The sequence below is a fragment of the Lissotriton helveticus genome, chromosome 4_1 (assembly GCF_964261635.1).
Source record: "Lissotriton helveticus chromosome 4_1, aLisHel1.1, whole genome shotgun sequence".
NCBI classification, from domain to species: domain Eukaryota; kingdom Metazoa; phylum Chordata; class Amphibia; order Caudata; family Salamandridae; genus Lissotriton; species Lissotriton helveticus.
The window spans coordinates 1,975,883,156-1,976,027,334 of NC_136063.1; positions in this window are offsets into that span (position 1 = coordinate 1,975,883,156).

Consider the following 144,179-nt stretch of genomic DNA (forward strand, 5'->3'; position numbering starts at 1 on the left):
AATATACGACAACTTCGCGCCACTTTTGTTTGAAAAGGACAATGATTTTAGCAACAGAGCCAGACATGTGCTGACGAGAAAAATGCTAAAAGAGAAGGAAAACCGAAATTGAAATGTCTGTCTGTGATACAAATAATTAACCTTATTTTTGTAAACCTTGCTTCCAAAATAACACTCTGAAATGCAAAGTTGCACGTTTAACTAAGGAAGAAATCCTGGCTAAATAAACATGGCCTGCGAAAACAACAGCTGTGTCCTTGACGGCAGGCCCTACCCAGTGTTAAATTTCCTGGAGGCAGCCTTACTAAAAACAGACATTCCAAGCTTTGAAATGCGTGTGCAAGAATACACATTTCGAGTTCAGAAAAATTCACTCCAGCTAAACTGTTTTGTCCGTTAACATCTAATGCGATGTATAGGAGTAAACATGTTATGAGAGTGTCGTCTACAAAAACACACCATTTCATTTTTCTGCTGTAGGCCTTTAATATTCCTTAGTGAATAAGAATTTTAAGTTTATCCCTTAAACATTTAACAATTGTACATGTGCGCTATTCCTTACCCTATAACTTTAAGGAGAAACATATAGTTATGTTTAGCACATCACATAGGTCATTCCTGAATTTCTATCGAATTTTTCCCTAATATTAATTAATCTAACATTATGTTTAACAGACTGAAAACATCAAAAATAACCACAAAAATACATATGAGCTCAGTTCAGACATAAACAGAAAGGGGTAAAACAGAAAAGACACACAATACAGCGCGCTTTAGCCATGTTTCGTAAATAGCGACGACGCAATGTACAAGCAAAAGTTACATGAATGGAAAAAAACCCACAAACCAGCTAGACATTTAAACACACCTTTTAAACCATGGGTCAACACTAAAGCCAGAAACAAAAGACAGCCCGCAGACTGCATCCAAACCACCTATGTAAATTCCAGTTGTAAGTCATATTTACAAGGAAAAACCCTATTCTCAACAGTATTCTAAAAACTGAAGTAGAAATACTCTCAATTCACTAATTCAGGCTGGCAGAACACCAAAAACCGCTCTGCATATCTTCATACATAAAATTGCAGAGAACAAAGGATCCTCATGTGTATTATGGGCATATTTATATTCCCTGGGGAAAAATTTCACCAAGGAAGAAATATGTTTTCATACCTAAAACCTATTTTAAGTTTTCCCTCTAGGGGAAGCCGGCTAATTCAATTCATATCTCACTATGGTACCTCTCATAAAACTACACATTTTACATGTGAGTTTGGAACAGGCATGCAAACAAACATAATGCAAAATATGCATTATCATAATCTAAAATGGCACTTAATCATTGCGCCGCTCATAACCATAAATGGAGAAACATCTCCACATTACCTGCCTACATGTGTTGCAACGCATATATCACATAATCCATATCATAAATATGATCGATCATCCATACATATCCATATCCATAAGCCACAGCAAGCGTATCCTAAAACTGCCTTGCGAGTCACTGGCTACCATAAGCTCACAGTAATTACCATACAATGGTTCTTACCAAGCACGAGCGTCCAGGTTCTATCTGCCAAGTTTTGAATGACCTAACAGTCTTTTCTTTTAAAATATTCACGCCAGAAATGTTCTCAGTCAGGGGTGCCATCATGTGGAGGATCAAAAATCAGTAAAATCAGAAGTAGACTGGGCTACAGAGGCTAAGAACCCCCAGAATTGGTACCTCCTTTAGTAGAATCCTGCCTTGTCTTCCTCAGTAAATGTCTGACTCCTGATAAGTTCACTCCTTCAGATAGTCACCGCTCTGATGAGCCCCAAGTTGGCGCGCCAAATGATGGAAATCAAAAATCCCATCTCAGGGGTTTGCACTAACACCTGATCCTTTAAAGCAGCATGAAAAAATTGGCACAGAATCTGTAATCAAGAGAAACATATTTATTAAATTACAACAAGTGAGGCCATGTCACACAGAAGCCGCAGCACTCTGTATGAGATGGTCTGAGGACTGAAGGCCACAGTATCTCTTATATACCCTCACAGGGGCTAAAAAAGGGCAGTACAAGTGCACATAAGAAGAGTTACACACATAGATGGTCATACAGAAAATGCACAGTCGACAAGTAGGAGGAGCTAACAGTTTTGCCAATGCTAGCAAGCACATCCTGACAGTTACAGAATATTAGCAGCTGCAAGCACAACTGAGCATGTGCAAAGTAGAAGGAAGAGGCTAAATATACCGAGTAGAGAACAGCAAGATAGGACTGAGTACATGGTGAGCACATGGCCATCTAAAATGGCTGCCAAATACAAAATGGATTCCATAAAAAGACAAGATAGTCTCTAAATACAGGATGTCTTCTGCTAATGCTTAATCTAATCGCTGCTAAATTACGACACAAGGACCGGTTTCTGGCTATCAGCCTTCATCAGCCTGAATAGCTTGACTCCAGTGGTGTGGAGAGCCTGGGACTCACGTCTGAGCATACCCAGCCCACTTGGGGTGAAAATTGCAAAAAACACAGTTGATGGACAGAATGTAGAACAATGTCATACATTCACCCCAGTACAAGGATCTGGGCCTAAATCCATCGTTTTTTTGCACTCCACACCACCCTGGGTTAGACACTGGCTATATGCAAATCAGCTCTGACCCTGTGCCTCATGGGAACAGTCCAGTCCGAACTACCAAGCCATGTCTTCCCAGACCGGAATCAAGCATCCAAGGACCGGTTTCTGGCTATCAGCCTTCATCAGCCTGGATAGCTTGACTCCAGTGGTGTGGAGAGCCTGGGACTCACGTCTGAGCATACCCAGCCCACTCGGGCTGAAAATTGCAAAAAAAAACAGTTGATGGACAGAATGTAGAACAATGTCATACATTCACCCCAGTACAAGGATCTGGGCCTAAATCCATCGTTTATTTGCACTCCACACCACCCTGGGTTAGACACTGGCTATATGCAAATCAGCTCTGACCCTGTGCCTCATGGGAACAGTCCAGTCCGAACTACCAAGCCATGTCTTTCCCAGACCGGAATCAAGCATCCAAGGACCGGTTTCTGGCTATCAGCCTCCATCAGCCTGGATAGCTTGACTCCAGTGGTGTGGAGAGCCTGGGACTCACGTCTGAGCATACCCAGCCCACTCGGGGTGAAAATTGCAAAAAACACAGTGATGGACAGAATGTAGAACAATGTCATACATTCACCCCAGTACAAGGATCTGGGCCTAAATCCATCGTTTTTTTGCACTCCACACCACCCTGGGTTAGACACTGGCTATATGCAAATCAGCTCTGACCCTGTGCCTCATGGGAACAGTCCAGTCCAAACTACCAAGCCGTGTCTTTCCCAGACCGGAATCAAGTATCCAAGGACCGGTTTCTGGCTATCAGCCTTCATCAGCCTGGATAGCTTGACTCCAGTGGTGTGGAGAGCCTGGGACTCACGTCTGAGCATACCCAGCCCACTCGGGGTGAAAATTGCAAAAAACACAGTGATGGACAGAATGTAGAACAATGTCATACATTCACCCCAGTATAAGGATCTGGGCCTAAATCCATCGTTTTTTTTCACTCCACACCACCCTGGGTTACACACTGGCTATATGCAAATCAGCTCTGACCCTGTGCCTCATGGGAACAGTCCAGTCCGAACTACCAAGCCATGTCTTTCCCAGACCGGAATCAAGCATCCAAGGACCGGTTTCTGGCTATCAGCCTTCATCAGCCTGGATAGCTTGACTTCAGTGGTGTGGAGAGCCTGGGACTCACGTCTGAGCATACCCAGCCCACTCGGGGTGAAAATTGCAAAAAACACAGTTGATGGACAGAATGTAGAACAATGTCATACATTCACCCCAGTACAAGGATCTGGGCCTAAATCCATCGTTTTTTTGCACTCCACACCACCCTGGGTTAGACACTGGCTATATGCAAATCAGCTCTGACCCTGTGCCTCATGGGAACAGTCCAGTCCGAACTACCAAGCCAGGTCTTTCCCAGACCGGAATCAAGCATCCAAGGATCGGTTTCTGGCTATCAGCCTTCATCAGCCTGTTTAGCTTGACTCCAGTGGTGTGGAGAGCCTGGGACTCACGTCTGAGCATACCCAGCCAACTCGGGGTGAAAATTGCAAAAAAACAGTTGATGGACAGAATGTAGAACAATGTCATACATTCACCCCAGTACAAGGATCTGGGCCTAAATCCATTGTTTATTTGCACTCCACACCACCCTGGGTTAGACACTGGCTATATGCAAATCAGCTCTGACCCTGTGCCTCATGGGAACAGTCCAGTCCGAACTACCAAGCTATGTCTTTCCCAGAACGGAATCAAGCATCCAAGGACCGGTTTCTGGCTATCAGCCTTCATCAGCCTGGATAGCTGGCCTCCAGTGGTGTGGAGAGCCTGGGACTCAAGTCTGAGCATACCCAGCCCACTCGGGGTGAAAATTGCAAAAAACACAGTTGATGGACAGAATGTAGAACAATGTCATACATTCACCCCAGTACAAGGATCTGGGCCTAAATCCATCGTTTTTTTGCACTCCACACCACCCTGGGTTAGACACTGGCTTTATGCAAATCAGCTCTGACCCTGTGCCTCATGGGAACAGTCCAGTCCGAACTACCAAGCCATGTCTTTCCCAGATCGGAATCAAGCATCCAAGGACCGGTTTCTGGCTATCAGCCTTCATCAGCCTGGATAGCTTGACTCCAGTGGTGTGGAGAGCCTGGGACTCACGTCTGAGCATACCCAGCCGACTCGGGGTGAAAATTGCAAAAAACACAGTTGATGGACAGAATGTAGAACAATGTCATACATTCACCCCAGTATAAGGATCTGGGCCTAAATCCATTGTTTTTTTGCACTCCACACCACCCTGGGTTACACACTGGCTATATGCAAATCAGCTCTGACCCTGTGCCTCATGGGAACAGTCCAGTCCGAACTACCAAGCCATGTCTTTCCCAGACCGGAATCAAGCATCCAAGGACCGGTTTCTGGCTATCAGCCTTCATCAGCCTGGATAGCTTGACTTCAGTGGTGTGGAGAGCCTGGGACTCACGTCTGAGCATACCCAGCCCACTCGGGGTGAAAATTGCAAAAAACACAGTTGATAGACAGAATGTAGAACAATGTCATACATTCACCCCAGTACAAGGATCTGGGCCTAAATCCATCGTTTTTTTGCACTCCACACCACCCTGGGTTAGACACTGGCTATATGCAAATCAGCTCTGACCCTGTGCCTCATGGGAACAGTCCAGTCCAAACTACCAAGCCATGTCTTTCCCAGACCGGAATCAAGCATCCAAGGACCGGTTTCTGGCTATCAGCCTTCATCAGCCTGAATAGCTTGACTCCAGTGGTGTGGAGAGCCTGGGACTCACGTCTGAGCATACCCAGCCCACTTGGGGTGAAAATTGCAAAAAACACAGTTGATGGACAGAATGTAGAACAATGTCATACATTCACCCCAGTACAAGGATCTGGGCCTAAATCCATCGTTTTTTTGCACTCCACACCACCCTGGGTTAGACACTGGCTATATGCAAATCAGCTCTGACCCTGTGCCTCATGGGAACAGTCCAGTCCGAACTACCAAGCCATGTCTTCCCAGACCGGAATCAAGCATCCAAGGACCGGTTTCTGGCTATCAGCCTTCATCAGCCTGGATAGCTTGACTCCAGTGGTGTGGAGAGCCTGGGACTCACGTCTGAGCATACCCAGCCCACTCGGGGTGAAAATTGCAAAAAACAAAGTTGATGGACAGAATGTAGAACAATGTCATACATTCACCCCAGTACAAGGATCTGGGCCTAAATCCATCGTTTTTTTGCACTCCACACCACCCTGGGTTAGACACTGGCTATATGCAAATCAGCTCTGACCCTGTGCCTCATGGGAACAGTCCAGTCCGAACTACCAAGCCATCTCTTTCCCAGACCGGAATCAAGCATCCAAGGATCGGTTTCTGGCTATCAGCCTTCATCAGCCTGTTTAGCTTGACTCCAGTGGTGTGGAGAGCCTGGGACTCACGTCTGAGCATACCCAGCCCACTCGGGCTGAAAATTGCAAAAAAAAACAGTTGATGGACAGAATGTAGAACAATGTCATACATTCACCCCAGTACAAGGATCTGGGCCTAAATCCATCGTTTATTTGCACTCCACACCACCCTGGGTTAGACACTGGCTATATGCAAATCAGCTCTGACCCTGTGCCTCATGGGAACAGTCCAGTCCGAACTACCAAGCCATGTCTTTCCCAGAACAGAATCAAGCATCCAAGGACCGGTTTCTGGCTATCAGCCTTCATCAGCCTGGATAGCTTGACTCCAGTGGTGTGGAGAGCCTGGGACTCAAGTCTGAGCATACCCAGCCCACTCGGGGTGAAAATTGCAAAAAACACAGTTGATGGACAGAATGTAGAACAATGTCATACATTCACCCCAGTACAAGGATCTGGGCCTAAATCCATCGTTTTTTGCACTCCACACCACCCTGGGTTAGACACTGGCTATATGCAAATCAGCTCTGACTCTGTGCCTCATGGGAACAGTCCAGTCCGAACTACCAAGCCATGTCTTTCCCAGACCGGAATCAAGCATCCAAGGACCGGTTTCTGGCTATCAGCCTCCATCAGCCTGGATAGCTTGACTCCAGTGGTGTGGAGAGCCTGGGACTCACGTCTGAGCATACCCAGCCCAATCGGGGTGAAAATTGCAAAAAACACAGTGATGGACAGAATGTAGAACAATGTCATACATTCACCCCAGTACAAGGATCTGGGCCTAAATCCATCGTTTTTTTGCACTCCACACCACCCTGGGTTAGACACTGGCTATATGCAAATCAGCTCTGACCCTGTGCCTCATGGGAACAGTCCAGTCCGAACTACCAAGCCGTGTCTTTCCCAGACCGGAATCAAGTATCCAAGGACCGGTTTCTGGCTATCAGCCTTCATCAGCCTAGATAGCTTGACTCCAGTGGTGTGGAGAGCCTGGGACTCACGTCTGAGCATACCCAGCCCACTCGGGGTGAAAATTGCAAAAAACACAGTTGATGGACAGAATGTAGAACAATGTCATACATTCACCCCAGTATAAGGATCTGGGCCTAAATCCATCGTTTTTTTTCACTCCACACCACCCTGGGTTACACACTGGCTATATGCAAATCAGCTCTGACCCTGTGCCTCATGGGAACAGTCCAGTCCGAACTACCAAGCCATGTCTTTCCCAGACCGGAATCAAGCATCCAAGGACCGGTTTCTGGCTATCAGCCTTCATCAGCCTGGATAGCTTGACTTCAGTGGTGTGGAGAGCCTGGGACTCACGTCTGAGCATACCCAGCCCACTCGGGGTGAAAATTGCAAAAAACACAGTTGATGGACAGAATGTAGAACAATGTCATACATTCACCCCAGTACAAGGATCTGGGCCTAAATCCATCGTTTTTTTGCACTCCACACCACCCTGGGTTAGACACTGGCTATATGCAAATCAGCTCTGACCCTGTGCCTCATGGGAACAGTCCAGTCCGAACTACCAAGCCATGTCTTTCCCAGACCGGAATCAAGCATCCAAGGATCGGTTTCTGGCTATCAGCCTTCATCAGCCTGTTTAGCTTGACTCCAGTGGTGTGGAGAGCCTGGGACTCACGTCTGAGCATACCCAGCCAACTCGGGGTGAAAATTGCAAAAAAACACAGTTGATGGACAGAATGTAGAACAATGTCATACATTCACCCCAGTACAAGGATCTGGGCCTAAATCCATTGTTTATTTGCACTCCACACCACCCTGGGTTAGACACTGGCTATATGCAAATCAGCTCTGACCCTGTGCCTCATGGGAACAGTCCAGTCCGAACTACCAAGCTATGTCTTTCCCAGAACGGAATCAAGCATCCAAGGACCGGTTTCTGGCTATCAGCCTTCATCAGCCTGGATAGCTGGCCTCCAGTGGTGTGGAGAGCCTGGGACTCAAGTCTGAGCATACCCAGCCCACTCGGGGTGAAAATTGCAAAAAACACAGTTGATGGACAGAATGTAGAACAATGTCATACATTCACCCCAGTACAAGGATCTGGGCCTAAATCCATCGTTTTTTTGCACTCCACACCACCCTGGGTTAGACACTGGCTATATGCAAATCAGCTCTGACCCTGTGCCTCATGGGAACAGTCCAGTCCGAACTACCAAGCCATGTCTTTCCCAGATCGGAATCAAGCATCCAAGGACCGGTTTCTGGCTATCAGCCTTCATCAGCCTGGATAGCTTGACTCCAGTGGTGTGGAGAGCCTGGGACTCACGTCTGAGCATACCCAGCCCACTCGGGGTGAAAATTGCAAAAAACACAGTGATGGACAGAATGTAGAACAATGTCATACATTCACCCCAGTACAAGGATCTGGGCCTAAATCCATTGTTTTTTTGCACTCCACACCACCCTGGGTTAGACACTGGCTATATGCAAATCAGCTCTGACCCTGTGCCTCATGGGAACAGTCCAGTTTCGAACTACCAAGCCGTGTCTTTCCCAGACCGGAATCAAGTATCCAAGGACCGGTTTCTGGCTATCAGCCTTCATCAGCCTGGATAGCTTGACTCCAGTGGTGTGGAGAGCCTGGGACTCACGTCTGAGCATACCCAGCCGACTCGGGGTAAAAATTGCAAAAAACACAGTTGATGGACAGAATGTAGAACAATGTCATACATTCACCCCAGTATAAGGATCTGGGCCTAAATCCATTGTTTTTTTGCACTCCACACCACCCTGGGTTACACACTGGCTATATGCAAATCAGCTCTGACCCTGTGCCTCATGGGAACAGTCCAGTCCGAACTACCAAGCCATGTCTTTCCCAGACCGGAATCAAGCATCCAAGGACCGGTTTCTGGCTATCAGCCTTCATCAGCCTGGATAGCTTGACTTCAGTGGTGTGGAGAGCCTGGGACTCACGTCTGAGCATACCCAGCCCACTCGGGGTGAAAATTGCAAAAAACACAGTTGATGGACAGAATGTAGAACAATGTCATACATTCACCCCAGTACAAGGATCTGGGCCTAAATCCATCGTTTTTTTGCACTCCACACCACCCTGGGTTAGACACTGGCTATATGCAAATCAGCTCTGACCCTGTGCCTCATGGGAACAGTCCAGTCCGAACTACCAAGCCATGTCTTTCCCAGAACGGAATCAAGCATCCAAGGACCGGTTTCTGGCTATCAGCCTTCATCAGCCTGTATAGCTTGACTCCAGTGGTGTGGAGAGCCTGGGACTCACGTCTGAGCATACCCAGCCCACTCGGGGTGAAAATTGCAAAAAACACAGTTGATGGACAGAATGTAGAACAATGTCATACATTCACCCCAGTACAAGGATCTGGGCCTAAATCCATTGTTTTTTTGCACTCCACACCACCCTGGGTTAGACACTGGCTATATGCAAATCAGCTCTGATCCTGTGCATCATGGGAACAGTCCAGTCCGAACTACCAAGCCATGTCTTTACCAGACCGGAATCAAGCATCCAAGGACCGGTTTCTGGCTATCAGCCTTCATCAGCCTGGATAGCCAGTGTCTAACCCAGGGTGGTGTGGAGTGCAAAAAAACGATGGATTTAGGCCCAACTCCTTGTACTGGGGTGAATGTATGACATTGTTCTACATTCTGTCCATCAACTGTGTTTTTTGCAGTTTTCTAAAAGCGGCATTTCTGAAATAGTAATGGTAAATCCAACATTGTCAGCAAAGAGGATTTATCATTACCTTTCCAATGATATAATACGTGAAAGAGCTATTCTTTATCAATCAGGAATTGCAGCTTAAAAATGTAATAAGGAATTCCCACAGTTAACCAATGAGAGGGGTGGGCCTCACAGTAGTGTAAAACAAATGTAGGTGTTTTTCACAACCAGGACATGCAAAAGGTAACAGTACATGCCGTACCGTTTAGTCACACTGCACCCTTCCCCGCCTTGCGGATTACCTAGGGCCCACCATAGTGTGTGACCTATATGTAATAAAATGAAAGTTTATGGTGCCTTGAAAAGGGGTTTTAAATGCCAGCTCGACATGGCAGGGTACACAGCACACACAGGTTCTGCAGTGGCAGCCCTGACACATGTTGTACAGGGCTACTTTTCTGGGTGGCACAATCTGTGCTGCTGGGCCACTAGAAGCATTTAATGTACAGGACCTGGGCACAAGTAGTGCACTTTATCTGGGACTTACAGATAAATTAAATATACCAATTGGGGCTAAGTAAATGAAACTACTTTTAAGGGAGAAGCACAAGCACCGGTAACATTTGCATATGTTGTTTAGCAACTTGCGTTACCTTTTCACTCTTGTTTCTTAATACTGGAGAGCTTTGGGCAGTAAAGTGTAAAACTTCTAAAGTGCACTTTGTAAACTAGTGACATTAGGTTCGACTTGAGCAACAGGTCAGTTTAATTCACTGATTTGTTTGATCACCTGCAGTACCAACTTTAGTAGTCCAATTTAGAAGTTAGCATGGCTAAGTTGTAAGAAAGTAACACTGTACCCGCCAACGGGGCTACAAGCTTTTCCTGGGTGAAAACAACAATCTACGTTGTTTTCATTGTGAGGACATCTAAACACATGTTCTTCTATTTACTATAGAGCATGCTGCCTTAGGTCTCATTAGGCCTGCCTTACGGGTGACCTTGGTACATAGATTACGAGGAAAGGTTTGGGCTTTACCGTAGGTTTAAATGCAAAGTTGAGTTAACAGTTTAAAATTGATCGATCAGTAGGCAGTGGTAAGGCTAAGTCATGAGTTTGGACTACCTCAGAATAGGAGACAAACATTTCCTCTGAGATTCTTCTTCCAGTTCTCCTCTGAGATAAGACATTGTTTCAATTGAAACAGTTGTTTCTAAGCCCAATGGAATGCCCGTCATTCATAAAATACGCAAGGTGGCTCCCAGAAACATTTACTTTATAGTGCCTCACTCACTCCTAATGTTTGAGGGAATTTGTGCACGTCAGTACCTGAATCTACCCGCCACTGTTTCTCAATATGGACTAGCAATGTGAGTCAGATCATAGTTGGATCATAGTTGGGAAAGAAGCGAATCATGAAACTGGGCATTCATTCTCCCCAGAATGATAAGTAACTTTATTCTAGTGCTTGATGCAGTGACTGTAAGGAGGCAAACTTTAACCCATGACATCCCTCAGTTATGGACCTCTGGTTTTACGACCACAACTATTGCATTGTAAAAAGGATGCTCTGGGTTGGGACCCATCTAACTTTACCACACCTGCAGCAAAATATTTCAGCAACGAGCAGGGGAACTTGGGTACAAAAGTCAGCTTTAAGTGGATGAGTTACTCCGTCACAATGGTGATGGATATCCCATCCACTGAAACATAGGATATGATTTGTGATAGAGCAACCCATCACGCAAGATCTAAATCAAGTCCTTACTGAGTCTGTTCAGCAACATCCCAGCAGCAACATTGCCACAACAACTGCAACTATCATAAGAAATAAGGAATCTCAAGCAACAGAGGAGCAACAATAAGCCAGAGAGCTGCATCACTCAATTACATTGATGGGAAAACACTGCCTGCAAACTAACCTTCACCTCTGCTTAACCTTTATGTGACTTGCTGCCCAATGAGATAATGCAGATGTGACTGGTTGGGAACCATGTTTCCACAGTGGGGCAGAACCAACTGAGACAGTGAAGGATTACGCCTCTTCCTCCACACCCAACTACCGCCAGTAAAATGGGTTGCATTTAGGCCACAAATATTAGCACAGTTATTGCAGGTGGGAAGTGAGCCATCATACTCAATTGCATTAACTCTGCAACATGCATATCTAAAGAAATATTGGAGTACAGGATTGAAGTAGTTGCCAATAATTTAAACGTAATGCGGGCATGCCATTGGGCAGACTCCTCCATAAACAAGAAGGAGAGTTGCAAGGATGCATACATTTCCTTGAAAATAAGTGGGAAGACTCTAAGGGAAGGTCTAGGTACAACAACATTATACAATTAGGCGCCCGAAGAGGTTGGAGTAGGCAATATGGACTTATTCCTGTGGAAAACATGGGCAGAAGGCAATATGACTCCATCTGGCTTCTGTAGTGTTGTCACAATGTGCCAGCTGAAACCCTGGAGTCAGAAGGCAGGATCCTCACGTCACCTAGTTCTGGCCCGATTGCTGAATCACAATGACCTGTACTTACTGCTCCAAGATGATAGAATAAAGGTCCCAGTTGTGGAATATGTAGGAAAGTGTCTCTTTTGACATTGTTGGCCCCTAATTTTTGCCTGATGTGTTTTCGAACTTTAGGGAGTGCCAGATCTCTTTCTCAAAACAATAATACGAAAGGCGCAACTTCAGCTACCCCCTGTACCTAGGGCACAGGTAATGAAGAGGGTCCACTGGAGCTGCAGCACAAATTGTGCCACCCATGAGCCCCCTTACGAAGACAATGCAAATTGCCATTGTAGGCTGGTTGTCTCAGTGCAGAGTAAACTGAAGAGTTAAAATGGCACACAGCCATGTGTGCCATGCCCTCATACACGGCATGGGGTATAGGAAAGTCACCTCTACTGCAGTCCTTATAGTCCCAAGGCAATGTGCACCATACCCCTATGTGTGGACATATCTGCCTGAAATATCTCAGCCATTCTTAGTGCACGGGGAAGCTATAGAGAGTACATGGGAAGTGTTGGGAAACGAGGCAGTATCTTTGAGGCCTGAACAAATAATATGTCACATTTGTCTATCACTGGGAACCAAACACTCTAGTGTAGCGCCTGAATCTCAGAGGGTAGCATTGCAGAGCAGTCTAAGGCTTACTCAAGGGAGGTGGTGTGGGCTAGTAACAGCCATTACATGTGCTTTATAAAAGTAAGAGTACATTTATTGGACAAGCACACTACTCAATACTATGCACCAATTTGCAAATATACATAAGCTGATTGAATTACTTTGTGAGATTGCATAACATCTCCAACGATCCCACGGGGGGTGGGGTCTAGTACCACCACCCCCAGGTATGCACATCATCTTGCCCCCTAATGCAGTGGGTTGACACAACGAGGAGCGTGGGCCTTGCCAACTGGCACTATCCCAGTGGCAACCCACCCCATCATCTCAACAAGCATTAAAAATAGGGACACCTGCCCTGCAGACACATAACCCTAACTGAGCATCTCATACTGAAAAATACAGCATGCACCTCTACATGTTAGTAGCTAACAGTCTGGGTTGTCCCTCCCCTAACGGAGTAGCAACAATACATGTTTGGGCATCACTTTAAATTAGGTACTTTTCATAGCTGATAACATTTGATAACAGTTGTAATGCATTACAATCACAGCCTCTAAAAGGCATTACAGGTAAAATCACAGGATTACGTAAATACAGCCAGACACCCTAGCAGGAATGTCCAGCAACCTAACCCCAGTTGGCTTATGACATCACCTTACACAGGTACTTCACATAACACATGTGACTTTCAGTCCCTCTAACAGAAATAACGTTAGTAAATTTAGCATTTCTGGTACAATTACACCTCTTCACCTCCAGGGGATGCCCTTCTCCAGACATCCCCAACTCAACCGTTCATACCTTGGTGCAGTCCTTAACGCATTCCCAGCTGTAGAACAAAAGTTCCAGCTCCAGGATGTTGATAACTGGTGGCAGAGCCCTTGAGGGGTTGTTTCTTTTAAGTCCCCATGAGACTTAGTGAGGGACTTCCTCTTTGTGCGGGGGGAGGCTGCGTTGCTCCTGCAGCTCCCCCTGTACCTTTGCATGCATTTGGCGGGTACCCCATCCTCCTGGGGTCAACACAAGCTGAAAAAGGCCATTTCCATGAAGGCCTGTTTAGGCTCTGCAATGCATTATGGGGCGCTGCTTTTCGGCTCCATGCATAACATAGCAGTAGCCCCCCGCTGCTTGGGGAGAGATGCGCTTCAATCTTCAGCAGTCTCACGCCGCTGGGAATCCCGTTGGGGGCCTGGTCCCACCCGGAACACTCATAGCAGATGAGGCTGCATGTCTCGGGGAGTCCAACCCCGGCCACTCCTGCCGATTTCCTTCACAGGGCCCGGTCCCACCCGGGCCCTCACGCATCTCCAGGCTCATTGGGAAGCTGATCGGGAACCCCACCCCTGGTTGCTCCCTCCCAGCCAGCACCCTCGCCTGCTGCCGGGTGAGCCGGCACCTCTGTTCTGATCTGCCCACTCCGGCGGGCAGACACAGAGACTCCTTCCAGTCCGGCAGGGCCTTGGGGGAGTGCAGCAGCACTCCTTCCACCTTTCCACAGCCGCGGCTCGCCGGCTCTCACTTTCTTCTTTATTTTCACAATAAGTTCACAACGGTTATGAAGTTTCAAATCAACATGCCTAAATCTGATGTATATTCTTTATTCTTTTTTTCCCTTTTTCTCCAACTATAAATGTAATTGTTTTTTGTACAGTACTGTGACTAAAGGCATAGTGTAACTAATGGTTTAGACAACAATTGTCATTTCCTGTCCTGATGATGATGCCCTAGATTTTAATACGACATCGAAACGTCGTCGACCTCTGAACCCCCAAATGCAATATATGACTGAAATAATAATAATTGCAGTGGAGTGATGTAATGCAATTTAAAATCTGTAGCAACTGACTAAAAGTATACAGATGCAACTTTTGCTTTGCCCTCTTGGCCACCAGTTTTTTGTTGTCTTGTCTTGTATTGTAAGGGTCACGGCTGTGCCCGCTTGACACTAAATGGTTCTCCCAATTTTAAAACTATTGTTCTAAATCTATTGAAAATAAATTACTTGTCCGGCTGGACAAAAGTCATTTCACCTATCAAGTGTATGATATTTGTTTTGTCTGATCTTACAGACCATTGTTTCCAATAATAGGGACCACTGTCTTATAGAATACATAGTCTTTGAGAGCCTCTTCTCCCTCGCTGCCTTCTCTCCAGAGCAGCCTGGTACCAGGTGTCAACTGCTGATGGATGAACCTGTGGCTCCACCCACCTTCTCTTCTTGGAGTGGAGGCCCTCACCCTTGGAATGCTTGTTGTGCAGGGCTGGGCCTCTGAGGCTACAGCTTGGAGAGGAAGGTCATTAATTCAGCCTGGCAGGGTCAGCTCCAGCCAGGTCCTGGTTATGAGCTGATTCAGAGAAATATGACATTTCTGGATGACCCAAAAGCAGTACAAATATGACTTTGGACTCCGCTGTTACAGTGGACTTTGGTGCGTGTCTGGAATGTGTAGGCCCTAGGAAAGTGAAACTAGCCCATGGGCTCCCCATCCTCATAGGGGAATATTGGAGTGAAAAACAGTAAAGCACACTGACTTTCCCTGGCATGTATCTTCCCACTGTATAAAGCCTATATCATGTCACCACCCAGCTCTGCATAACTCCTGCCACACCAGTCTATCTGCAGCTGCTCCTTTGCTGTGCATGCCAGGAATCTCCCCTGTGCGGCCCCTACACATGTGCACACGCATGTACACATGTATTTGCATGTAACCAGCCCAGTGCCCCTTACTTCAGCTGCAGTGCAGCGGCCTAGTCAAGCCAGGAGGACACCAGTAAAATCCACATGCAGTCTCTTTCATCATGCGTTCACGGTGGGTGAGTCCCAACTTATGAGGCTCTCCCACAGTAACAGATCAAAAATGAGGTGCTCAAAAAGCAAAAAATCCAGGCGGCTCAGATGGTCAGGACCACCTTCTAACAGGCAGGATTCTCATCATTACAAATTTCCTATCCCCACGATGGCTTCTCTGTACCCTATGATGTTTGGTAATAAATGCACACAGGAGACCTTGTACAGGGTTCCCTGGAAACCTGACAAGCACTGGTGTGGTCTCGGACTCATCATAGCCAGCCTACCACCACATGTTTTTGACCCCGTGTTCTCAGAGGCTGAAACAAAGCCTCCTCTGGGCAGAGGTTCCTCACATCTCCTCCAGGGCAGAACGGTCTTCCAGAGTGGGAAGCTTAAAAGGGAAAGCTGTCTTTAAAATGCAACCCAGGCATCTCCAGATAGTGGAGGATGTCAACCCGCTTTCCTGCTCCACGTTTGGTGGGAGGAAAGGTGAAAAAATGAGTTAGATATGGAGGTGTACTCACCTTCAACCAGCGCCATCCCTAAGGTGTGGCAGGGGAGGTGAACCCCAGCTCTGAAAATCACAATCTTGAGATGGTCGGAAAATAACCTATCAGGGCTAGGGTAGTTACTCTTCCCACAGAAAGTGGTCACTTAGTGGGTGTAGACACCGAAAATGTAGGTATCCCATTGGCTATTACCTGTCTCTCACTTTAATGCCTCTAAATTTAGTATTTAGGTGGCATCCCTCAAACTTGAGTTTTAGATTCAATGGACAAGAAGAAGATTCAGGGAAAGAAGAGCTGCGGCCAGAGAATTGAAGATCTGCTGCAGGGAAAATTGGTGTCAAACCCCTATTGCTCCCTTCAGGACTCAGGAATCATGGTGTGCTGTCTTATCCTACCACTATGAGGCCTCATAGAATCGCATAACCCCTCCAGCTTCAAGAAATTACTAAGAACCGCCTTTCGAGTGAAGGTATCACTCCCCTGCACACCGCAGGCATGGAGCCCACTAAGTCCTGTTTGTTAACTTACTGCTTCCCTACGAGTCTGATGCAGCACCCAAAGCAGGAAAGATACATCTGCTCAAGATTGTCAGGTCTGTCTCCCCACTAAATTTGTGGACACCAGGACCCACTGGAGCTGCACGGTACCCGTACCGGGGGCACCAAGCCCCCTTCAGCAAACAGCAAGACTATCCGAGAAGTAAGCACTCATTGAGGGATGTCAAGACATCTGAGACTCATCCCATGAGTGGCCCAGCTTTCCCAGAATCACCTCTCCAAGTTGCCTGCTCCTAACCATGAGTACATTTCAATGCACGGAGCCCAAATGACCTATCTGCTCTGAACCCTGCTTGAACAGCCCCGGTAACGATGGCTCAGCTGTGCTCTCATGGTCCTGAGACCCTTGTGACCTCCTCCCTTAGGTGGGACCCCCTGGACTTATCTTTAAGTACTCCTGTGCAGTGTCTTTTCAAGTGGCCACCTTCGTAGTAGTGCACCAGCTACCAACAACCTTATTACCTTGTTCCTGACCGAATCTGGGACACTCCCGATCTTTGCTGCTGGAACACTGGACCTGGTCCTGCTATCGACCTAAAGAAGGTGAAGTTTGTGAAATCCTTGCCTGATTTTAAATGCATTTTTATACTTTTCATTGATTACAATGGTTCATAATTTGCAAGTCATATATTTTGCAAAAGCTGAAAAGTCGAAACTTTAAAAATACTTACTGTATATCTAAAATTTTGGTCTTAAAAATTACATTAAAATTGTTTGTATTTTTATAGATTGTTCTCAGATTTATTCTTGAGTGTGTGTCTTATTTATTGCCTCTAAGAATACACCAAATGCTTAGCACTACCCAATGATACACCTAACTGCTCGACCACCCTTTATAAAGTCACTTTTCTACCTAGGTCATCAGAAATTTGATTTCACTATTAAAGTATTTGGAAAATTAAGTAAGAAACAGTTTTGAGGTATTTTTCTAGTACTTCCCCCTGCGGAGATAGGAAATAAAGATTTCAATCCCATTGAGGTCTGTTCAGTGAAACCTCTAGCAAGCCCTACATAGGCAAAGCTTCTTGGTTATATTTCTCTGTGGGAACACACTATCCCCATTTGAAAGTTTCCTTTAAGGCACACTTTATAGATGACTTATAAATATATCATAACAGGATTTTCCTAAATGCCAAGGGCTCTTTTCCCTGGAATGTGTCACTGCAGTGCATCTAAATAGTAGCATAGCCAGAGCACAGAGGTGCTCCTAGCAGACATATAGTTTGCCCTGTGTAGATGGTGTAAATACAAACTGCAGTCCTCATGGGATATTTAAAGTCCATGCAATAGATATATTTTCTACGCCATGTACAATTGTTATTGTTATTGTTAATTTTAATTTATAGAGCGCTTAATACCTGCAGGTCTCTAAGCGCTTCGAGCAGGTCTACGGAAGTTCCAGGAAGAGTTGTATTGCAAAAAGGGAGTATTATGCCCAGCCTTCTGTGAATAAAAGGGTCTTTAGTTTCTTCCTGAATGGCAGGAGGCAACTTTCAGAGTGAAGCTGACCTGGTAGCCTGTTCCAGAGTTGCAGCATGAGGGCTGAGAAGGCTCGACCGCCTTTAGAGGTGTTGTTGAATCGTGGGCATTTTACAAGGGCCTCCGTAGAGGACCTTAGCGAGCGGCAGGGGGTATATTTCTCCAGGCGTTCCTTGAAGTAATTGGGTGCCTGCCCAAACAAGGCCTTATGTGAAATGCAGAGGCCTTTAAATATGGCCCTCTGCTTGATGGGTAACCAATGCAGTTGTTGCTGTGGAGGTGATGCCTGAGTGCGCCTGGGTAGCTTGAAGATCAGCCTGGCCGCATCATTCATCACCACCTGGAGCTTGCGCCGCAGTGAGTCCGGTATTCCGATATAGAGCAAATTCCCGTAGTCAAGCCTGGCCAGGGTCAGGGCGGCCACCACTGTCCTCATGGCTGAGAAGGAGAGGATGGGGGAGAGTCTTCTCAGCTGCCTAAGTAGGCTCACACAAGTTCCGAACATAGCGGTTATTTGATTGGCAAGAGAGAGTTTGGCATCTATCTTGATTCCAAAACTTTTCACCACCAATGCTGGGGCTGGGGTATCACCCAGCTCTTCTGGCCAGTAATGGGAATTCCAGGTGTTACTGTCATTGGTGACAGCCAACACCTCCATGTTGTCCGGGTTAATCTTGAGTGAGTTGGCAGTCTTCCAACTGACCACAAATCGCAGAATGTCTTTTACCCGAGAGTGGGCTTGAGGGGTGTTATCTATTTGTACAATTATTTGCATATCATCTGCATAGTTGACTACCTGGCAATTCATCAGGGCAAGATCAGATGTCTGAGGTATATCTTGAACAGGAGGGGGGACAGTGCCAACCCCTGTGGAACTCCACAGGGTATAGAACCCCTCTCTGACACCCAGTACCCCATCTGAATTTTTGGGTGTGATCTGTCAGGAATGACTTGATCCATTGGAATATTAACCCTCCAATGCCGATGTCTTTTATTCTGTCCAAGAAATGTGAATGGTTGACCGTGTCGAATGCTGCCGACAGGTCTAGGAGGACTCTTGTTGTCTGCTTTGACCCTAATTTCATCAAGTACAGATAGCATCACCAACTCCATACTATGGTGAGCCCTGAAGCCAGTCTGCCTACCTCCAAGTAGTTTATGATCCTCCATGAACCTGAGGGTTTGCAAGACATGTTGCTCCATGATTTTGGCCATGAAAGGGAGCTGAGATATGGGTCTGTAGTTCTTCATATTAGAAGTGTCAGCTCCTATCTTTTTGAGAAGGGGTCTTACTCTAGCTTCTTTAAAAAGCCTGGGGACCTTCCCAGTTTCCAGTGAGAGGTTCAACAATGCAAGGATTTCTTTCTCAATTGCTGGGAGAGCGAGTTTAAAGATCCTTGGTGGACACGGATCAGCGAGTAATCCCAATTTGATTTTGGTTGCCATGCGTCGCAAGGTCTCAAGACTGAGAGTCTGAAAGGAAGAGATCATCTCTACCTTATTTTCCTGTGTCTCCACCTCCACATTGAGGGGTTGCTTAAAGGGAGAGTTTTCAATGTCAGCCAGGATATTTTAACTTTGTCGGAAAAGAAGGATAAGAATTGACTACATATTTCCTGGCTAGACGGCACATCCCGTGTTTTTGACTCAATTCCTTGAGGATTTTAAATGATTCTAGTTTGTTAGTTGCCATCAGAATCCTATTCTCATAAAATTCGGCCTTCCTGCTAAGCAGAATTTTTTTATAAGTGGCAAGTTTTTCCCTGTATTCTTTGAGGGCCTGTGGCTCATACGCTTTACGCCACCTTCTTTCATGGTGGCGAAGAGTGCGCTTCAGAGCTCGGAGCTCCTCCGTGAACAAGGGTGCGCCCTTACCCTTGAATCCTGTTTTTATTCTCTTGTCTGGGCCTAATTTATTCATGGCAGATGATAGCTGGCTGCACATGGATTCAGTCCACTCTTCCATATCCACTATCATTGGCCTCCTAACAGGGTTTTCTCGAAGGGTGCTCTCTAAGCTGGGACCCTTGATTTTGTTCCAACTCCGTACTAGTTTCCAGTTGGGTGGCGGGACAAATTCTTGCCTAGCTCGAGGGAGTAGAAGATTAATAAAGTATTGGTCTGACCACTCACAAGGGGTAGTATTCACTAGATTCACAGAAGAGAGACCAGACAAGGTCTAGGGTGTGTCCCTTCTCGTGGGTAGGGGATGTTACTAACTGTTTAAACTCAAGGAAGGTGAGCGTGTCCTTGAGCAGTTGGGCCTGTGCCCCTCTGGGTTTCTGGTCCCAGTGGTAGTTGAAATCTCCTACCACCAGAAGTTGTTGGAAGCGTGAGTGGAGGTTGGTGAACATTCAGTGATGGCTGGAAATTTTAGTTGTACCTGAGCTCCCTTCCCTCCAAGCTCACTCATCCTGGTACCTAGCTCAAAAACAATGGTTTTACAGGACAGTAAATAGACCAATTGGGTGAAACCAGTTTTACCTCTACCATTTTAGGAATAGTGCACTGTGGCACTAAATAGAGGTTCTGCAGGGCACATAGGCTTTATTTCAGAAAACAATAGCAACCAATAACAGGAAAGAAATCAGACATGAGCATGCAGAAAATTGGAATTAGCTACAGAAAACCTTTTAAAATTAATTATATCTATACTTCGGTATTCAATTTGTTGGTCGAGTAGGAAGCAGTTAATGTGTGCTTCAAAAGGTACATCTATTGGAATGATTTGGAGGGTAGGTTGGCACCTGAAAGAGAAGTCATCACGTAAAAGATGTCATCAGATAGATGAAGGAGCTGGCCCACCCTAGGGGAGCTCATATTGAAAAAGTGTGTGACGCCACTTTTTTTCTTGGCAGATGTGCTGCTCCGATAAAATATTAATATGTTTTTGACCACAGAGAGGGTCCCTCTAGGAACCTTCCCACCAGCAGGCCTTGGAGGAGGACTCCCTTCCTTACCCTGATATGTTTTTATTAACTAATTTAAGGACAGGGGTTTGAGCCGCTATGATGATGGTGGCAGCCAATCAGATCATATCTTTCGAACCTTAATTTTTCACAAAACTGCTGAATGGAATTAAACCAAATCCCAAAATTCACACTTTCTGGACCATGAGCTAGTTTTCTGCCAAATTTGGTCTCATTCCGTTCAGATGATTTGGCTGTAGTTGTGTCTAATCTTCCTATGGAAACTTTCATGGGGAAAACATGTTTAGGGACCCCTTTTTTCTTGGCTCCTGCTATATGGATCACCTCGAAAGATTAGTTAAACTGTGCCAAAGTTAAAAGCAAACCAAACAAGGCTTTTCATTTAGAAACTCAGGGGCATATTATCAAGGGGGTTTATCTACGCTTTTTTGGCTTTAAAAGACAAGAAAGCGGAGATAAAATTATCTCCCTATTACCTAGCTGTCGCTAACACCAGTTAGTGACAGCTAGTAGGAGATAGCGACCATCTTGGGCCCCACTTTGCATGTCAGTGATATTTATCACTAATGACATGCAAAGTGGGCGTGCCAAGATGTTAGCGACTGGAAACAGTCGCTAACATCGCTATCTCCTATTACCAACTTATGGAGATATTCGCTCTAAGCGCGAATATCTCCAAAAGCTAACACCTGCCCTGAGCATTTCTTAGCTATGTTATCCAATGGGAGGTGGATAACATGGCTAAGAGCATTAGCTCGGTAATGCATGAATATCGCTGACTTTTCAGCGATATTCATGCATTGCGGCCGATTTTTATCGCATTTGCGATAAACCTTGGTAATACCAAGGTTTATTTGCGATAAAAATCGCCGCAGCTCAGCGGTATATTTTTGTCTCTAACCAAGCAATAGCGATAATTATCGCTATTGCTTGCTAATATGCCCCATAGTCCTAACAATTACTATCCAGTGGCATTACACCAGGGAGGTTGTCACTGTGTAGTAGTAGCCCAGTCAGAGTTTCCATACGATGAGTCTTTTTGTTTAGCTGATAACTTTGGCACCGTTGAAGGAATCTTCATAAAAATTCTCCCAAAAAGGTTTATTTACTTCATCTTCCTCCTGGAAAGTTTTGAGATGATCATTTGAACAGGAACAAAAATTAAATGAGGGAATGGCGTTCCCAAAAGTGCACTAGTCTGCCATGATTATGGACTATCATAGCACCTATTGCTTTTTGGCACAATTTCTACTTACAATCTAAAAGTTCTTTATTCCGATTCCCTTTTTTGGGGTTTTGATGTTTTGGTGTTTTTCTGTTTATTACATTTTACTCTATTGCTCTAATTCACTTTGGGATTTGTATTGTTTAGTATTTGTGACTTTATTAGTGTTTGTAGTACTGCATAAATATTTATACGAACCCCTAAATTAAACCTGTTTGCTCTATGTCATAGCTACCAGCTGTTTGAACACAGGTTTATTTAGTGCTTTGGAGGGTTCACCCTAAAAGGGTTGTGATTATTCCTTGAAGTAGACAGTCACCGAACTCAACTAATAATCCAGGGGCATATTACCAACGTTAAGCGATATTTATCGCTAACGATGCTTAGCAACGAATTTTTTACCGCTAAGCATCGTCAGAAATTATCGCAGATTAACCTTGCTATTATCAAGGTTTATCGCAAATGCGATAAAAAACGGCCGCAATGCATGAATATCGCTGAAAAGTCAGCGATATTCATGCATTACCGAGCTAATGCTCTTAGCCATGTTATCCACCTCCCATTGGATAACATGGCTAAGAACTGCTCAGGGCAGGTGTTAGTTTTTGGAGATATTCGCGCTTAGCGTGAATATCTCCAAAAGTTGGTAATAGGAGATAGCGATGTTAGCGACTGTTTCCAGTTGCTAACATCTTGGCACGCCCACTTTGCATGTCATTAGTGATAAATATCACTGACATGCAAAGTGGGGCCCAAGATGGTCGCTATCTCCTACTAGCGGTCGCTAACTGGTGTTAGCGACAGCTAGGTAATAGGGAGATAATTTTATCTCCGCTTTCTTGGCTTTTAAAGCCAAAAAAGCGGAGATAAACCCCCTTGATAATATGCCCCCCAATTTCCTATAACTAAAAGACATTCAGAGCTATTGGCACTGCCAATCCAGTTTTGCTTTTCTGACTAATGTGGAAAGTTCGATCTAGTGCCGGATATGAACACTGATGCCTTTTCCTCTTTAGTAGGCAAACAGGGGTTTCTCAAAGTTAAAGGAACCTTGGGGCATATTATCAAGAACGTCGATGAAATTATCACCGCTTTAGTGGCAAGAAACTGCCCCTAAAGTGGCGATAATGGGCTTGATAATATGCCCTTGTGAATTCCCATAGCAGCCCAGGTTAACACCAGAACCTGGGCTGCTATGGGAATTCACAAGAGCATATTATCAACCCCATTATCGCCGTTTTAGCGACAGTTTCCTGCCGCTAATGCCGAGATAATTTTATCGACACTCTTGATAATATGCCCCTCGTTTGGTTTCTCGAATTTCTATTTTGTATTGTTTTTAGTTTGTATGATAGAGTTGTGAATGCAATTAATCAGGGCAGTTTATCCTTCTATCTCCTCTGATGTTATGGAGTCATTGTCTTTTTCTCTGTGAATCAAATATACAAAATATGTATTTAATGTTGTTCTTAGTTCTTTGGCTTGTTTGATAAAAGCCAGAACAAATGATGCCTATTAGTGATCCAGGACGGTGAAAATGAAAACGAAAACGTAGGGCATTTTTATGTGTGTGATTTGAAAGTACATTTGTGTGTCAATTTGGTTAGCTTCAGTAAGAATATCCAGGATACATAGACTCAGTCTTTCCTGGTGATGGTGAAGCATAGATGTTCACTTTTTTTTAAAGTAGTTGATGAATGCAACTAGTGTAATATTGTTCCTTGTCCAAATCATTAGTATGTTATTAATATACATTTTCCAAAATATGAACTTATCTTGGTAGAGATTGGTATCAGTAAATATGATGTTATTTTCAAAAACATGGGTGATTTGCCTAGGTCGGAGCCATGGAACAGTTTACAAAAGTCCTGAACTCTTGGTCATTGTTTCAAAAATCTTCTTGCTCCCTTTTGATTGTACCAGAGCTAGAATAAAGGAATATTTCCGGTTGATTTTGTATTTATTTTGCACAGGATACTACATTACAGCTGGTATTTTGTGTCACCGTAGCGTCTACACCGACACGTAATACATCTGGAGACATGAGCAAAAAAATAGTGAAATAAAAAAGTAATTAACCACTCCTTGCTTTATTTACTGGGAGAACAGAGAGTTGTTGATGTTGATGTAGAGAAGGGTCTGTGTGATCCTAAATCTTCGATTCATGAAACCAATAGGGTAACCTGCATTTACTGTTGAAACTTCAGAATTTGGAATTACAAAGGTTTGAAGGAAAACAACATAAATTTCATGTCGGAGAGCACTGAACTGTATATGCTTTGACTTTTTCATCCACCTTGTCAGTCCATTATTGTCAAACGTAATACAGGTAAGGGCTGTTTCACATTCATTAAGCACAAGTGGCCACAGGCTTGGGCAGGCTGTTGCCTAAAGAGGTTAAAGAGCTGAAACAGTGCTTTTTACTAGGGGCGGGTGGAATTTGCGTAGTCGCTGTACGCAAAGCTCCGGGAAATGGTAAAATATGTCCACGAGCATGCAAAAGTTCAGCGAACGCGCGGAATTGCTTGTTCCGCCCGTTCGAAATGTTTTCTTCCTCTTCGCCAACGCTGTTTGCGTGCTCGGGGAGAAAGATCTTGCGAACACGCATTTTGAAAGCGCAAACAATAAAAAAATCTGTGAAGCTGCGGATCGCAAATTTTTTAGCAATTCCGCGTTCTCCGCATAGCGCGATATTACCCAAATTCCGCGAGTGGAATGGAATTTACCGCTCAGGCCTACTATTTACCACCCTAGAAAAGATAAATGGTTGCTTGTAACAAGATGTTTCAAAGCATGCGCTTATTTTATGTGAAAAATTGAATTTTTGCTTCACAGATCTAAAGTAAACAACTAAAAATAACACAATCAAATACACAGAGCAACATTAACACTACAACTAAAACGTAACATGGCACAAAACAGTCAAAACGCAATGCAACACTAAACTACAGTAGAACAAAAGAAAATCACATTGCACTACTGCTGTGGAAAAAGACAGCAGCACAAAAAGCAACAGAAAAAATCACCAGCACAATAAAATGCAAGACAGCGAGGCTCAGATTTAGTATGCTTTGCCCTGGATTTGTGTTTTTTATAAAGCAAACCCGATGTAAAGTGCTACGCTGGGATTTACCATCTGGCACAAAACAGGATTTGAGTTGGATAGTTTCCCAGCATGAAGTTGCAACATCCGCTTTGCTTCACCTTTATGTGGAGCTGGCATTCCATGGCTGGTACATGGGCATTCCCATGCAACCACTAGTGGGTTTTGGTGCTAATACCTCTTGTGTCCCTCTGCTCTGTCCCTGGACACCATGGACTGCATAGGGATGCCGGTAGGTGGACATATTCTTTATCGTAGGTTTCTCTGTCGCAGTGCACGCAGGCACCTCTGCTTCTCTCCCCACACCTCTTGAACTGCCCCTCTCCAACTTCCCTCACCAGAAGTGGTGTCCAGTTACTTCTTCCCCCTTTGTCCTGCACAGGGTCCTAATGCCCCTCTGCACAGCACTCTGACATCTCCCCCATTTGTTGAAAAGAAAAGAAAATGACAGATGATAGAGAACAGCACAATATCACTCCTGACGCAGGCTTATCGTCCTGACAACATCTGGTGTTATTGTCTATTTGTCTCTGATGGTGGCAGCTTGCTGTTCCATCGCTATAAGTCCTCCAAGGAGCCGTTTTGGCTTTCTGCTCACTCTCTTAGGGCACGATGTTTCTGTTCCTTCTTTCGGTATCTCTCTTGTAACTCCAGCACTGTACAGTTCCTTGCTGCTGTTTGGCATCCTTTCTATGCCATACTCGTCTTCCTCCTTTATTGTTTTTCCATTTTTCCTTGGTGCTGCCTTTCCTTCCCCATCGTCTGATGTCCTGAATGCCTTGAAGTCAAGCTGTTTCTGGTTATAAGGTAGGGACCTGCAGCTGCTGTTATCATGGGCCCTTTCATGTTTGTTATTGTTAGCGGTTCACTTGAGAAAGGGCTATCTGTCTTCCTTGACTGCTGTTGACACAACAGCACTAGGACCCCTTGCTTCAGCTCTGATGCTGTGCAATGATGCAGTGCATCTGCGTACTGCTTAATTTTCCTTGTTGCCTGTTGATCTCTTTCAGCAATTCTGCTGTGTTGGTGGAGGGCATTTGCATCTAGCTGGGGCCATCCCGCTCTGTTTGTTCTTCACAGCACCAGTTCTGCTGGACATCTCCCTGTGGAACTGTGTGGGATGTTTCAGTAGTCTCGGAGTACTTGGCACAGTGCTTGACCTACTAAGATCTGCGACAGTATGGCACGTTGGACAGCCTTCTTGATGTTTCCCATGAATCTTTCCACCATGCCGTTTGCCTGTGGCCACAGAGGCAATATTTTCCTTTGATGTATTCCCAGGTATGCCATGAATTTGCAAAATTCTTCTCCCGAGAATGGTGGCCCATTTTCTGCCTTCATAGTTTGTGGGGTGCCCCATGCTGCAAATATGTCATCCAATATTTGCAAAGTGACTGTTACTGATGTTGATGATACTTGCCATACTATGGGGAACCTTTAGTATTCGTCAATGGCTACTAGCAGGTAGCCTCCAATTTCCAGTGGCCCATAGAAGTCTGATGCCTGTGTCGTCCATACAACCTGAGGGAGGATGGACATCTGTAGTTGTTCCTGATTTGCTGGCCTTCCCGTTATATAGGGGACAGTTCATTATTGTATCATCCACCAGGCAATCAAGATCCAGGAGCTATACTTTTTCCCTAAGCATCTGTATGGTTGCCACAATGCAGCAGTAGGACTCATGAGTCAGACTCACGGTCTATTATAGTAGGGTTTTTGGTATTTCTATCCTTGTTCCTCGAAGTAGAACCTCTCTTTCTGTTTCCCACAAATCCTCCTGTATTTGTTTGAATGCTAGCATTTCGTCCCTTCTTACTCCTCCGCTCATTGGACTACTGATATTTAAATGCCTCCACTTCTCTTGCCATGTTGTTGTTTTGACTGCTTGAAGCACCCATTGTCTCTAGCTCCAGTTCCTCAATTATTATTGGATCAGGGTTATTGTTTTGTAACACAAACTTGAGGTACTCCTCCACTATAGACATGATTTCTTATACCTGAGGTAGGGGATGCCTTGACATATAAACAGCAGGGTTATGTTCATTTCCTGGTGTGCGTACTATTTTGAAATTATAGTCCATGAGGTATATCCCCCACCTTTCGATGCACATTTTTATGTTGGGGTTTCCATATATCGTCATCAGTGTCTAGATGTCTGTCACAATAATAAATGGCTTCCCATATATGAACATTTGGTAGTTTACTACTGCGAGCACAGTAACTGGCCAGCCCAAGGAATGACTGCACTTTTGTTGCATTTGCTGGAGGCCTTGCTTTCTTCAGTGTTTCTACTTTGCTGGGATCAGATCTCACTACTTTCTTTGAGAAGATGTACCAGAAGAACACTAGTTCTCCCTTCCTCATCGCACACTTGTCCTCGTTCAGGGTCCGGCCGACGAGTTCTAGCTAGTTTCAGACTTCTCATAGGGCCTTGTCGTGCTCTTTAAATGAGCGGCCAAATACCAAGATATCATCACAGTAGTTTAAGCAGTTTTTATGGGCTTTATCACCTGCATCACAATCTCTTCAAAGAATTTTTCCGAAGCTGAGTCTCTTATAGCGAAAGTAGCCCATGTGAGTGGAGAATGTTGTGATGTAGCGTGATAGCGGATTAAGCCAGTTGATGGTAGCCTTTGCAAAGATCTAGCTTTGAAAATAGGCATGCTCCAGTGAGACAGCTGATCAATTCAATTCAATTGCACTCTATTAGGTTTTTGCATAAAACCATAAAAGTAATCTAAAACCAAACATTATAAAAGATAAAAATCGAAACATTATATAACAGAAAAGTAACTTCATTAACGGATCTTACTTAAAAAGTCTCATTTACAATACAAAAAGTGAATTATAAAGTGCATATGGAATAGATCTTTAAGAGAAGGAGGGGAATAGGCACGGGATCCCTAACTGTACTGTATGTATTACAACCATACATAATGGGACACAGTGCAATCACTAATGGGCCACTGTCCATTAATCACAGCAGGCACTGAATCTCACCACTGATTTTAAAATATTCAGAACATACAATACTATGATACCAGATAACATTTGTGAAAAAATAAAAGCTGGTCACCCCTGCCTAAACTCCATTTTTTCAGAAAGGGAATAATGACATTTTCCAGGGAATCTCATAGTACTTTTAAAACATTAAAAAGTGAAGGATGTCCTGTGGAGACTTACCGTCACAGCCATAGGACTCTAAGTTCTGATCCCTACTTGACCCACATGGATGTGCTAATAGGAAGTGGAACATATCAAAATGAAACCTTTTCAATAACAAATGTTCATAAATGCTAAGAGGCCCCAGGAGATATGGCTCAATGGATTGCACAGTTTTCAAAATGGCAAATTTACGGACACTATGTTTCCTCAATTCACACTCTTCCCTGTCTCTTGTCCTCTGACTATTTAAGTTCTCCCTAACCCAGGCCAGGTCTTTCTTTGACACAGAGTCTGGGTTGGAGATTAAATCAGCTCTTCCCAGCCTCCTAAGGCAACTCTTTATGTGATTAAGCCACAGAATGTTTTAGGCGTGGTCGAGGGCCATACATTCCTTAAGGATCAGTTTACTTTAGGTTGATCCTTGATTCAGCCAAAGCTTCAACCATAATGTTAGTGGGCCACGGGCCAACAGATCAGAAAGATAAGACACCTCCAACTCTCCAAGAACCTCCAAGTATGAGGTTACCTGGGGCACACATGAAAGATGTTTCAATAAATTGTTCTCAGTCACCTGTATTTCATCCATGGCAGCATAGCCCCATATTTTGCTGCCATAGGATACTTTAGTAAAACATTATGCCCGGTTTAGCTGAAGGAATGCCGCAATTGGTCTCCTGCCAATCTTGAGGTAAAATTGAAAATGGCTGTGTTAGCACGCACCAGATCTCCCCTCTTTCTCTATTTTAATGGCCCCCAATTCATCTTATCGTCTATCAGGACCAAAATATACGAAAAGGCATGTGTGTGGGGGACCATAGCAGATCCAACCATAATCTGATATTGCTTTCTAGAGCGAAGTCCCGACTGCATCTCGTAGGAGTAGGAATCATTTATTGACAAGTCCAAGGCCCCCATTAATGAGAAAAAGGAGCTAAGCAGTGATTGCAACCCTCTTGCGTTCCGGGACATGAAAATTGCATCATCCGTGTATAATAAAACCAGCAGGCCTCGCCAACTCCCCTGAGGATAATCTACGTTAGTCTCCAATCAATCAATCAATCAATCAATCAATGCACTTGTAAAGTGCGCTATATACCCGTGAGGGTCTCAATGTGCTGGAAGGGGGCCGCTACTGATCGAAAAGCCAGGTCTTGAGAAGTCTTCTGAAGGCCAACAGGTCCTGGGTCTGTCGTAGGTTGGTGGGGAGAGTGTTCCAGGTCTTGGCGGCGAGGTAGGAGAAGGATCTGCCGCCGGCGGTTGTTTTCCGGATGCCAGGGACTGTGACGAGGGTAAGGTTGGCAGAGCGGAGGCTGCGGGTGGGGGTGTAGAAGCTGAGTCGGTCGTTGAGGTATGTTGGTCAGGTGTTGTGTAGGGCTTTGTGTGCGTGGATGAGGAGTTTGAAGGTGATCCTCTTGTTGACGGGGAGCCAGTGGAGGTCTCTCAGGTGGGGTGTGATGTGGCTGCCTCGGGGGACGTCGAGGATCAGTCGTACCAAGGCGTTCTGGATACGTTGCAGCCGTCTCAGGAGCTTGGTTGTTGTTCCTGCGTAGAGGGCGTTCCCATAGTCCAGTCTGCTGGTGACGAGGGCGTGGTGACGGTTTTTCTCTTGTCGGGGGGAATCCATTTGAAGATCCTGCGGAGCATTCGGAGGGTGTTGAAGCAGGACACGGATATGGCGTTGACTTGCTTGGTCATGGAGTGGGCGGAGTCGAGGATGATCCCCAGGTTGCGTGCTTGGTCGGTGGGGTCTGGGGCTGTTCCTAGCAATGTTGGCCACCAGGAGTCGTCCCAGGCTGATGGGGTGGGGCTGAGGATAAAACTTTCTCCAGTTTGTTAATGTACACGTAAACAGAATAGGGGCTAGGATGCACCGTTAAAGTACTCCCCCTTTTTTTTAAATAGAGAACTGGCAGGAGACCTTAAGGTCCTATGAATATCGAACCTCAGCTTTGGCATCACTATGGAGGTCTTCCAAAAAATTAACAATATCACCATCCACCCTCATGGACAATATGCTTTGCCAAAGCTTAGCTCTGTTCACACTGTTAAACGCGGCTGACAGATCCATAAAGGCCAAATAAATGGTACCTGGGCGGGAATATATGTATTTGTTAAGAATCAAAAATAAGTTGAGGTTGATCGTCCTGGGCGAAAACCATACTGGATATCGGTAAGAATGTCATTATCCTCTGCCCAGCTAGTCAACCTCTCTGTAAGAACATCGCCCACCACCTTGACCACTGAATCCAACAGTGAAATTGGTCTATAACAACGGCTGCTATCTCGATTAACCTTTTTGAAAACTGGCACTATGTTAGAGGTGGCCCAAAAGCCGAGAGGACCAGTTTTTACCATGGCGTCAATAAGGAAGGGTACCCAAAGATTTAAATCGGATTTACAGAGATCTGGCGGGATACCATAAGGGCCCGGTGCTTTGTTGATTGACAGCCCCACAATACCTTTCCTAAACTCTTCTACTATTAAACCAGGGTAGATTTTCCAGGAAATGGTCCTGTAGGTCTGTCCTTGTCAGGGGGACACTGTAACATCAAGCCTGATTGCTTTCCAAACACATTTCCAATCAATGCCAATTTGGCACTAGGAAATATCGAGGATTGTGTGGCCAGCTACAATACCATTGTAGAAACAACTCTAGATCAGTTGGCCCCATTAAAATCTTACCCTAATGAGACAAACACATGCAGCATGGTTCTCTCTAGATCTATGGAAGGAAAAAAGCCTCTGCAAAAAGCTGGCGTCTCTCCCATGACACAAACGATAAAGAAACATACAAGAGCTTTCTTACCCACTATCATAAGAACCTTAAGAAAGCGTGCAAAATCCATATTGAATCACAACTTAATCAGGCAGGAAAATCCTCTAAAGAACTCTATTGCATACTCAACTCTTTCACAAATCCTAAGATCAGCCATAGTGAAGTAACTCCTTCACAAGAACTCTGTGATAATTTAGCCAACCACTTTATCCAGAAAATTTAGAGTATCTCCGATAAAATTACTAAAAATAGGGACCCTTTGAATGACATCTCAACCCTCTGTCCCTCACACCCTCTTACTGCACATTCCTTGGAATGCTTCCAACCACTCACAAATGATACTGTGGTCTCTAATGAAAATGGTCAATTCAGGTTCCCCTCAGGATATTCTACCTGCAAAAGTATCTTTATATTTGTATTTGTATTTATTAAGCGCGACATTCATCCCGAGGGACATCACGGTGCTAGGAGTGAGTAAATCTGAATGGTAATTGCAAACAGTGTGAAGGGAGTGGCTTGAGGCTACTAATATTTAGTTTTGATTAGGATCTAGGGAACAATTATATTTTTATTTTCTTTCTAAATGACAGATAATTGTCCGTTAAACAAAGATCCAAGGGGAGTTCATTTTTATTACTCCATAAACAGTTGTCACCTGCTATCTGCTCAATTCATAATACTTCCTTGAGCAAGGACCATTTACCACCCAAATGGAAGGCTGCCAAATAATTCCCATCCGGAAACCTAATACCCCTCAGGATGATCTGTCCAACTACCGCCCTATTTATCTGTTACCTTTTTCTGTGCAAACGTTTGGAAAAACATATTAACAACTATCTCTCAGAGTTCATTGAAGTAAAAGGCTGACACCTCTCAGCCTGTCAGGCCAGGACTGCCTCTCTGCCTCAACTTCATGGACTACATTGGTTACCAATACGCAAGCAGATCCGATTTAAGATCTGCTGCACAGTGCACAAAGCACTACATGGCAATGGCCCTAGCTACTTAGCAGATAGAAATCACTTATTTTGGTACCCTGTGTTAAAAAATCCCGCATTGATGGGAAAGCTTTCCACAAGCTAGTCCCTCCTATTTAAATCAACTCCCCAGCCACCTCCGAAAATGCCCTATCTACTCTTCCGTAAGCGCCTCAAAACTGATCTTTTCTGAAATCCTCTTCTTGTCCTTACTATAGCACTCCCACAGTGCGGAGATACCCCTCTGGGGATGATTTTGGCACTTAATAAGACACGGAAATACATAAATAAATAAACATAACCTCAAAATGATGCATCCATTCCTCTTCTGTCATGTGGGCCCCCACTGCATTTCCTGCATCCTCATTTTAAAAGGGGCTATTTGTTATGCTCAGGAACTTAGAGCTGCTCTTCAGGGTAATGGCCTCCTTTAACTCTGTCTCTGTTTCCTCCTTCAGTGCTGCCCTATGTCTAGCCTGTTCTGCTTTGTGCTCCCTTTGACATGTTTTGGGTAAAGCAGTATCCCTTGTCTAGCACTTCCTTTAATTTCCTGGCAGCACAGGAGCAATTGGATTCCAACCATTTGTGAGCCAAAACAGACGGACACCGCGCAGGGGCACTGAGAAGGTCTGTTATTGTGGAGGAGATGACCTTACAGGCTTTTATAACATCGCCCGGGTCCATTGACGGTGCTGTACACAATGCTAACTAATTATCACACAAGGTGGTTAATGATTCATAGAATAACTCAGGGGTTATCAGTGCCAATTTCAACTTTCTTCCTACAACCGTTATTTTCAATACCCCACTCTTCCCAAGTCCCCGCAGGGTGCAAATAGATGCCCTCTAATATGGAGACATAGAGGGTTGTCGTCACTGTGTATGCAGGCCATGATGGTAAAATCCGAGGTCAGTTCAAGAAGAGGTGTTGATACAAGAATAAAGTCAATACATGAACCTCCTCCCTACCCAAAAAGGACAGGTTGACGTCCTTACTACAGGATTCCATTGTACCAATAGATGAAGATAAATCAAATTTGTGTAAAATATCATTAAGGGAGTCAACTTGTACAGTGTGCTCAAAGTGAATCCCCTTCAACAAGTGGGCAGCCCAGATACATCAGCTTAGTGGTCCTAGGGTCCCCGCATAGGTGAATATTAAAATTCCAAGCAATCACGAGGTCTTTGGAATATGTATTAAACTGTTTCCTTAGAAAAGATCCCAACAGGGATGTGTTACAGACAGCCTGTGGACAAGACGTTGCATTATAAAAATTATAAAGCCCCAATTTACGAGACCCTTAATACTGCTGCATTTATTGTAAACACCTGTTTTCCGTGACCAACACTGATACTTTGCACTCTAGTGCTAGGGAGACATAGATCTTCCAAACTCAAAGGAGTAGCTGGGACAAAAAAGGACTTATAACCCTCCAAGGGGAAACTGTTCGTAATCACTCACGTATCCTGCAGACAGGTTAAACTAAACTTTTTTATAAATAGGTTCCATGGGGGATCAAGAAACTTATTAGCAGGGCCAGTGACCTTCAATGAGATTAATTTACATTCCCTTCCACCCATAATGCTTTGGCCTTGCTGAAAATTATCCTGCTGGGTATTTGATGACCCCATTTCCACAGGAACAAGCTTACTTAGTCAATCACAGGTGTCCAGGGTGCCCAAAGGTGCGAAGCTATTCCATAGCTCCAAGAGAGGTGGTGCAAACAACTGCTGGCCTTGTGGAGCCCAAAGGGTATGGTTTGAGCTATTCCAAGGCACTGAAGTGTTTATAAGCCTAGATGGAGATAGCTGATCATATCGTTCAGATGAGAGCCTGGATGTCTCTCTCTTCCAATTGCCATGTTTGGGATGCGTATGATGACGATGCAAATTATTGCAGGTTTTATGATGTCTTGTGCTAGTAGGCTCTTTAAATCTTCTTCTACTTGTTGATGTAGGTGTACAGGCACTCTCCTGTGGTGCTGAGCCAGTAGTTTGTCTGCTTCGTTGATGTGCAGTGTTATTTGCATGTCTTTTAGCTTCCCTAGTCCATGTAATATTGCAGAATGTTCTCTCAGAATGTTGTGGCACGGAGGATTCTCTGACATGTGATATATCATTGCTTAGCAAGGTGCCGGGGTGTCTTTGCGTAGGAAATACTCTTCTTTCACTGACATTTCTTTGTATGTTAGTGTCTCTACAAACTTTCCCATGTTTACTACTAGTTTCCTTGAGCCCCATGTGAACACATCAACTGTGGACGGTGACAGCGACAGCAGAGGCTTTTGTCTCATCTTCTCATATTCTGACATGCACATGATGTTGCATGTGGCATCACTATCGAGCACAAAACTTGTGATGTGGTTTCCCACTCCAATGTCGACTGTCGCTGTATTCTTTATCTTCAGGTGTTTAACCCTTTGTTGGGACGTCTGATATGAGGTATAGCCGTTCTGTGATTTTGTATGCATTCGCTCCCTCTGAGTCAGCTGATGGGACGCGGTTTTGAGTGTCTGTGTGCCGTGAGTTCATGCTTGCCATTGTTCATTTTCTTTTACGTTCGCCCTTGCTCTGTTTTTAACTATCCGCTCAAGCAGACACTCACAAAATGATTTTCCTGGTTGCATTTCCAAATTCGGGTCCACAACAATAGCAGTTTCTTTCTTTCCTATTTCTGCTTCCATGGTGGTAGTGTTTTGTTATTTCTTCTGACATTCCTAGCCATATGATGAGCTGACTTCATCGTCCGTGCTCTCCCATTCTCCATTTGTCTGGCATGTGCTGCTACCCTTGCTTTTGCACAAGCCATCATAAGTATATTCTCCAATGTATAGGGTTTGTTGAGAATTCTGGTGCGAAAGTCAACGGACTGACATCCTTCAATAATGCGGTCTTATCGCTGCCTTGTTGTCGAATTTATCAAATTTGCAGTATGTGACCAGTTTGTGCAACCTGGTTGCAAAGTCGTCAGGGGTCTCTTCTGCCAGTTGGCATTTTGTGTTTAACGTGTATCTTTCAAAGTCTACGTTCCTCTGGGGGTCAAATTTATCGGTGAGGCACTTGATTAGGCCTTTAATGTTATTGTTTCTTCTGGCAGGAATGTTACAAGCAGGTCCTCAACCACATCGTCCATGAGAGTTAAAAACCGATCCATGTTTTGTTCATCGTTGTTCTCTTTGCACGTGGCGCGCATGTATCGTTCAAATCGCCTGATCCATCTATCCTAGCGAACGCCTTTCATTTGAGAGCCAGAGAGGTCAAAAGGCAGTGGTCTGTGAAAGACTGCACTTGCAGCGGTACTTTCGTTTTGCTCCTCCGTTATTGTGGTGGTGGCACCACTGTCCGCTCCTCTGTATGTACTTGTGGATATTTCTTCCTTTGTTCGGTTTGTTGTAATTTCTCTTTCCCCTTTTCTTTTTCAATTTAATCCCTTCTTTGTGCCTTACACTGCACTGCCTGACATCAAAATGGCCACTGTTGTTTCCTTGTCCCTTATTGGTTCCTGTGTCTGAATCTAAGATTGCCAGCGAGCCCTTGCGAGAGTGAGATTTGCTTTTTTCTTTGTAGACAGACTTCTCCTTGGGAGGCTTGGCAGGTAGCAGGTGTCTCAACACTGTGCATTGTTTATTGGTGAGCGGTTGCAGGGCCTTTTTTTCTTACTGCCTTCATGTAATGTGACCGTGGTGGGTTCCCGACATCGCTCCAGGGAGGGCTTTTGGCTTCGTACTTCTTCATGCAACTGGGGTGGGTTCCCAATGTTGCTTCTTTTTGCAGGCAGACCAGAGTGGACTCTTACCTCCGTACTTCTTCATGCGACCGGGGTGGGCTCCAGCCTTTGTTTCTTTTTGCAGGCAAACCAGGGTGAGTTCCTGGCTCAGTTTTTTTTTTCTTGTAGGGACATGGGCACACACGTCTCGTGGACTTTGTAGAACACACCTCCGTGTTGCCAGTTGGCATGTCTCTCTGCCCAGGCCCTGGACCCCAAGGACTGCACACAGATACCGGTAGGTTGACGTATTCTTTAATGTTGGTTTCTCTGTTGCAGTGCATGCAGGCGGTAGTGAGACAAAATATCGAAGTTAAAATATCGATATACAATAATATCGATGTTTTAATTTCGATGGTATAGAATATCGATGTCCAAAATATCGACAGACAGAATATCGTTTGTATGTATGTTACTAATATCGAAATTTACTAATATCGAAATTTTGTTTAGTGTTATGTATTTTATTATGTGGTTTATATGTTTGTTAAATATGTTTTGTAATGTATGTTTAAAAATTAGTAAATTTGTTTACATTTTGCGTTTTAGTATCAGAGCGGGTTGTGGGTTTATAGGGGAATAGGGTGGGAAGTAATTTAATATTAATTAATTAATTAATATATTTTTGTAAATATTTTCAATTAATAATTAATTGGTAATTAATTAATATTAATTAGTTAATTACATTAATTAGAGTTAATGTTTTAATATGTATAAATTGTTTTTATCGTTAATTAATTAATTGGTAATTAAATAATATTAATTAGTAAATTAACTTAATTAGAGTTAATGTGTTAATATATTTAATTTTTTGTTATTGTTAATTAATAATTAATTGGTAATTAATAATTATTAAGTGATTAAATGATGTGATTTATTTATGTGTAGTGGGTTGTTTGTTTATATGGGGATAGGGTGTGATATAATTAAATGTAATTAATTAAAGAGATTGTATTTATTTGTTGGTATTTATTGTTAATTAATTAGTAATTAATATGTGTTAATTAGTTCATTTATAATTACATCAATTTAGTAATATTAATTGCTATAAATTGATTATTAGAAATGTATAATAATTTTTTTTTTGTATGTGTAGTGTGTTGTGTGTTAAAGGGGGAGTAGTGTGGGAAGTAATTTTTACCCCCATGCTATCCAACGCTTTCCCTACTGTTGCACCCCCTGGAGTGGGAATAGTAATTTAAACCCTACGCTATCCAACGCTTTCACTACTGTTGCACTCTCTGGAGTGGGAGTAGTAAATTTTACCCCTACGCTATCCAACGCTTTCCCTACTATTACACCCTTTGGAGTGGGAATAGTAATTTTTACCCCTACGCTATCCAACGCTTTCCCTAGTGTTGCACCCTCTAGAGTGGGAATAGTAATTTTTACCCCTACGCTATCCAACGCTTTCCCTACTGTTGCACCCTCTGGAGTGGGAATAGTAATTTTTACCGCTACGCTATCCTACGCTTTTCCTACTGTTGCACCCTCTGGAGTGGGAATAGTAATTTTTACCCCTACACTCTCCAACGCTTTCCCTACTGTTGCACCCTCTGGAGTGGGAATAGTAATTTTTACCCCTACGCTATCCAACGCTTTCCCTACTGTTGCACCCTCAGGAGTGGGAATAGTAATTGTTACCCCTACGCTATCCAGCGCTTTCCCTACTGTTGCACCCTCTGGAGTGGGAATAGTAATTTTTACCACTACGCTATCCAACGCTTTCCCTACTGTTGCACCCTCTGGAGTGGGAATAGTAATTTAAACCCCTACGCTATCCAACGCTTTCCCTACTGTTGCACCCTCTGGAGTGGGAATAGTAATTTGTACCCCTACGCTATCCAACGCTTTCCCTACTGTTGCACCCTCTGGAGTTGGAATAGTAATTTTTACCCCTACGCTATCCAACGCTTTCCCTACTGTTGCACCCTCTGGAGTGGGAATAGTAATTTAAACCCCTATGCTATCCAACGCTTTCCCTACTGTTGCACCCTCGGGAGTGGGAATAGTAATTTTTACCCCTACGCTATCCAACGATTTTCCTACTGTTGCAATATGCGGAGTACGTATATATATTAATTTATATGTAGAGTTTTTAATTTATTTTAAATGTATATGTATTAGTTATAATTTTTTAAATATGTTTGAATGTTTTTATTTAATATTTGTAAAATTATGTGTATTTTTAAATTATTTTTACATTATTATTAATACATTTAAAAAACGATATTTTTAATTTCGATATTTATGTACTACGATATTAAATTTTCGATATTTTTGTGCTTACCTTTATGAAGATATAGCTCCGATATTTTTGACTTCGATATTTTTGTGTCGATATTTTTGTATGTAGATATTCTGTCTGTCGATATTATGTCATAGATTCCATGCAGGCATCTCTGCTTCTCTCCCCATTTCTCTTATACTGCCCCTCTCCCACTTCCCTCACCGAAAGTAGTTTCCGGTTGCTCTTTTCCCCTTTGTCCTGTGCAGGGTCCTAGTGCTCCTCTGCACAGCACTCCGACAATCCCTATCTACAAACTGTCATAGACAGGATGTTGTCCCAAAACTGTATGCCTCCTAGAGGCAAGTCTAACGAGGACGAAATGTTTTAATTTCTCCTACTTTGCATGCATGCTGTTTTGTACAGTTCGCATGGCTAAAAGGAAATGTGTTCAAGGATACTGTTAAAAAATAAGGTGCAAGAGTGTTCATATTGGCACATGGCAGCCTAGAATGTGCTAGTGCTAGGAGAGGGGAAGACAGTGCCATTTCTTAGTAGAATAAGACACTGTTTTGCTCTCTCCTGTTAACACAACACATCTCAGAAACTTTAGTAGCTGTGCTGCATTAATTTTTTTTACAGATTTTGACCCCAATGTGTACAAACGTTCTTGTCACTTATTACCACCTCCAGACTCCTGTCTGCATTAGACGGTGCTTAAAGGTGTACAGAGCAAGAGCGCCCTTAGCAGAAACAGGCAGACATCCCAGAGTGTATTAATACACAGTGTATTTCTGACAACTTACTCAAAAGCATAATAACACAGGGCTCTCTTTTTCACTACCTCGTATCTAACAGTATTCTTGTCGCATTCTTTGAAGAAAATTAAAAATATGGGTTGGTATTTTACTTTGAAGAGCACTGATTCCGAATTGAGGTGGTGACGAAAAGTAAAATCAAGTCTATATGTCTGTGGTAATTACTGTGCCACAAGTTCCCTTCTTCCCATTCTTCTCATGTTACAGTTTAATGTGCTTCAACTGAAGTCAATTCAATTTAGCTAAGGCGGAAAGCATGAAGCTTTGCTGATTCGAACTGGATCTTCTGCAACATTCGAATATACTGGAAAACTCAATTTCCTAGTTCGGGTTTTCAATCAGATACACATGAGAAGAACAATAATTGAGTTTTAGGATCGCATTATTTACAGAGATGTAATCTCATATCTATGCCAAAGGAAAACTTTGAAGTGCCAATGTAATATTACACTTCAATAAAAGCCTACATAAATATTTTCCCAGAAAGCACACTAAGGTATAATTTCAGTGCAGGCAGTTGATTGTGGAATGCATGTTCTAAAACTCAAATGCCCGGGAATGAATGTGCATGTCATTGAAACAGTATCCTCCCTTTTTCCATTTATACATTTTTCCACATTACTACATTAGGTACAGAGAATTGAAAAGCTGGTGGACCTCAGCATGCAATATTTAATATGCTGGAAATCTTGAGATAGCGACATTGAAAATCATTGAAAACATATTAATGGTTAAGTTTTTACATTTAGGTGTATTTATTGATTTAATTGGTTTCCTTCATTCAATGCAGGACCATTGCTCAGAGTTGAGAGCCATACATATTCAGACTGGCTTTAACTTGCGCTCCCACCATGCATAGTTGTCTCATCTATCATTTCATTGCAAATGTTGTGGTGATATTATCAATGATGTTATAGAAGTAGTCATGAGAGATATATTATGTGGGGTAATTAGCAGCGTATGGCAATGACATGAGTTATAGTTACCATAGGGAATGAGTTACATTTACTTGAGGTACCTTTAACTAGTGAATTTCTGTGGTTTTTACTGTTTAAAACATTACGTTGTTACTGAACATTTCACCTAACTATAACATTACTTTCACCTTGGTTTTTTTCTTTGAAATGATAGGTTTTTTAAATGAAAAGTGATATCTTATTACTATACATAAAGTCAAACCCTTGCCGTGCACTGTGCCCAGGCATTGTTCTGACACAGAGGGAGCAGCTTTATATGCTTGCCCCCTTCAGAGTTTGTCAATGAGGGCAGGCAAACAGAACACAGGTTTTTCACAGCTTGCAGGAGAATTTTTTTAATCCCCACCTGGCTGAGAGCGAACTCCCATGTTTGCTCCTATTTGGAAGGAAATTAAAAAATGCTTCAGCTAGGATGGAACAGACATGTTTCACTGCACCTGGTTGTGTGGGCAGGTAAACTACTGTGTCTGGGGGGTGGGTTCTCCGGGCGACAGTTACTGAGCCGGCCCCTGGGTATGGGGTCCTGGGACCTTTAAAGGGTTTTGTAGTGGGGCTTGCAATAAGTATCATGGCCCCATGGGATGGGGTACTATGGGCCTTTTAAAGGCTCTGGAGGGTTGGGCTACACCACCACTCTACCCTTTTGAATACATTTTGGGCCCAGATGATGGGGTCCCCAGGGCCTAATTAGTCTCAGGGAGGGGGCTGCACACCCCTTCTGTTCATTAATTACTTAGCTCCAGAGGATGGGTCCCCAGGTATTATTTTGTCTCAGAGAGGGGGCTGCACATCCCCATTCCTTGTATTTTTACCTTAGACTCCCTCCCTTTTAAGAAGTGTCACTGCCCTGGAAGATGAGGTCCCTGGGGCCTTACGGATTGGGGTAGCGGAGTGCGCCACCACCCTTTCCTTTTTAATACATTTTGGCCCCACGGGATGGGGTCCCCGGGGCCTAATTGGGTTTGGGAGGGGGACAGCATGCCCCCTTCCTTGTTTTTTGATCTTGGACCCAGGGGATGCGATCTCCAGGACCTCTTAAAGGCTCAGGAGTGGGCGACTTACCACCCTCCCCAAAAAAATACCATGCTTTACCCAACGCATGGCCTGGCCCATCCAGGGTGTGTTTTAATGAAATAAGCATAGAGTATGTGCTTGTTTTTTTTGTCACAGATTTGCAGATCCTCCACACATTTGTGGCAACATTTAAATAAATGCTTTTGGCCCTAACAACAAGCATAGGGTGTTAGGGCATCCATACCCTGTCCCTATATTTTTGTTTGCATTTCCTTGGAACTCCTGACTGAGTGCCATGTCCTAAGATTATGATATGACTTACTAGTTTATGTGGTCGCAGCCAAAAAGATCTTAGCAGGAGCTCTGTAGGTTCCTCGGATACATGCAACTTTTTCACCTTAATTTCTCCAAAACTACTGAACAGATTTACAGAAAAAGCACTCTTTCTGGACCAAGATCTAGCTTTCTGCCAAATTATGTATAAATCAGTTTGGGCTGTAGCTGTGTCTAAAGTTCCTATAGATAAATGAATGGAGAAAATTTGTTTTTGGGACTACCTTTTTCCCAGTCCCTGCTTGACAGATCACCGCAAAACTTTTCATTTGCAAACTAGTCAAAAAGTAGACCTTTTTAATTAATGCTTTGTGGAGATATGTCAAACAGCAGTAAAGTTACGAGCAACACTATGAAGCCATTTTCTATGCATTCTGCAGAACACATAGATAGAAGAATATGCCTCTAAGGATTGCTTTTTTTTCAGGAAGATGCCCCTTCCTGCACAAAAACAATCCTGCATGCCACAGTGCAAGGGTGCCTGCGTTGGCGCTAGTCAGGCCACTGTGCCACTGTGCACCAGCAGTGGGCAAGCACAGAAAAGTGTTGCATGCCTTAATTGCCGTGCATTGCTGTCCTTTCCCAGTGACACAATGGACTGCAGCAAGGTGACTTGCTGTGCTGCAATGCGCCACTTTTCCACTATGTCCCTTAGTGTAAAGCATTTAACAGCACCAAAAAACTAAATAAGGAAGTCACACACACACAACAAGAAGACACAACAATCATTTATAGAAATAGAGCATATGTTTATGTTTATGAATTTTTAGTCATTGATCATCAAAAAACACTGAGTGTACCGGAGATGCAGATTTTTGAGGAAATAAATACTTTTAAATGCAGCAACAAAAAAGCATTTGTCAACAAAAAACTTTGCAAACTTTTGAAAAGTTTGAAGCATTTGTTTGGCGACTTACCATGTTCTATAATTTATGTATTGTTACACTTGTTTTTACCTCTGTTTACTATGGGTGTTGCTGCATCCATTTATCACAAAAGCCCTGCCCAGTCAATTGGAACCCACCCAGGAACAATGACAGCACTTACATATAGACCCCGCCCATATCACTTGCAATTACACTGAACAGAACTGTAGTACAACACATGCACTACACAGTGCTCTCTTACACAGCACATGGTATCAGTACTTGACCACCGTGGGCACCAAGAAGCAGCATCCAATAAAGCAAAATGCCTTCTCCACCTAGACCTATGTAGGATTAGGGCCAAAGTGCAACCCAACAAGGTAGAATCCCACCAAGTAGAAGAGATTTTTACCTGATAAGAAACCAATCCAACAATACTGTACCATTTTACCGAGCCTAGCGACACTCAAACTGAGCTAACTAGAATGCACAGGAGGGGCACCATAGGGAAGAATACTATTTGGCCCTAAGACTTCCCAGAGAACAGATTCATGGAGGTAGCAAAACCACCAAACCAGTGCAGGAACAAGCCCGCCCTTGCTTCCATCTGTGGACCCAAGGCGGTCATTGGCGTATCTGGGGCAATATATTTAATAACAAATGGACCCAAGACATGGAATTAGGGTGTAGGGCCATCCATCTCGATGATTTGAAGGGAACGTAGTCTTGTAGGGGAGAGTTTAACAACAGCTTAGATACTTAGGTGGGTCGATATACAGGGATAGAAGGGAAGGGCCAACCCCTATTTGTGTGGAGACTTGCGCAGTATTCTTTGTGTTTCAGAGGTAAAGGAACAATTCCATGGGACATGAATGGAAACTGTGGCACAATTAAATGTAAATTGATACTTGTATAGCGCACTACACACCGCAAGGGTCTCAAGGCGCTTGTACGAATACCGCTGTGGAACCCATCCTGGCTTTCCCTGTGAGGTGTCCACTCCTGGGCACCCCCAAGGTGGAGGCCAGGCATCCTTAGCGTTGTGGGGGCCGTTGTGGAGATTAAGCAAGCTATTGCCCAGAGTTGCAGAGTGGGACTCCATGATTGGAGTAGGCACAGAGGTGAGAATTATCAGGTCCGTGGAATTTTTGAGCCCAAGACCCGCCGAGGCGGGGAATTGAACCCTGGTCCCGGGCTAGACCTCTGCATCAGGGTCTGCCGCTCTAACCATTGATGGTACCAAAGGGTGTGGTGATGGACGGAGCATCTGAATCAATCAAACACTCACACCCAGTCAAAAGATCTGGGTTTAATCCATCACCATTCTTTAGCCCACTCTGCCACCCCAGTTCAGACATGGCTATATGCAAATCAGTCTCACCCTGTGCCTCATGGGAACAGTCCAGCCCGAACTGCCAAGCCATGCCTTCCATGGACCGGAAACAAGCCTCCGAGGACCGGTTTCTGGCATTCCAGCCGTCTTCAGCCCGGCTTGCTTGAATCCAGTGGCAAAGTGAGCAAGGGACTCACGTCTGAGCATTCCCTGCCACATTTATGGCGGCCCAAAAGTGGTACAAAAGGGGGTAGCGAAAGACGGAGCATCTGAATGAATCGAACACTCGCACCCAGTCAAAAGATCTGGATTTAATCCATCACCGTTCTTTAGCCCACTCTGCCACCCCAGTTCAGACATGGCTATATGTAAATCAGTCTGACCCTGTGCCTCATGGGAACAGTCCAGCCAGAACTGCCAAGCCATGCCTTCCCTGGACCGGAAACAAGCCTCCGAGGACCGGACTGGGTGTGAGTGTTTGATTGATTCAGATGCTCCGTCCATCACCACCCCCTTTTGTACCGCTTTTGGCCACCATAAGTGTGGCAAGGTATGCTCAGACGTGAGTCCCTTGCTCACTTTGCCACTGGATTCATGCAAGCCGGGCTGAAGACGGCTGGAATGCCAGAAACCGGTCCTCGTAAGCTTGTTTCCGGTCCAGGGAAGACATGGCTTGGCAGTTCGGGCTGGACTGTTCCCATGAGGCACGGGGTCAGACTGATTTGCATATAGCCATGTCAGAACTGGGGTGGCAGAGTGGGCTAAAGAACGGTGATGGATTAAACCCAGATCTTTTGACTGGGTGTGAGTGTTTGATTGATTCAGATGCTCCGTCCATCACCACCCCCTTTTGTACCGCTTTTGGCCGCCATAAGTGTGGCAGGGTATGCTCAGACGTGAGTCTCTTGCTCACTTTGCCACTGGATTCAAGCAAGCCGGGCTGAAGATGGCTGGAATGCCAGAAACCGGTCCTCGGAAGCTTGTTTCCGGTCCAGGGAAGACATGGCTTGGCAGTTCGGGCTGGACTGGTCCCATGAGGCACGGGGTCAGACTGATTTGCATATAGCCATGTCAGAACTGGGGTGGCAGAGTGGGCTAAAGAACGGTGATAGATTAAACCCAGATCTTTTGACTGGTTGTGAGTGTTTGATTGATTCAGATGCTCCGTCCATCACCACCCCCTTTTGTACCGCTCTAACCATTGAGCCACACTTCTCCATGAATTATGCTGATTGATATTTTCTGGCAGGGGGTGAGTTTGCCTACAGTCAGCTTGTCCCTGGATGGTGCGGCCTCTGTTTCCTCATCAACATATACACCCTGACCCGGGTCATTCCTGTAGAAGAACTGTTGGATTTGTATCAACACCATGCAACTCTTTTGCATCAAGCTCTTGAAAAAACAACTGCTGATTATTTTGTCTGGGCACAATGCAAGGACAGTACGGAAGAATTCTGACTGTTCCCTGATGCACAAGTATCAGTTGGAGGTCCAGGACCCTTCTTCAACGTACAGATAAAAAGTACTCCTGGTTGTAGCAGATAACCATGTGGAAAATGCTAAAGATGGTGAACAGCACTGAGCCTGACCGTAATTTAATTAAGGAAGAACTTACAGCCAGCCGTTTCATGGTGATGCAACATTGATATGTGTTAAACTTAATGACTGCCACGGTGGGAGGGGTGTGTGCCAAGATCAGTGCATCCTGCTGCATGTTTAGCCCAGGAAATGACATGGACAATGGGACTCTTTTCATTAAAGCACTGCACCACTTAAAAAGAGACTTTCATGAAGAGGGAGGTGTCCCGGAGCAGGAGTGGTACTCGTACTGGCTCTCCTTACTCCCCTGGTGGCTGTCCTGACTGCATGGCATTGTTGCACGTTTTGTTATTGCTATTTTTTTTGTGGTTTCCTGCATTTGGGGGTTTCCTGCTGTAAAATCTCAGTCCTCTAATTGGGTAGAATAAAGGTAACTAGAAAAGTAGTAAAGATCAAAACTGAAAATAACATATCCCCAATAATTTGTCTGTTAATCATGAATCATTGATATGTAAGACGAAATTTCTTCTATATTATTGAATAAATTCTTCATGAACTCTCCATCAGCCGAGACTCCAAAAAAGTTGGTCAGGCAGGCTCTGAGACCCAGAGCTGTAAGGTTACTGATTGACAGGTCACATGTGGGGTGGCACGTAGCAGGCAGACAAGCGTGCAAACAAGAAACTCATATCAATCCCACAGATAGGCCAACAACCCCATAATCGTCCAGGGAGACTGGCCCAAATAAAGCCTTTATGGCCGGAGGGGTGTGCCCATCCCCAAAAAGTCAGTTGTCACATGAAGTTAGTAACACACAGCCCATAAGGACACAGCACACAAAGTACATGCAGTGATCATGCAAACCTCATGCCAGACATCTGGATATGCTACTCACTGGCCTCCATTGTGTATACGCAAGAGCGAGGACCACCTATGTTTGTTATCGGTGGCCTTATTCATGACACATTCTTTACCTTATGATCAATGGAATAATTTTTTAATACCCAAATAAATGTACAAAACCTTGACCAGATCGATTGTACTTTGAGACCGTCGTCAGACCAGCTTCTGTAACTGTACTCTCGGCCGGAGCATTTAATTTAACCAACTGTTCCTGTTTTGTCAAATGCCTTTTGTCTTTTGCTTTTTCAAGGTAAATTCATATGAGAGCAACAGATGTATGGGTCTGTGGCTGGGAGCATGACTGTCTGAGTGGGTCTGTGAGTGGATACATGACTTTCTGAGTGGGTGTGTGAATGGATATGTGAGTCTCTCAGTGGGTCTGTGAGTGGGTGGATGAGTCTCTGAGTAGCTGTGTGAGTGAGTGCATGAGTCTCTGAGTGGGTCTGTGGTTGCATGCATCGGTGTCTGTGTGGGTCTGTGACTGGGCGTGTGCGTGTCTCAGAGCGGGTGCATGGGTCTCTGATTGGGTCTGTGACTGGGTGCCTGAGTCTCCGAATGGGTCTGTGCGTGGATGCGTAAGTGCATATGCAAATATCAAATGTGGAAAAGTAGGGGTCCTAAACAATGTTCCTACTAATTGTTTTCCTCTATATGTGAATGAATGAATGAATGAATGAACTGAGATTTGTAATGCGCAACTTAGCCCAAGGGCATCAAGGCGCAAACGACAGACAAACATATAGTCTCATAGTACCTAATCCAGAGATTACTGATAGGCCTTAGTAAAAAGCCAAGTTTTGAGATGTCTGCGAAAGATCACCAGTGAAGATTGACTGGTCAATTCTGAGGGGAGGGAATTCCATAGCTTGGGAACCAAGGTGGAAAAGGTTCTACCACCCCACTTAGCTCTAGAAAATCTAGGGACAGAGAGCATGTTCTTAAAGGCAGAGCGGGGTGTTCTACTGGAAGTATAGGCACAGACAAGGGACCTGATGGCTTCCGAGCCAGAGCCATAGACAGCCCTATGGGCAAAACAGAGGAGTATGAAGGAGATCCTAGCATGGACAGGAAGCCAGTGGAGATTCTTCCTAGCCTGAGTTACTGAGGCAAGCCTCGGGAGGTTCACAACCATCCTGACTGCAGCAATTTGTACCATCTGGAAACGATGGACAGAGCTCTTATTTATGCCACTGTACAGGGCATTGCAGTAATCAAGCCTTGAAGAAACCAAGGCAACTGTGGCTTGTTTCCTAGCAGCCGTGGACAAATAGGAAGCAATCTTTCTTAGCGTCCTGATGATGCCACAGCAGGTGGATACAGTCCTATTGACCTGAAGGTCAAAGGAGAGTGCAGAATCTATCAGGACTCCAAGGTTCCTAGCAGAGGAAACCGGGCGGGGACATTCCCCAAGGGAGGCCGGCCACCAGTCGTCGGACCAGATCTTCTGATTTCCACCAAAAATCAGGACCTCCGTCTTTTCCCCATTCAGTTTTAAAAAGTTCAGAATCATCCATTGGGATACTGACTCCATGCATGATCTGAACTTGAGGGCTGAATCGTTGACCGACTGGGTGATAGAGACAATAATCTGAGCATCGTCGGCGTACAACAGCACCTCAAATCCAAAGGATCTCACCCCTTTGGGAAGTGGGGTCACGTAGATGTTAAATAGTAGGGGACTTAACGAATAACCCTGCAGGACCCCTCATTGAACTGACTGGGAAGGAGAAAGAAAATTGCCCATCTTAACTCTCTGTTCTCTTTGATGGAGAATGGAAGACAATAGACTGGGAGCAGAACCTCCAACCCCAATCCCCTCGAGCCTAGAAATCAGTACTGAAGGGGACAGGGTGTCGAAGGCTGCCGTAAGATCGAGCTGAACCAGAAGAGTAGTGTGGCCCCTGTCGACCTTGGAGCGGATGTTGTTAATCACAACAGTAAGAGCAGACTCCGTACTGTGAGCACTCAGGAAGCCATGTTGAGAGACATCCAACAGATTTGAGCTCTCCAAAAAGGAAAAGAGATGGCGGTTAAGATGAGCCTCGAGGATCTTGGCCGGTGCTGGTAAAAGGGAGATGGGACGAAATTTGTTTAAAACTCCCGGAGCAATAAAGGTGCTCCATGCACTACAGCTAAGACTGCATGCACAGAAGACTAGCAACAACTTAATATTCAAGCAAGAGCAGTATGCAAGGTACCTAAATTAGTGGCTTATTAAGAGTGCTATGGGCCCCAGTGAAATGAGAAAACACTGCTCCCCTTACATCTGGGTTAGTATTAAAGACGCCCATTAAAGGGCACAGTGGGCTCCTTGCATCCCTGGGCACGGGTGCCACAACATCTTGTGCCCTAATTGTTCTACCTATATTCCCTCTCTTTTTGATATCTCCATACCACTCTTATCTCCTCCTTGCACCTTTTCTTGTTGCTGTCCACTATCACTCAATCTCACTCACTTGTCCTTATTTCCTTCCTCCCTTTTTTATTTTTTTTATTTTCTCCTTGCTCCTCCTTTCCCTCCCCACTTTTCATTCTCTATTCCTGATCCACTTAACCCTCATCCTGTCTCCTTTCTTCAATCCACGTCCTCCTCTCTTTCCCACAGATTTCCTCTAATCTCCCTGCTCGCTTTGATTCCAATATTACTCTATGAAATCTATATTTTGAGTATGCTTCTCTCTCGCCCACCTCATTCCTCTTCTTATCTCCAACCTCCTTGTTTGCCACAACTTGATTTATCTATCCCCTTATGATTGTTTTACCATCATTTTCTTCCTTATTCATTTCCCTCCATTTTTCCTTCCTTTCTACATATAACTCCCCTTTGTCTCTTTTCCCTCCATATCTTGCTTAGTCACTTGTTCCTTTTTCTAGCTCACTTCCATAGCTTATACTCTCCAAATATGCCTCTTTTTCTCTCTGCCCCTCTCCCTCACACTCCCAAATCTTCTTTCCTCTGTATCATTCTATTATTTTTCTCCATTCGTATCCAATCCCCATACTTATCTTTTCTCCTTTTATCTACTGTCTCATCTTTCTTTCCATTCTTTCTTGTCTCCTTGTTAATTTTTTATCCACTTCTATTTAATCTCACCACTCTGTTTTTATTAATTTCTACAACCTTTTTGTCTCATCCATCAGCTTTCACCCTGTGTCCTTGCCCTCTTTTCTACTGTATGACAAGCTCCTGCAGAACACATTGAATATGTGTTTGGCTTCTGCTCCACGGTATCCGCTGTTTTGAATTTTACCAGTGCCTGCCTGGGACCAGTTTCATTCTCTGTTTAAATGACTCTTCCCCAATCCCTCCCACAGGAAGTGACCACATAGAAGTAAACTCAGGGAGCCACTTCACAAAATTCTTAGCAAAATCGGGACAGCCTTTCGCTACTTGTGTTCTGGTTCTGGGAGGACTTTGCATGGAAGTTGGGGCTAGACTGTTCCTATTGGAGCACAATCAAGACTGACTTGCATATAGCTGGGTCCAAACGGAGTTGGCATGGTGGGCAAAAGACTGCTAAACCGATTGATTGTCAGTGGTTAGACAGGGAATTGAGCCAAAAGATAATGGGCCAGATGTAGGTAAATCTATTTTACCGACACTTAAATACCGAATTTTACCGATTCGGTATTTAAGAGTCGGTAAAATAGATGTACCGAGATGTAGGTAAATCCAGATGTGGATTTACCGATTCTTTAAAAGTCGGTATTTACCGATTCGGTAAATACCGACCTGTAATGCTCCATTCATTCCTATGGGCTTTGAAGCCCATAGGAATGAATGGGGCATTACAGGTCGGTATTTACCGATCGGTAAATACAGATTTTTGGCAAGGGTGCAGGGGGTGTCACTTTGACACCCTCTAGCACCCCCAAAAAAGGTTCGGGGGCCATATGGCAGGCATACCTGCCCTAAGGGCAGGTCTGCCTGTCATATGGCACAGGTGTGCATGCACACATTTGCATGCTCACCTGAATCGGTATTTCACCATCAAATTGAATTTGATGGTAAAATACCGATTTCTTAGGCCTTGTGGGACTCATCAGAGTCCCACCTACATATCGATTTTACAGAATCTGTAATTTTACCGTTCTGTAAATTTACCGACCGGTATATTTACAGATTCTGTAAAATTACAGATCGGTAAATTACAGAACGGTAAAATTACCGATTCTGCCCCCTACATCTCAAATTCCTTTTACCGGTCGGTAACGGCCGAATTCGGCCGTTACCGACCGGTAAAACCCTACCTACATCTGGCCCAATGTCTCCTCAAGACAGGCTAAACAGTGGAGCAAATGTTATTAGTCTCCATATTTCTTTTACTTTGTATGTGTGTTGCACTGTGCTGCACACATACAGTGGGACAAGTTGTAAAGGATATTTTTGGCACTAGACAGATCCCATTCCAGTATAAACCCTATGCTTGACAGAACTCTCACACCCTTGTACTAGGGTTAGGGTCACTGGAATTATGCAAGCACATGGCCTTTTCTGCATAACTAAGCATTTGCCACATGTACAACATAATCGATCATCCACTGTATAATCTGCAGATTTTAGACCCAAAAAATTGTTTCTGGCTCGAATGGATCAAAAGGTACTAAGACTGTGACTACCTTTGTAGCTGCAAAGTAGATGACCCTTCTCAAAGGCTAACTGCTCACATTTCTGTTGCTGATTGTTGCATTTGGGTGTTAAATTAGTACTAACGAGGTGCAACATTTGCCCAGAAAGTGCTAACATGTGTGAAAATGACAAAATAATATAGTAATACTATAACAAAATATGCCACATTACACCACATAATTTACTTTCTCTTGCCACATAATTCAACTCCGCTGCAAAATTCCTCTGGCTCTGACTATGGTGCAAGGTCCAGTTGAGCGAACCAAGAAAGTAACAGGAACATCTAAGCCAAGGGTTTGTTCTAGCTCTTAAGAGCCCATGCACAAGCCAAGCATTAAAAATATGTTGCATGTCATCATGAAGAACAGATAATGTAATAATATGGTAAGGTGTTTTCAAAATTTAAAAATTAAAACGCGCAATTGTATTACTTTAGTCAGGGTCACTAGAATTGTTTGACTCAGCAACAGTTGCTTTTTTCTTTATTTCTAGGTCAAATGGATCAAAGGTTACTAAATTTAGCCAGATGTATTTGCACGCAGTGGAAGGCCCTTAGCAAATGTTAACTGATATTCTTTCATTTGCTTATTTCTGCATTTGGTTGTTGAAGTGGTAGTAATGATGTGAAATCTGTGCATTTAGTCAGCCCTGCCGAAACATGTGAAGCTCCCTTGCAGCATAAATCTACTGTCCCTAACCTTAAAACATCAGATTGTGTGCTGAAGGATTTATTAAAAGTGAGTTTTTAAACTGAACTGAGAAACATTCTTAAACGTTTTTGGTTTGCAGTTTTATGTAGCAATCACAACCAGAAAGTATTGGAGTGCTATACCTGAGCATGGAGATGGCAACCTATTTTCCCTGTTGCAAAGTCAGTAGCTCTGGCAGTAATTCTACATACTCCCCTGCCATGTGAAACACAAACGTATGTGTTTTTTTCAACCTTCCTCCTGCCCACCTCATTTAACACTTAAACTTAAATGAAAGAAGCGACCCCTTTTGTCATTGATGCATTTGCTGGGTCTCCTAGTGGGCCTGCCAGGAAAAGAGAAAACATGAGTTTTCACACCTCCCTTTTATATCTATTAAGTCTGGAAATGACAAGCGTGCTCCCTGAGAGAGTCTGGATGCCTAAAGTAGAAAGGCTGACATGCCACACGCACAGCCTACAGAAAATAGAGCTCCTAAAACACAATTTCCCCAAGTTGTTTCCCTTCGAGATTGTAAACACGGCTACAGCCCATACCACTGGATGGAATAACACCGCATTTGGCAGAAAGCTAGCTTTTAGGCCAGAAAGAGCCCTTTTTGATATTACATGTATACCCATTAAGTGGTTTTTGAGATATTAAAGGGAATGTAAACCAACAGTCCCCCTGTTGAAATGTGATTGGCTGCCAGCACTTCAAGCAGAAAGTGTTTGGAGCCATCTAGGGACTCAGCATCAGGCAACCCCCCCCCCCAAGTAAAAATAAGAAGGGGGCAATGTAAGAATACCCTGACCCACTAGAGCTCTTGGAGGGGGTCCCGCAGGGACCCCGGATCAAGGAGTGTGATCCAGACCAGTACCCACTATGAGTGTGAATTTCAAGATGGCTTCCATTGTTTGCACCCGTAAGGAGGAAAGCAATATACCGTTGTAACTGCATTGCCCGGCAGCCTATGAAGAAGCTCAATGAGAGTATGTGGGGAGTTGACAAATGGAGACGAGAGAGAAGATGCCATGGAAGGGGTGCTTACCGACCTGCTGAAGAAGACCCCATAGAATTCCTAAAACAATGATACAGGGCCGAGTGGAGAGGAACATGGAGCAAAGGCAAGGACAGCGGAGTCTACGGGGAGAAGCCTACCAGAGAGCAGCCTAGTGGCACCTGGTTAGAGTCCAACTATCCCCACGAGGGAGAGGATGCTGAGATGCCCCCTAGCATCATCTCGGAGGGCCGTGGCCATAATCAAGTGCCTGTATTTTGTTGTGGGTCATTATGGAGGTGTTTGGAGGGAAGGAGACCTCCTGCACCTACTCAATAGCTAGAAAGGCATGAATTATAGCACAAAGTCACAGATGTGGTGACGGCACAAAGAGACTCCAGGAGAGTGAGAAGTATCCCTGATCCAAAATGGAAGAAAAGCCACTGTTTGTCTTCTTTTGTTTACTGTTGTCCTAAAAAAAATGAATCCAGACAACTCCACATCTTGGTTTGGAGATACGTTCTATACCAGCCAGCAGCAAGACCACAGTGTTGTCAGAAGTGGGATAAAGTGTCTAGGACAAAGATGACACACCCCAGCACCATAAAGGCCATGGTAACTCAGCTGGCTGAGGGCTAAAGAAACATCGAACTGGTCCTGGAGCAACAAAACCAAAATGCCCAGTAAGACAGGGAGGTGCTCCAAACGTCTCTGAAAGAGCAGGCCGCTCTTCTGACATTCAACCAACAGTTCCAGGACTCTGCCATTTTATGTTTGACTGATGCTATTTCAAGTGCCAGAGTACACCCTAATGTCACAGGGACTGTTATGCAAAAGTTTCGAAAAGGAGATGATCCTAATTTTTTTGTTGTCAATTTTGAAAGGGTAGCCTCCACCGCAACATGGCCCCAGAGGTGGGGTCATAATATTGCCCCATTGTTATTTGTAGAACTTCAGGCTGCATATCAGGCTGCCAAACAGGCTGGTGTCGCACCCTAGGCAGATATAAAAAAGACCATCCTAGAAAGATTTGACCATGACCAAGAGTATTATAGAAGTCGATTCTGTAAGGAAAAATGGACAGCAGGAGAAATCCCCAGGGTGCTGTACTATCACATAAGAGACCAAGAGAACTGCTGGTTGGAATCCACAACAACCTCAATAGAAGAGGTCACTGAAAAGGTCTATTTAGAAGAATATCGGAAGGCAATACTAGTTAATACGCAGTCCTGCGTGAAAAAACACTCCAACGTAAACATACAATCTGCTGTTGAACTGGTTTGTGGGTATCACCAGTCACCAGATTGTAAAGTTAATTCCTAAAAGCCTCTGTAGTAACCCCTAAAACAGTTCTCAGTGTAAGTGGACAGGGAGGAGAAAGCAAAACACCCATACCAACCCAGACTGTAAGTAAACCTAACATGGGTTTTCCTAGTCCACAGCAAGGTCCCCAATGTTTTAGATGTGCTAAATGGGGGCATATCGCCCATCACTGTCCCCTTAGGACAGACACAACTGAGCATATGGAAGTGGGTTTTACTAGGATCACAGAGTACTGGTTACAGGAAAGGGAGGACATGCTATAAAAAAGACAGTCCATCTGAATGGCAGTGCCCACCCCTAAAAAAATCCCCCTTATATCCACTCCCCATAACAGACATACCCTTTCAACAGGTGGGAATGGATATAGTAGGGCCTCTTACACCGTCAGCCCGGGGACACCAATATATTTCGGTACACGTGGACTATGCCAAACGGTACCCAGAGGCCATACCCCTAATGAGTATGCCCACGCTTTCCATAGCTCAAACAATGATTTCCTTATTTTCTCGAGTAGGGTTTCTCCAGGAGATTTTAACAGACCAGCGAGTCCCTTTATGTCCAGCGTAATGAGACAGGTGTGTAAACTACTTGGTGTCCACCACATACGTACCGCAGTATATCATTCTTAAACTGAGGGACTGGCAGAAAGATATAACAAAACTATCGAAACCAATTTACAAAAGCTCATCAATGCTACAGTGAGGGATTGGGATCACAAACTACCTCTTGTTCTGTTCGCTGTCAGGACATACAAACAAAAGTCTACCAGTTTCACCGCATTTGAACTGTTGTTGGGAGGAAACCCCATACTCTAGTAGAGATGGCAATGGAACAGTGGACCAAGGAGGAGGAGCATGAGGGGAAATTAATGCCAGAGTATAGTGCGACCTTAAAAGAAAACCATAGCCACCTTGTGGGAGGGAGTTCATAGCAATATGGAAAGAAGCAAAAAAGATCTATGACACAGGCAGTAAACTAAGAATTAGCAGTAGGCTTTAATGTGTCGATTATTTTGCCCACTTCCGAAAAGAAGGGCCATATTTTGTCACACAAAAAAAAACGCATGTAGGCTACAGGGTAGCCATCCGACAAGCAAGGCGTACTGAGCAGACCCAGCATATCAGCCTATTACAAAATAAGGAGGAGCCAGAAAAACAGATGAGAGACCTGATACTTTTGGTAGGACAATTTACCCTCACAAAGCCTTTAGAAATACCAGTACAACATTTTGGGGTTTCTTCTGTAGATACACCGTTGTTAGGTAGCAAGCTAACACTGAGCCAACAACAGCAAATAGTAAATCGGTTACATAAACATCCAGGTCTTTTCTTCAGTAGTCCGGAACGGATGTCTTTGATTACCCATGACATTATAACTGAAGGGGGTGGGATTGTAAAATTAAAACCTTATCGGACCCTTGCAGCCAGATGTGAGGCTGTAGAACAAACAGTAGTGCCAATGTTAAAAGCGGACATAATCGAGTCGCCTCAGAGCATCTGGTGCTCGCCAGTCATGCTTGTTCCAAAACAGGAGTTACATCTATGGTTTTGCTTAGATTTCTGTCAGTTTAATGCTAAGTCCTAATTCAATACCTATCCTGTACCTTGTGAGAATGAGCTGGTAGAAAGGTTGGGGGGGGCACAATTCATGTTAACAAAAGGGTACAGGAAGATCCACCTCACAAAGACACCGCAAGAGAATACTGCTAGTGCTACTCCGTCTAGATTATATCACTTCAAAGTTATGACCTTTGGCCTTCACAAAGCTATGGCCACTTTTCAGAGAATTATGGACATACTGTTATGAGCACACCATTCATAAGCTGTTATCTATTTAGACAAAATTGTCGTATACAGCCTCGACTGGGAGACCCATGTGCAACATTTAGGCTGGGTTCTCCAAACTCCAAAACAAGCTGGACTCATCCTGAAACCTAAACAACCACTCTTGCCGCCGACTATATAAATTACTTAGGGTACACCATGGATGCAGGTACAAACCAGCCCCAACACAACAAGCTGCTGGAGTCCATACAGAATATCCCTCAGCCTACAACAAAGTGATCCAGTCATTTCTAGTACTTGTAAGTTACTATTCAACCCTCAAATCTCTGAGATTGCAGCCCTCTCACAGATATACTCACGCATAAGTACCCAAATACCAGGATTGATGGGACTGAACCCAAGAAACCAGCTTTCAACAGTTAAAACACTTTTTGTGTCATGTACTCGCACTGATGTGTCCTAACTTAAAAAAGGCGTGTTCCTTAAGACTTATGCCTCTGTCCAGAGTCTGGGTGCTGTCCTGTCCCAGCCTGACCATAAAGGTGATCTACAACCCATCTTATTTCTCAGTAGGAAATGATTTCCCCATGAAGTACATTATGCCACCATGGAAAAGGAATGTTTAGCCATTAAGTGGACCATGGAGGCCCTTCAATAGCACCTCTTAGTCCATACATTTATTCTCTTAACGGACCATGCCCCCTGTCCTGGCAGTCCACACACAAAGACATCAATAGGAAGAGCCTTCACTGGTTCTTAGCTCTGCAGCCCATCTCTTTTCAGGCATTCCATGTCCTGGGGAAGCTGCAGGGGAATGGTGACTTTCTTTCACATTGTACTGTACCTGTATGATCTGAATGTCTATACGTGGTGGAGAGGTAGTGTTATCCCAAAGCCACTGGAGCAGGAATTCCAAGATGGCCACTGCTGTTTGCACTCATAAGGAGGAAAGCGATATGGCAGTGCTCTAGACTGATGGTGTGACTGCATTGTCCGGTGGCCCTAGGAAGGAAATCAACAAGAGTATGTAGGGAGTTGACAACTGATACGGAGAGGAGAACTAAGACGTTGTGGAAGATGTCAGCCTTAACCACAGGATCAGACCTCAGTGCAATCCATAAATGTGTACACAGAGTTTACAGGTGGAGGGGAACACGGAGCAGAGGATGAGCACAGCGGAGTCTGCGGGGAGGAGCCTACCAGAGAACAGCCTAGTGGCACCGCGCTCAAGTCAAGCTGTACACAGGAGAGTGAGGAAGGTAGGACGCTATTATGTGTTATCTTTACATTGTACCATGTATTTAGTTAGCTTTATCGGTATTAGTCAGTGGATAAGGCCTTGGTTGTCTGGTTGACTACAATGTTTTGATTCAGTGTGCCTCGGGACATTCAAGGCTGGGCAGTGCCTGTTGTTTATTTTCTGCTGTGTCGCCGAAGGGACCCTTGCGCTAACTTCTTATTCTTTGTGTAATAAACTCTTCCTATAACATCTACCTATGATTTGAGCATTCCTTTTTGTCAACGTAACATGAATTGGCAAAGAGCAGCTGAAGTCAGAACTGAAGAACCCACAACTGAGTTTTACTTGGATATATTTTTATTCTGTAGTTAAAGTTTACCCAGGGGCCGCTGTTTCAAATCACATTGTATCAGGGCTGGATGTATTGAAGCCTACTGAACTTGGGTTGTTATATTCACTCTGAATTGGTTCTTGGTGGAGTTTTGGCTCTTCATTAAAAAATGTGTGTTTTCTGGAGGGATTATGCTGAGGGGACCCTTCGTGTACTGGTTGAGCTGAATGTTTGTGGAGTCTACAATTATTCTAAACTGACAACATTGTTTTCTTCTAAGGGTCTTTGGTGCATTGAATCTTATTGACTATGCATCTTCAAGTATTGGGAACCCATTGGAGTTTTTTCATGAACGTTAGACTGAGCATTATTTGAATTTTGCTCGAGCCTCTCACCTGCTACAATACAAGGACACCTTCTAGAAGCTTGGTGTAGAGGATGCACAGCAGCATTCTTGCGTCTTTGACAGTGAGGATTATGCTTACAGGTCTTTAGATGAGCAACAGCGAAGACGGCAGAATAGAAGCGTGGTGCAACATACACCTTGAAGGGATTCTCGGCTATTTCTTAAAAGGTGTGGTGATGCACACACCAGTTACAGATCTTACTTCCAAGCTGTTAGTAGCATGCTGATGCACACACCTTTAAGAATCTTACTTTTCTTCAAGATATAATTTTTCTTTTTAACAGGTTTGCCTTAGTACTATACTTGGGCTGATAGCAGCATAGTGACAAGCTCACCTTTAAGAGGCATTTTTCTATGGCTTGGGCATTTATTTCAGCATATGTAATTTATGAGTTTTGGAGGTGAATTATCATATTCCACTCTGCTACTTTGTGTATGTGTAGACGTCTGATATGTTTACAACTTACAGTGTACAGCATGTGTGGTTTCCTGTATTGTCTCACATATTTTTTGTCTTTGGATACCTTATAAGTTAAAGTGAATGCTTATTTCTTGTAGAATGCTTATTTCTTGTAGGCAATGATTATGCATAATGCAAACTTACCTATTTCCTTTTTGCCAGAACAAGGTGCACCTATGGTAAAAATGGTATCAATGGTTCAAATCATTTAAACATTATTTGGTAGCCATTGATGGGGACAATGTCTCAGCTGTGAGGAAAAATGCACTTTTATATCATTGTTTAGGATTGGACCATCAGAGATTTTTTGATCATCAAACACAAATACCTTCGCCAACATCTGAACAGTGGGATGAATTTACAGAGGCTGTGAAAAGGTTAAACAAACATTTCAAGGATGAACCCAGTATGATTGTAGAAAGGCATACTTTATTCACCCGCAACCAACAGCAGCATGAAACCATAGATAACTTTGTTGCAGAGTTAAGAATTTTAGCATCTTCATGTGAGTTTGATGGGCCTCTTAAACAATATTTAAGAGAGAAAATTGTAGTTCATTGATTTCATTCTAAAGTTCAAGAGAGGATTTTGTGCTGTAGAAATCCCACATTATCAGAAACTGTGAAAATAGCTAGAGGTATTAAGTGTTCTAAGGCTAAAGCTAGCCTTAGAACACGGCTAAAGAGCAGCTAAAGAGTTAGGGAGATTTAGGTAATTTTCAATGGAAGCTGTCAATGCCATTTCGCACAAGTCCTAAACCCGTACCTAATAGTAAATTGGATGTTAAAAGACCTGAGAAAAGTTTAACATGTTTTAGGAGTTGTTCAAAACCTCATGTGGCCAGTGCTAAGAATTGTCCAGCAGTAGGAAAGACTTGTTTAAAAACAAAAAGGTGGGCTACTTTGCCAGAGTGTATAGGAATTTCCCAAAAGTGATAGCCGTGGATGCTCAGGAAGTGGATAATTATGTGTGTTCTCCCAAATACATAGATGTCAGTAAGAGATCAGTGCTATTGGTCAATCTGGTAGATGCCCATGTCTTGGTGAAAGGTGATGATGGAGATCCAGTGTGTGATGTCATGCTTAGGAAAGTTCAAACTGAGGGCACTATTGACTCTGGGTCCTCCATTGCTATTATTTCAGATACTCCTTTCATAAATGAGTGGAGTGGGATTTATCTTTTAGCTCCAGATATTCACGCTGTAGCATTTGGAGGGCAGGAGATTAATATGATAAATGACTTCCTTGAAGATATTAGCTACAAAGACAAAACTATTGACTTGAAACTGTATATAGCTAAGAAGGGGTATAAAATGTTGGGGTGGAGGGACCAGGGTAAGTTTAGCATGGTATTAGGACCTGGTATAGAACATCCAATTTTCCTGATGGAGAGTGCTCAAGAAAGGGTATGTACATTGGAAAATGTTTAAGGAAGCACAAGTCATCTTTCAGGATAGACTAGAAATGGTTAAAGGTTATGGGCAAACTTTAGTCTGAAGCCTGAGTCTCTTCCTCTCATTCACAAAGTGAGGCAGGTCCCACTAAGCATCAGAGCAGGTCTAAGGAACATCTTCACAAGCTCTGTACTGAGGGTGCTATAGAGCAAGTGGATTATTCATTATGGATGTCTCCCATAGTTATGGCTTTAAAAAAGAAATCCAATGAACTGAGACTCTGCATAGATTTGAGGTCTTTGAACAAGAATATTCAAGTTGAATGCTTCCCACAGCCAAGGATTCAGGACATGTTGGTGTTACAAAGCGGTACAAAAATCTTCTCCACAGTTGACCTTAGAACCACATACTATCAGGTTGAATTGAGCAGTGATTCCAGGGATTTAATGGATTTTAATACTGCCTTTGGGGCATTTTGCACCCTCTGAATGCCATTCTGGTGAACTTCAGCAGATTCAGACTTTCAAAAGCTTATGTACCAACTGTTGGGAGAGGAGAAAGATGTTTGACCTATCAGGGCGACATGTTGATATGCCCCAACTATGAGCAGTCACATTTGAATAAGTTGTATAAAGTGTATAGCATTCTAGAGGATCACGGCATCACTGTCAAGAGGCCGAAATGTACATTTCTTCTGGATGAGGTAGAATATCTATGTCACAGGATATCCTTACTTGCGACTAAACCAAAGGAAGATATCATTAAGGCAATTGATGAATGTTCCCAACATACTGACTAGGACCAGTTGAGATCTTTCCTTGGTTTATGTGAATATTATTCATGCTTCATGCATTATCTTACATTGTAAAGCAAGCCTTTTGAGAAAAATGCTCAGGAGTGATGCCATATTTGTTTGGAAGGAAAAGCAAACAGTAGCTGTCAACACTTTAAAAGGGCTTATCAACAAAGCTCCGGCTCTGCAGTCTTACAAAGATGATATGTTAGCTATATTAATAGTAGACACCAGTAATTTAGGTGCCTGGGCAGTGCTTAGTCAAATGGTTGATGGGACTGAGAACACAGTGTCCTTCACTTGTCGAAGTTTATCTGAGGCAGAAAAAAATTACAGTACAATAGAAAAGGAAGCATTGGCCTGTGTTTTGGGTGCTCTGCTTTTTTCAACATATTTGTGGGGAAGAGAGTTGGTGCTTGTCAGAGACCATTAACCATTCATTGGTTTTCATGTGGAATTACAAAGGGTTGGGAAATGCCAGCCCAAGATATATGTGCCTCCATTCAAAATGTTATGAGTTCAATTTCAGAATGAAGCACATCCCTAGTGCGCAAAATTGCAGAGCAGATTTCATGTCAAGATGTCCGGCTTCTTATGTGGACAATGAGGCAGATGTCTAGGACAAAGAGATGGTTATTGGGGTAGTGGATGGCATCACTGTGTCAGAAGAGGTGGTCTTATGTCACAGTTTGGAGACAGTGGGGGCATATGGTCATTGTCAAGCTATACTCACAAAGTACATCGCTCAGGGATGGCCCAGGGAAGATCAGATTGCTGAGTTTAAACCTTACTGGAAAGTGAGAGAGGAGGTGAGTGTGAAGGGTAGTTTCCTCATGAGAGGTTATATGTTGATTCCTCCAGTTGATTTAAGAACTAAATTAGCCAAGTCGGTGCATAAAGGGCAGGTAGGTGTGACTGGAACTAGGACAAGATTACGTTTGTGCTATTGGTGGCGGGTATGAATAGTGTAGTGGAGGTGATGGTTGGTAATTGTGGGGAGTGTTCTAAGTTGGAGAAGTCTCTTTGTTCCCGCAACAATCCTTTGTGCCCTGAACATTTCCGGAACGTCCATGGGAGAAACTTGAGATGGATTTTATAGGACTCATTGGTGGTATAAATGGTGGCAAGAGGTTTGCATTGGTTGTAGTATATTGTCACTCTAAGTGTGTTTTTGTCAAGGTTATGCGGGAGGCCAATACGAGCAATGCCATTGATTTTCTTAAAGATTTGTTTCACTCAGGGTATCCCAGTGTTTTTGGTCACAGATAATGGTGTTCAATTTGAGTCTGATGCTATGAATTTTTTTTAGGCAATCTATGAATCAGGCATCTTACTACCACCCTCTATAGCCCACAAGGAAATGGCTTGGTGGAAAGGGTGAACGACATGCTGAAGGATACTGTGCAATTATCTATATCTTCAGGTTTGCAGGTGCATGAAGCAGTAGTTGAAAGAATTTGGTCATACAATAATACGCCTCATTCTTCTACGAGGTTGCTCCATTTGTATTGTTAAAGGGAAGATATTCCATTAATGAACTGTCACCTGAGTGGTTGGGGGAAAAAGCCTAGGTGGATAATTTCATCCCTAGTTTGGATCAGGTGGAAAGAATTCAGGCCACGTCTAAAGTCAGATATGATGACCATAAGCAGGTCAAAGAAGAATAATTCTGTGGGGATTAATGTGTTAGGATTAGGAGACCATTCAATAACTCAGGTTCCAAATTCTTTCTGCGAACAAGGATATTTCAAGTTGATAAACATACTGTTAGAGTGTTTAGAAGCAAATGGTGGAGTAAAAGGAGAATAGCCAAGGTTCCTGGTGGTGGTTTGGTTAATGTGGGCTGTGTTGGAGGAAGTGTTGGTGAGAATGTTGATGTTTATGATGATCACAATGCTAGTTGTCTTAAGGATGTTGCTGATATCTTCAATGCCGGGTCTTTTAGTAATGTGGTGTCCTCCTTGGAGCCACTTATGTGTATAAGGGGTGAAAAGCATGACAATGTAGAATGTTATGCAGAGGTTGGTTTAGAATTGTCGGGTGCTGACTGTAATAGAGACTCTCCCTTGGATGAGAGGGACTTTGAAATTGCGTGTTAAGAGTCTGTTCTCTTCCCCAAATCTTGAGATGGAGGGGTGCAGTTAGAAGAGAGCAAAACTCCTGTGTCTCCCAGTACCCGCTCTCAAACACCCAAAAGATCCTTAGGTAAACCCAAGTATCTTGAAGGCTATGTGATGTAATTTTATTTGCCATGTTTTGTTTATTTTCTTATTTATTTTTGCGTTTCTTTAGAGCGGGAGATGTGTTACGTGTTGTATGTTCATGTATTTAGTTAGCTATATCTGTATTAGTCAGTGGATAGGGCCTTGGTTGTCTGGGTGGCTAGAATTTTTTGATTTAGTTTGCCTCGGGGACATTTCAGGCCAGACAGTGTCTGCAGTTCAGTCTCTGGTGTGTCGCCAAAGAGACCCCTGTGCTGACTTCTTAATCTCTGTGGAATAGGCTCTTCCTATATCATTTCCCTACGATTGGAGTATTCCTTTTCATCGACGTGAGAGACGCTCCCTGCCACAACCCCAAAGGGTGGTGGCCACAAGCAAGTGCCCTGATTTTGCTACTGGTCACTACAGAGGTGGTGGGAGGGAAGGAGACTGCCTGCACCTACTCACTAGCTAGAAAGGGACACATTTAAACACAACGTCACAGGTGAGTGCCGGCCCTGTGATTGAATGTAAATAGTCCTAACTTGTACAGATATCTCAATACTGTAAATTATTTGTTTTCGAATGGCAGTCCTATTCCTCTCTAAGGGACTCAAGGGGACACAACCAGGAAAAGAAGAAGTCTTGCAAAGAGAATCAAGAAGAGGGAGAAGTATCCCTGTTTCAAAAGGGGAGAGAAGCCACTGTTTGTTTTCTTTTATTTATGGATGTCCTAAAAAACAAAAACAGAGAACTCTCACACCGAATAAAAATCCATTACTCAACACATGTCTTGGTTTGCATAGGGGTTCTATGCCAGTCAGCATCACGATCATAGACAAAAAGCATTTTTAAAATTTGATAAAACATATTTTTAAAGCGCCGTCTCCCATGCTTCTTTACTATTTAGCCCCAAGTGGGCCAGGTCCTGGGGCATATGGACATATATAAAATTTAAAATAGGGGGGCACACGGGGCCTTTTCCTTCGGCTTTTTTTATGCCCCGTGGACCAGAATTTCCCCGGGGCTTATAATGTATAACTGGGGGCCAGAAGGACACCCCAAGGGATGTCACTGACCATGTCATAAGTGATGTAATATGTAGGTCATAAGCAGTGCACTGCAGGGGAGTGAGCTATAATTAGCTCAGGTAACTATAACTGCTGAATTTCTATGGTTTTGTATGGGCCTAACTATAAGGTTCCTGTAACATTTGTTTTTTTCAGAGAATATATATATATGTTTATTCACACACACATATATGTTATATCATGTGATCAAGGGCGGGAGCGCCCGAAACGCGTAATGGCAGAGGTGGCTGAAATAAAGTAATCTATTGCGCAAATATATTGGAACCACGCTTGTCTTTTCTAAAAAGAATAGGAACTGAAAGCTCGAGCAAGAACCTATATATATATATATATAAACTATATTGCCAGTAGGTAGTTATAGTTAGGAACTAATTTCCATTGGATAGCCTTTTTTGACTTGCCTATAACTTTGGCGTTGTTTAACCAATATTCATGTAATTTTCCCAAATAGTGTCAAAGTAGGTTCTGTCTGTCATGGGAAGTTTGGAGGTGATCCGTGCAGTGGGAACGAAAAATAGGGTCACAAAAAAGGGTGTGTTCGTAATGTTAATTCCCATAGGAACACATTGTCGAACCTACCGCCCGAACTGCTGGACGGAATTACACCACATTTCGCAGAAAGGTAGATGTTGTTATGCAGATTGTGCTTTTTGTTATTTGGTGTAAATCCATTCTGTAGTTTTAGAAATTTAAGACAAAAAAGATAAATATATCTCTGAACACTTCTTGAAAAAAGACAAGCTTGTGCAGGGAAATGTAACACTCTGGCAGACAACACTTCAACCAGGAAGTATTGGCCACAATCTTGGGACTAAGCATGGGCGTAAAATCCGCTCCGATCGCAGATTTTTCGGATTTTCGGCAAATTCGCAATCCGCAAACTCTCGCGAATTTGTCGAAAATCCGTGAATCCGCTCGCGGCGGATTTTTGGCTTGGTTGCGGCGCGCGGCGTGGTGCACGGCGTTCACTTTCCGTCATTAAGCGTTTGCTGAGTGGTTTTTCTCGATCATATTTTGCGAGTGCCGCGCCATTTTGGATCTTGCTGCGTGATCCCGCGGGAGTTTGGCGCCCGCGAATACGTAATCGCGGCTTGCCACCTTGCACAGCACACCTCGCGAGAGTTCGCAATTGCGAACACGTAGTTGCAGCGGAAAGGAACAATCTCGCACTCGCGAAATAGAGATTTTGCAATTCTGCACAAGAAAATCACCAGCAAACAGGAAAAACCTTCAGAAAATTATGATTTTTATCAGAATCACTCCTCAGGTTGACATTTGCATGGCCTTTTTTTTTGCAAGGAGTCCATTTTTGGGGGGGGGAGGAAGGAAGTGCCCCACAGTCTCCAACTTCCTGTTCCTGTCCAGCAGGCTCCTCCCAGTGCTTTGTCCATCTCCTGGTCACTTTCATTTGGATCTGGAGCTGGAAGGATTACTTTTTGTGGGTGCTGCTGGATATTTGGATTTGAGGCCTTTTTGACTTTCTTTGGATCACTTTTGGATTAGAAATCAACTTTCACAAGTAAGTTTGTTTGGGGCATTACAGTTGCTGCAACTACAATTTTGGAACTTTTTCAGAACATTAAATAAATTATATTGTGGGTAGCCACAGTATCCAGTAGGACCAGGGTTGGTTATGGGTGCATGATACAACTGTTTTGTTGAATTTAAACACCACTGAGGCCATGGATGGGCTGGGATTGTGCTGATTTTTGTCGTTTTTTTGGGCCTGCTGGTGGGGCCCTTTGCCCAGGGGTGGTGAGTGTTGCATGGGCCTAGTCTTTCTGTGGGGTGTCTTCTTGAATTTAAACATCATTGAGGCCATGGATGGGCTGGGATTGTGCTTATTTTATTGTTTTTTGTCGTTTTTTTGGGGCTGCTGGTGTGGCCTTTTGCCCAGGGGTGGTGGTGCATGGACTGAGTGTGCCTGTGGTGTGGTCTCACTCTTTTTAATGTAAACATCATGGATGGCATTTGATTGTGGTGATTTCTGGCTGGTTTTCTGTTTTTTGGGGGTGGTTGATGTGGACTGGCCATGTGGGTGGTGGTGGTGGCCATCTTGAGTGCTGGCTGGTACAGGCAACATGTGATTGGGGTGTAAGGGGCCATTTTGAAGAGAGGCAGTGTCTGAGGCCTGCACTTATTTTGCCTACTTTTCATCCATTATGCCCAGGGGTAGTGAGTGTTGCATGGGCCTAGTGTTTCAGAGGGATGTCTTCTTGAATTTAAACACCATTGAGGCCATGGATGGGCTGGGATTGTGCTGATTTTATTGTTTTTTGTCGTTTTTTTGGGGCTGCTGGTGGGGCCCTTTGCCCAGGGGTGGTGAGTGTTGCATGGGCCTAGTCTTTCTGTGGGGTGTCCTCTTGAATTTAAACACCATTGAGGCCATGGAAGGGCTGGGATTGTGCTGTTTTTTGTTGTTTTTGTCGTTTTTTTGGGGCTGCTGGTGTGGCCTTTTGCCCAGGGGTAGTGGTGCATGGACTGAGTGTGCCTGTAGTGTAAATGTAAATGTAAATGTATAGGCATTTATATAGCGCACTACTTACCCGTAGGGTCCCAAGGTGCTTCGACCGCTGCGAAACCCTTCCTGGCTTCCCTGAGAGATGGTCCCTTAATGGGTATCTCCAGGGTGAGACCAGGCATCCCCGGCGGTCTGGTGGGGCCGTTAGTGAAGATGAGGCAAGCTAATGCCCAGAGTTGCCGAGTGTGAACGCTGATCAGAGTGGGCACCGAGGCGAGAGAATTATCGAGTCCGCTGACCCTGGTCCAGAAACCTGCCGCGCCGGGAATCGAACCCTGGTCCCGGGCTGTCCTCTGCTCTCGGGTCTGCCGCCTCTAACCAGTGAGCCACACTGGTCTCACTCTCTTTAATGTAAACATCCTGGATGGCATTGGATTGTGGTGATTTTTGGCAGTTTTTCTGTTTTTTTGGGGTGTACTGTTGATGTGGACTGGCTTGGGGTGTAAGGGGCCATTTTGAAGAGAGGCAGTGTCTGAGGCCTGCACTTATTTTGCCTACTTTTCATCCATTATGCCCAGGGGTAGTGAGTGTTGCATGGGCCTAGTCTTTCTGTGGGGTGTCTTCTTGAATTTAAACACCATTGAGGCCATGGATGGGCTGGGATTGTGCTGTTTTTTGTGTTTTTTGTCGGTTTTTTGGGGCTGCTGGTGTGGCCTTTTGCCAAGGGGTAGTGGTGCATGGACTGAGTGTGCCTGTAGTGTGGTCTCACTCTCTTTAATGTAAACATCCTGGATGGCATTGGTTTGTGGTGATTTTTGGCTGTTTTTCTGTTTTTTTGGGGTGTACTGTTGATGTGGACTGGCCATGTGGGTGGTGGTGGTGGCCATCTTGAGTGCTGGCTGGTACAGGCAACATGTGCTTGGGGTGTAAGGGGCCATTTTGAAGAGAGGCAGTGTCTGAGGCCTGCACTTATTTTGCCTACTTTTCATCCATTATGCCCAGGGGTAGTGAGTGTTGCATGGGCCTAGTGTTTCTGAGGGGTGTCTTCTTGAATTTAAACACCATTGAGGCCATGGATGGGCTGGGATTGTGCTGATTTTATTGTTTTTTGTCGTTTTTTTGGGGCTGCTGGTGGGGCCCTTTGCCCAGGGGTGGTGAGTGTTGCATGGGCCTAGTCTTTCTGTGGGGTGTCCTCTTGAATTTAAACACCATTGAGGCCATGGATGGGCTGGGATTGTGCTGTTTTTTGTTGTTTTTGTCGTTTTTTGGGGGCTGCTGGTGTGGCCTTTTGCCCAGGGGTAGTGCTGCATGGACTGAGTGTGCCTGTAGTGTGGTCTCCCTCTCTTTAATGTAAACATCCTGGATGGCATTGGATTGTGGTGATTTTTGGCTGTTTTTCTGGGGTGTACTGTTGATGTGGACTGGCTTGGGGTGTAAGGGGCCATTTTGAAGAGAGGCAGTGTCTGAGGCCTGCACTTATTTTGCCTACTTTTCATCCATTATGCCCAGGGGTAGTGAGTGTTGCATACTTGCATGGCCCTAGTCTTTCTGTGGGGTGTCTTCAATGTAAACATCATGGATGGCATGGGATTGTGCTGATTTTTCTGTGTTTTGTCGATTTTTTGGGGTGTATAACTGAACTGATGTTCCTCTGTCTTCCATTGCTTTTAGGTGCACAAGACTCAAGAGAACCACCAGTGCCAGGAAGAAGTCCTGCAGTGGTGTGTGTGTGCAGCATAACGTCACGCGACGTCACGTCTGGACACAGACAACTCTGCAACTCGTGCAACTGCTGCCTGCTGTTCTGACCTGCTCTGAAGAAGATGGCCCCCAAAAAAGTTACCCGTAGCTCCTCTAGCAAGAAAGGTGCCAGTAAGGAGCAGAAGAAGCAAGTTACCAAGGAGACTGGTGTGCCGCCCGCCCCTTTTTTTGGGAGTAAAAAAAAAAGTATGCCTGCAGCAGCAGCGGGATCTGCTGAGGACCAAGCTGGCAGCAGCACCCCCGCTCCATTGGGCTCAGTGCCACCACCACCACCAGCACGCCAACTTAAGTCCAAGCCCTTGAGTGCTGCAGAGGCAGCCAGTATAGTTCTTCAATCACCATCGACCAGTGATGTTGGCTCATCGCAAGAAAGCAGCAGCAATGTCCCTCAATCAACACAGGTTGTTGTAGCTCATCTGACGAGTGTTGAACAACCACAGCCGCAACAACAATCACATGTGCAAGTACAAGCCCAAGTACATGTGGAAGGAGAGGCAGCGCAAGGAGATGCGCAAGCAGAGGTGCATGGAGGGTCACAAGTGCCCACAATAGTTGTTCCTCCCGAAGTAGGGGCACATCAGGAAATCGACAATCAAGGCGAGGTATCATTTGAGGAAGACACTCCTCCTGATGATCATTCATTGTCTTCCACACCCCTAGCAAGGAAGAGATCAAGGGTGGTGTCTACATCTTCTTCAAGCACACCTCCTTCTGATGATACGGATCTTACTTGGGAACCAGCACCACTGCCTGAGAGTGAGGCACACCATGATCTGACAAAGGTAGTTAAGCGTAAAAGGAAGCTCGTCCAAAGTCTCAGAGTTATGGAGTGTGATGATGAGGCTCAACAAGAAGTGGCGGATACTGCTGCTGATGAAGACTCTGACAACAACGACCCAGTCATCATAAAGGTCACTGCAGCTCCAGCGGGCATGCAGCAAACAGACATTTTGACCCTAGCCCGAAAAGCTGCTGAGCGTGATGATGATGATGTTGTCGACGAGGAGGCAGTGGAAACACCACCACAATCATTGGAGTTAAGTAGTACACCAACTCGTACCGCTTCCATATTTCTTTCTGGCAAGAAGGGACCTCCATCCACCTCAACCTTAATTAGTGGCGGTGAAAGTGCACAACGTACAAAAGTTGGGCAATCCAGTTCCTCCACTTCATCTGGCATTAGCATCATGACCACCACCACCAGTATCGCCGCCTCCTCCAGGCCCCACAGACACTACAAGTCCCCAGTTTGGGACTTCCTTACTGTTTGCCAAAAAAGTCCAAAGTTTGCCATATGTACCCTTTGTAAGCTTGCAGTTAGTCGTGGTAAGTCAGGGACCAACTATGGTACCGGAGGCCAGAGAGGTCATCTTGAGAGAAAGCACACTGTCAAATGGTTTGCGCACCTAGATGCGATCAAGGAAACCCGAATTGGAAGTCAAGAAAACGTTGATGTTGCATCTGATGATGACGAGGAGGAAGAAGACGTGTCAAACACTTCCCTTACACCCAGTACCCCTGTCAGCAGCACACCCAATGTGAGGCACACTAAGAGTGTTGGAGCGAGTGAGACACCAACGCGCAAAAGTTCACCAGCGAGCAAAATTGGGTCAACGAAGTCATTATCATCCCGTAAATGCTTGGTCCAGGGCAACATTAGAACCATGTTTTCTTCAGACGTGCCATATGAACGCAACCACCCACTGACGCGTCTGTATAACACTAAGCTGGCTAAAATGCTAGCTGTGGACCTTCTCCCTTTTTCTTTTGTAGAAGCGGTAGGTTTTCTAGAATTAGTGGCAACGCTCTGCCCTAAATGGAAGGTTCCTAGCCGGTTCTATTTTGCTAGAGTTGCGGTTCCAGCACTACATGAAGATGTGCTGGAGGCGATTGGGGCAGCTTTGCAGAGGAGTGCTGTTCACACAATACATCTGACAACAGACATGTGGACCAGTGGCGCAGGCGCTGATTACATGTGCATCACTGCACACTGGGTCTCTTTTTCAGGTGTTAAAGCAAAGCTAAACGCAGGTGTTGACCCGGACCAAGTTTTTAAAGCTGCTCGAAAACATGCAACACTAGCCATGTTTGGCTTGGAGAAAAGTCACACATCCCAAAACATTTTTGACGAGTTTAACAAAAAGGTCTTGAAAATGCTATCCCCCAAAAAACGCCAGATTGGTTATGTTTCCACGGATAATGGCGCCAATGTAGTTAAGGCCATGGCGCTGGGTGGCTATTTCAGAGTGCCGTGTTTGGCGCACTGTATCAACCTGGTAGTTCAAAAATTCTTGAGTGATAGAGACAGTGCAGCGTTCGCGGTAATGGCCACCTGCCGCAAAATGTGCAACCATTTCAGCCATTCTTTTAAGGCCCGGAAGCATCTGAGGAGGCTGCTACTTCAAAGTCGAATACCAGTGAAAGCATTCATCCAGGAGGTGGCAACACGTTGGAACTCAACCTTCTACATGCTTGAGCGTCTGTATGAGCAGTATACGGTACTCGATCACTATTTCTTAACAGAGGGTACATCTCAGAAGGAGGACCTGCGGATGGGTGCGGCGCAATGGGACATAGTTAAAAGCCTGACAGACATGCTTCGTCCTTTTGAGTTCTTCACGCGTGCAGTCAGCCAGGAGGACTGTAATTTGGGAAAAGCTATCCCATTGTTGTGCATGCTGGAGCACCAACTGATTGCGGTGTCTTCTGAGTTTGAAAAAGATGTAAAAAAAAAAGACCCTTTTATTTTGTCTGAGAAATTATTAGAGCGCCTACGTGGTGATGAACGTCTTCAAAAGATCAAGTCAGAACAGCATTACATTTGTGCTACTATTCTGGATCCACGCTACAAAAAGGCGCTGGCAGGCGAAGCATTCTTTCCTTTTGCTGATGAATATGTTCAAAAGTACAAAAATTGGCTAGCCTGGTCAGCCAAGAGGTTTGAAAAAGAACGGCAGGTTATTGAAGGAGAAGGCAGTACATCAGCATCAGCATCAGCAGGCCATCCCCAGTCACAAGAATCCACTTCTGCACCTGTGGCTGGGGCACAAGTGACCTCTCAGCCGTTAAAGACACCGGCAACTGGATCATCTGCACCACAAACAACAGTAACAGTGGCTGCTGTGGAGGATTGGCTAAGTTTGCTTGGGTATGGTTCTCGAAAAAATGTCACAGGCACAGCAAAAAGTAAGCAAAGTGGAGGAACCGTTGATGACCTTGAGTCGATGGTGCAGGACTATCTGAATGACTCAACAGAGGTCTTTCTTAATGATGAGCCATTGCAGTATTGGCATGGCAAAAAACAATTGTGGCCACAGCTCTCCAACCTGGCTATAAACTATTTGTCTTGCCCACTCGCAAGTGTGTCTTCTGAACGTGTTTTCAGTGCTGCTGGTGGCATTGTAACTCCCAAACGGAGCCGCCTCTCGCCCAAAAATGTGGAGCGGCTGACAATGATCAAGATGAATCAGCACCTCATACCACCAGATTACAAAGTACGAGAAAGCACGCCGCATGAAGACGAGGAGGACGGCAACGTAGATGAGGGGATTTGTTCTCTGTTCGGTGGCACTGACCTCATCCTGCCTGAATTCGCAGAGTATGATGACGAAATCTTCTTCTTATTCCCTGACACCGAGCCCTGAAAATGAGACAATGAATCAATAACTTTCTTTTTCGTCCTTATTCACTTTTATTCCTGTGTGTCTGTCTTTCTTTGTTTTGCACAGTTAATTTAATTCAAACTTTAATCACCTAATCCCAAAAACAAGACCATCAGCAGAACTGTCTTCACTTGTTTGCTTATTGATTTGAAGGTGCCGCAGTCTACATTCCTCAGGTTCACAAGTTCTGAAGAACATGCTCCTCTATCCTCCTCCTCCAGACTGCGATTTCCCTCAAAGCAGAGTGCTGGATTACGCCCAATGAAGAAAGACTCAGCACTTGTGGGGGTGTTCTACTTCTTTGTGGGTGAGTTGACGGCTTTGGGCCCATTGCTGTGAAGCTCTAATAATGGATAAAAGTGTTTTGGACCAAATATGAGGTGGAAATTTCTTGCCGTTTTTGCTGACTTGCTTGCCTTTGAGGTGCTCTTTGGCGGGGTTCCGGGTGTTTGTGGGTGAGTTTTGGGGTCTGGGAGCACTGCTGCGACAGTCTAATCTTGATTGCATTTGCTTTTCAGGAAATCCGTGGTGGAAAACAGGAGTTATGATGATGACCTAGCTGCACAGCGCGTTTGGACCGAAGCCCGAGAGATATTGTAAGTATGAGATTTAGCTTTTTCGCTGTTTGGGGGTGTTGTCGCGTGCTTTTTTGCGGGTGGGTTGGCGGGTCTTGGCTGGGGCATTCCTGGGAAGGTCTAATACCGGATAGAAGTGTTTTGGACAAAATCCTTAAGGAAAAGCCTTTTTTTTGCTATTTCTTCTGACATCTTGCTCAATGTAGCGTTTTGGGGGGCTTCCTGCTGTTCGTGGGTGGGTTGCGGGGTCTCTGTCGAAGCACTGCTGCGACAGTCTAATCTTGATTGCATTTGCCTTTCAGGAAATCCGTGGTGGAAAACAGGAGTTATGATGATGACCTAGCTGCACAGCGCGTTTGGACCGAAGCCCGAGAGATATTGTAAGTATGAGATTTAGCTTTTTCGCTGTTTGGGGGTGTTGTCGCGTGCTTTTTTGCGGGTGGGTTGGCGGCTCTTCGGGCATTCCTAGGAAGGTCTAATACCGGATAGAAGTGTTTTGGACAAAATCCATAAGGAAAAACCTTTTGGCACTTTTTGTAAGTTAGGGTTCGTTAGGGTTAGCCCTAGCAGCAGGATTGCATGTGTTTCGGGGTGTTCTCTTCTATTGCAACACAGTTCTGGGGTTTTAGAGCACTCTTGGAGCGATGCTGGCTATGGATACTTTTGCTTGCTTGCAAGTGGTTTGAATACAATCCACGGTCGGTAAGGGTGTATTTGGGCCTACTGTTACTTTCAAAGTACGTTTTGTCACCATTTTTCTGCTAGGCATCGTTTTTGGAGATCTGATTGGGGGTCTTCTACATTTTTGCGACTGGCTTTAGTAAGGGTCTTGGTGGGAGCATTGCTGGGAAGGTCAAATTTTGTTCTAAAACACAGTTTACAGTACACCTACCTTGAGGGGAAAGATCCGCTATAATATTTTGGCCATACTTATTTATCCTTAAAAAGGTGACTCAGACAGAGCACGCAATTTCAAAAATATTGTACTGTCTATTAGGGAAATCAAAGTGTGACTTTTTGCACCACACAGCGTACATACCTTATATTTATTTATCAGTGGTATTGTAATAGCACTTCCTGTTTTCCGTTCAATAATTACAGGCCGAGTTTCAGTCAACATCCGCCAGGCAGGCAGTGGACAGGGTGTCTTCTGTCAGTGGTCACCAACATTGATGGACGAAGCGTCAGCTGGAATGGAGGAGTGCCGCTAATAAGAGCAATTGTTTGCTGCATGCAAGTTACTTACCAAATTCAACAGGACAACTCCAACAACATACAGAATACAGATACAGTATCCATTGTTTTCTTCTATGAGTGTGACTGCATGTGGTTAGCTTTAGTTTGTACCCAAAGATTTCTTTATCTTCAATTATTGTTTGTCCAGGCTGTGCTTTTTTTTTCTTCTCTCAACAAAACCTACCCAAAAAGAAACCCCCATTCCCATCCATTTTCCAAACCCTAACCCTCTTCCCCCGGGCTGTGTTGTTTTGGTTGATGTCTGACTAAAATGACATCAATAATTCCACACACTTGCTGGGGAGGATAAGGTCATAGCAACAGGCTGGTGAAGGAATACGAGGATATCTTCTAGACTTACTCAGCTTCAGTACTATTTCTTCTAGTGCTAGGAGCCAATGTCAAATAAATTCAACGCAAGTACTAGTTATACTTGCAAGCAAATACTGTACCATTTGTTAGGCTACATTGTGGCACTGTTCTAGTCAGTGTACTGTCACCTGCTATATTCTCGATCGTACCGTAACCGTTGTAATGCTACAGTAAGGACAAACCAGGTTTCGTTTTCTTTTTTTCCATAGGCATGCAACTGCCACTGTGTCACACCACTAGTACCACCGCAATGAGGAAATTTCACCCGCCCAGGATTGCCAACGTTAATCCCCATTTCACGTGGAGCCAGCCCTGGGCCTAGCCCTAATTTCTAACACAAATTACAGGTAAGATAAGCGTTTGGTGGGAGGTAGTATAATGGAGTATTAGGACTAGACGAGAGATTGACGGTAGTACTACTAAAGTCCTACGACTGTTCAGGAAAACAAACTTACTGTTACACCCCCGTCCCCCACCCACCAGACTGAAAAGCAGTAAAAAACAGGTATGGTCAGATAAAGTTTAAAAATGTATATTTATGTAGCCCTAACAAAATAATCTCCCTCAAGACCCTCCCTAACCCCAACGATTGTCTTTGAAAAGTCCCAAAAAGAACCCAACTCCCAAATCCCACCCCCCAAAAGTCTCTAAAAAAAGGGCAAGGGACACTCCACTACTGGAGGGTGCTGGTGCTGGTGAATTTTGTGGCATGGGCATCATACTCCTTGCGGAGGGTGGCAAGCTCGAAGCGGAGGCCCTCCACCAAGTTCTTATAGTTATGGACCTCCTGCTCCAGGTAGGACATTCGGACTCCTAGGCGGCGTTGGCGTGCCTTGCAGCTCCTGTGGGGGCAGCTGTTCTTTCTGCTGCTTGGCGGTGGCGGTTGGCTTTGTTAGCCTGGCTCCGTACCGCTGGAGCACTGCGCATTCTGGCGGCCCGTGGGGTCACGGAGGAGGATGCAGCTGTCCCAGTCGAGGATGTTGTGGTTGCACCGGTCGACTGCGTGTCCTCCTCCTCCTCCAGGGCCACCAGCCGCCGATATTCGGCGACAGTGGCATCCAGCCTCCGTTGCCGGGCCATTCGAGCCTGCTCCCTCCGTGATGTCGATTTGGAAGGAGCAACTATATGAAGAAAGAAAGACATAGTCTGTAACCAATGCTCCTTAGCATTAATAACACAAAGTGATTGAGCCGAAAGTTGGGTCACAGTACAAGTAGCAAATTGAAAGCACAGTACATAACTATTGAGGACTGTATCTATGTAACCTCCCACTTCTGCATCCTTGCTCTAACATTAGTGGTAGTTTAATGAACAAATTCTACGACCACTATGGACTTCCATTACAGTCGACTATGACAGTACACCAGTCTTATTCTTCTTCTTCTCTCTTGTTTAGGAAAATTGGTACGTTATCTTCTGCAAGCCGGCAGAATGGCAGCACAGTGAACTTGCACCCGAGAAAAACAGTTGCACACCATGATGAGTGAGACAGACTTGCGTTACTGTACCGGTCCAGTACATGCAGGTGGTGAAGCTATTACTTTTCTATTACGGGTGGCACTGAGAATACTCTGTTACAAGGGCTACTGCTTAATTAATTTACCTTTCACCCTACAGTGCAAATGAGTACTAGAAAAGGAAAATGAAGAAGCTAAATAATTTGATTATCTATCACTTCACATGGGACGTATTTGATGACATATGGGATGACTTTAGGTGCTTTGCTTAATATTGAGTGAACAGTGATACACCCACACATGAATGACGTACTACAACTAAACTAAAGTTATTAAGAGAGCTACGGAGTGTCCACCGTAATAACCGGATGTATGCTGTGCTTGCAGTTGCAATACAAAGTACTGCTACTATTCATGGTAGTATTGGACAAATTTACAATTTCTTTTCCTTGCCTTCCCTACACTGGAATGGACGTGCGGGTGCGGTGGTACATGCTCTTCAAGGTAACACTTAGTTCATCCAGCGACCATCTACTCTCTCTAGATACACATGTGCTATCTAAGAGTCAGATAATACCATGCTCCAGGCATCCATTCATTCAAAGTATACGCACACATACAGTTTCTGTTTCACCCACCCAGGCTGCTGTCCTTCCACCCATCCTTGCTTCATCATTGACCCAGCCATGCACCATACCATATTCTTTCCTTCCCAGCCACCTCGGGGGCCAAGCAAACACATATCATTCTTCTTTGCCAGCCAACATAAAATTTCGCGTCCCACTTACTTACACCCTTCTTTCGCTTTTCGTTCATCCCATCCATCACGTTCATCTAAGATCTTATTGGGATTCTTCTCACCAAAAACTTCACAGCTAAGTCGAAGTACATTTCAAGGAGGCTACTACCTGGTTGATTTGTAATACACCCGTGCAGAAAGCACACTATGCAGTCTTCAATCTCAATAAGTAAGGAATATATAGCTTACCTGTTCCCGCCACCACCGTGCGAACCCTCACAGGACCGTCCCCCGGCACTTGCACCGCATCCTCCCCAGAGTCCTCCTCGCCCGACACCACCACCTCCGCGCTGGCCCCGCCACCAGATGTTCCACCTACAAAGTACATTTAAGAATGTTAGAATACACCACTCACTACTATATAATATTTGGTCTAGGAGTAATAAAGAAATGTTAAAAAAACAGAATACAATGTAATAATTTGTGACTGTCTACTCTAAAGTAAAAATGTCCCTTTTTCCAGGGAAGGCTGTTGTCTTGCTGCACTTTTATGCACAACTGATGAATGCTTGCTTTTTATTTTTAACACGCACCACTTTTTCTCCTAACAGATAGAAGCTTGACTTCTAAGAACACGACCAGGATCAAGTCCCAACCAGGTGAGAGCTCGGCTCGACCACAAGAAATGTGTCCAATTAATCGTCAGCACAAAGCACTTTTCCGTTTTCAGTTAAATAGTTGTATGACAAAGTTGATTTTAATAAATGTGTTTACTTTTAATAAAGCTTTTAAACTTAAATAGACTCTGTGTTTTTTGGTCCTCCAGACTAGAGTGGATGAGCTAAAGGTTTTGGAATTTTTGCAAGCATGAGTGCCTCTGACACTTCTTGACTGTGACTCCGTACTCTTGTCCTGCGTAGGATAATCAAATGATCATTGGGGATCAATCATCGGTGACTTCGGGAGCTAAATGACTCTGCCACACTATCTAGTCAGTAAGGAGACAGTGCATAGAGCTATTGCTGAATAGAATGGGAGTCCAATGGAATTGCCAAATGTCCAATCTTAGTTAGCTACACAGACAGACTAATAAGAATAATGTAGTAATACCACAGGGAGTCATATTCGAGGCAGGATAAGAATTTAGATCCAGTCTACAAGAAGATCAAAGATGATTTAGAAAAAATCGAATGAGGAACGCTAGGAAAAAATAGGTCCTCTTTATTAAAATTAAAACTTACTGGGGCCAGCAAAGGAGCCCTCGCCTGCCCGATCCTGGCCTGCATCCTCCTGAACAGCACCCTCCTCCTCCTGTGTCCTCTTGCCCTTGGGGGGAGCTGATGTACAACATGAAAGAAAGAAAGACCAGAAAACATGGATGAGATTTGTCAACCAAATCAAACATTTCAAAAGAACAATAACAAAATATTTTGGAGAAATAGCAAATAGATAGACAACTATTCCACGGGATCTATCTCATGTGGTATACTACGTTATTCGTATTGCCTGATTTGCGGACCGTTGACTTAGAAAGTTCCTATGTAACTCAATAAACAGACTACTAAAGAGGTTTGCCTAGGCCTGGCAGGCAGCAGTCCGCAGCACGCAAAGTGACAGACAAAGTCCATCCTGCTTGCAGATCAGTGAATACTCAAACTATCAATCCACCCACCACCACCACTATTTCTTCTTATAGCCATGTGTCTAAAGGAAGGACTGGACTTCAGTCTGTTGGGGCTGATTTAGAAGTCCCTTGCGGCTCATTTTCCTCCATTGTTGCGTGACTTTTGTGACGCAGCGGCAGAACAAAAGACTCGCCATGGTGTTGGTGCGGCGTATATATTAAAAAAAAACACATATGGGAGATGCATCACGTTGTAAAGCCCTGCGCCATCAGGGGGCGTTCCGGCGCAAGGGAGGGCGTTCCTGCGCAGGAACGAATCCTAAAAGTGGCTGAGGGAAATCTACAAGATGTCAATCAGTCACTTTTAGGACAATGATGCATGACTCAAACCCTGCGCCTGCTTGAAGCCGACGTACGGCTTGATGCAGCATTGGGGAGATAGGGTACCCCAGAGCATTGCTGGAGCTGCGCCATCGTTGGCACGCAACTCCAGCAATGTGCCGCCTTTACGGCACAGATGCGTAAGGCTTCTGTGACGTTTTGGGCCAATGGGTGGTGGTGGCATGGCACACAATTACTGCCGCATCCCTGCTACTTTGCAGGGATGCGCCGGTAATTGAAAATATGACCCTTATTGTCTAGCATTACGCAGTTCTTATCTTTACACTACACTCATACATAATTTCTCAGGCCAATGAAATGAACACAAAATACAAAACAAATAAGCATAGTAGCAAGCAAGGATACTGAGAAGGAGAGCAGTGCACCTGAAATGCATAGAAGATTTTGAAATATAATTTACCTACAATGTAATCGGCAGCATTATTGCTCTTGGTAAAGAACAAAGATTTGCAAATAACAGAGCCGGATAAAACAGAGTAGTGATGAATAGCTACTACTACTCACCAAGCCCGGGGACCTCTACGCCGAGCGCGTCCAGCAAGTCCCGTTCCGGGTCCATGACATCCGTCCAGCGGTGGGTGGCCTGGTTATAGGTGAGCCGGACCCCAGAGAGCTTAAACATGGCCCGGCACACCTTCTCCCACCGCTTCCGGCGCTCCCGGATGCCATAGCCGGTTGCGATCTTGCCGCCTCCCAGGATGGTCTTGGGGAGGCGGCGCTGGACGTAGAAGATTAGTGCGCCCACCTCCTCCGCGCTAAAGATCTCCCGTGGCACCACTTGCTCCCCCCTCAAACGCCCGCACGGGAGCCGGGCACGGGGTGCGGGACCCTTCCCCTTCTCAGGGTGCTTCCCGGCTCCCTTTACCATGGTCTGGGCAGAAATAAAGTTAAATGATAAAGAAGAAATAGAATAGTGAAGAAGAAAAGAAAAGAGTTTAAAAAAGTAGTTTAAAAGTAACTAAAAGTAGCAGAAAACACAAAAATATAGAGCTAGAAAAATAGAGGGATAGATAATAAGTAAAATAGATCAAATAAACTTCAAACAAGCAAAGGATGGCAGAGATTCAGAGAGGATACAGAAAGCATGCCCAGAACCATAGCAATGAATGAGAAACAAGATGGCCGCGCCCGTTCACGACCGCGTGGGTAAGTTCGCGCAAGATTTTCCTCGCGAGCACGCGCAAAATTGTACTAGCGAGCAGCACACTTTGCGAGATTACACATAGCGGCCGGAAATGGAATTACGTCACGCAAACAAGATGGCCGTGCCCGTGTACGACCGCTAGGGTAACTTGGCAAACGTATAGCTACAAGCGCCTTGTGAACACGCACAAAATCACGCGAACATACACGCCGCAAAAAAAAAATAAGTGTATTCGCAAGCATTCGCGGCTTCCGAAATCGATCTCGCACGGATTTGCACCCCAAAAAACGCGCGAAATTGCAGAAAAAACGATTTTTGCTAAACTGAAAGCAATGAGCAGGTGCAAAAGTTCAAACTTAACATTAGTAACATTCACTCTAGTGCTTCCTGAGGGGCCCCTCCAGAGTTTGCAACTATTCTATGACCCTGCTATGACCCAAACAGCAGGCTCATAGAATAGCTACAAGTAGACCATATAGGTCCTGTGAAAAAAAATTGCACTGCAACAGAAAGCAAATTACAGATAAGGAAGGAAGCAGGTGCCAGCCAGACTGGAACTTTCAAAATAACTGACACATTAATCAACCCCAAATTAATTCATGGCAGTTGAAGTAGGGGAGGTGTGCTTGCTTTTTTCAACCCCCATAATCTACAGTGATAAACAAACCTAATGGGTGGCAGTGAGGATGTACCAGAGGGTGGCATGGGTGTCCCAGAGGGTGGCAGTGGTGAAACAGAGGGTGCTGTGAACCTGTGATGATAAACCAGACGTAGAAACAACATAGTCGCGGCCGTTGCGAGCCGAAAAGTAAGTTCGCAATTGCTAAATTGTCCACAAATCCTCGCGAACGCTCGCCAACACAAAAAACGGGAAAATCCGCCAATCCGCGAGAGTTCGCGTATTTTCGCGGATTGCGAATCTGTTAATCCGCAAATTCGCGTACGCGAGATCCGCTAGATCCGCCCATGCTTACTTGGGACTCGGCTTCACTGCATCCCCCCAAAAATAAAGAAAAGGGGGCAGGGTAGGAATCCCCTAATCCCCAAGGCATGGTCTTGGGGTCACCCTGGGACACCGCCATGGAATAAAAGCATTAATAAAAAAAACAATTGCAGCAACAATGCAATATTTGCGAATGCGCAGACATTTTTTCTTAAAAAGCAGGTGCAGACTCCCGTGCTTGCTTTTAAATAACCCCTGGTTGGGCCGGTCCCTGGGGCATATAATAAATATAGGAGATGGGGACAGTGGGCCCCCCTGGGCTATTCAAAGGCCCCAGGACCACCACCTCCCAGGGGCCGTTTTCATTATGAATGCATGAGGGCTCACTGGGCCCACCAGCAGCCTGGGGGACTACCAACTCCCCAGGGCTATTTCCAATTATATGAGGGGGCTCTCAGCCCTCCCTGCCCCGGGGACTTTAGCGACCAAGAATCTCTCCTGGTGCCTCCTGTAAGTCCTGTACAGTGAAATTCCTGGCAACTGGTCAGAGGCCCCGCCCCCTTTCTCTACCACTCGTGACTCCTACTTTAAAAACCATAGAAATTCATTGAAAAAAAACAAAGGTTACAGGCATGTTATAGTTAGGAATTTAAAAAACCTTAGAAATTCACTGAAAAAAATGAAGGTTACAGGGACATTATAGTCAGGATACATAAGTGGAAAAAACCTTAAAAATTCACAGAAAAAACCAAAGGTTACAGGGACATTATAGTTAGGCTGACATTTCACTCAGCAGTTATAGTTAGCTTACCTAACTATTACGTGTGCGCCCGCAATGAACTGCTTATGACCTCACATATTACATCACTCATGACATGGTCAGTGACATCACTGATGTCTCCCCAGCCAGCACAGATCCAGTGTGCCGGGGTTAAGCTGGCGATTATTCTTTCTACCATTAGTGACCATTAGTGACACGTACTACCCGTAGCACACATACCTTTTTTAAATGTTGTGGGCATTGGGGTGTGACCCAGGGCCTCAGCGGCCCCGCTGGCCTTACAGTCAGCACCAACCCTGAGTGCTAGTGGGAGCAGCTCTGTTCCTTTGCTCCCATTCGAGCAGGAGTAACTTTTTTCTCTGCTCCTATCGGGCAGGAGCAAAACTGCGTTCCTTGCCCAGGAGAGTGTAGACTTGAAATTATATTTGTATTCAATGACTACACTCTCCAAGGTAGGTAACAGCATATTGTCCAGAGGGATGATGTCCCGAGGACATTGTATATCATAAGGCCTTGGGGTATGGGATCCCCACAACTATAGCATGTCTTGGGGAGGGTGGCCGCATGCCACTATCCCCAATTAAAAAAGGCTTTGGCCCTGAGGGATGGGATCTCCGGGAACATAGTTTGGGGCTTAAGACAACGGGCATGGTGCCCCCATTTCTATTCAAATGAAAGGGCCTCACGAGATGGGGTCCCCAAAGCTTTAAATGGCATGGGAAGGTGGGCCACATGTCCCTTCCTCAAAAGTGATAGTTATGCTGACTTCCCGATCCCTGTCTAGAATCTCAAACTCTCCTTACTGCAGAGTAGTACAAGGACCATCCTGTGGAGGTGAATAATGTGGCTCCTGTGACAAGTGGTAGGTTACTTTGCTTTCTAAGTGACAACTGCTGCATTTGTTAAGGTATTCCTTACTTGCTTACATTTTTAAATTATCTACATTTCAATGTATCTATCTCAGCCTCTCCACCATTGAAATGATTGGGAGAGTAAAAAGTTATTTGCCTAGTTCCCAGTGATAGCAACTACCTCCCCATTCTGTCTCAGCCAGTCCAACAGCCCTATATTCCTCCAACAGTTTCCACCTAAGTGTCTTCTTCTCATGGGTTCCATTACACTGATCTGTCTTTTACATTGCATTAACCATGCAACTAAGCCTACAATGTATGACCCCGCCTTTCCATAGCCAAACCTTGACCTAGCACATGCCCTGATGATTTATTACACCTTAAATTAACCAACATTTACTTCCTCCAAAGCCCAGGAAAGGAATATCTGTTGTACATTTAGATTAACTTGGAGTGAGGATGGGGTGGGACATATTGTTGATTCAGAGCAGGACTCAGGAGGGAGTAGGGTATTATTATGACATGCCATTAGTAGTCCCAAAAAAACATGCTATCCCACCGGGCTGCTGATTGATCATGCACAATATTTAGTCTAAATTGTGCAGCATAAAGTTAATGTGCCATATTTTTCTATGGCAATATATATATTTAATAGGGTGTTCTCACCACCCATCAGGATATTTTAAGCAGGCTGGAGGCCATTAAGGGACAATTTTTTTAGGGAGTATATTGGCCAGCTTGGATGGTAAGAATAATTGTAGAAGCGGGAGGTGAGATTGGGAGTTTGGGCTTTTGTTTTCAATATGTATATATGTGTTTAATGTACTACCAGTCATTACTAGTAAGTGTAGCATGCCCATTAATTAAATGGGAAATTCCATCAAAGTAGTAACAATAGAGGCTGAGATCGCATGTGGCCCATCACAAAGCAATTGTCCAACTATGTTCATACCAATTGTCCTGGCTTTGGTCTCTCTCTACCTTGGCTCTCTTTCTAGGTTATGTAGGTTGCCTTACTTCCTTACCTCCTCCAGTGCAAGTTCTTGAATCAGTGTTGGAAAAATGACCATGGCCACCCTCCAATCAACGTTATTTGTATACTTACATGATTTCCTCTACTCGCTGTATTTATTGATCACCAATGGTGTCTGCCAACCCAGAGCCAAAGCATTTCCTTCTTCCTTAGAACTTCTTTTATTTGCTGAGGAGAAAAAGCGATGTCTGGTATCTCATTCAATCAGCCCAATTACACCTTCATGCAGGGGTACTTCAAAAGTGCTTTAATGCTGATTGTGGTCTGCCACTAATAGGGAAGACACAAGATATCACTGACAGACCAAGATTCATCTTATTCTTGCAGAAGCTGGAGAATCAGCCAAAGGATTTCATTCTATATCACCGGCAAATAAATTTAAAAAAAAACAAGAGTGAAAGAAAAATCCAAGACGGATGTCATCATAAATAGTGAAGTTGTCTAGTAAAATAAGCGTAATGAACCTCCAAGTTTCATGACTTATGAGAAGGTCACTCATAGTTGTGAAAAGAAAAATGCACACTACCTATCTTTGGACAAACATTGTGGTATTTAATTTGCTGCACTGCAATGTCAATTTCTTGCCTGTTAGGAGGGGTAGCGTAAGTACATTTGCAATTTTTGGCCATCTCCTGTCACAGTTACAGTTGTTGTAGCTTTATCCACTTGATTGAAGTCCTGCCACATCAAACCAACCCATTGCAGATGCAGGAAGTGAAGCTGTTGTTGCTGTCAGTTTAGTAGAATCCGGTGATTGAACTGGGTGCTGCTGCAATTGCAACAGGCTTCTGAAGGACACAGAGGCAATCATACACTCTCTCCAGAGGTTACATTCTGCAATTCAGTATTGCCATTGCCTTGAATTTGTTCATCTTTTAGATCACCTGATTTCCTGTAGATCCAGTTCTTGTAATTTGACACATCCGACGTTGCGGAATGAATGAGAGAGGCTAGCGTTTTTTTTGCACCAAGGATCCAATAGAGTGGCACAGATGTACTCTTTGGAGGTAGGGCCGGACTGGCTACGGGGCGTTTTGGAATGCTGCTGAGCTGGGGGCTGATTTCGTTGATGGGGACCTGCGTATACTGAACAAAATTCATTTTGCTTTAATTATTTCCAAGTACACGCAGGTCTCCATGAACGAAATCAGCCCCCACAGCAGTGAAATCAGCCCCCAGCTCGGCAGAATTCCAAAACGCCCGGTAGTCAGTCCGGCCCTGTTTGGAGGACAAAATCAATTTCTGTAACCTTTGATTTATGTTCAAGAATAGGATTGAGTTGTTGACCAAAGTAGCTGCTCCTGCTTTTACATTGCCTAATGTTTCCTCCATTTTTTACAACTGTGTCATAATCTCAAAAGGCAGCAGTATTTAGTTCAGTCACTACATTAACTTCTACTCAACTACCTCTACCATTGTGACTTTGGAGGTTTCATCCCCTCTCCTTTGTAGTACATAATCATTGCTGGGCCATTACTGCTCAAACAGGTTTTTACAGCATGTAATCGGTGAGCTTGCAACATGTCGGCACTTTTTGCATCATGCCTTTTAAAGGAACTCTAGTAGCACATTGAACGATCCTCAACTGCTTCTAAGCTTTGAGCAGATAACAAAAATGAGTACAAATACTGCTGAAGGGGACCAGTATGATGTTGACTAATTAATTTTTTAGGAATTCCTGCTCATTTGGATTTGTGCAATGCGCTACAAACATGACTAGGAAGTATTCTCCATTAGCCTTGGGTTTGAAAATGTTGATATCATTGTCAGTGTCAACAAAATCAATGATGAGACCTCTGGGTTTAATCCACTTGTAGACGTTGGTACTAAATGTGCCTTCGATGTTGCCAGCTGTATGTCATTTTCCCATTTTGAATATCACACCGTTGCATGCAGATGAATGTCTCAAAATGCATCATCAGCTGTGAGACAAGCACCTTTCCTTTGCTTTACTCCCTTAAAGGAGATCCATTGTATATGTATATGTATTCTGTTGCTCGACCACCTTAATCCCACATGGGACCCTGCTTCAAACATCCAGCAACAAACAAACAATAACATTAAAAAAATAAAGGAGCAAAATAGTGTTGCCTACCCTCCCTCAATCAACAAACATTTTTTTTAAAGAACTGCATTGAAATTACTTGATTTTCCATAAAGTAAAGATTTCATGGATGTGGATGCAGAGTATATTGCAGACAAAAATAGAGCGGTACTTTCCCTCCAAAGTCCAAACCCAAAGTGACCAAGGGCGGAAAAAAGCAGGTTAAAGAATCTTCAAGAAAGGAAGATGAAGTTGCTAATGTATATACAGTAGCTTCTCACTGTCAAAGGCACTTCCTATAAAAAAAATCATTTGTGCTGAGCAAATTACCCGAACTGTCGACTCCGTAAGATAATAATTCAAAAATATGTTTAAGTTGAATTTGAGAACTGCATCTTTTGTTCAGAAAATGCAGCACATGTTCGAGCCTATACCATTGGTGTTTTCATAATGTAAAATGGCATGATGGCATAATTTTGGGCATCACTACACTAATGATATGCAAATAATATAAACAGGGACGAAATACATGTCCTCCCGATACTTCGCAGAGATAATAATATATTGAAGAGGACATTTCACCCACTACTTTTCATGGCATGCTTCACAGTCGGTGTTCTCTCCACATCTAGGAAGGTGAATACCATCTAGATACAACACCAAACATGAGACCAAAGGCCTTTTTAAACATCGTGATGTAAAAATAAAGTATGATATTAATCTAAATGTCTTAGCAGTAGAAACCCCCCTACGAATGCACCACCCCCCCTAATTGAACATGCCAAATACTCACTCATACAAACATTCATAAAAACCCATTAAAGGATTTAAAAAGGGGAGTACAGCACTGCCCACTTGGATTTGGACAGCGTAATAGCTACGCAAACTGACTAACCCTATTTTAGATTTTGTTATACTTCCTCTACACAGAAAGGGGAGGGACTTCCCTGTAGTCACACACTATAAAATGGAAAATTTAAAAATTAAATGCTCTCATTTTTAACATTATGTGTTGGGTCATAATTGTAGTTGCAATGTTGACATCAGGGTTCCTGTTGTTGACAAACAATCCATACATGAATGCTAGGCTAAAGGACATTAATGAAGTCTAGCCACAGGCTGTAGAGCATCAAGTGTCCACGCAGTGTATCAGTGTATGGAATTATAGTATCATCATTGCGGTTTTAATTATGAACGAACAACACATCCATGATTGTTGCACAGACATCATACATGATTGACACACCACAAAAGAGAAAATTACCTCAAATCATAGCGCATAAAGTGTGCATAAGGCCCGATAAAGATAACCCTTCATTCCTTTAAGAAGTCATACATTAGTGTAATTAATCACAAATGTAAGGTGGCCAGTAATCCTTTGAAAGTCCCCAATTTACTGTTAGTCTTGAATTAGTCGAACAAAAGTTATTATGTGATGGAAATGTTTCCTCTTTGCTAATTCTTATGATGTAATTCTTGCTTTAGTGCTCACACATTCAATTTAAAATCTGCCTTGACCCTAGTTTGTAATCCAGACAATCAGCCCCCCCATCGTCATGCCTTGTCTCGGTGACGATGGGAGTTGCAGTTTGTAATCACGGCGTTTGCTTCTCTCTGTGGTGACCACAATTTTGAGTTGTAAATGACATAAGTGAAGTAAATCATCTACTCTTATCGAAATAAGCAGTGACTCGATCAATAATAATTCATATATGTGCCCTGAACGGTGTCGCAATAGTGGGACAACAGAATCCTGGGATATGGGCTATTTAATTATCAATCATGAAAAACAGTAATTTGAAGAAAGCTATTTACAATGTTCTGTAATCCAAGCGGTTTTTGCCTATGTTGGAATCTGAATTCTAGATGTTAAGAGTATGTATTTTTTTAACCATCTAGGCATGCGGTCTTGTGCAGGGTTCTGTGGCATGATTACTCCAGTCTTTAAGCTGATTCCAAGCTATGTCATCATCTAGCTCCTCGTTAGATAGATCTACCTGGTAAATTCACAGCTGTTCATAATAGAAGAGTCTTGAGCTGGATATAGCTGGTCATTGTTCTATTACTGTCAATTCAAGGTCGTACTCGGAATGTTTTTTCTGTAAAATGTCTGATAAGCTGCATTAACGCTTTCTTCTATGTTCATTGATCTTTATTTTGATTTCCCCTGTGGCGATGCCGATAGATTTAAGCGCACACAGGCATATAATGACGTAAATGTCATGGTTTATTGTGCAGCTCGTGAAGCTCTTAAGTCTCCAAGGTGCCTTTAAACCCAAATCGACTTCCTTTGCCTTTTTTGTTAGAGGGCAGTTTCCACTGACCTCACCGGGCAGATCCCACGCCCTTCTGACCAGAGGGTTTTGTATGATCTGTGTTAGTCTGGTGTGAAATATGATATCTTTGAGTGACCTTTTTCGTTTAAAGGAAAACATTGGTTAGTTGTTGTTCAAAGATACCGTTGTGAGGATGTTCCAACTTTGTGTTGTTTATTTTCAGAGTGATGTATAGTAACACATATGAGTCTGTCCGTTTCTTCTTTTTTGTATGTTTTCAATACCAGATTGTAGTGATTGCTACTCATCCTGTTTTGCTCTTCCTCTGATGTCACCATGTGGAATGTAATATTCATGATGACACATTAGAATGTTCGGTTCCCAGCTCTGTGAATTCAGTTGGGATCTTGGGGATGAGCTGTAAGGAGACAGCTCCTGGTGGGTTTTTTATTCCTTCCTAATATCTTATTACCATCCACTACCACCTTGTACCATCTTACTAAATAAATACCTATTCTACAAGAACTTACGTTGGACTTCATCCTTATTTCCTTCACTGCACAGATATTGGGCATGACAGGTAAATTGTTTTACACTAAATGCCCACAATTATGCCACATTACTCTGGAGAAACTATACTTACAACCATCTCTACTCAAAAGAGTGTTTAGATTGATGTTAAAGTGTAAATGCTTAACATTTTAAAGAGAATGAAGATAATTGTTCACCACTGTACCTATTTTGTTTAGGTTTGTGCTAAGTGAGAGGGTGGAATGAGCCTAAACCTGAGCGATATTACCGAGAAAAATGTGGAAGAAGAAAATACATTCACTTTTGATTAATCAATAGCCAGTGGACCGTTATCCATTGGGGTGTTAGGACGTTGCCCACCCCTCTGCAGCCAAATGCCACCACAAGTATTCATTGAAAGTACCAGTGATTTTATTTTGTGATTTGTCCAATCTATGGTGCTATGTTGCTCTAGAGAAAGGTGGGGCCGATCCAGTTGATTAGCAGCCAGCAATGATGAAGTCAAGTGAGTATGTGGGGTTGGACAAGTCTGTGACTACAGGAACACTTCATGTCTCTTGAGCCCACACTGTGTTAATGAATCTCAACTCGAGGGCCGGGATCAGCTACCCCACAGTATCTTTCAGATGCAGCCGGTCCTTTGGGGCTGAGGGGCCACACCCGCCCCTACCCTTTGCCCCTCATGAACAGTGTCTGTCAGGCTGAACAAAGGTCAGCCTGACAGACACTGTTAATTTTCAGGTCAGGCAGCCAGTATCCATTCACGCGCTAAATGTGCAGGCTCCTGGGTGCCTGAACTGAAATTTGCTGGGCTGAGGAAGTCACATCTGCTGTGGGTGTGACTACCTTATCTCAGCAAAGGTCCCTGAGACCCTCCCCTCAGTGATGAGGAACAGCATCACTGATTGCCTCACTCCTGGGCGCTTCAATTTTAAACCCTGAAGCGCCCTGGGCCGAGTGTCAATCAGTGACACTTCATCACAGAGTGGGGTGGGGTCAGCAGTCTCACTGACCCCATCCCACTCTTTGATGACGTCGGGACCTATCCCTTCCCTCAATGGGTGACCTAGAATCAGCCAATGAGGGAAGGCAGCAGTTCCAAGCCTCCTGGGACCTCCTAGGCAGAGCTGCAGGTAAGTGTGTGTTTCTTTTTAAATTAATGTTTGGTGCGTGCGTGTGTGTCTGTATGAATGTTTGCTTATGAGTTTTGTGAATAGATGTGCTTGTGTGGTTGTGTGCGAGCTTGTCAATGCATGGCTGTGAGTATGTATGTGTGCGTGTGTGCCAACCCCACTGCTATCTTTGCATTACTCTCCTGCTCTTTACTACTAGAAACAGCATGAGAGCGATGAAAGGATTAGTGCTGGCTCTCAGGGGCGTCATGAAGCACCCACTCTGGCAGCTTGTGGGTTGCCATAGGGCAGTTCATATAACAAAAAACATGCACATTTTTGTTTCTAGCTCCTTTGACTTTGATCAGAGGCTGCCATTTTCCAGAAAGGCTCTGATGCATACCACCAGACGTTGATAGAATGATGTAGAAGGGGTGCAAGGATGGATGACAGAAAGATAGCTGGATGAAAAAGACAGATAGACGGATGGAAACAAGGAAGGAATGATGATGGAATAATATTAGAATGGATGAATCCAGGGATACAAGAAAGGATGGACAGATGGAAGGACGAAAGATATGAAAAGACAGAAATAAACAAAAGAACGTGGGATAGAAATAAAAAACTGAAAGAGAAGGAAGGAAATTTCATCATTTCCTTAAAGGGAGAAATTCCATGAATGCATATAGAACTCGCTTGTCTCATTCACTTACTCACTATCAATTGGTATATGGTTCAAAATGGGGAGTGTTTTATATTTCTGCCTACTTCCATACTCGTCATGCTGGTCTTGGTTGGCTTGCTTAAGTGGACTTGCGCTAACAAAGCAGCATGGAGGGGGAGTGTTACAGAATGTGGCCAATCACTGTATGGCTTTATTGTGAAGCCATACATTCATTGATCATATTTCTTCCCCTTGCATGTGAGGCAATGTTTTTCCACTCGAACACAATGTCAGTGACAGCATTTCGCATAAAGAGAGGTAAAGAGTGCTCAAGCCCAGAACACATGCTTCCAAGCTGGGTTTGAGTGACAGTCCAAGCCTTTCTTCTTTGGACACATAGGTGATGTTGGCAGCCGGCAGAATTAACAGTTTTGACTGTCATTGGTTGATGACTCAACGGTAGCTACTGATACTAATAATAATGAGTTCAATCTGTCGGGAGATCTGCCTTTGACAGTTCCTCTTTCACATTTTTGCTCTCTAACAGAGTTTACCTCCATTCCGTTGGATGATTCAGAGCAAGCCCTTAGGGCCTGTAAGTCCAGTTCCCATGATGACCCCTGTCCCTCAGATTCTGACCACTAATGCAAAGGCCATTAATCCCCTCACGAATGTGCTGATAAACAACTCTTTGCCCCAGGCCATTGATCCAAGCTGCTGGAAGAACGCTAGGTTGATTCCACTGCTTAAGAAACCCTCAGCAGACAAGACCGTCCTGGCCAATTACAGGCTGACCTCCTTACTTCCAGCATTTTCTAAGATTCTCAAAAAATCAGTCAACTTCCAACTTTCCAGTTATCTTGATGCTAATCAGATGCTTTATCCTCTGCAATCAGGCTACCACCCTGGCCACAACACTGAATCTGCTCTGGTAGAAGTCTCATATATTATTAAAAAAGGCTGTTTACAGCAGGAAGAAATCTGCCTTGCTGCTAATGGACCTCTCGGCCTCGCTCGATACGGTTTCTCATCCTATCCTATTGCAACGCTTGTGGGACTTCAGGATGGGTGGGATCACCCTAGCTTGGCTGGGTTTCTATCGAACAGATATCAGTCATTGTGAATGCCACCATTTGCATCCTACTCTAAATCCATTGAGTACAGGGTTCCCCAGCAGTCTGCCTTGATCCTGACATTGTTTAATGTCTATATGTCAATCTTGGCAACACTGGTGGTACCTTTTTGAGTGCAGGTCATCTTTTACGCTGACAACACGCAGATAATCCTAAATTGGTACAAGAACATCTCTAGTGCTCAAAGTGCACTTGAAGAATGTCTGTCAGCGGTGTTCCAGTGGGGAAGTGCCAGAACAACCTCCATATGCAATACGAGTAATACAGAGATACTGTTTTTGTTCTCCCACCCCTGTGTGGGGTGGTGGGGTTTGGCCCAGCTCTGTATCATAGTTCCTGCCCCCCATTACATTGGCCAAAAACCTCAGACTAAAGATTGACAACAATGTGTCCTTCAAATCACAGGTGGAGGGCGTAGTTGGGACTTGTTTAGACCTCCAGTTCCTAAAGAAGTTCTTGTTCCTTCTAGCTACTTGCCAGAAGGTGGTAGTCCATGCCTTTATAACATCTTGGCTGGACTAAGCCAATGCACTATACTGGGGTCTCGCTTTATATTCATGTAATAAACTCCAGTTTGTGCAGAATGCTGCAGCCCGGCTCCTCTCATGAACACAAGAACCACTGACACAAACATTCTAACATTATTGAGATCTACCAGCAGCACCTTCTTGGACTCTAAATAATATACAGAGGAATGTTGGATAATTCTTTAATATATTTGTGTTGTTATGCAGCAGGAATTTGACTCTATAGTACCACTTTACTCTGCCTGCAAGATGTTCTTGGACAAACTAATGGGAAAACAGTACGGTGAACTGTACTTTTAGCATTGATTTGATATAGAATACATTTACTGACACACATAAAAGAAGATGTTAGTGTTAACACCGGAACACCACAGAATACAGTGCCCCAGATTTCAATTAAGCCTGTTTTGTCACGCCAGTCCGATTTTTAATATTGTATCCTCTATCCTTCTGAATTGACTCTTCTTACTGTACTGCTCGAAAGCACCTGGAAACATAACTCCACCTGAGTTTGCAGTGTTTTGCTTAAATTGGGTCATTTTAACGAACTGATTCAGTAAAAGTGGTTGCCAATTGACTATGTGTATTCTGAGTATTTTGTGTATCATATGTCAGTTTAGAAACACACCATTCATAGGGGTCTCAATTTGACCTACCTAATTACTATGCACAAGGTAGGTTAGAAATTGTAACCCTTTATGATTACTACAATTACTGAGATTCTGGCCTGTTGGGGTCAGCAGACCATCATTTCTGTGATTACTCATCAATAAAATGATATTTTTTTCTAAAAGAACAAATGAATATGTTTAAACAAGTCAGCGGTGGCGGGCAGCCACAGCTTCTTTCCAAGTGGAACTGGGAGTTTATCAGAGCTCTACCCGCTATACCCACTCTGCCTCCTTCTGCGCCTTCTATTTCTGACGCTATCTCAAGCCGGTGTAAATATCCTTTTATGGGTGGGGGAGGACACCAGCCAATCGGAGGCGAGAATTAAGCCAAACACCCGCCAACGTTTCGCCATTTGCTTCAGCCGCCCATTGGATGATTTGCTTCTCGGTGTCCCTTATAGCGTCATCAACAGTGGAATCGTTAATGGGATTGGAGAATTTTTTAATTCCCCCCAAGTATTTGTATGCAGGGTAGAAAAGTAGTAATTTTGAATTTAATAAAGTGCTACCCTGACGTGGCATCTCAGGACAAACAAGTCAGGTCCCGGGCCGGCAGCCAATCACAGCGCAGCCCGGGGAATGACGTCACGGGGGTGTCCCGGTCGGCAGATTCGGGGGCGTGTTTTTCGTGCTCTCCCCTTCCCATTGGCTGGAAGGTAAAATTCCAGCCAATGGGAAGAGGAGAGGGCGGGACTTAAAAAAACACACGGAAACGCCCCCGAATCGCGTTTTCACGGGGAAAGCGTGATTGACAGCCAATCTCTTCCAATGGCTAGCCTCCATTTATGGAGCTAGCCAATGGAAGACAGAGGCGGGACCAGAGCCCCATATATAGGACATAAGATTTCTCCCTGGGCAGAGCACTGCTTACGCAGTGCTACGGCCAGGGCGAAATCTAAAAAAGAAAAACCTGTACAAACATTTGTTAGGAGTATCATGGACCACTGCTCCATCATACATAATGCATAAAGTATTCAAAAAGGGTAATTTTGGGCACAGCATTCCACTGGAAATGGATTGTCACTATCTTCCAGTAGTTGGTTAAATTATTACCGTTTTGGATTGAATTTCAGTTGCAAAACATAAATACATCACTTTTTGGAAAGGATGCCTAAACACACCTCTTTAAAATAGCAATTTGGTATGTCGCCACAAAGCCTAATGTGGTAAGAATTGCAATTTAGGTTAGATAGATACCAAAAAGCCTTTTTGCTGGTCACAAAGGCTTCTATTTTGAGAATGAAACCCTTTGTGATCACAAAATGCCTTAGTAGATCTGCCCTGAATGCCCCAAGTGTAATATCTGCCATTCCCATGTCATTATGTGTCTTTTGTGTATTCCTGGGTACTCTTTCTCTCCAGCAAATTCAGTGTTTTGTGGGTAATCTGGGTGCTACCTGTGAAGTCTTGTGCACCACTTGTACTGTTGTGCTTCATGTGTACTCTCTGCCTTTTCAGTGTACTTGATATTTCAAGGCTAATCAGGGTCCTCTCTCGCTTTTAGGAAATATGTTCTCCTGGTGTCCTCTGTCCACTCCTTTTAGCATAGGCATCTCTAAGCTGTGTCAGAGTCACTGCTCTCCCCCAGCACAGCTCCACCATTAAGGGTCTGCCCTTGGGCTCCAGCCCAAGCTCCTCTCTGGTAGGTATTCGAGGCCCTCCTCCACCCGCAGGCTCTATTGGAAGAGCAGCCTGCTCTTCTGCTCCTCCGCTTTGCCCTGTGCCCTCTTTGCCTCTTATGTCTCTTTTTGCCTAGATGTTTTATGTTAGCTGTGTCTGCCTTTTCTTTTTCCCTCTTTCTTTCTCTTTCCTCATTTTTTTCTATTTGCTCTGTCTGACGTTTTTTCTGTTTGCTCTGTCTGCCTTTTCATTTTGACTCTTTTTCTCTTTGCCTTTTTTCTCTGTCTGCCTCTTTTCCTCTTTTGCCATCCTCGCACCTTCTTTCCTCTTCCAATGTTCCCTGCCGCTGCTGCCCCCGCAACCCCTCCCCCAGCGTGTCACTCCCAGCTGATCCCCCTCCCTCGACCCCTACTTAATGGCGGCCGTTGCGCGGTAAGAAGAAGAAGACCTCTGACCTCCCGGGCAGAGTCACCGCTCTCCCCCGTCGCGCCATTACGGGTTTGCCCTTAGGCTGCAGCCCGAGCTCCTCACTGGAAGTTGTTCTAGGTCCTCCTCCACCAGCAGGCCCATGCCTGCGCCTTATTCCTGGTGGTCTAGTGGAAGAGCAGCCTGCTCTTCTGCTACTCTGCTCTGCTCTGTTCACTCTTTGCCTCTTATTTCTCGTTTTGACCCATTTTTTCTGTTTGCTCTGTCTGCCTTTTCCTTTTGACTCTTTTTCTCTTTGTCCTTTTTCTCTGTCTGCCTCTCTTCCTTTTTTGCAGTCCTTGCTCTCTCTTCTCTCTACCTGCACTCCCCACCACTGCTGCCCCTGCGCCACCCCCCCAGCATGTCACTACCACCTCCCAGCTGATTGCCCTCCCTTACCCCTGCAGTAGGCGTCCACTGGCACGCCTTCCCTCACCAAAGGCCACAATGTCTGCGCTTATATGTGATCTGACTGCAACCAGTTCTAGGGACCTCGGTCCTCCAACACCTCCGCCATTACCCCCAGCACTCTCCCCCAGATGCAACAACAACTGGGCCCAGTCTCCTGCCGACACAGCTGCCACACCTTCTCCTACCTCCTGATCCCAGCAACAACCCCCAGTCCACCAGATGCCAGCACACAGGAACCACTGAGCTGCATCCTCCTTCCTCAAAGAGACCTGGACCAATGCCCGGTCTGCAACTGACATCGCAATTGCCATCCCTGATGGATACAAGATCCTGAGAAAAGACCACCCCAACTGCCCAGGAGCAGGCCTCACCATCATCCACAAAAGCACCCTCCGATTGACAGCCACGACTTGTATGACGCCTCGCCTGCCATGGAACAAATTCACTTTTAGATCCAGATCAATACCAACACCCGCCTACAGACCACCTGGCCCCGCACCCTGTTCACCAATGTGATCGGTGACCTCATCACACCCTATGTTCTTGCCTCCAGGGACTATATACGACTCAGGGACCTGAACTTCCACCGGGACAACCACAGCAACCCCAACACCACCGCCTTCCTAGAGAAGCTCACCAACATAGGGCTGAAGCAACTTGTCTCCAGCACCACTCACACAGCAGAACACACACTCGACCACATCTTCACAGGAGGAAATGTCTTCTTCAACCACACCACTGACCTGCTCTGGACTGATCACCACTGCATCCATTTCTCCTTTACTAAACCCACCGCACACAAGCTCGCACACTGCCTCCCACGCAGAATCCGGAACAAAGTCTTCACAGAACACCTCACCTCTGCCTTCACCTGTACTCCACCCCCAACTGCAACAGGCACTAACATCGGACAAGCAACCTCCACCAAGGGATCACCACCTACCCCAACAGACTCAGCCCCCTTCAGAACATCACGAGATGACACAACTAGACTTTAACTGTAAATTAGACCTACTCAAGAAATGCTGGACTAAATTTCAACTATTGTACTTTTTTAAAATATTTTATGTGTTGGCAGAATCCTTACACTGTAATTAATAGGATACAGCATTAATTTAGTATGGTTTTAACTGTGGATGTAATGATATTCAATTGTTTTAGATATTTGTTACGATTTTAATTAATCATACAATAAACTTGAAACTGAAAAAAACCAAAAAAAAACTGACACAACTAGAAGGCTAATTGGTTTACAACTATGCTCCAAGAATCCAAGCACTCCTGCTGGCGACTGGAAAAGAGATGGAGAAACAGCAAAACTCCAGAAGCACGCTCCGTCTACAAAACAGCCACCATGGCACACCACCAACTCATCAAATCCACAAATAAAAACTTTCTCTAATTCAGAATCCTCTCCAATGCCAATAAATCCAAGTAACTCTTCATCATCATACAGGAAATTGTCAAACCCAACAGCGAAACAACCGACATCCCCACTCCCAAGACCTCTGTGATAGACTCAGCTCCTTCTTTCACCTCAAGATCAAGATGTTCCATGACATCATCGATGACCAAGACCTCTGCACCGCCCTAACCCCCACCCCCAGAGACGCCTCCCAACAGACCCTTCTTACATGGACACCACTCACGACAGAAGACACCCTAAAGACCATGAAGAGCATCAACTCCAGAACACATTCTATCCCCTGCCCACAGCACATCTTCCACAAGGCCACCACAGCCATAGCACCCAAGCTTGGTTTAACCATCAACTGCTCCCTTGAGACTGCCACATTCCATGAAAACTGGAAATGTGCCGAAGTCAACCCCCTGCTAAAGAAGCCCTCTGCAGACTTGATGGACCCAAAGAACTTCAGGCCCATCTCACTGCTACCTTTCGCAGCCAAGATCATCGAAAAGGCCATCAACACTCTGCTAGCACAATTCATGGAAACCAACAACATACTAGACACCTCTCAATCTGGGTTCCGTAGCAAGCACAGCACCGAGACCGCCCTCCCTGCTGCCACAGACGACATATGAGCCCTACTCGACCAAGGCCAAACGGCAGCCCTCATCTTCCTGGACCTACCAGCAACCTTTGACATCATCTCCCACCGCACTCGAACCACCAGTCTCCATGATGCCAGTATCCAAGGAAATGCCGTAGACTGGCTACGATCATTCATCTCAGAGAGAACACAGTCAATAGGGCTCCCACCCTTCCTCGCAGAACCAACAGAGATCAGATTCAGAGTACCCCAAACATCCCCCCTCAGCCACACCCTCTTCAACATCTACATGGCCCCCTTCGTAGACATCGTCAGAAGCCATTGGCTCAACATCGACTCCTATGCCGATGACACCCAGCTCATCCTCTCCCTCACCAAGGAACCCAACATCACCAGGCAAAACTTCCAGGAAGGGATGTAAGCCTTCACAACCTGGATGAGGAACAGCTGCCTGAAACTCAACTCAGAGAAAACAAAAGTCCTCATCCTCGACTCATCCTCTCCCTCACCAAGGAACCCAACATCACCAGGCAAAACTTCCAGGAAGGGATGTAAGCCTCCACAACCTGGATGAGGAACAGCTGCCTGAAACTCAACTCAGAGAAAACAAAAGTCCTCATCCTCGACTCCATCCCCTCCAATACCTCAACGACTGCATCTCCTTCCACGCCCCTAAGAGAAACCTCTGCTTTGCCGACCTCTCCCTATCCACTGTCCCACGCTTCTACAGGTCCAGAGCAGGTCGAAGGTCCTTCTCCTATCTCTCAGCCAAGACCTGAAACGATCTCCCCTTTCACCTCTGGCGAAGCCCGACACTGCACCAATTTAGGAAGAACCTCAACACCTGGCTCTTCGGATGACCCCACGAAGCTGCTCACTCCCACACCTCAGTGCCTTAAGACCCTAACAGGTGAGTAGTGTGCTTTACGAAACCCTTATTGATTGGTTATGTGACTGGAAGAATCCACCAGAATTCTGTTTTCATGGGGGGGTCCAACATCACATCAGTCTCTTAATAACGTTGTGGTAGTATACTCATTGATATACTGTCATTAATTTCCATTGGTGATTCCTAATGGTTCTGCCACTTGGACACTGGCGCAATCAACTATCACGCCAATCCCATCCTGTCTGCCTACAGATGGTATAGGATTGGGAATCACTTATCCACTGTTAGCCTCTTAATGTTTATGCTGCTCATTACTTTATCCATTCAGTGCCCTCAGCTATGAACTTCAAAATTGCTAACAGGTCTTGCACACACATGTTTCTGTAAAACAGAAATGTTTGCGACAAAATTGCCCTTGGCACTATGGTCCTCTCTGTGAAAAGTAAGGCAACTGGTTCTGGGTGGGTTAGCCATGTAAAGGTTTATATGCCTACTAGCCTCATTACAAATGCCCCATGATCCTGCTCACCTCTCAGTTGAGGCCAGCAGAGGTACATGTTAAGAGGAAATTACTAAAGAAAAACAACATAAATGGCAGTTCTCTATAACTCTGTGGTTACCATAAAAAGTTATATGAGGAGAGTCTTATAATATGGTGGACCTACTCATTAATACATTTTGTTGGTAACATCAGAATAATGGACAGCTGCTGTCAGCCATATCTGTCTACTTATTTAGTGCTGTCAATTTGTTTAGGCCTATGTGGATCGCATCCATATGTCTCTTCAATGCCCCAGCTATTCACATACTCACTGGTATGTTTTAATCATATTGAAAGATTGTGTCTGTATAGGTCGAGGGAGGATTAATTATAGTAATAATGAATATTAACACACACATCAAATCAAGGCACTGACAGTGTGCATCTGCTTTGAGAGTAAGCAGCTGTCCTTAATCACAGATTGTGAAATATTAAACCTCATCTAAATATTTGGGAAAAGTAATCACGCTCATACCAGCTTTGGTTCTCAAGCACTATGCAGGGTTTTATCTTTTAGGTTTTTCAATGATCTACAGCAAATATGGCCATTAAAGACTGACACCCCCACATTTCAACAACATTTGTATTTCTCTTCAATGCCTTGTCAGCAGTACTAATTGCTATATTATTCCAATTACAATACCAAATAATGTAAATATTGCATTGAGTTGCCTTTACTAAAAGTGTCAGAAGGAAAAAGGACATCCACACTGCTGGACTGCTGCTCTAAAGGAGTTGCTGCACTACTGTCCTGGCCTGCTGGCTGCTACCCTCTTGCCTGTGAAAGAATACTCCACAGGCAACTTCATCTTGAATCCAGGTCCCCAAAGTGACACCAAGGGCTAGTCTGCTGGTCCCTTGATCTGACCTTCCAGAAAATAAAAGTCTGCCCAACCAGCTGCTGAACCCAGCTGCAGCGAGTTCCTGACCCCAAAGTTGTGCCCCTCAGGTCCTGGACCCTTGGTGTGGCTCAGCAAGCCTAAATCAAGCTTTTGTGCTCTTCCTGACCTCGAACAGGCACGTTCACACTGAGACTGGGCCACTTATACCAAAAATCAGTGCAAGCCTCTGCCAGCCTGTCTCTTTGCAATGCAGCATCGACGGCTCACTGGGTACCAACAATTTGAAGCTCCAGCCTGCCTGTGTGCGATGACCAACCTGCTTTTCACGCCACACCAACAGACTCCAGTGACGCTATCCTTGCTCCTCATGCCCCTCTTTCCTGTGAGAACGGGGCTCTTGGTACAAAACTTGAGAAGATAAAACTTCAGCTGGACTATTCTGAGACTATGTCCCACCTGCAATCCATTGTGGTCAGCCTGAGCATTAGACTTTGACCAGGTCTAGCGCAACCAAATATCAGTGGTTTGTGCTTTATTCTTTTAGGTGCTCTTTTACACTTTATTCTTTGAAAATGGATAACTCTGGTTCCACTGATTGGATGTTTGTCATTTTGTACTTGTTTTATTTACTAAATTATGCTCTATGTTTCTAACGTGACGGGGATTCATTTTATGTGGTGTTTTCACTCTTTTACTATTTGAAGTGTGTAGTGATGAAGGTCCACACAGGAGGTTGTAATTCAGGATGTTTTATTCAGGTAGTTACTACGTAGTAAAGTTCAAAACATCAAATAGTTAAGTTGTAAATCAGAGCCTCACCAGGAGCAGCCTATCTGCTGCTCAGCCCATGCCCAACTGTCACTTCAGTACTCAGTGTCCCTACATTCCGAGGCACTTCATGACACCAACATTCTATTGGGCACAGAGCACAGACACTAGCTGAGCAGGAGGAGTAAAATACATAACATTACCAAATGCAGGATACTACATACCCCCTTTCGTACTAACAGAAGCACATATCCAATATGTGAATAACAAATAGCTTGAGAGAATCAAGGAACAGATAACAAGGAAGGACAGCAGAGGAACAGAAACAACGTCAAGGAAAGGAGTAGGCAAAGCAGAGCGAAAAGTCAGGTGTAATAAGGCAGGGGGAAGTAAAGGGTAAGTGTACACAAATGTGAAGGGACCAAACTCTCCAACAATGAATACAAAAAGGAAGCAAAGAAGTGACCAAACAGAAGAGAGCGAGAAGATAGATGAAGGAAACAAAGAGAGAAAATGCATGAGACGCATACCCTCCGAGAAGGAGCGAGGAAAGAGAAGGAAGCAGAGATAATGCGAAGCAACAAAACAAGAGAACAGCAAGACATAGACGTATCAAAGACTACCTCAGAACACACCCACAGGCCAAGCAGGCAAGCAAGGAAGGAAGAACAAGGCATGACGCAAAACGGACACCAGCCTACACACAAACACAAAGAAGTGGGAATAACGGATCTCCTCCAGAACAGGGACGTAATAGAAAGAAAATATGAATGAGGGAAGGCTGGAGACAAAGAAAGACAACTAGCAATGTAAATCCAAAAACCAAGGATGAAAATTAGTATGACTTCACAAGGAAACTGAACAATTAAGAAAACAGAGTAGAAGAGTTATAATACAACAAGTATGAAACAATCTCCCCCACATTCTTAAGATAACAAAAAGAATGAGAGAAAAACATTGCATAAGGACAATGCAATACAATTTAAACAAGACATTGTAAGAAAATTACAGTCAAGGGGAAAGAGACCTATGGCCATCCTCTGCTCTTAGGTCTGTAACCGATGAAACCATGCCCTGTGTAAGGGTTGAAACCGTAAGTGGCCTATGTAGGCAAGTGTATATGGCAAAAAGGGGCTAGTACCAATTCCCAGATAAGAGTATATGGGCAAATGGCACTAGTACCCATTCCCACAGGGAAACGTAAAGTGCAAAGAACACAAAGCAAGTAAGAAAATGTGTGTATGAGCTAATGGGGCTAGAACTCATTGCCATCCCTATGTAGGAAAGAAACATAGTGAAAACAACCAATGTATTCATGTAAATAGAATGATGAACCCCGAAGGTGAGTACCTACAGTCCAAGACCATTAAACCCACCATAACATCCCATGATGGATAAGTGTGAATAAAAGCAATTCCATAGTGAAATATACAAAAAGCCAAAACATGAATGAATGCTGCGTAAATATATCCATTGGAAAGCAAAAGGAGTAAGGTCCTGGGACTTGTAGTCAGTTGGACCATTTATAACTGGGAAAAAAGAGCAATTTACCGACTACAAATTGTTTTATACCTGCTATTTATAGGAAAAACATACCAAGTGATACTCCTGGGTAATTAGGGCATATATTATTCGTACCCTTTTAGTTTATTTTTTAGGATGTAAACATCTCATATGAAAAGGAAACTATACGTTCTCTCACAGTTAGCAATTTTTGGTCATATATACAAATATACAATACATTTAGACAATACAACACTTACATATATAAACTTTCTTTGCAATATATACAGACTATTATTTCTCAAAAAGAACAAGAGTCAAGCTTACGACTCACAAAACAATTCAATTGCAAACAAATGCAACCAATCTTTTTTTTTTTTTTTTTTTTGCAATTAATAGACCCTAAATAAATTCCGCATCCACAGACTCATTGAGGAAGTCGCCGGATTGCCGCGTTTGGAAGTAAGTCCCACCTAAGATGCAGCGTTAAAGTTATCACCCCACCTCGCTGTCTAGAGTCTAAATGAATCTTTTAACACACAGGTAAATAGCGGGTTTCCTGACCGGAGGTTGAAAAACACGAACAATACGTAGAAAATAGAGAGACGCTGCAGCCTAAAAAGAAAACGGCGTGCACACCAGGTATGCCTTGACGAGTAGTGAATGCCTTTTGCCACATCTGATTAAATTGGACCAACCTAAGAACTGTACTGTCATTTGCAGACAGGCGTGCAGAATAGATTGAGAGACGCTGCAGCCTGAATTTGAAACCGGCGAGCACGCCAGGTATGCCTTTTCTAGTGTTGAACTCCTTCTCCTATTTTTTATCGGAAATTTTTATCGGATATAAACTTGGAAGTAATGCACTGTCATTCCCTAGGGAGACAAAGTGCCGTGGTGAACAGCGAAAAACAACTCTGAGGGTCTTCATAAGATCCCCCACAGAAACCACAAGGTACGCCGAGATTAAGTTCGAGCAATTTTGTATGTATTTGAACTCATAAACTTAGGCACAAGTTACATCTAGTCCTCACTTACCCACAGGTCCAAGTAACTCCAGTTGAAAGTAAACAAAGTACCTGCGGACCGGCGGCTGCTGGGCCAAAGGTAAAAATTGTGACATTAGAGTACTTAGTTGAAAAGCAGACGGAATATTGATAAAAAAGTTAAAACACTTTGTTTTTATATACTTTTAGAAAAATCCAAGAGACCAAGCCCTGAGGAGAACTCGACAATTGAATATACCGAGTTCGAAACGCGTCGGCACACAGACAAAGAATAGCTATTAGTTGCTTGATAGACCACCGAATTTATTTAGGGTCTATTAATTGCAAAAAAAAAAAAATAATTGGTTGCATTTGTTTGCAATTGAATTGTTTTGTGAGTCGTAAGCTTGACTCTTGTTCTTTTTGAGAAATAATAGTCTGTATATATTGCAAAGAAAGTTTATATATGTAAGTGTTGTATTGTCTAAATGTATTGTATATTTGTATATATGACCAAAAATTGCTAACTGTGAGAGAACGTAAAGTTTCCTTTTCATATGAGATGTTTACATCCTAAAAAATAAACTAAAAGGGTACGAATAATATATGCCCTAATTACCCAGGAGTATCACTTGGTATGTTTTTCCTATAAATAGCAGGTATAAAACAATTTGTAGTCGGTAAATTGCTCTTTTTTCCCAGCGTAAATATATCCAAGCATACAATAGTCATAGGTACTGAAAAGGACTAATGTTTGTTTACTGTTGACGTTTTAAAGGTGTTAGTGTCACCGTAGTCCTGTGACACCCCTTGGAGCTTTGAAGAAATACCAAACAGCTGACCTTTTAGAGTAACTTGCTCAGGGACCGGCAACTCAGAGAGGAAAACAAGCATGAAATAAGGCCCCCACCGGAGACATGGAGAAACAGTACACAGTGAGTTTGTTGTGGGCCAAGAAAGTGCAGTCACAAGTTGTACTCACTGTGTTTAAATAGCTTCAAAACTACATTAGGGAAGTCCCAGCATTTCGAAGAGAAGATGGAGAACACCCACATTAGTTTAAGCCATCCGCCATTAGGTATGGCAAAAGAGAGAATCCAAGAACTTCAGATTCTGTGCAGCCGCCAACCGCAAGATGGCGGCACGCATGATGCGCTGTGCAGGATGGCTCCCAGTGCAAATTATGCCCCTCAGTAAGAGTATGGATGTCGAGAAGGAGGCTTCCGGACATTGAGATGATCTGCGCGGCTCTACATGAGGTAAGCTGCGTGCGCAAAGCCTAACGACCAAATAACAGTTTAAATGGTCAGAAAGCCTGTCGGACCATGTATTGTGTGAGGAGAAAAGTGGTGTAGAACAACTCATCACAGATAGTGCAGAGAAAACACAAAGCAGTCCTTTCCATCCACCGCTACCACAGTCATCACAATGCTTGTGGAGAGAGAATAGAAACACTGATCTGTGAGGATTTGCACAAAAGCAGCTGAATGACTCCACTATGTGCCACATTGAAAGATACCATATTATAGAGAGTAAAGATGAAATAGTTCAATAACACACAATTTAGACGGCATAAAAGACCACACCACACAGGGGTAGTTTGGGTAGTCCACTACGTAAGTGCTAGTTTAGCCACACTACTGAAGGCACAGCATGCAGGGAATAGTCCCCACCTCAGAAACACGAAATGACCAAAAATTGCAGCCTTTTGTACCATTCTTCAGGAATTAAGACATAATGTGCTCAGGATCACAATGTAGCTTGCGTAACACAGTGTCGGCAGCAAAGTTCCCAGTCAGACACAGAAAACTCTCTTGATGAGCTTAGTGTAAAATGCAGGCAGTCCTTTCACAACAACATCTACTTGCCACCGTTTTGATGTATTGGTGGGGTAAACAGCTGTCTTAAAGTCCTTGAAAGAGTAATACAGACTGCATTGGTATATCTAAAGTTCATGAAAAAAAATGACAATGAGCATGGCACACTTATTTTGGGGCTTTCTGATGGAAAGATACAGGTGGGAAAATACAGAGTCAATAGGTAGTCATTTATTGGAGCACTAAACGCCAGGGCTAGGGCTGTCCAGTGGTGAGGACACTGGTGGGGCTTAACGGCATAGTGCTTCATGTTTACTTGTTTCTTGTTGTCTTCTTTGGTTTCTTGAGAGAGACTTGTTTCTTCTTTGATGATGATGTAAAAATTGTTCTGTGTCAAACACTCATATTTCTTGCTCGCAGTTGTTCCTTTCCTGTGGATGCTTCCTCATGTACTTTTTGTTGTAGTTGCTGCTGTAGTCTCAGTAGATTTCGCCATCTCCAGGACCACTTGTACATCAGGTACCTGAGATCTGCTTGTAGCTGCAGGTTCGTCACCATCCTCGTCGCCATAAAAATGAAGTGATGAAGTCCACACAAGAGGTTGAAATTCAGGATGTTTTATTCAGGTAGTTAGCACACAGTAAAGTTCAGAACATCTAATAGTTAAGTTGTAAATCAGAGCCCCACCAGGAGCAGCCTAACTGTCACTTCAGCTCTCAGTGGCCCAACATTCCGAGGCACATCCTGACACCAACATTCTATTGGGAGCAGAGCACAGGCACTGACTGAGCAGGAGAAGTAAAATACATAACATTACCAAATGCAGGATACTACCAAGTGTTGCACAAATACTTTACACATTGCCTCTAAATGAAGCCTTAGCTAAGCTACGGGGGGGGGGGGTTGAGCACAGGTTAATTTGGGGTATTCTTGTGCCTAAGATGACGAGGATTGTGATTGTTGCTTGATCAGGGCTCACACCTCAGTCGACCAGTAACCCAATTTCTCACATTTGTCATCAATTATTCTATTACTCAATTTCAATTCTATAGAAAGAGCATTTAGATGTATTTTGCAACCCAATCTCATGATAAGAATACCAGTTTTAGAGTTCTGTTCATCCCAGAGACAACAAATTTTTAGGAAATTAATAACAACCTCTAGACCACAGAGAAAAGATGACATCCACTTTTACTTCCCTTTTGGATTCATAGCGTTGTTGATATGTCAACTGCAAGGTCCTGCAAGGCCTTCTTCAAAAGAAAAAGCTTTGACAGCATCATACTGAACTTGTTTGTTTCCTATGATGGAGCAAGGTTTCACATATACAGAAACTTGCTTGGACCCAACCCTCTCGAAATAACCTATAACATACTAACCAACTTGTTTTGTCCATTAATATTTGCATTACACAACATTTCTAGTATCTAGGGGAACCTTGCCTATGTGCTTTTACTAACAGTAACTCGAGCGTATTAACATGGCCGCCGAAAACGCGGCTACTGTACTAAGCATGCGTCTGCCACATCTACATGGTGTGATGTCTTTCTGCTTTTGGTGGCAATGTCTAGCTTTTGTGCACTAGTGCCAAAGAATGCCGCTTTAAATTTCACATGCTAGCGTTTATGCTGCAGCTGGTACTAAGCTTGTTTGTTCTGCTTAACTATAAATGCGAAAGTTAAAATAAAGTAATGGGGTTAGAGTAGAAATAAGTGGTATACAGTGCAATTATTTATTTTTGTATTCTAATGTGTCTTTCTTTGACTTTGTTACTAGCTAGTATTTTGGGCCTAATGGGTGTCTTGAATCGCCATTTTGAAATCCTTTTCTGCGCATGAGCCTGGAGAAACGAGAGACGTCGAACTGTGGCATTGAAACTGTGCCAGGGATTGTCTTACCCGCGATGGGCCTGAGAACCTCACCCCATGACCTGGGAAAAGGAAGAAGACTGACAAAATGTTTCAATATTGTAAGCTAAAATGAAGTAATATTGGTGGGCGGAATGAAGTCATGGGAAAATAAATTAATGGGTGGGGACTTGATCAATACAAGTCAATTGAGATGATCTCATCTTAGTATGGTGTGATGACCTCTCCTCATCTTTCCAACCAATCACTGAAGGGGAACACATAGATTTGCAATATTTAGGGGTGGTACATTGCCCTCAAAATGGTATAACTAAGGTAGGTTTAGATAGAGAAATTATCCGACTTGTCTGAGTAGCTGACCTGTCACTGACCCAACGACTGATATAGGAGATCGAGAGCAGAGGTGTTGGAGGAGCACTCTGTCAGAAGAATCGAGGTGTGGGGAAATTATCGATTACCCAGTCGGGGTACTAATTGCCTTTCCCGAGAGAGAGGGGTGTGACGCTGGTGTTGCACTTAGATGAGGTCACCTGTCCTGATCTGCATCTGTCTTGTCCCGTGGGAACCTGATTAGTCGGGAGCCTGGTCCTGGTCTTTTTGTCCCAGCCCGTGGCCAGGATTGGTCATTGCACCATTCTAGGAAAATATAATCCATGTGGTATGTCCTTGTGCTATTTCCCTTTCTCACCCTTCCCAGGTACCAATGTTTAAAGGTGTTACTGTGATTTCTTACAAACTTTACGTCCTACTGGTTATATTCTTGCTTGTAAAATTATGGTCATGAGATTGCGGCCTTTTTCATTTTTACTCAGACAATCTTTCATAGATGAAACTTTTAAAACGTTCCCTGAGTCTTTGGTTATTACAGGAAAAGACACATGTGTTTAAATATTGCCTGCTTATCCTAACTCCCTCTTCGATCCACTAGACTTACAGCAAAGGTGACACGGATTGGTAAGTCATGGTGTACAGGTATAAGTCCTAAAAGGCCCTCTAGGCACTGATAGGCGAGTAATTAGAAATCTGTTAGGCTAGTTCAAAGTGTGAATGTTATATGGACCCAGGTGAGTATGGTAAAATGTAGTTAGTGAGTCCCTGCGCGCTCTATCACCTACATGAAGAAATGTTTCCAACTTGCTCAAATGTCTGATCTGAGCATGCATCCGTGATCTGTAGTATTGCTTTACATGGGATATCCCTGAGCCCTCCTTGATGAGAAGAAATCACCATAAAGCCCACGCCTCTAGAATAAACAAAGTTACAAGTGCTGCCAAAACGTGGCAGCCTCTGATGCTTGCAGGAGTCTTTATTAACTCCCAGAGGATTACATTTCAACGTTTAGTTTGGATGTCTAACGTAACGCTCTGTAATGAAATCTCTGGATTACACTTAGCAGAGATCAACCCCATACTATTCCAAATAATCACTTAGATCTGCTGGAAGACGTTTTTAGTTCTCCCATAGTGTGTCAGAATAAAAGCGGAAGGGAAGTTGTTTACATCTGTTTCCTGCATATATAGGAAATCTGACCCTGGGTGGCCTGAGGAAAATGAAACAAGTTTCATCATGCAGTAGAGTGCTGAAATGACATCTATTCGATTAATCACTTAGCTCTTCTGATCTATCCGCGCTTAGACACTTTTGTTTTTTTCAAACCGATTTGATTATTTGAGTGAGAAAGTCAAGATCTATTAGCATGTACATGATGTCCAGCTTTTTAGGTCTTTATCAATGACATGAACCTCCATAAAGACTATAAATCGACATCTCATGTTAGCTTAGCCTGTGGGCAACATACCTGAACCCTCTTCCCTTGGTGATAGAGTTCATTGTAATTACCAAAGACAGCTAGCAGTTTTAAAATCAAGAAAGCTCTTGAAAATGAACATCATTGGATTACCCCCTCAAAAGTCAGGCAGGGCTGTGTTTTATTAATTCTACATCGATACTAGTGTCAAATTCAAGACACACCTTGCAAAGAAGACACTGAATATGAGGCACCACGTATCTGATTTGCAGACTCAAGCTATTTCCCCAAGAACCCAGTTTCAGGGAAGCCAACCACAGGCTGATGCTTTTGTACTTCATTGGAAACGAACATGTGTCGCCTGGCTATTATCTACTGTACTGACCAACAATTGTTCTATAAAAGACTTCTACACGCACATGAACATTTGTGCTTGAATTTTGTACTTTGACATACTTTCCTACTCGTATGTATCATTGCGTCCTGACATCAGGACAACCAATCTCTCTTGCGTGTGCACAGGATCCGTTCCCCTTCTGTTTTGGTCCAGGCCGCTCTGAACCTACACAGGGTTTTGTTTTCCTTTGGGTTTGTGTTCCCCTGTCCTGTTTTTCACCGCGTGCCTACCGCACGAACTCCACAACTAAGAGATCACACCGCTTTGAGCGCCACTGCTTCCTGTTCTCCCAACACAAACTCATTTCCGTACATAAACTACGTGTTATGTTATGTTTTGTTATATTATTGTCCTTTATATAGCCTAGTGCGAATCACCTCCTAAAGGTTTTCTCGGCGCTGTGGCGCATAAACAGGCGAAAATAATGATATGCTGCTGCTCATTCATGAAGTGAGTACGACATTGTCACCCCAGATACATCACTGTGGCTACTACCCACCCCTATCATATTCAATATAATATCAAATTCTAAAATAATGCTAACGAAACAATTGGTGACTTTAAGTTCTTTTTATCAATTCAACATAAAATACTAAATCAAGGAACAAAAAATTCTCTTCTCCAGGAGGGGAGAGCATCCCTCATCAATAAAGTGCTCCAGGGTATGTATATAATGAAGCATCATTAAGCATGGGCAGAGAAATCAATGGAAAATATACTAGGAATACTAGGGATGAATAAGAGCTGTCCTTTGGACACCACTGATTCCGACGAAGTACCCCTATCTTCAGAGAGACATAATTCTTCGTTTGCTTTCTGAAGACCAGCTGGCATGTCTCTGCAATGCTTTTCCACCTCAGAAATACAAAGGGACTCTCAAAGACGATGGATTTATGGAAGGTTATTTTTTGTCGTTTTTACCTTCACAAGAGTACGGCTAATTTTGCTGATAGAAGTGCCGTCTGAGCACTGTTGTTGTGGTTAAATATACTTCTGCTGACGTCCGTGCACGATGTAACATAAAGCCTGTCTAGACATAATAATGTAAAAATCGACATCTCGCTCTTTCGTAAACACTAAAAGGCCTCTGTTCTCTGTGTTCCTAGGTTCTCGGGGCCTCATTTATGAGACCGTGCGTGAGTTTTGCGCTTCCGATGCGTCACTTTTTGTGACGCATCGGCGGCGTAAAACTTGCCTCCTGATGCGCACTATTTACAAAGTGACGCATCTAAGCAGATGCGTCACTTTGTAAACCCCTGAGCTACATTATACCTGCGTCAGGTATAATATATGCAAAGGGGGCGTTCACACGCAAAAAGCCTCGTAATAGTGACGCAGTGAAATCTATGAGATTTCACTGCGTCACTTTTAGGATGCTGTTGCGTCAAAATCATGCGCCTGCCTCACAGCAGGCGTAAGACTGACGCAAGCCCTTTCACATGGGGCTTTCCCCATGTGAAAGGATACATTGCTGGAGTTGTGTCACTTTTGTGACACACCCCAGCAATGCATGACTTTTGCGCTTACAGATACGTCAGAAATACTGACGTATCTGTAACTCCTTACGACATGATGCTGTTTTAACGCAGCGATGCGTCACTTTTCATAAATAAGGCCCTCGGAGTGCACACCCTTATGTCTGGAAAGAACATATAGAGTAATTCTGGATGACTACCCTGTCACCCCACGCAAAAATGAGAACAAACTAGCTCGAGGCTTGTTGTTGAATAAACCATGACTACGAGCATCGTTTTTTAATAAAATACAAATGCAATATTCCAAAATGTCCTTTCTGCTCCTAAAACAAATGTCACACTGACTTTATTAGGAGTCGAAATATCATTTGCTGTGGCGTGGCTACCAACAAGAAACATGTCAGACGTAAAAGCAAGGAACTATAAAGGTTTTTGAAGTAATCACACGTTCGCCATGGTTTTCTTCCTTAGGTACTGTATCCTTTCATCTGTCTATGGAAACCTTTGACTTAAAACAAATGCTAGAAATGTTAATTTCATCCAAATAAAGCTGTTTTAATTTTTTATCCATAGTACAGTTGGATATAGTAAATGTTCAGAATAGCAGAAGCAGAGTTCATATTGTTAGTCACATCTTACTTATATGTTATTTTCCGGTATTTATAGTTTACTGTTACAATTTAGATTGAATGTTTGTTCTAAGTAACATCGGCCGAACAGTGTGTGTGTGAGTGAGTTGTAAGTTTGGTATGAGTTAGAAGTGCTGCCCTGTTAAGATAATGTGACATTTAGACATATTTAAACAGCCTTCACAACTGCTTTTTTGCAAGAGTTATGTAAGAGCTTCCGATTATAGGTCTATTATAGTATGTTAAAATCATAATCACCCTGACGATAAACACCATGACGTACATCACCATCAGAAGCACAATACGAATAAGTATTCATTATGTCACAGCTAATTAACTTTGAAGTAGATTTGGAAAAAACTGATGCATCACAACGCAACAAATTAAGTTTCACGGCATGCATCAAAGGGAAAGAGCAAGACAGTAACAACTACTAATATAAGGCACTGGTCTGTTCTCTCTCTAGCGCTGGTGCACAATTGGGCTGCTTTGCACTATGCAAACATCTTTGCAGCATAGTGCAAAGCTGTCTGTTAGGCCAAACTTAGGTTTTGTACTGGAGATTGATTCTTCCAGTATAAATGATCAAGTCTAAACAAACTTTGAAACCTTTGCCACCTAAGATGTGTACTGTAAAGTGAGGAACACCTGCAATGTCAGAAACGTTTGGAAAAATAAAAAAATAAAAACACATCTATTTTAATGCTTGCTTCAACGAGGTCTTATTCGCTGGTGCAAACCCCTGTCTACTATTGTTAGCAGATAGGGCTTTGCTTAATAATAGTGTCTGGTTGCATAGAAACAGCCATGTACCATCCCTGGAATGCCCCTTGATGAAAGTAATGCAAAGCAGCACAAGGTGCTCCTTTGCGTTTTTTTCAGGCAGCTTCCAATGCAAAACAAGTTTTGTATTTGAAGGTAAATTCCAAATAAACATTTGTCCCAGTTTGCATCACATTTAACACAGATTGCTAGTAAACCTACCCTTATGTGAGCCGAGAATCATTCAGATCCCAGACTGAGGGCCTGATTCACAAAGGTAGACTCACACTTTGGTTTAAGTCTATGATTGTTTGCTATTAACAAAGAGATGTATTAGTAGAATCTGTAAGAGTGCAGCGACTCCACATTCAGAAAAATACTACTCATAAATCCCTTTGTGAATAGCAAACAATTGTAAAATTACACAAAAGTGTAAGTCAACCTGTTAGAAATGGGGTCTCTAGTTGGCATGGGTAAGGATCTTTGTCCAAATAGAGACCCTTGCTTCTGGTCAGGGTAAGGGGTATACACATTTTAGATAACTCCTGCTCACCCCCTTGGTAGCTTGGCACGAGCAGACAGGCTTATCCCAAAGGCAATGTGTAAAGTATTTGTACCAGCACTCACAGTAACACAGCGAAAACACCACAGTATTAGAATAATAAGGTATCATTATCTAAACTCAACAAGACCCAAAAATCCAACATACACAGTTAAAAATATGACTTTCAAAAGCTTTCAAGAACTTGTACCATAGAAAACTATGGATGCGTGACTTTTATACAAAGTACCTGTAGTTGCATCAAAATTCAGAAGACCAAACATCCGCAGAGTCAGAAACAAAGAGATGTGTCAACTCCTGAGACCTTGGGAAGGCGATGCGACAGTCCCGCTGCACGCTGAGGAAGGGTTGCTTCGAATCCGGTCTGATTAGGGAGTGATGCATCCATTCTTCATGATGGTTCCGGTCCGCAGATGGTGTGTTAGGAAAACTTGCTGCACAGGTGCGATGCATGGAAATACGGGATGTGTCGGTAATTGATGCCACCGCGTTGAGTGGCACTGCATTGGTTTTCTTCAGCCGCAATCCCTTGATGCGTCAATTATGGCGATAGGTGCTACATCGGTTTTCGCAGTGGCACAGCAATGGTGAAAATTCTTCTCACACCATGGAGATGCATCAGAAAAACAGCCGCAAGGAGAGCGATGTTTTGATATTTGCAGTTCTTCAAGTTTCTTCTTTCTTCCAGCTCCCAAACAGCAGCAACAACCTCCAAAAGTACAAAACTGTCACAGTCACCTTTTGGCAGGTCAGAACTCACAGCAGCAAAGTTCAGGGAAGCTGGGGGTGAAGTCTTTGTGTCCCTGGGACTTCAGAAGATGAGGCCAGCACATACAGGCCCTTGGAGATTTCGTTCAAGCAGGTAACACATCACACAGCAAAGTCCTTCTCTTTTCCTTGGTAGAAACAGAAACTGCAGGCCAACCCCACACAGCACACACACAGCAAAGGGGCAGTACTTCTCCCCAGTCTCTCCAGCTCTTCTTGGCAAAGGGTCCTCTTGAATTCCATGGATGACCTAAAGATCTGGGGTCTGGGCCCCAATACCTATACAACAAAATCCTTTGTTCTCTGTGGCAGAGCAGCCCTGTGCCCAGTCAAAACCAGTTCTGTCCTCTCTGGTGCTGCTTCCTGGCAGGAGGTGGAGACAGCAATGTGGAAGGCATGCCAGACCCATTCATGTGAAAGGAAATCTCCTCTCCCTACTCTAAAAGCTACCCATGTCTATTCAGCCCAGCCCTGACTCATCCAAACTCTCTGGAGCCCCTGCACATCCCTAGCCCATGTCACTCCATGCCAGACAGTCAATGCACATCCTAGCAGAGGCACATTAGATGGTTAAGAATGAAAATACCTACTTTCTAAAAGTGGTATTTTCAAGCACAGGCTGTGAAAGTCACCCTTACTAAAAGATGCATTTCAACATTCTGAGTTCAGGCATACCAAACTCTATTTCCCTAAACTTAGTTCCCTATCTTGTTTTAGGGGTAGTTTTGCTTGCAAGATGTTATAACCAAACTCCCCATTCTATCCTATGGGAACAGATGAATGTCTGACAAAATATCGATAACACAAATATCGATATACAAAAATATCGGAACAAAAATATCGAAGTAAAAAATATAGGAATCCTATCCCTAACAAGGTAAGTACAAATATATCGGAAAAAAAATATAGAATGACAAAAATATTGTTTTTTGTAAAATATCGTTTTTTTTATTAAATAAAAATCTAATATTAACAAAATAATACTTATAAATGTAATAAACATATTTAAAAATGTACTATAATAATTAAAATTAATACATAATGTAATACAAATTAATATTAATAAATATATAATACATAATATATTTTTCATTAATATTAACTCTAAATTAATTATTTTCATAACTTATAAAAAAATAAAAATATAATAAATTACTAATACATTTATATACATCAAATAATCACATAAATAACAATTAATAACAACATAATACTAATAAAAAAGCTAAATACATTTTAGATAGTGTATGAGTAAAAATTACTATTCCCACTCCAGAGAGTGCAACAGTAGGTAAAGTGTTGGATAGCGTAGGGGTAACAATTACTATTCCAACTCCAGAGAGTGCAACAGTAGGGAAAGTGTTGGATAGAGTAGGGGTAACAATTACTATTCCCACTCCAGAGAGTGCAACAGTAGGGAACTTGTTGGATAGCGTAGGGGTAACAATTACTATTCCCACTCCAGAGAGTGCAACAGTATGGAAAGTGTTGGATAGCGTAGGGGTAACAATTACTATTCCCACTCCAGAGAGTGCAACAGTAGGGAAAGTGTTGGATAGCGTAGGGGTAACAATTACTATTCCCACTCCAGAGAGTGCAACAGTAGGGAAAGTGTTGGATAGCGTAGGGGTAACAATTACTATTCCCACTCCAGAGAGTGCAACAGTAGGGAAAGTGTTGGATAGCGTAGGGGTAACAATTACTATTCCAACTCCAGAGAGTGCAACAGTAGGGAAAGTGTTGGATAGCGTAGGGGTAACAATTACTATTCCAACTCCAGAGAGTGCAACAGTAGGGAAAGTGTTGGATAGCGTAGGATTAAAAATTACTATTCCAACTCCAGAGAGTGCAACAGTAGGGAAAGTGTTGGATAGCGTAGGGGTAACAATGACTATTCCAACTCCAGAGAGTGCAACAGTAGGGAAAGTGTTGGATAGCATAGGGGTAACAAATACTATTTCACCTGCAGAGAGTGCAACAGTAGGGAAAGTGTTGGATCGCGTAGGGGTAACAATTACTATTCCAACTCCAGAGAGTGCAACAGTAGGGAAAGTGTTGGATAGCGTAGGGGTAACAATTACTATTCCAACTCCAGAGAGTGCAACAGTAGGGAAAGTGTTGGATAGCGTAGGGGTAACAATTACAATCCCAACTCCAGAGAGTGCTACAGTAGGGAAAGTGTTGGATAGCGTAGGGGTAACAATTACTATTCCAACTCCAGAGAGTGCAACAGTAGGGAAAGTGTTGGATAGCGTAGGAGTAAAAATTACTATTCCAACTCCAGAGAGTGCAACAGTAGGGAAAGTGTTGGATAGCGTAGGGGTTGAAATAACATACTTATAAAAAATAATTCATTATTACTTAATTACATTAAAATTAGTTCCCACTATATTCCCCTATAAACACACAACCCACAACAGAACACATTTATCAATTAATGAATTATTTAAAATTAATTACTAATTAATTTTAATTATTTACTAATTAATAACAATTAATGTATGCTTCCTACTAATTAATAATTAATTCTACATAATTAAATTACTTCCCACCCTATTCCCCTATAAACTCATAACCCGCTACAGAACATATTTATCAATTAATCAATTAATTAAAATTAATTAAAAAGAATTCTCAATTAATTAATTAATAATTCCTACTAATTAATAATTAATTTAACATAATTAAATTACTTCCCACCCTATTCCCCTATAAACCCATAACCCGCTACAGAACATATTTATCAATTAATCAATTAATTAAAATTAATTAAAAAGAATTCTCAATTAATTAATTAATAATTCCTACTAATTAATAATTAATTTAACATAATTAAATTACTTCCCACCCTATTCCCCTATAAACCCATAACCCGCTACAGAACATATTTATCAATTATTCAATTAATTATAATTGTTTAAAAATGATTCTCAATTAATTTATAATTCCTACTAATTAATAATTAATTTAACATAATTAAATTACTTCCCACCCTATTCCCCTATAAACCCATAACCCGCTACAGAACATATTTATCAATTATTCAATTAATTATAATTATTTAAAAATTATTCTCAATTAATTAATTTATAATTCCTACTAATTAATAATTAATTTAACATAAGTAAATTACTTCCCACCCTATTCCCCTATAAACCCACAACCCGCTACAGTACTAAAAGACAACATTTAATTAAATTACATTAAAAATAAATTATTAAACATAATAAATACAATATAATATACACAAAATGTATTTAAAAATCGATATTAGTAACATCGAAATTATTTACTTCGATATTACTGACATCGATATTTAAAACTTCGATATTACTAATATCGATATTAAGAGTGTCGATATTACTTACCTTCTATATTATGTCCCTTCGATATTTAAACTTCGATATAATTGTATATCGAAATTTAAAACTCAATATTTTGTCTGTGTACCGAACAGATAGCCATGCAAAAATGAAAAACGAAATTGGCATATTTTCCCTCTCAGGATTTGCCACACACACCAGGGCATGTCCTAACTTTCACATACACTACACCCTGCCCACAAGGGTACCTTGGGGGGGACTAATGATGAATTCACCATTTTAGGAGATTTTAATTTCTATCTCGATGATAGGAATAACAGAGAGACAGAGGCTCTACTAGAAACTCTGGAAGCAGTGGGTCTCAAGCAAAAAGTTCAGACCACTACCCATGAAGTGGGTCACACGTTAGATGGCATCTTTACATCAGTCAACAACCTTGTCCCCACCAAAACCCTGCCTCTAACTTGGTCAGACCACTCGTTCATCAAATTTACCCTACCCATTACCTCCCTGGGTCCCATCGACACGGCCAAGACCCCTGCTACGACAAAAAGAAACTGGGACTTAATGGATAGACAGTCTCTCCGCTCCCAGCTAGAGGCTTCCAGCCCGCAACTAATCGGGCCTCCAGAGACCACAGCCCCTATATATTTTAAATGGCTAAACAACACCTTCAATATCACCGTACCTTTTAAAAGATTATCAAGTAATAGGCAAAACACCTCAGCACCCTGGTATTCCGAAGATCTTCCGAAGGAAAGACAGCTCTGCCGGCAATTAGAAAGACGCTGGCTAGCCAACTACTGTCCGAATGGGAAAAAAATCTATAAAATAGCCCTAGTGCAATACAAATGCCATCTGAAAGTCGGAAAAAAAGATTTTTACATGAAACAAATCGTATAGCTAAAAATTCATCCAAAGAAATTTTCGCAGTGGTGAAGAAACTCGCCACTGCAAAGACCCCGGGGATCAAGAGCAACCAAAAGCTATGTGACAACATTGCAGCCGCTTTTAAAACTAAAGTAATGAACATCTTTAATAACTTCCAGGACTCCACCCATCCCTCCCCAAGGGAATCTGCCACAAGAGAGCCCAACGCCAACACACTTCTCACATTCTCACCTATCTCCTTGGACACGGTAGCCAAACTTATTCAAGATTCTAAATCTGGGTCTCCTACTGACCCCTGTCCGCTAAAAATCCTTACAGAATTTGCCAACCTGGTCAGTCCAAGTCTCACAGAAATTTTTAACTACATGTTTATTTCTGGATCCTTTCCTTCCATTTAGAAAGATACTTCCATCCTACAACTGCTGAAAAAACCCTCACTGGATGCTTCAGATCCCAATAATTACCGGCCCATAGCCCGGCTACCACTACTGGCTAAAATAATCGATAAAATTATGAACTCCCAGCTGACCCAATTCATTAATGAGAACGACTTGCTGGATTCCTCACAGTTTGGCTTTTGTTGCGAACATAGAACTGAAACAGCACTTATCAAAGCCACCGAAGAGATCAGGGCGGAATGGATCGAGGTGGCACAGCGGCACTGATACTCCTCGATCTGTCAGCCGGCTTTGATACGGTTGACCACTCTCTCTTGCATGAGCGGCTCGAGAGATTAGGGGTAGGGGGTTCTGCATTGGCCCTGCTGTCCTCATTTCTTAAAGATAGGAGGCTTACGGTCTCGATCTATGCATTCCACTCAGACTCCTACACCCTTCCTTGTGAAGTGCCGCAGGGCTCTTCACTGAGCCCTTCACTCTTCAATGTGTATGTTTCGGAGCTGGCCCCACTAATTCAGAGCTTTGGTTTCAGCCTCACATCTTACGCTGACGATACTCAGATTGTAGTAACAGCATACACAAACCCCCCCCACCCTACAATTTCAACATTGTATGCGTACCATCAATCAATGGATGAATACGCATTGCCTCAACAAAGATTTTGACCTTCGGCAATTTACTACTGAGTTGGGGAAACCTATGGTGGTCAGCAGAGATGAGCGAGCCCCCAAAACCGGTGGTAAAAGCTAAGAATCTGGGGGTGTGGTTGGACCACAAACTTTCCCTTATCCAACACACAAATGCAACGGTTTCAGCCTGTCACTTTCTAATTAAAAAAGTAAGGAAGATCCTTCCTTACCTTCCGGTAGACACAAAAAAAGCAGTAGTGACATCCTTAATCCAGTCAAACTTGACTACTGCTACAGACTACTGGGAAATGTACAGAAACAATGTTTGAAAAAACTGCAAAGTGTACAGAACTCAGCGGCACGGCTACTATCCAACATCCCTAGGAACAACTCGATCACCATTGAAATTCGAAAACTGCACTGGCTCCCTGTGGAGCAATGGATTAAATTCAAGGCACTCTCTTTAGCCTACAAATCCTTGAGCCGAAAAGGCCCGGTCTTTTTGCAGAATCTGTTAACCTGGTACGAACCTACCAGACACCTTAGTTCCTCCGGCACTAAACTTCTGCGGGTGCCAAAAATCCGCACCTTACAATGGGGCGGCCGCAGTTTCCACTTCTACACCAACAAGCTCTGGAACTCTCTCTAATTTGAGCTTAGAAGAGCCCCCACCCTCATCTCCTTTAGGAAAAGCCTGAAAACCTGGCTGTTTCCGAACTAGATGTCAGTGCAGACCCCCGCTGTCCATAGCGCCAAGACACCTCCGGGTATACGTGCGCTTTATAAATCATTATAACATAACATAACATAACTAATATGTAAGGAAAGGAAGGATTAGGGCTTGGCAAGTAGGTTCAGTTGCCACGTCAACATGGCAGTTTAAAACTGTGCACAGACACCGCAGTGGTAGGCCTGAGATACCTTTTCAGGGCCACTCATGTGGGTGGCACAATCAGTGCTGCAGGCCCACTAGTAGCATTTGACTTACAGGCCGTGGCACACATAGTGCCCATTACTAGGAGGTTACCAGTAAATCAAATATGCCAATCAGGGAGAAGCAATTATAATAACAGTTTTCATAGGGAGCACATGTACTTTGACACCGATCAGCAGTGGCAAAGTGCCCAGAGCATCTAAGCCAGCAAAAACAAAATCTAGCACAGCATCTAAAATACAGGAGGTAGAGGCAAAAAGTCAGGGTAAACCACGCCAAGGATGCCAGGTCTAATAATGGTTTTCTGAGAGATAGGGTTTATGATATGCCAGGAAGTGTTGGCGCCTTGCTCTGTTTGCGTTGTGTATGTAATTGAGTGTGTAGCATGGTGCAGCCATAATAGGGGAGATACCCTATAACCCCTATGTCTGTGTAGGTGAAACCCGCACAATTTGAGAGAAACAAATTCCTGGGCACACGCTATTAGGTAGGTATGCGATTACGCAACGTCCTTGTTATCGCAATTATTCTGATAAATTGTCCATTCAAGAGTCCATAGGAATTCTTCAATTCATTTAATATTTCACATTGGCAGACACAACCAGACAACACATGTTTTGTCACAAAGGGGAGGTATCCCCTAACTTCTTCAGGGCTGTTAACAGAACACGTCAGATGTTTTCATGAAGTCGCCCCGCCCCTGATAATTCTGACCTGGCTGGTCTGAGTAAAGTAATCGAATATAGGATATCAGTTGTATGGGTTGAAGCGGCCGATCATCACCTGTGTGGAGATGCTGGGGTGAAAGTGCATGTAAATGTTTAATTGGCGGGTGCGCCGCCAGAAGACACCTAAAGTAAAGTAGATGCCGAAAAATTTGATTTCCGAAACAGAGGAGGACCGGTGCCTGTGTTCAACATCAGCTTAGACGCTGAAGATTGTGATGGACGGCACACCCGCTGCATTTTAGCTCACCTAGCTGCATGTAAGAAATCCGAATTTTTCGCCGGCGAGGGGACTTCATGAAAACATCTGACGTGCTCTGTTAACTTAAATGAATTGAAGAATTCCTATGGATCTTGAATGGACTATTTATGAGAATAATTGTGATAACAAAGACTTTGCGTAATAGCATACCTACCCAATAACGTGTGCCCGGGAATCTGTTTCTCAGGTCTCATACTACTTTTGTGAATCAGGCCCTGGATTTCTAACTTTCTGAAGGAGTTATTAGTATAAGAACATGCATTACATTTAAGGTCATTCTGTGCATTTACGACAAATACTAAGCATCTCTTTCAGGTCTAAGAAGCCCTAGAATTGTCAGCAACCACAAGAGATTGGGTTATTAAGAGAGTGTGAACAATTATATCTACTCTGTTAGCAGAAATAGTGAGCTGTAATATTATCAACTTTGAGTAGTTAAGGAGGTAGGTCCCAGGACGTAGGGTCAGCAGGACCAGACTATATTTTGGAAAAACAAAAATGCCAACCTCACCACTTTTCAAATGCTCATCAATCTGAGCAAACAAATCGAACTGAATTCCAGATTTGTTTGGTATGTTTTATTTTTACCTTTTACTTTAGAATTTTTAGACACTTAAAAGAAAGTGATCATATGCCTGAGAGAGACACTCAACATATAACAATACAAAAATATCAAATACAAAACTATATTATTTACACAAACACAATTATTTTTATACACCTTTTCTTATTGAACAAATAGCAAACACTGACTCTTTGCACATATTCAAGAAAAACAATATTTCAACTCAATGATAGAGACACGTTCAAAGAAGAAATCGAAGAACACAAGTCAATTCAGAACATTAATCAAAAACAGAAATTAATCCTGTTTAATTCGTGTATTCTTTATATTCTGCCGACGCGTTTCGAATCCGTGAACAAAGTGCACCGAATCTCATCAGGGCTCAATCAATGGGGTTCTGTAAGGTGTAATCAAAAAAGAAAAAGAGAGCGCTATGTCACCAACCATAATTAAATACTAGGTGACCGACCCACCTCACCCTCTGTTCCCTTCTGTACCTGTAAGTCACTCAGGAGATGATATCGCGATGATCTTTTGACATCAACACTTTGGCGAGACAGTGTTATCTGCAAGATAACAGTTAACTCAATATGTGCAGTCATAGTATAAATCGTGTGGTGCACAACAAGACGAGCACGAGAACGTTCCTACCTTAGACAGATATAAGTGATTATCCCTGTCCCGGTTGTTTAATTTATCCTTGGTCCTCTTTGGGCCTGGAGGCAAAACGAGTGGAGAAACTCACTCCAGGAACTTGGTTACAATCAGGATCTCATAGCGTGTGCAAACAGTCGTTCTACAATGGACAGAGAACGAAACTTCAATATATTTCTAACCTTCAGTCAAGTGTTTTTCTGTTTAAACTGGTAAGACGAATACTGTACAGTGAAAGTGCTCCACGCCCATTTACCTGCACTCATATGTTGCCGCTTCACTCGCCTAGCCGATATATTTCTTCTGAAACAGCCGGCATTGAAACGCCTTGCCGCTCTGCACCCTTATGCTCAAACTGTGACCTAGTGATCGGGAATAGAAAACAATTACTATTCCGCTCTGTCTACAAAAGCGGGTTAAACAAACACGCTTGTTGAGGCAAAGACTTACCGGTCAAATCATCCGCTCACCGCTCCTAGGTGTCCCGAATCAATAAAAGACAGCCACCGCCATTTTTAGGGCGGGGATATAAACACGACCCCAGCGCTTGGAATTGTGGTACCTGTAGTTCCATCGAGGTTTATGACGGAAACTACTAAATTTGGAGGACTTACAAAATCAGATGGAGCACTCCCAAACACCAGGCAATCCGGCAATTACAGCCTTGAGACCTCGGACATGCTGTTCAGTCTGGTCTGTGTACTATTGAACCTCATAATCAAATAGGCCTCTTTCCGCAACAAGGTTTCTTCAATATCAACAAGACCCTTTCTCATGGGCATTGTGAAAAGTACTGTCCATGTAAAGTCAGTGTCTGCATGTTCCTTGTCTACGAAATGTTGGACCATGGGGGCACTGAGTACTTTATTTTTGATGCGGGAATGATGTTGTGTAATCCTTGTGTTCACTTGCTGGTTGGTTTTGCCAATGTACAATTTCTGGCACCCACAGATGATGGCGTAGACGACATTTTTAGTTTTGCAATTCGAAAAACCTTTGTTGGTCCATTTCACGTCTTTATGTTGGAATTCCCTACCCTCAAGACAGGACCCACATGACACACAGTTACCACATTTGTGGTGTCCCTCTATGGGTTTTAGACCCCATTTCGATAATAAATCTTGCTTGGGTCTAGATGTTAACATGTCGGCACGTACTAACTGTTGGCCGATACTCCTATTCTTTTTGTAGGCGAAAATGGGTCGCGGAAAATCCGGTGGGTGTCTGGTCCAAAAGTCGTGACGCATACCATTTGTTCCAGCTCACATTTCACCTTGTTTTGTAGTAAACACTCCCTTGGCGTATAGCGGGCCCTCTTGTATGAGTGTTTTAGCAACTTCCTCGGATACCCACGGATAGTCATCTCTTCGCAGAACCTTTGGGCATGATGGTCAAAGTCCTCCATACTTGAACAATTTCTGCGAATGCGGAGTAATTGCCCATACGGCAAGTTATTTCTCAAGTTCCGCGGATGGGCGCTCCGATGGTGGAGAATCGTGTGTTTGTCTGTCTTCTTGCGAAAAAGGGACGATTTAAGGCGCCCCTCTCTGCAGGTGATTTCAACGTCCAATCTTTACAAGGAAATCGGTGGTATCTTTTAAGTAGGATCTCACTCCACTTACAAAAGGCTTCAAAAAGAAGTCAATGTATTTGGAGATTGGCTCCAAACACGAATCGCACCCCGAGACGATCTGTCGCCCCGGGGGGTCAGTTAGATTCTTGTGAATTTTGGGCAGGAGGTATAACACAGGGGTACGTGGAAACTTCTTCACAAGATATTCACTCTCTTTTACTCCTACGTATCCACTCTCCCTGCCCGCCTGTACTAAATCCAATATTGCTCCTTGGATCTCCTTCACTGGGTCTCCCTGTAGCCTCCTATACCAAGTCACATTGTCGACCTGCAGCTGGCCTTCCAGTAGGTATTTGTCTTTCGGCCATATAACCACCGCCCCGCCTTTATCCGCTGGTTTAATCAGAATCGATGGATCTTCTTGCAAATTCTTCAGCGCTTGTATCTGTCCTTTACTCACATTCGGTTGGACATATTTTTTTGCTTTTTCTCAAATTTACTAATGGACGAAAGTAAAATTTGCTCAAATGCAAACACTTGTTTAGGAATATTTTGGCATGGAATAAAATTGGACTTATTTCTAAGACCAGTTGTTTCGCTATTGACACTAGGTTGCTGATTTGCGAAAAACGCTTTTAATCTGATCTTGCGGCAAAAAGAAATCATTTCCATCTTTGTTTTAGTGTAGTCCATTTGTTGGCTAGGAACAAATTTGAGTCCCAAGTTAAGCACTGATTCTTCGTCTTTAGTGAGTATTTTAGAGGACAAATTAACTATGTTGGTTGTGGCTGCTATGACTGGTAGTGGTTCCTGCGCGTGCGCAATTCCCCGCGGAACTTTGTGTCTTGTCTTGCCCTGTTGGTTCTTGTCTAAAAAAGGAACCTTCTTATTAGAATTGCCTTTTGGATCAGCCCCAGAGGAGTCAGATGAGGAGGATGTTTCTGAGAAGGTCTTAAACCGATTCAGTGATCGGCCCTGGTATTTATGAAGTGCTCCACGCGAATCAGCCTGGGTGTAATAATCGTCCTTCAGGAAAGGATATGCCTTTTCCAAACTGAAGGATTTAGTGTCTCTTTCGTATTGCGAAGTTTTGTTGTTGATTGTGTTGTCCCTGAAGGACAGAATCTCCTTTTCTATTTTTTCTATCAGTGCTTTAGCGTCAGGCACCACAGGACTCTCCAAAATGCTTTTGGTGAGTTCCTGAATCTCTTCTAATTCTTTTTGGCAGAGTCGTTGTGCTGTCTCGATCGTATGGACCATAAGGTCCCGGCTATATTTGATGTTAATGCAGCTGAAGCCCTTTTTATACTCAGCGTCCTCGGTGAATATTACCGGTACATTCTTCACCTGGAGACCCCAGGGGATTGTGCCTCCCCGTAGATGCCTAAGTAAAAAATGACCATGTAATTCCGTGCGGATATGTTTTTTGCTAAGTTTAATCAGTTTGTCGGACTCATTCTGCTGTTGTGCAGAGGTACTGAGGGCGATGTTAGAGAAGGGGTCAGAATCCAATAAGGACTTAATGTGGCTCTCTGAGAATGATAGAGTGTCTTTCTCAGACATACCCTTTGGAAGGACCAAAAACCCTTCCAAACACAAATGGAGCACCCAGTCAAAGAACACGTATTACTTGGATGCCCTTAAGCCTCTCGCGGGTCAATGAACCCGCCCTAAAATTTGAGTAGTTAAGGAGGTAGGTCCCAGGACGTAGGGTCAGCAGGACCAGACTATATTTTGGAAAAACAGAAATGCCAACCTCACCACTTTTCAAATGCTCATCAATCTGAGCAAACAAATCGAACTGAATTCCAGATTTGTTTGTTATGTTTTATTTTTACCTTTTACTTTAGAATTTTTAGACACTTAAAACAAAGTGATCATATGTCTGAGAGAGACACTCAACATATAACAATACAAAAATAACAAATACAAAACTATATTATTTACACAAACACAATTAATATTATACACCTTTTCTTATTGAACAAATAGCAAACACTGAATCTTTGCACATATTCAAGAAAAACAATATTTCAACTCAATGATAGAGACACATTCAAAGAAGAAATCGAAGAACACAAGTCAATTCAGAACATTAATCAAAAACAGAAATTAATCCTTAATCCTTAATTAATTCGTGTATTCTTTATATTCTGCCGAGGGGTTTCGAATCCGTGAACAAAGTGCACGGAATCTCATCAGGGCTCAATCAATGGGGTTCTGTAAGGTGTAATCAAAAAAGAAAAAAGAAAAAGAGAGCGCTATGTCACCAACCATAATTAAATACTAGGTGACCATCAAACAGTGGTTACGGTATATCGATGACGTGTGGCTCCTGTGGCAGGGGAGCCACACCGAATTGATTGCCTTCCACCAGTGGTTAAACAACAAACACCAGGACATTAAATTCTCTCTAGAACAAAGCAAAAGTTCTATGACCTTCTTGGACATTGAAATCACCTGCAGAGAGGGGCGCCTTAAATCGTCCCTTTTTCGCAAGAAGACAGACAAAAACACGATTCTCCACCATCGGAGCGCCCATCCGCGGAACTTGAGAAGTAACTTGCCGTATGGGCAATTACTCCGCATTCGCAGAAATTGTTCAAGTATGGAGGACTTTGGCCATCATGCCCAAAGGTTCTACGAAGAGATGACTATCCGTGGGTATCCGAGGAAGATGCTAAAACACTCATACAAGAGGGCCCGCTATATGCCAAGGGAGTGTTTACTACAAAACAAGGTGAAATGTGAGCTGGAACAAATGGTATGCGTCACGACTTTTGGACCAGACACCCACCGGATAAGACAAATGGTCCTCAAAAACTGGCATTTGCTGGAGGAACTGGAGTGTCCTTTTCCGTGACCCATTTTCGCCTACAAAAAGAATATGAGTATCGGCCAACAGTTAGTACGTGCCGACATGTTAACATCTAGACCCAAGCAAGATTTATTATCGAAATGGGGTCTAAAACCCATAGAGGGACACCACAAATGTGGTAACTGTGTGTCATGTGGGTCCTGTCTTGAGGGTAGTGAATACCAACATAAGGACGTGAAATGGACCAACAAAGGTTTTTCGAATTGCAAAACTAAAAATGTCGTCTACGCCATCATCTGTGGGTGCCAGAAATTGTACATTGGCAAAACCAACCAGCAAGTGAACACAAGGATTACACAACATCGTTCCCGCATCAAAAATAAAGTACTCAGTGCCCCCATGGTCCAACATTTCGTAGACAAGGAACATGCAGAAACTGACTTTACATGGACAGTACTTTTCACAATGCCCATGAGAAAGGGTCTTGTTGATATTGAAGAAACCTTGTTGCGGAAAGAGGCCTATTTGATTATGAGGTTCAATAGTACACAGACCGGACTGAACAGCATGTCCGAGGTCTCAAGGCTGTAATTGCCGGATCGCCTGGTGTTTGGGAGTGCTCCATCTGATTTTGTAAGTCCTCCAAATTTAGTAGTTTCCGTCATAAACCTTGATGGAACTACAGGTACCACAATTCCAAGCGCTGGGGTCGTGTTTATATCCCCGCCCTAAAAATGGCGGTGGCTGTCTTTTATTGATTGGGGACAACTAAGAGCGGTGAGCGGATGATTTGACCGGTAAGTCTTTGCCTCAACAAGCGTGTTTGTTTAACCCGCTTTTGTAGCCAGAGCGGAATAGTAATTGTTTTCTATTCCCGATCACTAGGTCACCGTTTGAGCATAAGGGTGCAGAGCAGCAAGGCGTTTCAACGCCGGCTGTTTCAGAAGAAATATATCGGCTAGGTGAGTGAAGCGGCAACATATGAGTGCAGGTAAATGGGCAAGGAGCCCTTTCACTGTACAGTATTCGTCTTACCAGTTTAAACAGAAAAGCACTTGACTGAAGGTTAGAAATATATTGAAGTTCCGTTCTCTGTCCATTGTAGAACGACTGTTTGCATACGCTATGAGACCCTGATTGTAACCAAGTTCGTGGAGTGAGTTTCTCCACTCGTTTTGCCTCCAGGCCCAAAGAGGACCAAGGATAAATTAAACAACCAGGACAGGGATAATCACTTATATCTGTCTAAGGTAGGAACGTTCTCGTGCTCGTCTTGTTGTGCAGCACACGATTTATACTATGACTGCACATATTGAGTTTACTGTTATCTTGCAGATAACACTGTCTCGCCAAAGTGTTGATGTCAAAAGATCATCGCGATATCATCTCCTGAGTGACTTACAGGTACAGAAGGGAACAGAGGGTGAGGTGGGTCGGTCACCTAGTATTTAATTATGGTTGGTGACATAGCGCTCTCTTTTTCTTTTTTCTTTTTTGATTACACCTTACAGAACCCCATTGATTGAGCCCTGATGAGATTCCGTGCACTTTGTTCACGGATTCGAAACGCGTCGGCAGAATACAAAAGAATACACGAATTAAACAGGATTAATTTCTGTTTTTGATTAATGTTCTGAATTGACTTGTGTTCTTCGATTTCTTCTTTGAACGTGTCTATCATTGAGTTGAAATATTGTTTTTCTTGAATATGTGCAAAGATTCAGTGTTTGCTATTTGTTCAATAAGAAAAGGTGTATAATAATAATTGTGTTTGTGTAAATAATATAGTTTTGTATTTGTTATTTTTGTATTGTTATATGTTGAGTGTCTCTCTCAGACATATGATCACTTTGTTTTAAGTGTCTAAAAATTCTAAAGTAAAAGGTAAAAATAAAACATACCAAACAAATCTGGAATTCAGTTCGATTTGTTTGCTCAGATTGATGAGCATTTGAAAAGTGGTGGGGTTGGCATTTTTGTTTTTCCGTAATATTATCAACAGCACAGTTTGAGTCTGACAGAAATAACATATGAGGTAAAAATGCTCTCTCTCATTTGTCCCCTTCCCATTTCCCCAGCTCTTTTGCTGACTGACAGGGATCATAGATGTTCTGTGTATGGTCGTCAAAGGACTCAGCAAAGTGTAAAATATTTGCTTTGCTTGTGTTGAATCTCGATTGACAGGTTAGAGCAAAACTAATAATATCTATATAAACGATTGCTTTTTTATTTTCAGTATTCTTGAAAGACATTTTTTTATGGAAAGTGGCTAGTCTAATCATCAGTGATGGCCAATTTCTGCATAACATAGTTTGGAGTTACAGAGTAAAGTGGCTTGGTGAGTTGTATAAGTGAATTCAGAAACAATTCAGTGCAGTACAAATTGGGGAAATGTGATGAGATTTTCAAACACCACTGTAACTTTTTTTAGATGCATTTCTAGGGCTTTTAGCTCTATTTCCTAACTATAGCGTCCCTGTAACCTTTGTTTTTATAGTGAGTTTCTACCGTGTTTTAATGTTACTTCCTAACTATACAGTCCCTCTAACCTTTGTTCTTTTTTTGTGAATTTGAAGGTTTTATGGGTCTGTGTTCAAATTGATTTTTTTGTTCCTCATCTCAACCATGGCAACCCGTCAAAACCGTGGACAGGGAAAAAAGAGAGATGTGAAAAGTAGACATGCTGTCTCAGTGCAGGACTGGCTGGGGTGCGTTCGAAATGCGAGTCCGACAAGACCCTACAGCTATGTCATTTTCTCACCCAAATCTCTGGCCCCTGAGCACACATCGACAGGTGAATGCCATTAACCAGATTCCACTATTACCGTTACCACTGGTTCGTCCCGAAAACAAGGATAACAGTGATATAGCGAGGAGAGTGCGTCATGGTTTCATAATCATAGGAACTGGGGAAAAAAAACAAAACAGCTCGAGTTATTGGGACCAATCAAGTTTTGACCAAAAAGCTCTTTTATCCGGTTTTCCAGCCCTGGAAAGATCCATTTTAGATATTTGTAGCATGGAGGAACACCAGTCGTAGAAGGTCGGGGGAGAGGCCTCTTTCCAGCGCCTGCAAATCTCTCGTCGCGCCACCAGCATTGAGTAGAACAAAAGATTGTTATTAGCATTTCGTTTTGTGTCCACTACTCCAAAAATTACCAGGCGGAGATCTAAACTCACGGTGGAACCTATTGAGGATGTTAATCAGGTGCCTATTGATTGCCAATAAGGTGTTAAACGTGGGCAATCGTAGAACATGTGCGTATCCGAGGCTGCCACTTGCCCGCAACGGGGACAGGCCACTGGTATGTCAGGTGAAAATTTAGACAGCCTCTGAGGCGAATAATAGGCCCTGTGAAGGGTAAAAAGGTGGTTTCTAAGAAGCCAGGCAGGTTTAACGATGTCCCATAGAACATTGCAGGAGGTTAACCAAAGTTCGTGCAAGCTTATTGTAGGGAATAGGGAGCCCCAGAGCTGCTCTGGAAGATGGAATTCTCCGTCAATCTCGTCTAAGATTAAATTATAAAGGTAGGAGACCTCCTTGGGTGCTGGTGGCCTATCGAGTAGTGAAGATTCCAGTTGGCTGCTTCCTCCTAGAGGTGGTTGTTGTCGACGAGGTGGCCCTGTTTTTTGTGCCTGTGCCCAGCTTGAAATTTGTAAGAATTTTAATCTAGAGAGATTGGGGCCTACCATGCTGACTAGATGTTCCCAGGAGAACATATCCCCTTCAAAAAAGAGATCTCCCCATGTTGATATATCAGCGTCTTTTAGTGGGCTTATCAATGTGTCTTTGGTCCAGCTCGGGGGAGCAGGAAGATCCCATATAGGAGATCTATTAGAATGGTAGCCTATTTTGGTAGCAACTCAAAGGTTATACCAAGTTCTTGCAAGGTCCTGCAATACCTTCAGTTTGATCTTCTTAAAGAATTTGGGGTCTCCGAACTTAAATAAAAATCCTGACTGGTTTAGACCCTCACACTGCAGTAATGCTGTGAACATTAGCCCGATGCCATGATCTGCTGGAGTTTTGAGTAACATTCGGGCATGTGTCAACTGAAAGGCCCAGGCATAAATTTGGAGGTCAGGTCCGGCCAAACCACCGTTCTCCCTACGTCGCCTCAGTTTGGTCCAAGCAATTCTGGTACTGTTATTCCTCCAGACAAATGAAGTGATGTCACTCTGCATCTTTGCTATCAATGTTTTCTCAAAGTAAAGTGGCAAACTATTTAAAATAAAGGTCAACCTAGGTAGAATAGACATCTTAACTAAGTTTGACCGACCCAGGAGCGATAAAGGAAGATGTGCCCAGGAGCTCATTAGTTTCCTGCATTCTTTAGCCACTAAAGAAAAATTTGTAGAGGCGATTAACTTGATATCCTTTATGATCTTTATGCCAAGATATCTTATATTGTCACAGGGTTGCACAGGAAGCCCCGTTGCTGTGCCATTCCACACCATGACCTCGGTCTTAGTGGCATTAACTTCATAGCCAGAGATGTTACCAAATTGTTGTGCTAATTTTATGGCTCTCGGAAACGCAGTATTGATATCAGAGGTTATAATCATGATATCATCAGCATAAAGGGATACTTTTTTTGTCCAATCTCTATATGTAAAAGGTGCGATTTTAGTATCCACCCGGATTTTTTGAGCAAATGGCTCAATATAGAGATCGAAAAGCAGGGGTGAAAGCGGGCACCCCTGCCGGGTGCCCCTTGTGATGGTAAATGGTTCCGACAGACCGCCATTAACCAGAACCGAGGCCGATGGGCTATGGTACAGTAATTCCACAGCTCTACGAAAGGCCCGACCCACACCGAATTTCTCCAAGGCCCCCGACAGGTATACCCAATTGACCCTGTCAAAGGCCTTGGCTGCGTCTAACGTGAGAATAGCCAAAGGCAACGATGAACTGGTTGCCATGTCGATCGCTCCTATTAGGTCATGAGTCAGTTCAAAAAGCTGGCGGCCCTTGACAAAGCCCTTTTGATTTGAATGTAGAACTGAAGGGGCGACCTGGCCCAACCTTTTAGCTAAAAGAGACGCGAAGATCTTGTAATCTGCGTTGAGTATTGAGATGGGGCGATACGAACCGCAGGCGGTGGAAGCCTTTCCTGGTTTCAAAATTAGCGTAATTGATGCTTTATTCCACGTTGTAGGTGGTAAATCGCCATCTATCAGAACTTGATTAAATAACCTGGTAAGAAAAGGGGCAATATCAGCTGCAAGATGTTTATAAATTTCTGCGGGGAGACCGTCGGGCCCCGCCGCCTTCCCGTTCTTGCTTTTGAGTATGGCCGCTGATACCTCTTCTACAGTTATAGGCTGGTCTTAAAAAGCCGCTTGTTCAGTAGATAGCGAGGGGAGTGAGATTTTGTTAAGCCAATTTCTTACTTTATCAAAGGAAATGTTGTTGTCCTCGCGATAAATGGCTTGGAAAAAGTCTTTAAAAGCTGACCTAATCTCTGAGTCAGATGATACTGTTCCCAAGCCAGTAATTATCGACACAATATTATTATGGGTCTGATCAGTTCTTGACTTCCAGGCTAAGAGTTTGCCCGCCCCCTCGCCAAATTCAAAATTAGCTAGCTTGCTAGCTTCCCACCTTTGCAGGATACGTTGGTTTAGTAGAGAAGCTAAACTCCCTTTAAGCTTTCTCAAACCCTCCCGTGTAGTCAAAATGACATGTTCGGGAGCATTGTTGAGACTATCTAACTCTGTTTGGGCAATCAATATATTAGCCTCTATCAGCGCGACCCCTTGGGTGTACTGTTTTTTACGAAACAAAGTTTTGTTCTTAATGGCACCTCTCAAAGAACATTTGAAGGCGTCCCATACTGTACCAGAGCAAGTGGAACCAATATTTACTCTAAAGAACTCTTGTGTCTCCACTCTAATATATTCCAAGTCATCGGGAGATGTGAGGAGAGACCTATCAATTGTCCATGACCTGATCATGGGTTGAATGTGCAGGTCAAGGTCTAGGAGTACCGCCGAGTGATCCGACAGATGAGATGGTAAATAATTTATGCTCCTAACTGATTTATCTAAAGCTCTGTTTACTAGGAAAAAATCTATCCTTGATCTGTGGCGATACTTATAGTTTCGGAATGAGAAGCCAATTTTCTGACCTGATCTTGCTCTCCAGATATCAATAAATCCATACTGATGCATAGATTTTAACAAAAACTCTCTGGATTTTGAGAGAGCAAGTTGTCGGGCAGAAGTGGACTTGTCAAGCGAAGGGTCAAGCACGATATTAAAATCTCCCGCTATTATCATTGGCTCTGGAAAGTGCAAGAGCTCAGAGAACAGCGAGACCAGGGCGGAAGGGTCATCACGATTGGGCCCGTAATACCCAGCCAACGTAACACGTGTGCCGCCTAACATAACCGCCACAATTGCCCATCTACCCAAAGGGTCAACCTTCTGTTTCAAGAGCCTTGATGTAATGTTTTTTTTAAATAAGATGGCTACCCCTCTGGTGTTGGTTGTTTGAGAGGTGGCAACAATAAAGTCTATCCACCTGTTTTTTTTTCCCAAGTCTGATAGTTCAGTTTCTACTAAGTGTGTCTCCTGAAGTATGACGACCTGCGCATCAAAGTCACGAACGTATTGTAAAATTATATTGGATCTAGGTTTGGTGCGCAGGCCATTAACATTCCAAAGAGAGGAGTTTAATGGTACTCATATTTGACATAACCTATGATGCTAGACCCTGCTGACTTACACACCTTAATACTACTTAGAGATGCATGATTCGTCCACTTTTCATTTATCCAGTTATCGGCCGCCTGTTTAGAGATGAGAAACTTTTTATTTTTTATTACCCAACCCCTAGCCCACAAAGCCCCCACCCCCCCTCCCCTGAGGAACCCTTGATTGATCAACCGGAACAGGACCGGTTTGTGATACCCCTTACCCAATCTAAGCTTAAGCAAAGCGTTGGTGAAAATGATGTTTAAGGGCTGAATAGATCTAATGACGATTAAGCCAATTATAGACATAATCTGGGTTAAGTTGAGTTACTTCAGCTATAACCCTAAAGGGTTTTTGGAGGTAGGTGTATAGTTTCGTGCACCCTGTGTTAGTGATTTATTTATTTTATTTTATTTTAAAGAAAAAAAAAGAAAACATTTTTTTATTTTTTTATTTCTTTTCATCTTCATTTTTTTTGTTTTATATATATTTGTTCTAATCTTATTTTCCCTGGTTTTTTCCCCTTTTTCCCTTCTTTCCTCCTTTCCTTTTTTTTCTTCCTTTTTCTCTTTTTTTTCCCTTTCCTTCTCTCTCTTTTTTTTTTTTCTTTTTATTCTACCTTATCCTTATTTATTTTTTTTCCGTTTTTTTATTTTTTAGTTTTTTTTATTATGATTATTCCTTACATTTTCCTTTCATTGTTTTCCTCCTTTTTCTCATTTATTTATTCTTGTTGGTGTAGGATAACTTATTTTCTACTCTACTTCACTTCTGCTAGAGAGGTTTATATCTAGACTCGAACGGCAATACTGCGAAGGATTATGAAGAAAACCCTCTGGATTATTGGTTTCAGATTAATCTACGATCAATTTTTAGAAGTACCGATGCTCATGAGTAGCTCATCTGCAGCCTGAACTGTGCGGACATTAAACATTTTATTGTTAAACATGATCTTCAGTGCTGCAGGGAAGCTAAGCTGCACTGAGGCCCCTAGATTCCTAAATGCCTCCATTCTCCTACCCAGCTCCCATTGCTTCTCGAGGGTCACCCTTGACAGGTCAGATCGTACTTGAAAAGAGAAGCCCTCTCCAGGCAGGGATTTTTGTTTAAGGGCGAGCTTAAGGATGTGGTCCTTCAAAAGAAAAGTGTGGAAGTTCACGAGAATCTTACGGGGCTTTGTCCGCTGCAAATTGCGTCTAAAAGGATCCCTGTGAACATGTTGAATGTCTAGATCAAGTTCCTCCTCTGTACGTGTTAAGTTTAAAGATTTTATGAGGAGTTGAATAATAAATGTTTTGATGTTGGTTCCTTCACTTCCCTCTGGTACATTCAAGATGCGAATGTTGCAGCGCCTCGCATTGTTTTCCAAGGTCTCCATTCTGTCAGCTAGTAGAATGTCCTCTTTTTTAAGTTTCACTATTTCTTCTTTGGCATTGTCTAATTCTAGGGACATTGCCGCTGTTGTCTCTTCCAGCGCCCCGTTCTTGAAAAAAGCCCGTCAATTTTATTATCCAATAATTCACAGTAGGTTCTAATCTCTTTTTGGATTTTGGATGACTCCTGGAAGCCTCGCTTGATGTCGGCCGACAGATTGGTGATCATGGTTAGGACTGAGAGATCAAAAGGGGAGGCTAAGGCAGAGGCATCTGCTGTAATTTGTGTTGCCAAACTATGGGAAGGGTCGAGAAGCTGTTGCTGTTGAATATTTTGGGTGTTCCGACCCTCGTTAAAGGGGCCCTCCAAAATTGGGTGATGTTGATTGTCCCACTCTAGAGCTAGTGACTCAAGATTTGCGTCTGTTTCCAGACTGGTGTGTTTACCAGGGAGGCTAGAGTGTGCCTCTTCTGTGTTACTTGTAGGTGTGGCCAGAGTCAAGTCTGCCTTTTTGGGACTCAACGAGCTACTAGGGCTGCTGCTGACACTGATACACTGTTCTGCTGGCACCTCTAGAGTCGGAGCTAAGTCTGCTGTTGCAATGTTTGCAGTGGGTAGGCCCCCCCTTTCATTAGACTGACTCTCGTTATGCACCACCCCTTCCATAATTTGTGGACAAAAGGCCATACAACTAGATGTAGCAGGGCTGGGAGTTGTTTCTGAAGGCTCTCCTGTAAGGGGGGAGTCACTCTGTTGGAGGTTCAATACCTGAGGTATGGCCTTGAAATAAGACCGCAGAGAAGGAGTTATCCTGGAACCAGAGTCCAGAACTGATTTATGCGCCTTGGCTTTTTTGGCTCGTTTAGGCTTAACCTCTGAAGAGAGGTAAGAGGAGGATTTAGATGGCGTTCTGTTGGTACTAGTAACACTAACGCTATTACTAAGAGGTATTGCACAAGGTAGATTATGTAAATTAGGTCGTGCTACTCTATCATCTCGATCATCCCCCCTTGCTCCTGTGTGGGTTCCAGAGCTGAAGTGGCAAACATGTTTGGTTTACCCCGATTGGATTTCCCTCCTCGGTAGTGGTATTGACTCCTAGTTTGGCTACCTTTTTCTCTCTATGCCCCTTATTAGTTACTGCTGAAGTCAATTTTATAGAAGAGGCATGCCGAGGTAAGGTAAGGCTTCTAAGGGAATAGGGATTGTTAACCAACCTGGGTCTCAACTCTAAAGACCCTACACCAAGTAATGACTCATCTTCCAGGCCAGCGGAACCCCCTTCAAGCCCCTTCACACTTAGCTCGTCTTGTGCCGTCAAAAGATGTTTAACCAGTGCTCCCCCCTCCCCCTGGCACCCCTTCACCTTGTCTGCTGTCAGCCCGAGTTCAATTCAATTAAATTTTATTGAGTTTTCTTACAACACAAAATAAAATATAAAAGAGCGGGCTAAGTATTGTATGTACATCACGTCAATCATGTAACCAATACTAGAAGAAACAAGTGAGTGAATGGACAACATATTACAATTGGACCGGATGTCATGCACAGCATATTATTCACGAGTTTGCTGGCAGATCAAATTCCATAAAGGTTCGAATTCTGCACAGCACAAGGCCTGCAGAAGTGTTATTGTCATTATTATTTTCTGTGTTCAATTTTTTAAGATCACAATCTATGTGTTTGTGAATGGGTGTGTGAGTTGCTGTATGGGTAGGTGAGTGGGTGTGTTTGTTTACTGGGTATGTGAGTGAGTGTGTTAATGGCTGAATGGGTCTGTGAGTGGCTGCGCAAGTGATTATGTGGGCCTATGAGTGGCTCTATGGGTGTGTTAGTGCCTGTGTAGGTCTGTAAGTGCATGTGAGAGTGGCTGATTGGGTGTGTCAGTCGGTGTGTGAGTATCAATGTGGGTAAGTCAGTAGCTCTGTGAGAGACTTGGCCTGAACAGAACATCATCTGCCCCTTTATTGAACAAGAGTCCACAGTTTTGCAGAAAAAGTCTACCCAACAGGAATACTTTCTACTGGGTAATTAGTAAGTGCTACCAAGTTGGGTAAACGTCTAGTGTGTATTCTACACTACAGCTGCAGTATGGACCAGGAGGAAATGTCTCTAGAGACCTTGTGTGCGTTTAAGCAATGCGAGTGTACCTCATGCGTTTTCATTAAGAAATCTATGATAAAATGAAATCCACTATAGGGAAGAAATCAAGACTACAAAGAAGTGAATGTCCACCAAACATCAATCAATCAGGGAATTATGAAGCGCGCTACTCACCCTTAAGAGACTCAAGATGCTGGGGGGGCGGGAGGGGCAGCTCCAGTCAGTTGAAGAGCCAGGTCTTGAGAGTCTTCCTGAAGATGTGCAGAGAGGGGGAGAGTCAGATGTCGATCAGTAGCCCGTGCTAGGTCTTAGCCACGATGTAGGAGAAGGATCTTCCACCGAATCTAGCTCTGCGGATATGCGGGACTTCGGCGAGGGCGATGTCAGCAGATCAGAGGTTTCTCCTGGGTACGTGGAAGGAGACTCTTTTATTGAGATATTGAGGTCCGTTGTTGTGGAGGCATTTGTAGGCGTGATGAGTATCTTGAAGGTTGCTCTTTTCTCAACGGGGATGCAGTGGAGGTCTCGCTGGTGTTGGGTGATGTGTTCGTGTTGAGGGATGCCGAGGATGAGTCTGGCTGTGGTGTTCTGCATGGTATGGAGCTTGTGGAGCAGAGATTAGTTGTTTCCGGCATAGAGGGCGTTTCCGTAGTCCAGTCTACTGGTTATGAGTGTATTGGTGATGGTCTTTATTGATTCAGGAGATCCATTTAAAGGTCTTCCGAAGGAGTGTGGAGGGTGTTGAAGCAGGAGGAGGCGACGGCGTTGACCTGTCAGGTCATGGAAAGGGAGGAGTCGAGTACGATGCTGAGGTTCCAGGTGTGGTCCGTGAGTGTGGGGGGGTGCTGTGGTCGGTGCGCCACCAGGTGTTGTCCCATGTAGGGGGGGGGGAGGGTCAGAGGACAAGGACCTATGTCTTCCCCGAGTTGAGCTTCAGGCAGCTGCTGCTCATCCAGGATGCAAAGTCCTTCATTCCATCCTGGAAGCTGAGTCTGGTGGTGGTGATGTGGTCCTTGGTGAGGGAGAGGATGATTTGGGTGTTGTCGGCGAAATAGACTATGCTGTCTAACGATGGCATCAAGGGGGGCCATGTAGATGTTGAAGAGAATTGGGCTGCGTGATGATCCTTGGGGCACCCGCAGTTGATCTCTGTGGGAAGGGTGGCAGTCTTATTCTTTGGGCTCTGCCAGTCAGGACGGTTCCCTGTATGCTGGCGTCATGGAGTCTGTCGGTGACGGTGCGGTGGAAGATGGTGTAGAAGGCTGCGGAGAGGCTGAGTAGGATCATGGCCGCAATCGGACCTTGGTCGAGGAACGTGTGAATGTATCTGTTGCGGCGAGCAGAGAGGTCTCGGTGCTGTGGTTGCTTTGGAATCTGGATTGGGAGGGGTCGAGGATGGCGTTCTCTTCGATGAATTTCGTTAGTTGAACGTTGACTGTTTTCTCAGTTACTTGGCTCACAGAGGGGGGGGAGGGAGTTGGGTCAGTAGTTTTTGAGGTCTGTTGGACCTGCCTAGGGCTTCTTGAGGAGGGGCTTGACTTCTGTGCGTATCCAGACTTCAGGAAAAGGGCCGGTTTCAAAGGTGGTGTTGATGGTGCATCGTAGTTCCGATGTGATAGCAGCGGTGGCTCTGTGGAAGACGTGCGGAGGACAGGGGTCCATGGGTGCTCCTGAGTGGATGCCTTTCATGGTTGATTCTGTGTATTCAGTGGTGACTGGGGTCCAGGAAGAGATGGTGGGCTGGCTGGCATTGCTAGAGCAGGAAGTGGCTTCGGAGTCAGGTGTCTTTTTGTTGAAATTGTAGTAGAGGGACTTGATTTTCAAATGGAAGTAGGAGCCGTGTATGGGTATGTACTCTTAACTGTATGAAGCAAGTGCCTTGTTTGGTGGAAGTGTCCTCATGTTTTTAGCAGGGTACACAAGTGAGCTCTGCCTCTCTCTTTGAAAAAGACTTATTCCAATATGGCATCTGCTGAGTGCCCATGTCCACTGCATCACTTTATTTCCCACACACAAGTTGCTCAGGCATCTCCTTCAGTGATCCTCTTCCACTGCTTGAAAAGTCTTCCTGTTTGAAGTGAGCTGCAAGGAGCGCTCTTCCCCCTGCCAATTGGATGTTTGTGGCTCGATCCTTTCCAGGTACTACCAGAACTCAGTGCGAGTCAGGCAGCACAGAGCTTTGAAGTCCCATGCGTGGTAAAAATCTCTGGAGGCAGTGGATGTAAGCTTTCAACTTTTGTGTCAAAAAGACGGGTACTGGCTGTGCCTACCAGCAGTGGCTGATAACATTTGAATGTGGTGAGGTAGAACATTGTCGTACTGCACTGCAGCGAGCAAGTGTAGTGAGCGAGCTCTAACAACCTATGGGGGGTTCGGGGGTTTCTCCCCCAAGAAAATTTTGAAAAAGAGTGGACAAATGGTGCTTTTTTAAACAAGTTTGAAGAAGCAGGAAGGTTTATAAAGCAATTAGTGCTGGGCCTAATAAACATAGATTGGTCACTGCACCTCCCCTCCCCTCACTTCACACAGCTTTGCTCTTGTACCTTTACCCAGCTCCACAGAGACCCATGCTCACACACAGGTGTAACACACTTCTCCAAGGGGATTGCCAAGTATACAGACAAATAAACAACTAACAAGCAGACACATCTCAGTCTTGAAACTGTAAAGCAGAGACACCCAATGCAGACAAATAGTCAGACACTAAGCCTCCTCCCCCTTCCATCTCAAATGTTCAATTTTGTACCTCTGAAACACCACGGTGCATTCTAAAAGCCAGGCAGTAGTTAGGGGTATGAGGCATTAAAATATGTTTAATTAAATACAACCATCATTTTTCCATCAACATATTGCACGTTTTATAAAATGGTGCACTGTTAATCAGTCAATCCAGGTACAACCCCTTTAATCTGCACGGGGCAGGGGGAAAAAAAGTGACAGAGGGCTATGCGAGGGCAGGCCCCGACAAGTGTGTAGGAGCTAATTCAGGAGGTGTCGGGAAGGCTGTGCAAAGGCAAGCAGGGACATCCATAAGTGGTAGAAAGCTAGCATATTTTAGCTTTTTAGCTTAAATAAATGAGTGCCCCCATGTGTGGCGCATTCAAAAGCATGTTCGTGTAATTGTCGTCTAAAGTGACAAGTACGCGGCATCCCACTTGCTCCACAAGAGAGACTCCTGCATACAACAAGCGGCGCCTGCACAAAGAAGTGAATGTCCACCAGACATCAATCAATCAGGTAAATATGAAGCGTGCTACTCACCCGTAAGAGACTCAAGATGCTGGGGGGGAGGGGCAGCTCTAGTAAGTTGAAGAGCCAGGTCTTGAGAGTCTTCCTGAAGATGTGCAGAGAGGGGGAGAGTCAGATGTCGATCAGTAGCTCGTTCTAGGTCTTACCCACGATGTAGGAGAAGGATCTTCCACCCAATCTAGCTCTGCGGATGTGCGAGACTTCGGCGAGGGCGATGTCAGCAGATCATAGGTTTCGCCTGGGTACGTGGAAGGAGACTCTTTTATTGAAATATTGGTGTCCGCTGTTGTGGAGGCATTTGTAGGCGAGGATGAGTATCTTGAAGGTTGCTCTCTTCTCAACGGGAATGCAGTGGAGGTCTTGCTGGTGTTGGGTGATGTGTTCGTGTTGAGGGATGCCGAGGATGAGTCTGGCTGTGGTGTTCTGTATGGTCTGGAGTTTGCGGAGCAGAGATTAGTTGTTTCCGGCATAGAGGGCATTTCCGTATTCCAGTTTGCTGGTTATAAGTGTATTAGTGATGGTCTTTATTGATTCGGGAGATCCATGTAAAGGTCTTCCGAAGGAGTGTGGAGGGTGTTGAAGCAGGAGGAGGCGACGACGTTGACCTGTCAGGTCATGGAGAGGGAGGAGTCGAGTATGATGCTGAGGTTCCAGGTGTGGTCCGTGAGTGTGGGGGGGTGCCGAGGGCGGTGGGACACCAGGTGTTGTCCCATGTAGGGAGGGAGGGTCAGAGGACAAGGACCTATGTCTTCCCCGAGTTATGAATCAGGCAGCTGCTGCTCATCCAGGATTCAAAGTCCTTCATTCCTTCCTGGAAGCTGAGTCTGGTGGTGGTGATGGGGTCCTTGGTGAGGGAGAGGATGATCTGGGTGTTGTCGCCGTAAGAGACTATGCTGAGTCCGTGCTGCCTAACGATGTCAGCAAGGGGGGCCATGTAGATGTTGAAGAGCGTTGGGCTGAGTGATAATCCTTGGGGTATCCGCAGTTGATCTCTGTGGGAAGGGTGGCAGTCTTATTCTTTGGGCTCTGCCGGTGAGGACGGTTCCCTGTATGCCGGCGTCATGGAGTCTGTCAGTGACGGTGCGGTGGAAGGTGGTGTAGAAGGCTGCGGAGAGGTTGAGTAGGATCATGGCCGCAATGTGACCTTGGTCGAGGAGGGTGTGAATGTTGTCTGTTGCGGCGAGTAGAGCGGTCTCGGTGCTGTGGTTGCTGCGGAATCTGGATTGGGAGGGGTCGAGGATGGCGTTCTCTTCAATGAATTTCGTTAGTTGAACTTTGACTGTTTTCTCAGTTACTTTGACCGCAGAGGGGAGGAGGGTGTTGGGTGAGTAGTTTTTGAGGTCCGTAGGATCTGCCTAGGGCTTCTTGAGGAGGGGCTTGACTTCTGTGCGTATCCAGACTTCAGGAAAAGTGCCGGTTTCAAAGGTGGTGTTGATGGTGCATCGTAGTTCCGATGTGATGGCAGCGGTGGCTCTGTGGAAGACGTGCCAAGGGCAGGGGTCCATGGGTGCTCCTGAGTGGATGCCTTTCATGGTTGATTCTGTGTATTCAGTGGTGACTGGGGTCCAGGAGGAGATGGTGGGCTGGCTGGCATTGCTAGAGGAGGGAGTGGCTTCGGAGTCAGGTGTCTTTTTGTTGAAATTGTAGTAGAGGGACTTGATTTTCAAATGGAAGTAGGAGCCGGGTATGGGTATGTACTCTTAACTGTATGAAGCAAGTGCCTTGTTTGGTGGAATTGTCCTCATGTTTTTAGCAGGGTACAAACGTGAGCTCTGCCTCTCTTTTTTTAAAAGACTTATTCCAATATGGCATCTGCTGAGTGCCCATGTCCACTGCATCAGTTTATTTACCACACACAAGTTGCTCAGGCGTCTCCTTCAGTGATCCTCTTCCACTGCTTGAAAAGTCTTCCTGTTTGAAGTGAGCTGCAAGGATCGCTCTTCCCACTGCTAGTTGGATGTTTGTGGTTCGATCCTTTCCAGGTACTACCAGAACACAGTGCGAGTCAGGCAGCACAGAGCTTTGAAGTCCCATGCGTGGTAAAAATCTCTGGAGGCAGTGGATGTAAGCTTTAAACTTTTGTGTCAAATAGACGGGTACTGGCTGTGCCTCCTAGTGGTGGCTGATTACATTTGAAAGTGGTGAGGCAGAACATTGTCGTACTGCACTGCAGCGAGCAAGTGTAGCGAGCGAGCTCTAACAACCTATGAGGGGTTCGGGGGTTTCTCACTAAGAAAATTTTGAAAAAGAGTGGACAAATTGTGCATTTTTAAACAAGTTTGAGGAAGCAGGAAGGTTAATAAAGCAATTAGTGCTGGGCCTAATAAACATAGATTGGTCACTGCACCTCCCCTCCCCTCACTTCACACAGCTTTGCTCTTGTACCTTTACCCAGCTCCACAGAGACCCATGCTCACTCACAGGTGTACACACACTTTCAAATTCAAATTTTCTTTATTCGGTACTTAAAAAGATACCATTAAAGAACATGAAAATACATACAAACAATGTTTAAAAGCATTTTGAATAGCAGTTAAAAAAGTTTCGATTAAAAGATAAAAATTAAAAAAGGAGAGCAATGCATCGTTCGTAATTCATCATTAGGGGTCTCCTGCTGACTTTTGTTCATTTTATGCAGTGATAGTGTGGACATTTATTTCCCTGGTATTCCTAAGTCTAATCGCAACCTTAATGAAGCTTATAACACATAACAAAGTATATGGATCTGGGGCTTTTTGTAAAAACATAAGGGCTACTTTCGCATGTTTCAATCTTTGGTTTTTCAAAATCCTTACTAAAAACTTCCTTCTAGGCTCTGAGTAAAAAGGACATAATAAAACAAAGTGAAGGGTATCCTGCGGAGACCTAGTGTCGCAGCCGCAGGTACCCTTCAGCTCTACAGTACGTGTAAAACCTGCTGGAACGGCCAATAAATGATAAAGGAGATTTAGGCGGAACCTCGTCATGTAAAATCTTTCCTGCGCATTGTACATTACCACCAGATATGGTTCCATTCTGTAGTTTGTAGTTGTTAATAAGCTGTGGGCCACCACGGATGTTTTCCTATTTTCTGAGTGGGCCCTTCTGGCTGTTGCCCATGCACTAAAAAGACTTTTGGCCATGGTTTTATTCTGGGCAGTCATCAACTCCGGCTCAGAGAACAGGTTCTTGCAGCCTATACATTCCATGGTGTCCTTTACGTACACACACTTCTCCAAGGGGATTGCCAAGTATACAGACAAATAAACAACAAACAAGCAGACACATCTCAGTCTTAAAACTGTAAAGCAGAGACACCCAATGCAGACAAATAGTCAGACACTCAGCCTCCTCCCCCCTTCCATCTCAAATGTTCTATTTTGTACCTCTGAAACACCACGCTGCATTCTAAAAGCCAGGAAGTAGTTAGGGGTATGAGGCATTAAATGTGTTTAAATAAATACAACCATTATTTTTCCATCAACGTATTGCACGTTTTATAAAATGGTGCACTGTTAAACAGTCAAAACAGGTACAACCCCTTAAGTCTGCACGGGGCAGGGGGAAAAAAAGGGACAGAGGTCTATGCGAGGGCTAGCCCCGACAAGTGTGCGGGAGCTAATTCAGGAGGCGTTGGGGAGGCTGTGCAAAGGCAAGCAGGGACATCCCTAAGTGGTAGAAAGCTAGCATATTTTAGGTTTTTAGCTTAAATAAATGAGTGCCCCATGTGTGGCGCATTCAAAAGCATGTTCGTGCAATTGTCGTGTAAAATGACAAGTACGCGGCATCCCACTTGCTCCACAAGAGAGACTCCTGAATACAACAAGCGGCGCCTGCACAATGGAGAAAAAGTATGCGGAGGAGGGTCAAAACATAAGGGGCCTCATTTATGAGGACGTGCGTCACTTTTACGCCGCGGGTGCGTCACTTTTTGTGACGCACCAGCAGCATAAAAAATGGGCCTATTGGCACCATATTTACAAACTCTAGGTAGATGCGTCACTTTGTAAACCCCTGCGCTACATTTTACCTACGCCAGGTATAATGTATGCAGGGGGGGCACGTTTTGACGCAAGAAATGATTTGGAATGATGTCTCCAGCGGCTGTGGAGGAGAGAATCTCCACTTGAGGGTATTGTGAAAAATCATCTACGACTACCAACCTGTATTTTCCTCCCGGAAGGCTGCCGAAATTCGCCCTGGCCTTTTCCCATGGAGAGGTTGGGCCCGCTTCAGTGATTTTGGGTGCTGGGCGGCTAGGAAGGCCGATCGCAAGGCACACCGGACAGCGCTGAATGATTGCTTCCACTTGTTGGTCTAGGTCTGGAAACTAGACCTTGCTCCTGAGGCGGTTTTTGGACTTTACTATCCCTTGGTGCCCTCCATGTGCGAGGAGGGCGGGTTGGTGAGTCAGGCGTCCGGGCAGGACAAAGCGAGGACCTCTTAGGAGATAGCCATCAGCAGAGACTGAAAGCTCGTTGCACACCTGGTATAGAGCCTTCAGCGTGGACTGCGCTTCTGTGGTGCAAAATGACATAGGGTTTTAGAGGGGCCTCCAATCCCCTGAGGAAAGTGCTTGGATGGCGATCTGGAGGCAGTCGTCGTCTTTGGTAGCCTCTATTATTTCTTCTAGCGAGATCGGGAGGGGCCTGGACTGTTCCATGATCATCCGTACGTATTCTTCTGTGTCCGCGGCCTCCGCTACTTCCAACCCCGTCACTGGCCGGGCATGCCGAGACAGGAAGTTGGCAGGGTTGCGGGTACCTGGTCTGTACTCCACCGTGAATTGGAATTCCTGAAGTCGTAATACTCACTTCTCTATTTTCGGAGGGGGTCGTGATGAAGATCCCTGGAAGAGTGGAAGTAGGGGTTTGTGGTTATTTATTACCACAAACGGGTGTCCATACAGGTAGTTGTGGAAGTGGCGATAACCCCATAAGACTGCGATAACCTCTTTCTCGATTTGGGAGTAGCGCTGCTCCATGGGTGTAAGGGTCCTGCTGGTGTAGGCGACTGGGGCCCACTCTACACAGGCTTGCTGCTGGGCCAGCACCGCTCCGAGACCTGTGGGGCTAGCATCTACCACTAGCTGAGACTCATTCCTGGGGTCAAAGTATGCCAAAGCCGTTTTGGCTGAAAGGGCGGCCTTGGTCTTCTGGAACAACTCTTCCTGTTCTGCTTCCCACATCCAGTGGCTGGTGGTCTTGGTGAGGTCTCACAGGGGAACTGTCAGATCCGACAGGTTTTTGAGGGAGCATCCGCAATATGTAACTATGCCCAGGAAACTGCGGACTTCGGACACTGATGATGGCGCAGGAGCATTTTGGATGTCCTTGACTTTGTCCGGATCAGGGCCAATCCCTTTTTCGGAGAAGCGGTACCCAAAGAAACTGATGTCCCTCCTCAGGAACATGCACTTCTCTCGGTGGAGGGTGAATCCACTTTCTCGGAGCCGGGTAAAGACTGCGTGATGGCATTGGAAGTGTTCTTCTAGGGTGGGTGCGTGCACAAGAATGTCGTCGCTGACGTTTAGGACGCCGTCCAGCCCCTGGAGGACGGTTTTTACCCCCACATCCACAGCCGAGCCCACCAACCCTGCGAACACCAAGCGCACCAGCCGCCTGACCGCCTGGTCCAACATCAGTGACGCAGACACCATCAAGACCATGAACTCCATCCACTCCGGATCCCCATCTGACCCATGCCCACATCACATTTTCAACAAAGCCAGCACAGCCATCGCCCCCCCTCTCCGGAAAACAATTGATATCTCCTTTGAGACAGCAACCTTCCCGGGAAGCTGGAAGCACGCCAAGATCAACGCCTCACAAAGAAACTCAAGGCGGACCCCAAGGACCTCAAAAATTTCCGGCCCATCTCCCTGCTCCCATTCCCGGCAAATGTCATAGAGAAAATTGTCAACAGACAACTGACCTGATACCTCAAAGACCACAACATCCTGGACCCATCCCAGTCGGACTTTTGCAGCAACCACAGCACCGAAACTGACCTCATAACTGCCATACGACATCAGGACCGTAGTGGACAAAGGAGAAACAGCCGCCCTCATCCTCCTGGACCTCTCAGCTGCCTTCAAAACGTTCTGCCACCGCACCCTACCAGCGCGCCTCCACGACGCCGGAAACCAAGAGGAGGCCCTGGCCTGGACCACATCCTTCTCAGGCAGAACACAGAGCATCCACCTCCCACCCTTCCGCTCCAAGACCCCTGAGATCATCTGCGGCATACCGCAAGGATCCTCTCTCAGCCCAACGCTGTTAAATATCTACATGACTCCACTCACCCACGTCGCCTGCCAGCACAGCCTCAACATCATCTCCTATGCCGACGACACCCACCTGATCATCTCCCTCACCGAAGACCCTCTCACCGCCAAAGCCAACCTCCAAAGGGGAATGAAGGCCGTCGCCGAATGGATGAAAGACAGCAGGCTGAAGCTGAATTCTGACAAGTGGA